This window comes from Rhinolophus hipposideros (genome assembly GCF_964194185.1).
Source record: "Rhinolophus hipposideros genome assembly, chromosome: 7".
In the NCBI taxonomy this organism is placed as follows: domain Eukaryota; kingdom Metazoa; phylum Chordata; class Mammalia; order Chiroptera; family Rhinolophidae; genus Rhinolophus; species Rhinolophus hipposideros.
In genome coordinates, this window is record NC_138053.1 from 34420512 (window position 1) to 34564690 (window position 144179).

Genomic DNA, 144179 nt, shown 5'->3' on the forward strand with positions numbered 1-144179 from the left:
CCAAGGCTTAGAGGACAGAAAATAAGCAAACGTAGTTGACATTGAGCATCAAAAATCCTTTCATTGATATTTGAAGACCAGCCTCCCTACTACTGACCTGCATCTTCCCAATGTAGATTGTATCATTTTTAATGCGCCAAATACATGAGAGACACCAGTGCACAATGGCCAGCTAAAAAGGGTAAAAGACAGAAAATAAATATGAATTTAACTATACAGCAATGCAGAATTTTGTATATTTATAGCCTGGTATAGTTTTATCAAAGAGAAAAATAAACCCTTGAATAGTTTATCATATTCAAGTTGATAAAGACACCAGGTAAAATTTTGTCAAGTACATAATCAACCTATTATTTCTTTCTTATACCTGAGAGCACAATTCTTTTAGTCTGCCAGGGAATAAGAACTCATCTACTTCATAAAACAAACATTTCAACAGACATAAAGTAATTTAAATATTGCGTTAAGGAGATTGAAGACTTCTACTCCATAGATGAGGGAGAACCCAGAAGTGTGAGTATTTATGCAAGCTTTGAAATCAAGGAAATTGCTGGTACATGAGATTATGTTATACACACAAATCCAAATTGGGGTTACCCCTCAGCAGAATTCTTTTTACAAAATAAATCAACCTGGAATCAATGGAAGATAAGATAAAATATAGCAAGAGAGGACAAATTGTCCCAATGAAAACTGAAAAATAATAAGGATTGAAACATCATAGATAACTTGAAGGAAGACATTGAATTTTACAAAATTGATGCATTAAAGACTCACATAAATCAATCTGTCAGTTTTGAATCATAGCACCTAGTGCTAAGTAGATTCTCAATGAACATTAGCTTCCTCTTCCTATCACACCCTTTCCTTTCATTCCTTCACACTTTTTGTTTGCTTGATTCCCAGCACTGTCTGCTTTTGTTTTCTACTTGATGAAGACAATGTAAGCCCTTTGTGAGCTCTTTACGTCATGAGTCGTCACAGGATTATTTTACTATCAGGTCCCCTCATACTGTCTTGCAAAAAATAAAGAAAAATAACCAACAGCACATATATTCTAGCAGTTAATGTCTCCATGCATACGAGTATAGTAGATTCCATTTATTTTCATATTTCCCAAGGTGTGCTTTCACAATGGCTCCCTCCTTCATGGATCTGCAATCTTTTTCATATACTTTTTCCCCTCCCTTTAATTACATTTAAACTTCTTTTCAAAAACTCTCTAGTTTTGCCCCCATCCCATTTTTTATTCTTCCATTCAATGCCAGACTCATTCCATATTGGTTCCTTTCATACAGCTTCTAAATTATTTCCTACTGATTCTCTAAAATGTCTTTTCTATACTGATATTCATAAAACTATTATCGCAAGTGAAACAACAATGTCTATATAACTTTTCTGTAGCATTTAGCAGAAATGTAAAACTTAAAATTTCTTTATTTCCAAGACTCTGCACTTTGGTTTTTCTTAATGTTTCAGTTTCCTTTCCTAGAATGTGAATTAAATGAACTAACACACTCAAAATATTTAGAGCAGTACATGCATATAAAAACTGCTCAGTAAATTTTTATTTCTTTAGTTCTAAAGCATCAATATCTAGACCCAAAGTCTAGGATATTGTCTCCCTGCCCGTCTGACCATTCAAATGACAGTTTATTCATTCTCATAATTCTCCATGCATATAATTCCCAAGTGCATCTCTAATCTTAACTTCTTCTACCCCCACCTCCTATTTCCCATTGCCCACCTGAGCCCTTCACTGTATGTCTTAGCGGCTATGGAAACACATCAGCTCCCTAACTAAATTCCTCTTAGCTCCCAAAGTGGACCCTCAGCAATCAAGCCTACAAACTTGAAATCGTTTAATTAATTTTCATTTTCTTGATATCTACACACTGTATACAATATGCAACCTAATTCTATTTCAAAATATGAGTTGTTTATTTCTCTCCATTTCTATAGTTCAGATCTAAATCAGACCACAGGTTAGGTAGAGCAACAATTGTTGCTAATTGTTCTTCTTAACTGTCTCCCTTATCCCTCAGAGCCCTTCAACGTGTCCCTGTCAAACCATGATTCCTAAAGCACATCTGTTACTGTCATTCTCACTGAAAGGCATGATTCACAGTCCATGTTCTCTGCTTTGTGTTTCATGTTTTCCTTTTGCTGAACTCTGTTCCCCTGTATCTTTGCTTACTATGCCATGACTTGAATGCCCTACCCCAGTGCCCCCAGATGGCTTTCTTCTCGCTCCCCTTCATCAATTTCTACATTATGCCACACTGTGGTATTCCTCTCACTTCTGCTTTCTCCCTGCTTTCTCATACATAGATTCTACTCTTAATTCAAGAGTCATTCCCAATTTTTTCATAAAGTTTTCCCTCTTATTTCACTCATTCCTCCAAGTCTCCAAGCATTTAATCCAAAGTAATAATTGGACAATTCTGCACAGTTTTTATCTTCCCTGATGTACATGATATTCCATCTTCAACAATTCATTACCTTGTCTTAAGCACTTGTTTTACAATCTAGTTTTAAAATACAAAATCTGGGGGCGAGGAGAAAAGGTCAAATGATAGCAAATCACATGTGATAGGGACTTTAAAAAGGAATAGGAGTTCAGTGCTATTTATAGATGGGTTTTGGATAATTCAACAAATTACACATTTATATGTGATTTCCTTTGTGCATGTTTTAATAAAAAGTGAAAAATAAAAAATAAAGGGATTAGGAAAAAAAGTATGCAAAACACAGGAAGATGATTTATCTACTCCCCAATATTGCTTAGGCTCAGTCCTGGGGGTAAAAAATGAGAAAATAAGAATCCATGAAGGTCAACAGAAATTCTGGGAAGAGAGTGAACCAGAACTTTACCAGTGTCTACCAAGAATTGCCCGGGAGAGTAGAGACACTGCCTCTGAGTGACAGGCAGTGATTACCAGTTGCATCTGTCCTTATTGTGTCGTGGTATAATTCCTTCAGGCTCTATCTCAGCTTAAAGGAGATGTCCCTTACATCCACCCACTTCCCTTTACTCTGGCTGAACCTGTGTTTGCAAAACCCGTCTATTACTAACAAATTAGGTTTCCCACATAAATTGATGTCAAAAGAGCAGTGTGCTGAGAAGACAACTGGTACCAGTTATAGATTGCACTATATGGATCTTCCTTTATAAATAACCTGGACTCTGGTTTACAAATCTGTTTCTTCTGAGTCTGATTACTGTGAATCAATTCATCAACATGTGAACAACTTAGGAGTATCATTAGCTGAGGAAAAAACCCTAGAACAGAGAAGAGGAGGACAATATAGCAGTATAAAAACTATTGAATTATCTGTCTTGTTACAAGTCCTCTTAGCAATACTAGAAGTGTAAGCTAAGGTATCTGCACAGATATTTGTACCTATATTTATTATATTTAAAATTATTAAGTTGAAATGGACACTAGCTAAGGATTACCCCTGGTCTCATTTACTATAAAATCCTAACATTAAACTTTTTAAAATCCCACTAATTTGGTCCATGAACCACATTACTTCCTTATCTTCTTTCAGGGTAATATACTCAATAGTTCATTTAGTTAGGGATGATAATCTCTTCCCTGAGCTTTGACTCCAATGGCACTTTATTTCTAAATGTTCTTTCTCAGCTTCTCTTTAAATCCTTAGCTGGTGTGTATACCTTAAACCTTTGTGGTTTATTTTCTTGGATCAAAAAAATCAAGGAAGACCTTGCCTATAATTTATCTTTCAATAGTCACAAATAATTGACCAGGAATTTTCCCCCTTTTCCCATCCGACCCAGGTAATGCTTGTATCTTTTCCATTTTCTTTATTGCCAGAAGCTATGTAAAAGAAAAAAAGAAAAAGACACAAATTCTGTCATCCAGAGTCATCTCAAGTGTAGCCATAGTGCCCACATGGCTGGGAAATTGAACAAGACAAGGAAACCATTAGATTCACAGACATCCTGTGCTAACATCAATTTGGGGGTTTCTGATGAATAAGTTAATGTAGCATGCTTTTTATGCTTAGAAAATATATGCATGACATGTAATTCTTACAAATTTTAATAAAACAAATTTTCCTAGAGTGGTATTTACCAAGTCAATCAAGTTAGTAATAAAATTCTTAATCTGTGTCCCCGCAGGTTAAGACAGTAAAGACAAAGGTAACACATGGATCAAAATCATTGAGATAGGATCAATAAAGGTGAGACCTATCAACTGAAACAGAGCTCCTAGTAGGAACATCAGTGAGCCAAAGCATGACTCACCATATAACATTAGCAACTATTTCCACTGGTCTGATTAGGTCATTCGATAAGCTACTTAAAGCTCTATCCCTTGTTTTCCTCCTATAAAATATTATATAATATCTACCTATTGGGATTATTGTAAGAATGGATGCAATTATTTTTTTCAAGTACTTCAGGCTTTAGGAAAGTCAATAAGAATTAATATGATAATCCAATTCTTTTATTAATATTTGGATTTTGGTGTTAGGTTATACCTATGAGGAGATAGAGGAAAGGGCAGAATGACTGAATAAGTGCTCTGATTACGTCCAAGGGATCTTGACAGTCCCGGGCAGGCAACAACGTGGACACAAACAAAAGAGCTCTGGTGCAGGTGAAAAAAGCCAAAGAGGGTCAGTACTGGTAGGTCTGGTTTTAGGACCAGATTTTACACACACAGCTGAATAATCTTAGACAGGTCAAATACGTTTTGTGGGCCTCGGTTTTCCCATCCTTAAAATGGGAGTTTTTTATAGTACATAAAATGGTACTTCTGAGGTAACATGGATTTCATGTACAGATACTTAAGAGAACCATTTCCACAGAATGGGAGGAAAAGAGCATGTTGTAAGGAGTTAAGTGATAAATATATAAGACATGGAATCACAGAATGAATACAACTTTTTTGAAAACTGGTAGTAAATGGAAAAAATGGAGTAATAATGACAAGAAACAGCAGAAGGCTTTTTGAAGATGAAGGATGTGTCCTTCCCTTACTCAAATGTCCTTGTTGGCTTTTCAGGGCTTTCTCCATCCTGGCACAGTTTTCTCTACCATTTGACCAATCTGTTAGCCAACCTCATCACCACTGCATCCAGCCTTAGTCTTGAACTTCATAAAATCCTCTTACTGTGACTGTAACTCTTTATTCCCATTAATTGACTCCAACTATTTTTTGATGCCATTTTTCCCATTTAGAATGCCTTTTCATGCTAACTTCTAGAATTTGGATAAATTCTAGCATTTCTTCAAGGTCCTCTGCAATTTGTATCTTGCATTACAGTGTTATTGGAACAGTCTATAATTAGCACTTAGTCAATGTTAGACATGATCACGAAGATTCCAATGGCTCAACTAATTTACCCCCACGACAGTGTGTGTGTGTGCCTGTACACACACACACACACACACACACACACACACACACTTTTAATGTTTACAAAATGACTAGACAATGTTTCATTATTGCATATTTGTTTGTCCTGACTACCAAAACATATTCTAATTTCTTAGATATCAGTGATGGTGTCATATACTTTTTATATTCCTAAAATTTCTAGCTTAACATAACTTAAGGCATAATATAGCCCACCAATGAATTCTCATTTTAAGAATGAATTTAACTTCAGATTATTGTTTAGTTGAGCTCTACATCCCCAAATGATGATTGTTCCTGTTCCTTTATGTGATTTTGTTTTTCCTGATGGCTTCTTTTTTCCAGGGTAATTCAGAAATTGTTTATTTCACTGAATCTAAGACACCATCAATTTTAAGATGCTCTGCTATTATGTGCAGTTCTACACCGCCTATTATGTCATAACATGCTATCACTGATAGGATGCATCCCAATTTCAAAGATGTTAAAAAATGAAAAAAGAAAACGTGCCTCTTAGAATAGATACAATATGATAGTTAATCTAGGAATATTTTGTTGTAAGACACTGAGAATATATTAGTTGTCAATTTTTGGGAAAGGCTTTATAGGGTTCTTCCCTAAATGAGTAGTTTTGGAGGCAATTATTTCAAAGGATTTTAACATTATATCAATATCCTAAAGTTATACCAATATAATCTGTAGAGAAATGCTAAAACACATATTTAAATCAAATTAATATGGCCGATACATGTTTACTGAGCAATTCAATAAATGTTAATAATTATAATTAGAACATACTTTTCCATTACTTTTAAAAATTCGAATTCTGATCTATGATCTAGAGAAATTCTGAGTTTCTTTGTTGAAGACACTTGCTAAACGTCTGCATCATTTGTCCATAGCTATATTTAATATATTTCCTGTCATACAAATGAAATCTAAAAATTAAAAACACTAGTTATATATCACCTACAACAAAAATGCTAGATAAGTACTGCACTCATAGAAGCACATACTTAGGACAAAATTAATGGAGAAGTATCTTGATATCACGAATCATTGCTCATGATATCAAGAAAGCAACATCACCAACTATAAGTGACAAATGGAAGGTGGACAATAGCTCCTAGCCGTGGGAACTCTGTACGACAAATGAGACTCTGAAAACTGTAAGCCTTATTTTTTAATAAGGATATTTTGACAAACTATAAGACATATAAACAGTAGAAAATTTAGTCCAACTGTAACTGACTTCCTAGAGTTCTCAGCCAGACGTTAAAAGCACCCATTTGGCCTGATTATCATCTGCCATGCAGGGAAGGAATTGTGCAGGGCCTCAAGAGAATGGGTTTGTCTGATTGGATGTCCCGATTTCCTTTTGGGCTAACAACTCTTTCAATTGCTAGACAAGGCCTTTAGCCCACTGTTGGAAGTTTTCCTACAAATTACATGAGAGGCAAATTCTCAAAAGCTTAATACTGACCAGGGAATCATTAAAGAGCCTTTGTAACTGCAGGACAAAATTTATTCTTGAATTATGCTTTTATAGTTTTCCTTTTCAATGAATAGTATTTTATATTTTCCTGAATGATTTAAACGTATGAAACTAAATAAGTTCTTTCCCAAGCATAGAACTGTAAAACGTCAGATACTATCCGCTATAATGATTCCTTGTCTCTAGTGGGACTTCTGACATTTCCATAATAGTTTAAATAAATGCCAGTTGATTGTTGAGAACCTGACTTCATGTTTACCAGATGTAATTTTGTCTTTATTAGTGCAGGCAAATTAACCGAATCAAAAATTGAATCTCTCTGATCAGCTACAGTTCTCTAAATTCAAACAGCAGAGCTCTGAGAATACTGGTGTTCCTATATATCTGACCAACCATATATTTCACATGCTAGCTTGAATTACTAGAAATAGCGTAGACAGGGCACAAACGACTTGAATCGTATAGAAATGAGCAAACTATGGTCGGTAGACCAAATCAGGCCAACTGCCTATTTTTGTACAGGCTACTAAGAATGGTTTTTACATGTTGAAATGGTTATATTGTAAATGGTTATGCAAGCAACTATATAATATCCTTGATTTGCCTCTTGACCCAGAACTAAAATGTTAACTGGCCCTTGACAAAAACTTTGCTGGCCCCTGCTATAGAACATCAACATTTGTATTAGGAAGCTCTCCCAGGACTCAGGACCAGATTCCTGGAAGCTGCTGCTGCTGCTGCTCGACCAATGTCGATCATACTGTGACTCCCAGCTACGCAGCCTAGATCTACTGTTTCTAAAGTCCCTGCAAAACAAATCACTGGCCTTCTAATTGGGGGAAATCTGTACTTACACTGCATAGGTGCCCCAGATCTCAACATAATCAAAAGTTACACAGTGGTAGCTGGACTCTCAAATTCCAGTGGTAGCTCTCAAATTCATAATTCAAAGATTCGGTTATATAGCTCTATTATTCTGCAGGACTAGATTCTGCAAGGGGGCTGTATAGGCCAGTCATCTTACTATAGTTAATTTTATTAACCTTTCTTTTGATAGTTTATCAAAGTAGAGATAAAAGAAAGATGAGTATTATGACATCCAAACAATTCTGAGCATAGTTATTGGAACCACACTTTGTCGCGACTTTTCTAGGTCTCACTAGCCATGAGCTTTTAGATATACACTCAGAGGTTATCTCAGGTTTCAATCAAGCCCAGTATCTCCCCATCCAGAACAAATTTCATTGGTTTTTATCTAGTTCCTGTAAAGAAACACTTTTTGATTGTGAACTTTGGTTTGCTTCCTTAATAGATATGCTTTTACCAGGGTGCAAGGTGTAAGCCTTAATTTAACTAATAAGAGTGCTATGATTGAAGTAGCACAACTACCTGGGACATGTGAAAGGTAGAATTCCACCAGACTCCCCTACAGTACTAAAACCACACAGCTTCTCAATGATCTTTAGCTAGGGGCAATTTTCCAAAAGCCATATCATATAGAGTTGAGCAGAGCCAAGTTTAAGACTCCAAACTAATGCCAGGCAGAATTACATAACCAACAATTTTCTAACACATATGTCCTAATAATTTACATTAGTAACAGGGCAGAGTGATGTTTTTGATTCAAATATGCTAGTTGGGGCAAATATAAAAGGGAAAGGAAATTATTTTTTTTAAAGTTAATTAGATGACAATGAAGCCTAAAATATAGGTATCACTAGGAAAATTGGCCGAGTCTATTTTATATGCATAATGAAAGAGATGACTTCAAACAATAAAATATATTAATTCTCACTAAAAAGTAACACCATTTAGACAATACTTGGTAATCTGTAACTGTTTTCATGCCTTTGGAAAAGAATTTAACATACATACAAAGTAAAACAATCAAGTTGATTTTTATTGCCATCTATAAGGTAACCTTAAATTTTCCCACATAAACTAGCTGAGATTAGATACCAAGAAAATAAGATTCAAGTTTCAAAAATTAGTTTAATTTAAGAAACGGTTGAAAGGTCACAGAATTACATCTCTATATGTTCATTTAATCAACCATCAATTTCAGTACATGTGAAACTGGTAATAGAAAACCTTTCCAAGTGCTCTTAAATACCTAATTTTTGTTTTATTACCCATGTCTATAAAAAAGAATGAAGAGAAAATCATTCAGGAGACAAGTTGCTCACATGGGCAAGTAAACTGTAAGGGACCTTGTCAAACTTCAACCATTGTTTACTACTGAATTACCAATGACAGTTGGTGCCTCACCTTTGATATTACACTTTATAGAATGTGTCCCTGCCTTTTGATAAGTGAAAGAGTGGTCATTACCCACAAAGAAACAATCAACTGGCCAGTTGAGCGCTGCTCTGAATCTGGAGAAGAATTAAAATAAACACTCAAGTGGAAAATATCACAAGATAGAAGGAAGAGTGCCACCTTCTGTTCTCCACAAGAATGCTGAACCCATTGATCAACAAATACAAGAAAGAAGAGAAAGAAAAGAAAAAGAATAACTGTCTTGAGCTGCAGCAGGAATCCTATTGGAGTTAAAACACTACAAGAAAAAAGATTTCTGCTTTAGAAAACTCATCTCAAAATTCTGAAAAAAAATCTTCATTGGCTTGAAAGATTGTCTTTCTTATAGAAGTAACATACTTCCATGGAAACCTATTTTTCTGTAAATAGAAGGTAATAGGACAATACTTTTCTTTCCAGATCAAACAATACGAAACACCATAAAAATGGTCTTTGCAACACCACTACATCCCAGGTAAAGTTCCTAGTGTACAAGATTTCTTCTTCCTCATGGTATCCGCTTTTTTCTTTGTGCAGAATATTTTTTTAATCAAATAACATCCATTTCTACAATAGATAGGTGTCACGTTTTTTAGAGTCTAAACTCATTCTTTAAACCACTGAGGGCTAAGATAACACAGGTATATTTACCATTAACCCATATAACTTAAGAGGAAAAAATGTTTTCCAGAGATTTTTTAAAAGAAAAACCCTCTTTACATGGAAAAAAAACACTCTCAAATAAGCTTTCTTAAATTGTGTGATCATCAAAATCACAATGGGGTTAAAAAGCTTTAGAAATAATAGGTCGTTCTTTTTCAATTTTATGATACATGTGATATAATTATCTTTGGTAACAGAGAGTAAAGTATGTGTTTATATCATTCATACTTAATTACCTATACTCTTCTTTACACTGAGGGCTACTACTTAGAAACAATACACCATGTTTTACAATTTTTTAAAAAAACATTGTTATATCGGGTCTATACTCATATATCACTACTATCCATGGCCAGAATATCCATTGGCCATGGGAATGCTCAGTTCTTTTGAGGTACAATGATCAAATAATAAAGAACTGCCTGTTCATTGAAAACAGAAAATACTGAAATGCACTGCTGGTCAGAAAAGAGCAAAAAAGAAATCACATATTCAATTTTTTTATATATTTATCATTGCAGAATGTGTATTTCTTCATGGACAAAGATCATTCCAGGTAATATTTCTTAAAGGAACATTAAGGAAAAAAGTTACTGGAGGATTAGATAGAACTCATTACAAATTCAAATTACAAACTTAATCCTTTGTGGTTATCCTGCCTCTTATAGATGCAGCTACTTCCATTCTCTTTGTACAGCAGAATCTCCACATCAAACACACTGAGATATCTTTCTAATCCAAATCATAAATTTAGGTTCTACAAAACTTACCTTCAGCATAATCCCAAGGTTTTCAGATGAGTTCTCTGGTTTTATGACAGCAAAATGAACCAAAATGCATAAAAATGTATTTAAAATAGTACTGTACCAGATAATATCTTAATATAACAATGCTGGTTTCATTTAAACATAGGGTTTACCTCCCAACACTTTCCCCATTCCCCACTCATTAAAATGAAAGTAAAAAGCATTTTAAAAAGTCATAAGAGAATTTATTTAAGATAGAGAACTAAAGAGAATTAAGGTCAAGAGCAGAAAGTGAAATAAACAGAATTTGGAAGCTAAACATCAGAAAAACATGGAAAAATCCAAAGTGACCATCAATAATAATGACATAAGTAGTTATCCAATCACACTATGGCACACTCTCAAAGGAATGAAATGAATGTGATGGACTGCAACTACTCATAATATGGATAAATCTAATAATCATAATAGCAATATAAGACATGAATATCTTATGTTGATATCAAGCTCAAAAGGGGGCAAAACTAAAACATATTGCTTAGAGAAGCATTCATAGGTAGTAAAACCACAAATAAAAGCAAGAACATGATTAACAAAAACATTAGGAGAGTAGCTGCCGTTAAAGGAGAAGGTAGTACAATCATAAAAAAATATAGAAGGACTTCTTTGGAGCCAGCGATGTACTATTTATTGACCTAACTGGTGGTTAAACCACCATCACTTTAAAATCACTGGTTAAATGACAAATGAATACCTTATACTCTTCTGTAGGTGTCTTGAGTATCATTATTTAAAGGCTAAAGGTAAAGGAGACAAACAAGCGATGACAAACCCAACAGATCAGAGCAAGCTGAAGAAATGGGTTCAAAATTATTAAAAATATATATACTTTTTCCAACACAGAATTTATATCTAGCCAAATATCTCTCAAACATAAGTATAGCATACAGACATTTCAACACTCCAGTTCTCAAAAACGTATTTCCCATTTAATGTTTTTCAGAAAGCCACTAGTATTTCAAAAACAAAGCAAACAAAAACAACAATTACTACCGGGAAAATTTGCATTTGTTCAAGACATTATATGATTCACCTGTGAAAAGTACAAATGACCCTAAAAATCTAAATACTGATTTTAAATATAACCAATATTGTGAAATATCCCTCACGGAAAGGTTGAAATGCACTCATAATATGCTTTAACTTTCTATTGCTGGTGAAACCACAAATTTAACAGTTTAAATAAACATAAATTTAGTATCTTACAGTTTTGAAGGTCAGAAGTCCACTGGGCGAAAACCAAGGTGTGCAGCAGGTCCCGGACGTTCTAGGAAAAACTCCATTTTCTTACCTTTTCCAGTGTGCGGTAGGTCTGCAATCTTTCTTGGAGGTTCTAGGGAAAAAACAAACAAAAACAAAAATGTTTTCTTACCTTTTCCAGTGTGCAACAGGTCTGTATTCTTCTCTAGAAGTTCTAGGGGAAAATCTATTTTCTTACCTTTGTCAGCTTCTAGATGCTGCCCCATTCCACCAGCTTCAAAGTGAGCAAAGACCAGGGAGTCCCTCCCACAGCACAGCACTGTTACACTGAAGCGTCTGCACCCCCACCCCGGTTCCACACTTAAAGGAACTCTAATTGCATTGGGCCCACCTGGATTACCCACGTTGCTCTATTTACCTCAAACGCCAACTAATTAGGACCTGTAATTCCATCTCTTACCTTAATAGACCCTTCCACTAAAAACATATTCACAGTTTCTGGGGATTAGGATATAAACATATTTGGGGGCCATTATTCTGCCTGTTACAATATATAAAACTGAAAATCAAGCATGTTATTTTGAAATAACTGAAAATGTTGAAAACAGTTGCATCTACAGAAAAAAACTTGGTAATGCTGAAGGAAGGAGCAAGGGATTTCATAAAACTTGTAAAACTATTTGATTTGATAAATTATGTACAGGAATTACTTTCACAAAATAAAAAAAATAAAAAACAGGGAGAAATTTATAGTCCTGTTTCTTTCCTTTTATTTTTAGTGCCCATCAGAGGCTTCCACAAAATAGGCTTCTGAAGCCGTTATCACAAACAAGAATTTCGAATGTAAAGTCTTTGATTCGCACGTTACATGTTTTTGTGGACCAGAAAAAAAGCTCTTTGAGTCTAAAGGAGAGACACTGAAGAAATCTGCTTTTGGCATAAACATAGTCTAGAAAAAGTGCTTTTGGCATAAACATAGTCTAGAAAGAGTGAGGAAAAGCCAGGTGAGCCTTCCTCCAGCAGGCCAGGTGAGAGTCATCTGATTAGGAGGGGAAAGGAGAGTTAGGTTCCTTGTCAGCTCCAAGACACTAAATCTGGTGGGGTGGGGGCAGAAGGTAAGTGGAAAGACGAAATCAGCAGTAAGAGATTTCCAGCCTTATCCAGAGTCCATGCCAGGGAAATCTGTGCAAATAGAAGCAAAGCCCACAAACCTTCCATAACATATCCTGTGATAAACAGACTGCTGTTCTAGCCGCAGTCTAGGGAGTGCCTTCCATTAATGCCCTTGGATGATCCAGGAGACGTGAAATGAATTACTGCCCCATTATTTTTCTGAACTTCATGAACTTCCCCCTTGACACTCATATGTCCTCTCAGCTAGACAGAGCTGAATCACCCCCATTACACTATCACCACCCTTGGAAAATTAGTTTTCATAGCCTGCCTCATCCTTGTACACATCTGACAATCACACTTTGTTTAATTCTGTCATAAGAGTTGCCACCTATTATACAAGGGTCTGGTTCCTTTCTTATCCGTATCCTTCACCATACTGTGAAATCCTGTATGGCAGGGGATACGTCTGTCATCTCTATCTTCCTAGCAATCACACAGGTCTAAGGCAGGAGGTACATAACAGATGGCCACATAATGAATAAGTGAAATAAAGGATATGCTTAGGATGTTCCGATCTAAAAATTGTCCTAAAGCTGGTATACTCAGTGGTTTGAGATTTATTTTCATACAAAGAATAAATCAGCTTGGGAATAAAGTAAAGGATATTCATTTAGTCTGAACGGCTATAATAAAATGACCTCAAAAAATACTGAAGTTTGTTCATAAATTGAATCTTTTCTCTTTTAGAGATTATACCATAATTTTGCTCAGAAGTCAAACAGGTTTATGTTCTGATTTCTTCTTTGTCACAGAGACTATCAATGTGACATTGAGTTATTATTTTGTGTGTTAACTTCATCTTTTAAATATGGGTGAAATAATACCTATTAGAAAAAATATTGTATTAATCAGATAACATATGTTTTTTAAAAATGCAAAGATTAGATGTATATATGTAGTAGCAAAAGGTATTATATGAAATTTTGTGATAGTTATAGGAGAGTGAGAAACTGTATCAACTAGCAACCCAAGTCTTCAATATTTATAAAGCCATCCCTAATTATAGGAGTAAATGGTTAACTATATGCTTATTGGTATATTTAATGAAAACACATTTTAAAATTCAATTTATTTTATATGTACTCTCCTTTTAAGGAAAATACATTTAATAATTTTCTTTAAATTTAACACTGCATTACTTCCTTATAAAAGACATTTACAATTAATACATGAAAACTAAGAAATAGAAAGTATGTCTACTATCCCAAAGTCTAAGAGAAATAATAGGAACATTCAACAATCAAATTAGAAGAATAAAAATTTTAAAGCAACATTAAATATTCAGTTTTGCTTTCAGTATTCAAAAAATGTCTTTTGTAGCCATTTTGTCCAAATGAGTTTGCATATGTAGAATATTAATTTATCCTCCAATTTTGTTCAGATGGAATTACAATTGGTATGAAATGAAAACTAGTATGCCAAATACATATTCAGAGCCAGAAAGATTTAATCAATATTATGGAATAACCAACATACACTGAAGGGAATTCTCTCCACCAGCTATAAACGTAGAGCTATGCTAGGAAACATGCAGAGAGTTTATCTTAAAAATGATGATAACATTTGAAGAAAGCAATTGAATCCAATAATATTATTTAAAATGTGTACATTTTTCCAACTTTATAAAGCACATATACATTATGGACTTTGACTTTGTCAAGTTTAAAATTCTTCAGTATTTCTAATGCTTAGACACCCATAACTATGACCAGTGTCATTCCTAGACAAAGTGTGCAGCAGCTAATAGTAAAATTTCTATTTCCCTTTTTACCTGCCTGGATGAACCCCTGAAAACCCCTGAGAACCCCTCAGTTCTCAGACCTTCCAGTTGTCTGCCTTGTCCAAAGTGTCTTATCCAGATTATTGCAGGATTAACACTGTGCTAAGCCATTTCCATGCATTATCCCAAATCACCTTCACCACAAACCTATGAGGCAATCAAATGTCATGGGATGTAACAATTGAGGCTTAAGTAACTTCCACAGTATTCATACAGTTGCAAGATGGTGGAGCCCAAGCTTGTAGCCTAAGTCCACACACTTCATCATCACTCTCTATGGTTTTCCAATTTTTTCTTAGCTTCAGAATAAAATCTCATTCAGAAGCTTAATATGTACAATTGATAAACTTGAACCAAAACCGTTTGGTTGAAGGTGAAGGGTTGAAGATCTAAACTTATTCTTCTGGCCCATACCTTAAAAAAAACACAACAACAACAACAACAACAACAACAAAAAGAAAACCCAATGAGCTCAAAAACCACTGCTCTCAATTTTACCTTCACTCAAAATATACCTGGTTGGCCAGTTTTCTCTCAGAGGCATCCATCTGAAACCTTAATTTCTTCAGTGAGATGTGCAGCAAATGCCTCTTGGGCCTGTGTCACTTCCCCCTTTGCCTTAGAGTTACGGGACAGAGTTCAGACACCTGACATTTCCATGTTCCTACCAAGGCCCAGAATCTTTCCCACCATTGTGGTAACACAGCAAATCCACCTGCAAGCAAACCCAGGAGGCCCAGGAAATGCACCATGGCAGCTTTCAAGCAGTAGAGGACAGGATTAGTTGGACAAATGCTTCATTCTCCTCTTTCTCAGATGGACTTCTCATAATCCAAGGCCCCGTGGCCTGAGGCAGCAATCTCCATAATACACTCTACATTGACTTCTCTTTTTCTCTCCTCTCCCTACTCTACTCCCTTCCTCTTGTATACTGGTGTCACCTCACAAATAAACTACCTCACTTGAGTCCTTGCCTCCAGGGCACTGCTCAAGGGACTCAGACTGAGTCAGGAGGTGTGGAAGTCTAAGGGGCATCCTTAAAACCAAAGGAATCAGCACGATAGCAGGACTATGAGGGAGAGCAGTAGGACCAGGAGCTTTTCTGATGCTCCAGCATCATTCTTAACATCCTTCCACTCTTCTTCTCATCTGCCTTGCTAATTATACAACTGCCCAAGTGAAAAACTTCAGGTGGATCATAAGCATAGAAACTTCCATTGATGGACAAGTAGTATTTTGTTATATCTCCAAAATAAAATCAATATTCCTGTATCATGATATTGCTCTATTATAACATAAGAAATATATGCAAATTAAAACAAGAATATTCCTTTGCAATTCGAAGCATTCAGTGGATACAGTGGAGTTTGCAAAGGACAACTTAATCTAGAATCCAGAAATCTCTGAAGAAAGCAGATAAATATCCTGGAACCGTGTCAGCTAATTCATCAGGGTCAGATTCCTCATGTCAGCAATACTAGATGCTCTCTCTTCTCTGAACAATCTATTAGAACTCTTCTTGGTAAATATTTTATTTAATGACAGAAGATATAATACACCTACTTAACTTACACCAAATTCCAAATCAATAGTAATAACCGGAAGTTCTACAGAAATTCATCAAAAAGAGTAAACTCATTTGAGGTTATAGGGTCAAGCAAATCTCCTCAAAGGAAATGTGACTTGATCTGGACTAGGACCTGAAACAAACAGCAAAGAGAGGAGAGCCATCCAGGCTGGGCTGAGGGAAAGACAGGGCCCCCCTGTCTAGAGGAGAATGACATGAGGAAATACACAGAAAGGCATTTAGTGGTGCATGGCACCAGAACATCAAAATCACTGGGATGACTGCCCTAAAAGTAATTTGAATTGAGATCTGTTGTTAAAACGAAAGTTGTGAATTTGAATGCAGAGGCCCTAATAGAAACAGCAGTTTAAGATTAGAAAGTATATCTTTCACTGAGCATAATAATCCCAAGATTCATCCACTTTGTTGCAAATGGCACTATCTTTTCTTATGACAGAGTAGTATTCCACTGTATATACGAGGTCTGACAAATAACCTCATAAACTCACAGAGGGATTATTCATTATGAATTTGTACCAATCAAACAGTTAACCAAGGTTACTATTTGGAAGTGCTGAAAAGACTGCATGAAAAAGTTAGATGACCTGAACTTTTCGCCAACAATTCATGGCTTTTGCATCACGACAATACACCAGCTCACGTGACACTGTCTGTGAGGGAGATTTTAGCCAATAAACAAATAACTGTATTGGAACACCCTCCCTACTCACTGGCTCTGGCCCTCAATGACTTCTTTCTTTACCCAAAGATAAAGGAAATATTGAAAGGAAGACATTTTAAGATGACATTCAGGACATCAAGGGTAATACGACAACATCTCTGATGACCATTCCAGAAAAAGAGTTCCGAAATTGCTGTGAAGGTGGACTAGGCACTGGCATCGGTGCATAGCTTCCCAAGGGAAGTACTCCGAAGGTGACCATAGTGATATTCAGCAATGAGGTATGTAGCACTTTTTCTAGGATGAGTTCGCAAACTTAATTGTCCAATCTTATATACCACATTCTCTTTATCCAATCATCTATCAAAAGATACTTTGGTTGTTTCCATGTCTTGAACACTGTAAATATACTGCAATGAAGTCAGGCAGAAAAAGTCAAGAACCATATGATTTCCCTCATATGTGGGATATAAAACTGAAGGCAACAAAGATATAAGACAAAGAAACAAAAACTCATAGACACAGACAACAGTTTAGTGGTTATCAGAGGGTAAGGGGGAAGAGGGATGGTAAAAAAGGGTAAAGTGGGTCAGATATATGGTGATGGAAGGAGAACTGACTCAGGGTGGTGAGAACATAATGGAATATATAGATGTTGTAGTACAGAATAGTACACTTGAAACCTACGTAGTTTTGTTGACCATTGTCACACCAATAAATTTCATTTTTTAAAAAAATAAAGTATATCTTTCAGAGAAATATGGATAGATAACGCAATAATTTTGAAATCTTTTCATATTTGTTCCCAGACCTTTCAAACTACCTACAGAATCAGAATTTTATTTCTACAGATTTATATTTATACAATACAGATTTATTTTATATTTAGAGTAAGCCTCAATATAAAATTGGAGCTTTAAATTTTAAATATTTGAACTCAAACTTAAAAACAAATTTTAACACACACATGTGTAATCAAATTAAATATTCCCAATTAGTCTATTTCTGTCTTATTTTTCATGCCCATTTTATGTATGAAGGATGAAATTGTTCAGTTACTAAATATGCACTATTCTCAAGGTTGAGAGGCTGCAAAAATAGTTCTGAAAACCGGTATATAGAATCATTATTTAATATCTCAGGGATTTTGATATTTTAAGTTGATATCAAGGACTCCGAAACCTATTATTTTCTAATATATACTTACATTTATTAAAAGTTTTCATTATTATTTATCTAACTTAATTCAATATGCTTTCTTCAATATTTAAATAGTATTTACTTTTTGTACCTATTTAAAAATGAAAATTAATTTGAAATATTTAGCTGAGTTAAGAAAAAGAATATATTTCAAACAAAATATCTGACTTTATAAACAAAGTTGTTTTAGAGAAACATTTGTGCTTTAATGTTATGAACGACAAAAATAATATATCTTTTTAAAACTAAATTAGATGGCTTATAATTTGACTTATTTATATTCATTCTAATTTGTGTAAGAAATCTGAGTATCACTGCCTCTTCCTTACCTTATTTTTACTCAGGAATAGTGTCAGAGAGATAGTTTTCACTTTTTGACATAATTCATTTGAAATCTTGTCTCATGACCACTTCTGAAAATGTGATTTGTTTCAGGTAGAAAGAAAGAAGGTAGCAATGTCATGAAGATAACAAACTGGCCATGCAGGTAATATCTGTGTTCTGTACAACCATTTGGAGGACATTACGGTCAAGATCCTATTCTCACCTGCATCTCCAAAAACTTATCTTTTGACAATGCTTACAGAGTAACCCAAGTGAAAGGGACTAATATATATGCTAAGCAAAATATGAGTCCAAATAGAAATTAATTCATTCATTCATTCATTTTAAACAATCAAAATAAATTAAGCGCCGTGTTAAAGATTTTTTTTAAATAATGATAAATAATCACTAACGAGGAAAATATTTTCTAAGCTTCATGAAGGTAGAGATTATGCTTATTTTTTGTGTGTAATTATAGATCTAATAACCCAGACATAAAACAGATGCTCAGTAAATATTTGTTGAATTATTCAACCAGTTTATTTCATGTTGGGATAGGGAGGATCTGTCACTGGTCTCCTGATAAAAATGTTATAATTAAATCTACAAACTTTTGTTGGACGTTTGTAAAATGAGAAGAAGAGGGTTCGCTGCGTGGTGAGCCTCTGAGCTGCGACAGCTCACCTGACGTGGAGGTGAATGTGCAAGGAGACAGAATGCCTGGGCTTATAATAAGGGACGTTCCCATGAGGGGCCAGGATAACAGCAAGTTTGAGCTCCTCTTTTCTAGGCTCTTGGCAAATTTTCTCCCTATGTGTTAATATCATTTTCCTTTGACTGGAATAGAGTGTAGCTGATTGAGGCTTCAACTTTCTTAAGTTACACTCCCACTTACGCGTATCTTCTTGATTCTACACTCCAGTAACCTCAAGTCTCCCAGCGCCATATTTAGAAATCCTTTTTTGGAGGACATCCTCAGTTGGCTAATCTCATCCATTATGCATCAATTCTTAATAGTCTTACACTTTGAGTGCTGGGAGCAGTTCTCCCTGTCTTTATATTCAGTCACTACTATATGTAATGTTCTGTTAAGGCAACAGTTTTGAATAGGCAACAGCAAGGAAATGAGGTGAGATTTAGTATCGGCTTCTGGTTATACTACATTAAAAGAAACCTCAAGGAAGTATCTGTCCTTAGTTTGCCCTAGGATTTCGGTTGTTCTGAATGCTGTGTAAATTGACTAGGCCAGCATGTACACATATATACATATATATCACACATAGCAGGTAGGGTTTGTAAAACATGTAATTGTACACAGATACATTCATTTTGATATATTTTATTATATTCAGATACGTACCATAAAATCATGATGAGAGAGGTCCTGGAATTCGTAAAAGTTTAGTATTTTTGACATGAACACATAAAGGCATGTTTAATGTATTTTCTATATGAAAGTAAGCTTATCTAACTGATATAGTTTTCCATTTGCAACTTGTTGAACCCCTGTTCTATTTCTTTCTCTCCCCTTTGCTTTTATTAAGTGATATTCATTAGCCAGTAAAGCCAGACAATAGACAAATAAGAAAAAAGAGTCTATCAAGCTATAATTCATTGGTTTCAGAAGCTTACTCCCAAGTTATACATTAATCCTATTATCATGTTGATTTTTGAACATTTTTCTTGCTAACTTAAAGCAATAAATGGAGTTCTCTTTCTATCTAACAATTGTCTCTACAGTATAGCAATTGTATTTTCCATAGTACTGTATAGCTTTTTGAAATATCTGGGAAACAATTTCTAGATCCTACAATAACAACAATTGCAGGTTTAATTTCTGTTAGCATACCAGTTAGTGTCATACTTGTATAACCTATCAATTTTCTATTGTATGACCTATATATCATACAAGCATTCCCTGGTGACTCCAAATGACTAAATGGAGATTGCCAGAGTGTCTAAAGTGAATAACTGAAGTACAGACCCAAACTCTGTAAGTAGAACACAGGAGAAATGATTTTAACCTAGAAAAAGAGCAGCAGCTATTACAGACATCCACCTCCAAAGGGAAGAAAGCTCGGGAAACTTCCCTCTGCTTTGGAATAGCACCACCTCCTGTCAGTTTCACTGCCATTGGCTGCAAAATACCCCAAGCTCCCTGACTGCAGACAGGGCTGCACTGTATTACAACTTTACCATTAAGAAGGTTTGCCAGCTTAAACTACTATTTTTAGCAGTAGTTGAGCAACAGTGTTTGCATGCTCCTGAGATCAGGCCACAGAGCCATGCTATTGGCATGGGTGAAGACAGTTGTTTTCCAGGTTGCTTTTGCCTCTGAGAATGGATCAAACCACCGTGAAATCTATAGTAAAACAATAATTCGCATACAACTTATAAGTATGTGAAGAAAAATGAAAACATAGGATAAAGCCTGGTTCAACATATTCTGAAATTGAAAATGATCTGTTAGAGGGTTGTGCCGGTCTACTAGGATCCTCTCAATAATGTTGTGACATAAACTACAGAGGATCGCTTCGAAGCTAAAACTGCTTATCAGATAGGCCATATACACAGAAGATAGAGGAGATATGTATGCATGTACACATATATACATACATATCACACATAGTTAAAAAAGTAAAATCCTTGACACTCTCTCACCCTGCCTAGCTTATTGGCACATTGATTTCCTTTCTAGACACAGAAACTTTCCCTCTCCAAAGTGATACTACTTACCTCACTCTCTTTTCCCACTCTTTTCTCTGTTTTCTCCATTCAGTGTTTTCTCCCCTTCACTCCATTGAATGGCTCCTAAAGGGTCATCAGTGCCTCCACCTTTGCTGAATTCTATGAATAATTCTCCATTCTCATTTTATTTGATCTCTCAGCCACATTTGCCTCCTGTCTTCTCCATATTTGTCCTCATTAAAGATGATCAAGGTTATCCATAGGAGTGCAGGAAGAAAATATCAGTTTCTCATTTCCATTTATTTTTATTTTAAAATGAGAAACAAACTTCACTTCATATTTAATAAATCATTAGGCACCAGTGCTCCCATTTGGCCCACAGATATATGATCACAGCCATAGAGTGCACACCAAATACCTGAAGGGAAGAGTGGGGCTCCATCTTCAGCAGGTTTGTAGTGAACCCCACGTATAGCTCAGCTAAATGCACTGCAGTTTATCCATGTGTGGAGTTAATGGTTCAATGGAATATACTAGCTACTTACACTAAATAATTCATAAAGGGGGACAACTGGCTTTAAAATTGATTCCAAGAATGCTAATGTAATAAAGTGTTGAGTAAAATTTTTGTTTTGCTCAAGAATAAATGACTTGAGTCCAAAGTTGAAGACAAACCGGTACCTCACATTCTAAAGAAGCCTGACAATTAGAATTAGGTGCCAGCTCCACAGATTAATAAGAAGGTGTAAAACCAGATCTACTTCCATTAGAGGCTCTTGCCTATGCATATTTTTAAAGAAATTTTACTTTTTAGAGCAGTTTAACGTTCACCGCAAAATTGAGGACAGAGATTTCCCATTTACCCCTATTCCCCCCTCACAAATACCCCTCCCTCCTTATTAGCATCCCCACGAGAGTGGTAACTTTGTAACAATTGATAAATCAACACTGACACATCATTGTCACCCAAAGTCCATAGTTTACATTAGGGTTTTCTTTTGATGTGTACATTCTATAGGTTTCAACAAATTTATAGTGCTATCTATCTAAAATATAATATCCGAGTAGTTTCACTGCCCTAAAAATATCAGAGTAGTTTCACTGCCCTAAAAATCCTCTGTGCTCCACCTGTTCATCCTTCGCTGCCCCCAAACCCTGGCAACCACTGATATTTTCAGTATCTCTACAGTTTTACCTTTTCCAAAATGTCATATACTTTGCATCATAAAGTATGTAGATTTTTCAGATTGGCTTCTTTCACTTAGTAATATACACTTAAGTGTCCTCCATGTTTTTTCATGTCTTGGTAACTTGTTTCTTTTTAGCACTGGAAAGATTCCATTATCTGGATGCACCACAGTTTATTTATACACATTCCTGCTGAAGGACACACTGGTTGCTTCAAGTTTTAGTAATTATGAATAAAATTCCTATAAACATCTGTGTGCAGAATTTTGTGTGTACTATATAAATTTCCAACTCTTTTGAATAAATACCAAGGAGTATGATCACTGGACCACATGGAAAGAGCATATTTAGTATTTTAAGAAGCTGCCAAACATCTTCCAAAGTGGCTATACAACTTTACATTGTACCAACATGCAATAAATGCATGTTCCTATTTCTTCACATCCTCGTCAACATTTGATGTTGTCAATGTTCCAGTTTGGCCGTTGTAGTAGGTCTGTAGTGTTTTCTCATTGTTGTTTTAATTTGCATTTCTCTAATCTGTATGTCTACTTTGGTGAGGTGTTTGTTATGTCTTTGGCCCATTTTTTAATTGGATTTTTCATTTTGTTATTGCTGAATTTTAAGAATTCACATTATTGTCATATATTAAACTGATGTGAGATCTTAATTACATCTGCAAAATCCCTTCACAGCAGTGTCTAGCTTCGTTTGATTTAATAACTGGGAGAAGGTATATGTACACTAGGGGCCAGAAATCTTGGGGAACATACTGGAACCTGTCTACCACACACATCTTTCTCATCATTTAGGTCTCAGCCCAAATGTCACTTCTTTCTCAGCTCCTAATCCTAGCAAAAATACTTTTCCCCTTCCCCAATATTCTTTATCTTATTATCCTGTCTTATATTTTATAGCATAAAATAGTCTCTATAACTTAAATCATCTCATAGTAGGCACTGAATAAATATTTGATGAATTAATAAAAGTAAATAGGTTACGTTTTATTGTATTAAACAGAGTTCTGAGTAAGAAACAACAGAAGACTAACTACTCCAAGAAGGAAATAAATGTATTAAAGGATATTATGTAGTCCATAGAACCTCTAGCTGAGATTCTATGATCATATGATCCAGCAATCCCATTTCTGGATATATATCCAAAGAAAATAAAATCAGTATCTCAAAGACATATACACACGCCCATGTTCATTGCAGCATTATTCACAATAGCTAAGACATGACAACAACCTAAGTGTCCATTGACAGACAAATGGATGAAGACGACATGAGATATACACACAAGGTGAAATATTATTGAGCAGTGAAAAAGAAGGATAATTGTAATGATATGGATTGGATATTACACTAAGTGAAATAAACAACACCAAGGATGATAAATGTGTATGATCTCACTTATACGTGGAATCTAAAAAGTTGAACTCAGAACCAGAGTAGAATGGTGATAAGCAGGAGTAGGAGGTTGGGGATAACAAGGAGATGTTGGTCAAAAGGTATAAACTTTCTCCTATAAGACGAATAAATTCCAGGGATCCAATGTACAGTATGGTGACAATAGTTAATAATACAGCATTGTAGGGGGGTCGGTTAGCTCAGTTGGATACAGCATGGTGCTAATAACACTAAGATTGCCAGTTCAATCCCCACATGGGCCACTGTGAGCTGCACCCTCCTTAAAAACAAAACAAAACAAAAAAAAATATATATATATATATATACACATATATATATATAAAATTGTACATGTGAAATTTTTTAAGAGAGTAGATCTTCAGTATTCTCAACACACCCAAAGAAAACAAAAAGTAACTATGTTAGGTGATAGATGTGTGAATTAATCATTTCACAATGTATATGCATATCAAACTATTATGTACATCTTATATATTATACAATTTTATGTCAGTCATGCTTTAATAAAGCTGGGAAAAAACAAAAACATTGGCAATCAACAACAAAAATCTATTTAATATTCTTAATCTTAATTATAAGCAACATTCTTCCTTTAACAACATTGACTCACTTTCATTTTGAATCCCTCAAATAATCCTATAAATAAAAACCTGTCAAACGGACAAAAAAACATTTTTTTTATCCCAAATAGTAAAAGGCAACACAGAGTTAATTCCAATATTCCAATTTCTTTAGATTTCATTGACTTTATCTGCCTTAAGTGTTTAAGCAGCCACATCGATTTTACAATTGCTTGAAGATTTAGGAGGAATTGATTAGCTGGGGAAAGAAAAACACATAAACATAGATTTGTAAATAAGCAGTTAACTCATGACTTGAAAGTTGTAACTGAGTGTTAATAATGAATGCTCTCTTCTTCTTTCAACTGTTTCTTACTTTTATCCCTGTGTGCATCTGATGTAGGGCTGAAGAAGCCTAATGTTAAAACTGATATAATTTAAGTAAGCTTTTTTTTTTATCAATGTGACTGATTCCTCAAAAAGAAAAGAAACATAACAATCATAGTTTTTGGATTCTGACTAATGGGATGAGAAGATATAACATTTAGCTTCTAGCTGATAAATACAGTTAACCTAAAACAGACAAGGCAAACCACAAAAAGATGGGACATATGCAGGAAAAGAATATAGGAAGGAATGAGGCAGAAATGTGTCTTTGTCTTAAATCATATTCATTGAAACCCAGAACCTGGCTTTCATCTAATGTCCACTTTTTCTTCAATTGTGAAGGCCCAGTACTCCTTGGCTCTTTATTTTAAATTACCACTTTTGGCATCAGCTTCACACTGTGTGTCTTCAGTTGGTGGCCCAACATTCACTCCTACTTACACAGTGAGATATAAACCGAGGACCAATGACCAAATCATTGGCCAAACCTAGTACCAACTCCCTCCTCAGGAAAACATTACCAGAGGCTAAAACAGAAATCAACAACCTGAATGAGAAGCCCAAATCATGACCAGTAAAAAATTCAAGTACTCCAATATATGTCAGATCACTGCAATAATTTATTAAATGTACAACAGGGAAACTAGTGTTAAGGAGTGAAAAAAATATTACTTAAAACTCAAATCATATTCAAATACTTGTACATAAATATCCATAATAGCACTATTCATCATAGCCAAAAGGTAGAAACAACTCAAATGTCCATCAACAGATAATGAATAAACAAATTGAGTATATACATGCATGCAATGGATTACCATTTAGCCATAAAAAAAGAAAGTACTAATACACACTAGAACGTGAATGAATCTCGAAAACACTGTGCTAAGTAAAACAACCCAGGCACAAAAAGTAATATATCACATGATTTCATTTATATAAAATACTCAGAATAGGTAATTCCATCAAAACAGAAAACAGTTTGGTGCCAGGGTCTGGGAGGAAAGGGAAATAGAGAATGATGGCTTCAATGGGAATAGAGTTTCACCTGGGACGATGGAAATAACTTTGAACTAGATAGAGGTGGTGGTTGCACAATATTATAAATGTACTAAATGTTACTGAATTGTTTACTTTAAAAAGGATAAGTTTATGTGAATTTCACCTCAATTTAAAAAGAAAAGAAAAAAACTGGTTGCAGCCATTTCTGTTTTCTGAAGTCAGTGGCATCATTCAGAGTACAAAAATGAGTCAGTAAAAAATTTAAAGCACACTTCTCCAAATTGTTACTTTTATTTATTTTTAAATTTTACAGTGTGTTAGTACACATTTTAAGAAGTACACACAGATAAAAATTTAAAGCAAAAATAAAAATAAATATTTGAAAAATTTTTTAAAATGAAATCTATGACAAACTTTGGGTTTTCTTAAAATGCTAGTATCATTATTAAAAGAAATGTAATTGAATGTGTTACAGTCTTTTTGAAAAATTTATTAGTTTAATACTTTGCAATCCAGTTATTTGAAGGTCTAATTCTGTGGTTTGTTTATTTCAGTACTTGGTTATTCCAGTACTTAACTCACAAAGAAAAATTGAAATAGAAGACATAAATGTATCACTGGCTGAGTTTATTAATCATGGAATTCATGAAAAAAATGTATCTACCAATTTTGCAAGTTTTTAAATTAAAAAGTACCAGATTTGCATTGTCAACTACAGTCATCATGTACATTACATTTCTAGTACACAAACCTAATCTCCTTTTATATGAGTTGTTTTTTCTTAAGATTCTACATACAAGTGAAATCATATCATGCTTGTCTTTTTCGGTCTGAATTTATTTCACTTTCTGTAATGCCTTCAAGGTCCATCTTATGTTGTTGCAAATGGTAGGATTTCCTCATTTTTCATGGCTGAATAATATTCCATTGTATATATATTCCACACTTCTTTATCCATTCATCCACTGTTGGACACTTCGTTTGTTTCCATGTCTTGGTTATTATAAATAATATTGCTATGAATATGGGGTGCAGATATCTTTTTAGTGTTTCATTTTCTTTGGATATATTTCCAGAAGTGGAATTGCTAGATCATGGAGTAGTTTTATTTTTTTAATTTTTGAAGAACCTCCACACTGTTTTCCATAATGGCTGCACCAATTTACATTCCCACCAGCAGTGTATGAGAGTTCCCTTTACTCCACATACACATCAGCATTTGTTATCACTTGTCTTTTTGATAATAGCCATCTGACAGGTGTGAGGTGGTATCTCATTGTGGTTTTCACTTACATTTCCCCAATCATTAGTGATCTTGAGGATGTACCTGTTGTCCATTCATATATCTTCTTTGGAAAAATGTCTTATTGTCTATTCACCATATGACACAGCAATTCCACTTCTGGGTATTTATCCAAAGAAATTTAAAACACAAATTGAAAATGATATACGAATTCCTATGTTCATTGCAGCATTATTTATAATAGCCAAGACTTGGAAAGCAACCAAAGTGCCCATCAATAGATAATTGGATAAAGAAGAGATGGTACATATATACAATGGAATACTACTCTGCCATAAAAAGAATACAATCTTACTATTTGTGACAACATGGATGGACCTAGAGGTGATTAAGTGAAATAAGTCAAACAGAGGAAGACAAATACCATAAGATCTCACTTATATGTGGAACCTAAAGAACAAAATAAATGAACAGACAAAACATAAACAGATTCATAGAGACAGAGAACAAATTGATGGTGGCCAGAGGGGATGAAGGTTGGGGGTCTGGGTGAAAACGATGAAGGAATTAAGAAATACAAATTGGTAGTTACAAAATAGTCAAGAGTAAAGTACAGCATAGAGAATATAGTCAATAATGTTGCAACAACTATATATAGTGCCAGGTGGATACTAGACTAATCGAGAGATCACTGCATAAATTATATAAATGTCTAACCACTATGCTGTACACCTAAAACTAATATAAGAAAATATTGAATGTCAACTATAACTGGAAAAAATAAATAAATAATTAAAAATAAAAAAAAATGTCTATTCAGGTCCTTTGTCCATTTTTTAATTAGATTACTTGTTTTTTTGTTTGTTTCGCTATTAGGTTTAATGAGTTTTTTTATATATGTTTTGGACAGTCTCACTTTTGGATATTAACATATTATAAGGCATATCGTTTGAAATTATTTTTTCCTGTTATGTAGGTTGTCTTTTCATTTTGACTACATTAAACTACAAAGCTTCTGTGCAGCAAAAGAAACCATCAACAAAGTGGAAATGATTTCTAGTACTTATTTACCTTAAAACTGGAAGATTTTGCCTATTGACCACTTTTCTCCAATTCCACCAGCCCTCCTCGCCTCTGGTAACATTACTGATAAGAGGTGCAACTTGGAAAATGTGGAAACTATTGCTTCAGGTAGTAACATTTTAGTTAGTATAGCTATATTTTCTTATGAAATTAAAGTCAGTAGAGAAAAGGGAAAAATTTCTTTTCCCAAGCCATTCAGTATTCCCAAGCCATTTTATTTACATTTAAGTGACTTGGTGATGTTTATGTTAATGACTTCGATGTGACCCCTTTAACAAGCACAATATCCCATGTTTTCAGTTTGGCTTTTCCACACCAGCTTCTGATCTCTCCATGGCTGAGCAACCCGGTCACACAAAACACTGACTTGCCTACTTCTGTTCTGTAGAGATAACAGCTTATTGGTGCTGTGATAATCATATCTGTGTGAAATTCCTTTTCAAATCTATGGCTTCCAACAGTTTCAGGAAAGAAAAAAATCTATAAGCTGGCCAAAACCCTTTTGATTTAGATCTAAGTCTCAAGAATTGTTGCCCAATTTAAGTTTTTGTAGCACCATATTTTCAAGCATCCAGATACCCTTTGTTCAAATGTTTTCACTTCATTTATCCCAAAACACCAATGTACATTTATAGCTATCTCCATCACAAATCCTAAACTTTATCTCATTTATAGGTTTAGATTTTTTTTCTAACGGTAAAACACTCAGGAATCATCTCCCTATGTGTCTGTTGACAAGATGTTAATCAGAAAAATGGGTGTGAACAGGCATAACTTAAAAAAGTAGACAGGCACAAAGGGCACGACAGCCTGTCTACTCCTGTGCATTGCAGCCAGTGCTGTAGATTACAGACTGTCTGTAGCTTCTGTGGGCATGAGCCTCAGGTCTTTTCTAGTACCTATAGAAGGATTTGATAAAACAAACACAGGGTTTGGATTCACAAAATAGGCATTTGTGGGCTCACCTTTTGTCCCTGTCATATTTAGCTGTAACTTTCTTCTCTGGTTCTTCATATAGAAAAGGGTTTAACTGTTGGTGGGAATGCAGACTGGTGCAGCCGTTATGGAAGGCAGTGTGGAGGTTTCTCAAGAAATTACAAATAGAATTACCATATGACCCAGCAATCGCTCTCCTGGGTATCTACCCAAAAAATCTGAAAGCATTCCTCTATAGAGACACGTGTACTCCAATGTTCATTGCAGCTTTGTTTACGGTGGCCAAGACATGGAAACAACAAAAACATCCTTCAATAGATGAATGGATAAAGAAGTTGTGGTATATATACACAATGGAATACTATTCGGCGTTAAGGAAAGATGATATAGGAACATTTGTGACAACATGGATGGATCTTGAGAGTATAATGCTAAGTAAAATAAGTCAGACAGACAAAGCAGAGAACCCTATGATTTCACTGATATGTGGTATATAAACCAAAAAGAACAAGACAAACAAATGAGAAAGAAAAACTCATAGACACAGACAATAGTTTAGTGGTTACCAGAGGGTAAGGGGGTGGGGGGTGGGTGATGAGGGTAAAGGGGATCAAATATATGGTAATGGAAGGAGAACTGACTCTGGGTGGTGAACACACAATGGGATTTATAGACGATGTAATACAGAATTGTACACCTGAAATCTATGTAAATTTACTAACAATTGTCACCCCAATAAATTTAATTTAAAAAAAATTAAAAATAAAAAAGAAAAGGGTTTAAAACAATCTAACTTACAAGGTTAATGAAAGGATTATATGAAATCAACTATAATAAGTATCCTGAGCATAGAAGGTGTACCGTAGCAGGACCCTGGCATCTCATTTAAATGCCCTATCCTTTGCACCATTCTCTCGCTACCCTTTTAGGAACTCCCCTTCCCCCAATAAATGGTAACTCACCCTACAACTTCATCCAGTTCTAATACCCTTGGGATTATTTTAGTAAAATCTGAATACTATCTGACCTCCAGTTTATTTCACTTGTTGTTGGTTTGGTTTGCACAATAAGGACAATAGTTATGGAAATATCAAACCAATATGTGGTTCATGATCCACAAATCATGTCCCCCAACACTGCTCAGCCATTAGTATTAGCTTAAAGGTCGACTGAACCAGGAAGATGGGGAAGGTGGCTTAAAAGAATTCATGGAATTAAAAAGTAAAAGTTTATGTCATAAGAAAGCTGTCATTCAACAATACAAGAAAGGTGACTGCCAGAGATAAGATGAAAGGGGAAGGAGATGCCCAAAGTAGAGCAAAAAGGTAGCATGCCAGGCTCCTTGTCACTTTCTTAATTTCTTAGCAAGAGACATTGACATCAAAGCATGAGAGAGGGTAAAATTGAGATTAGACAGGCTTTTGGCCCACCTACCACTAGAGATTTTAAAAGAAAATTATCCGCTGCAATATTGAACAGCTGCAGCAAAATAGAAATTATGTGGAGAACATTTGGGCAGAAGAGAATTAGAGAAAACAACCCTCCCCAAACACTCCTTTGGCTTCATGGGTCATGAAAAACATCAAGTATTCACACATGCTCTGAAGCCAGTGGGCCTGACATGTCCATTATGTGAGGGGTGAGGTGATTCAGGGTTGGGGGCTTGAGGGATGACATGGCTGAGTCTCAGAGAACATGCAGGGAGAGCCAGTTCCAAGATGAGGCCAGTCAGCAGACAGAGACAGCCATTCCCCCACTCACTGGCCTCTCACAGACAACAGAAGATGATTGTCACCAGCTCAAAAATGCAGTAGCATATGCCTGCAAATGCATACTGACCAGGCAAGACAAGAGAGAATTCAGATTATCTCTCCCTTCCTTCCCCAAGCCTTCTACCTCAGCTCCTACCAAGCAAAATGGGACCTCGACATCAAAATGTTTTTAAAAATGTGAAAGCCTCTTTTTTACAGATGTGCATCTAAATATTTAAGCGTATGAGCCAACAGAAAGGATCCGATTGTCAAAGGGATTGGATCCCCACAAGTCAGAGATCTTACTATCAAACTTTACTAGCAGTTTCAAGGATGCACACAATCAAGAAGCACATTCAAAGCAGGGAAATAGCTCAGACAACTCACGTGACTTCCTAGGTCCTTTCATTATGATAATCCCCTGCGTGCTATCTGACTCAGAGTAACAGGTGAAGCCTCTAAGTGAGAGGTTTGTAGGTCTCTTCACATAGCGAGGAATCTTTAAATTATGAAACATTTTGTAACAAAATTTGAGAGGGCCCGTATAACTAGATATTTCCAAGAATCCTTACCTCATAAATCCAAACAGAGAAATGAGGGGAAAAAAGCAAAAATTTTTAATAAGAAGATATATAAATATAGATATATTAATAGATATGGATAAACACAAAAGAAAGCTTGAGTGTCCATATTAGTATCTGACAAGCTCAATTTCAGAACAAAATAATATTTCACATTCACCAAGGATAAAGAAGGCTGTTTTATAATGACAAAGGAATTAATTCATCCATAGAACATAACAATTCTAAGACTTTATGCACCTAATAATATAGCACAGCTTAAAAGTACATAAAGCAAAATCTGATAGAGTTATAAGGAAATACAAAAATAGACAAATCCACAATTACATTTGGAAACTTCAACATCTGTTTCTCAATAATATATGTAGGCGATGTCATAGGAATGGCGGAAGCGAGGTGGTCTTCTTGAGTTCTCCTCCGGAACTTACCACAAATTGAACATCTATAATCCATCAATAATATATGTAAAAGTAGGTGAAATTCAGTAAGGATATTGTTATGGGTTAAACTGAGTCCCAACCAAAATTCACATATAGAAGTCCTAACCCCCAGAGTCTCAAAGTTTGATTTTATTTGGAAATAGTTATTGCAGATGTAGTTAGGTAAATTAAGATGCGGTCATACGAAAGTAGGACAGGTTCCCAATCCAATATGATTGGATCAGATTATTAAAAGGGGAAATTTGGACACAGAAACCAGCACACAGTGATAACACTATATGAAGTTTGGAGTTATGCTGCCACAAGCCAAGAAACAATCAGAAGGAATTCTTCCCTATATCTTCAGAAGAATCGTGGTTCTGCCAACACCTTAATCTGAGACTTTAGGATACTCAGTTTGCTGTATTTTGTTTCGGAAGCCCTAGCAAACTAATAAAGATATAGACAACTGGAACAATACTATCAATCAACTTGATCTGATTGACATTTATAGAACATTCTACCCAACAACAGAAAATATGCATTTGTTTTTAATGCAAACAGAACATTTTCTTTAATCTATTGGGGTGACAATTGTTAATGAAATTACATAATTTCAGGTGTACAATTCTGTATTACATCATCTATAAATCCCATTGTGTGTTCACCACCCAGAGTCAGTTCTCCTTCCATCACCATATATTTGATCCCCCTTACCCTCATCTCCCACCCCCTTACCCTCTGGTAACCACTAAACTATTGTCTGTGTCTATGAGTTTTTGTTTCTCATTTGTTTCTCTTGTTCTTTTGGTGTTTTTGGTTTATATACCACATATCAGTGAAATCATAGGGTTCTCTGCTTTTTCTGTCTGACTTATTTCGCTTAGCATTATACTCTCAAGATCCATTCATGTTGTCACAAATGTTCCTATATCATCTTTCCTTAACGCCGAATAGTATTCCATTGTGTATATATACCACAACTTCTTTATCCATTCATCTATCAAAGGACATTTTGGTTGTTTCCATGTCTTGGCCACCGTAAACAAAGCTGCAATGAACATTGGAGCACATGTGTCTTTATGTATAAATGATTTCAAATTTTGGGGGTAGATACCCAGGAGAGGGATGGCTGGGTCATATGGTAATTCTATTTGTAATTTTTTGAGGAACCTCCACACTGCCTTCCATAAAGGCTGCACCAGTCTGCATTCCCACCAACAGTGTATCAGGGTTCCTTTTTCTCCTCTGTAACACTTGTTGCTATTTATCTTGTTGATGATAGCCATTCTGACTGGGGTGAGGTGATATCTCATTGTGGTTTTTATTTGCATTTCTCTGATGATTAGTGATGTTGAGCATTTTTCATATGTCTATTTGCCATTTGTAAGTCCTCTTTGGAGAAATGTCTCTTCAGGTCCTCTGCCCATTTTTCAATTGGGTTGTTTGTTTTTTTGTTGTTGAGTTTCATGAGTTCCTTGTATATTTTGGATATTAGACCCTTATCGGAGGAACCAAACAGAACACTTTTAATGATAAACCATATTTTGGTCCATACTAGCAAGCACAGAGGTCATACAAAGTATGTTCTCTGACCACAACAGAATGAAATTAAAAATCAATAAAGTCTTATTACTTTTTTCTTTTATTTTTCCAGTGGGCCTCACTTTTTCCTTTTTTGACACATAAATTGCTTATATTTCAGTACTTATATATACAATAGAATGTGATGTTCCAAAGATTCTCTCATAGTTTACTATCATAGATTAAAAATGAAGAATTTGGGAGAGGCCACTGAAAGTATCTTCCACGACAGGATTCCCAGACAGGATTTAGGCAAAAGACTTTGTAAAATACATACTATGTTAACCAGAAAACTTGGGGTTAAAGTATATAAATATGTGAAGATATATGCACTCAAGTGTATCTTATTGCCTTGTTTATAACCACAAAAATAGAAACAATGTTAAGATCAACATTATTTTAGTAACAATAGAAAAATGAAGGTGAACAAGAAAATACAACATGAATAAATGTTAGGATGTTAATCATTATCAGTATTATAATTTAAATCCATCAATGGTTTACCTTATACTCCAGGAAATTCTGCATTAACCAAAAAATAATCAAAAAAGGTGACTGTTATAATCCAAAACCATCAATTTTTGGAGAAAGTATAAAGCCAATAAAACATTTAATAATCCCTTTAAGCCATACAATAGTAATAAAACCGCTAGGATTTTACATTAACATAGGGACTCCAATTTACAAAGTGATTTTTCATAAATTACCTGAGGAAAGTTTCAATATGTCCATAAAATAAACAGAATGAGGATTATGCTCAGTTTTCAAAGGAAGAAATTAAAGCAGAGATATTAAGAAAACGTAAAAGCTGGAGCTAGGAACCTGGTCTTCTAGACCATTGAATTACCCAAGTATGTGTGATTTACAATGAACATTTTCTTTGATCTAGAAAATGAAGTTTTATATATGAAACTAGATTAATTCATCAACACATTTTATCACATAACTAAAAATTGAAAAAATTGTCAAAAGAAAAAAAAATCATTCCAAATTACATTTGGACAATTGAGTGAGATCTATGTTGCTTATCACAGTCCCAAAATGAATGAGTTACAAAGCACAAAACAAAAATCACAATGTCTGATCTGAATGCAGGACAAATGGACCACTAATTTTCTCTTACATGTACCTATCCAATTTTCTCTTCCATTGTTAGGGTCCCTGAAGCCTATTACAGTGTAATCAGTGTAATGAATGCAGAAATAAATAATAAAATGAAGCAGGCTTTGCCTCACAGCAGGTATTTACACCACATCCAAGAGAATTTGCTGTTATTAAATTAGCTGCAGGAGGGCTTTTTTAATTGCCTCCTAAATGCAAGAGACATATTCAAATCAAATAAAATTCCTTTTTTAACAATCAAACATAACCCACACACACACACTCAAAAAAAAAAAAAAAGATCAAGTATACCTGTTTTTAGTATTATATGTATACAAATTTTGATACAGGGCAACCTTTAAATTTTAATTAAAAATGCAAACAATGCTTGCCTTATGTTTTGACTATTCAGATCTCCCCACACACAAAAAAAAGTATTAAAATTGCATTATATTGAAGTTTTGTAAAAAAGAAAATGAACTCAATAGGCTTAATGGCATATTATTCAGTTTTTCTGCCTAGTTTATTGCCTATATTAATACCCCCATTAACCAAAACACCAACCAAGAGCCAAAAAGTAAGCCATGTATTATACTGAAAAAAAACTGAACTTTGGAGTCAGATGAAACAGATTTTGAATCCCAGCATAATCACTTGCTAGCAAGGTAATTTTGAACAAGTTGCTTAGCCTCATCTGTAAAACAGAGATAATGATAACTATTTCTTATGCTTGTACAGCTTAAATAAGAGGTGAATAAAGCTTGTAGGATGGCTTCTGCATAAAGTACTCAGTTGTCATTATTGTTATTAAGCTGCTCGTTCATAGAACTAAAATTTTACTCACAGGAGAACCGTGGAGATAAGAACCAAGGGACTATTTGCTCGTATACACATGGCTCTAATTAGGTCAAAGAACTGAGGGCCCAGGTATTGGAAATGTCATCTACGCAGATATTGAAATTACCAAGAATTATAACAGTATTTTTGTAGAGAATATCAAAAAAAACAAGAGCTAAAATTTTCAAGGAATCAAAGGTGGTGGGTGGGTGTAATACATATGAAATAAGATAGAAAGCTGAGTGTTTGTAAAGAAAGGAAGAAAGAATAATCTGGAATCAGCAAAGAGGACATAAACTTCATGTACAGGTCCAATGGTATAAGGTGCATGGAAGAAACTACAGCCACCACTTGGGAGGGTTGCAGGGGAAGAAGGGTCCAGGTCCGCTTTGAACCTGACATGAATGTTATGTTCAGACAAGAGGTCCGTGATAAAGGGGAGTTTGCCGGTAACAGGTGTTAAAAGTCTAATCAGCCAAAGACCGTGAGGACCAAACCAGGAGCCTGACAAAATCAGATTCACGGACTTGATGCCGTAAGGAAAGACACTACCACTCCCGAGGGGTCATGGAATGCCTCTTTCCACAAGAGGGGGGAAGAATGCATGCTTCTGAAGGTTGGGTTCCTGCTGAAGGGTTCAGAGGGACTAAGGAAAGTGAGGATCAGCTCCAGATGGGTTACTATTTCTGACACAGAATTTGGAGAAACAAGAAATAACTGGGGATTAGGGTGGCTTAGCATTGGGTATCCCCAATAATATATAAGTATAGCAAAGTGGGTCTAGGGTGTCATGTACAAAAGCAATAATCATTTCAAGAGGGAACACGTGTGGCATTTTACAGTTGCCTCATAGCCTCCACAGAAATACTACTCCAGTTAACTTTGTGGCTGGCTGTCTCCTTGTCTGTCTTCCCAGCCCAATTAATAGCAAGGATGTCTTTTTGTTTGTTTTTTCAGTCTGAGCTGATATTCAGTCTTTTAGCCCCAGATAGATCCTGAGGCCTTCATTGAACATGACTTCCAGTGGGCACAATTTTTCAGAGGAGATTCAGAAGATTGAGCAGGAGTAAGAGACAGGGCCAAGAGACATACTCTGAGCAAAGAGGATTAAAGTTTAGAAAATGAATGATGGCCTGCAAGCACTGGCTTCTTGCCCTCATGGTTTGTCCCGATGTCCTGATGCACATTGTGGGGAAAAGGTTCTGAGGGACAGATGGAAGTGGGGGTGTTGGCAAGATCTCTGGGAGTCCTCAGGCTCCTAATATGCCTCCCAGCCTCTGCTGAAGAGGCCTGTGCAGAGGTGGGTTTATGTGGAATGCATTGGCTTTCTCTTGACTTCCATGAGAAAACTGCAACTAAATGTGGGAAAACAGCTAGTATAGGTACTGCTCAGGGTGAAGAGAAGTGGCAGCAGGAAATAAAAACTATAAAAACAATCAAATTTCATAATGCACAATTTGGAATCATTTGATATAAAGGCAAATAAACCAATATATAGCATATTCCCTGAAGTTGTCACAGTGTGATAGGAGACTATAACTAATCTTCATAATGATGTCCTTGAAACACTAATAAAATGGAAAATTATGGTGAGTATGCTCTGAACAAGTCAATGAGGTAGAGCCAGAATATATTTTATATTTTATATTTCCTCCTGTTCACAATAAATAATCCACCTCTCCTTCTTCACTAGCTCCTTCCCCATTAAACATATTTTGGAAAAAAATTTCATCAAGGAATATTTTTAAAGTGTTGAGGTTTAAAAGACTAAACCCTGGCTACACAGATTATTTGACTCTACAGACAATTATCCCTATGGTTGTCCAGTGAGTGGACTGGAACGTGACATGTTTATATTCTATCCCGCAAAACGTAGTGACAGAACAGTTCCCTTCTACTAACACCACCCTTCCTAGAAAAATATGGGAGTGACAGACAAAGAAGCGAGTCCCTGCCTTCTGGTATTCAGTGTAGCACACATTGATAACACTAAACTCTCCTTTACATAGTGTTTCGTAGTTTGTTTACTGCTTGCTTTCATGTGAATTCTACCATTTGGTTCTCACACATACCCTGTGAAGGGATGTGAAGGCAGAAACTGTGTTTCAGGGAATTTCAGAAACTTGTCCAAGATCACATTGCTAATGCTCACAGGCTGGACTTCAGTGTAGCCTTCACATCTTAACGACACTTTGGAAAGAAGCAGGTAGGAGCAGGCAGTGACTATATGAGTGTTCTAGGAAGGGCAACTGTAACTCAGCTTCCTGCATACTGTCAGGGCAGAGAGGACTAATAAAACGAATCAGGAGAATGAGAAGGTGTCTGCATCTCAAACAAAGGTAAAATATAGGAAGTGACCAAAACAGCTAAGACAAGTTTCCATTTTGCTCCTTCTCATTCTGAGCAAAATGGATAACTATATTCTAACCCTGAAATTGGTCTCACTCAAGTAGCAGTCATCTGAATTTGACCTCAGAATAATTCAATCATATTATTTGTATTATTTACTGATTTGACTTGAACCATGATCCTAAATCTTAAGTCAGTGTGTTTCTATGAACCAAAATTATATAAACCCATTGTATAAAACCAAATTATATAAACCCATTTTATACACAAATTGGATACAGTTCAGTTTGCCTTGTGTGAAAATTCTGTGTTCATCTTCATTGTTCTCATATTTTATGACCTTAGTCATCTGGGTAATGTGTTGATTGTTTAAGAGAGAAGATCTCCATTAAAATAAAAGATCCCTGAAGGATTTAAGTACATTCATTCTCCTGATTCCTGTAGAGATTATATTCCCAGATCATTTAAATCAAATACAATGGTCTATATATCAAAAGACACATTTAAGAACCTCGGGATTCTTCTGACAATATGAGAAATAGATCATTGTTTATTAATGTGCATGAACAAGTGGAGTTGAAACGTAAGCATTACAATTACAAATGTCCCTTAAATATGATTAGAATACTACATCACTTGTTCCTTTGCTTAGATATAGTAAGCACCTAGTATCTACAGGGTCTGCCCTCGTATGGTTTACAGTCTAGCAGGGAGACACATCCATGTGAAGAAAGGTACCATGAAATATATAGGGTATGGTGGGAACACAAAAAATAAAATGGTAAATAATATACTAGATTATTAGAAAATTCTTATCAGCAGAAATAACTTTTGATCTGGATCTTGAAAGAGGATTAAGTGTTTTATATGTAAATTGGGAGGACTGGAAACTATTGAATGAGGGTGTTTGCAATAATTTGCACGTGACAGGAACTCAAAAATGTGGTATGGAATTTACAGAGAGCTAGGGTAAGAGAGGAAGACAGAAAAGACCATGAAAAACTCTTTGTGCCATACAAATGAGCTTGGACTTTATTCTCTCAGCAATAACATTAATCAGGGCAGGTTAAATGTTGCAACAACTCTCAATTTCAATATTTTGAAAGCAATTTTATATCAATATTGTAACAAATTCAAATATGATGATATGAGAGTGAGTAGTAATGTTTGCAATAGCATGGCAACCAAAACTAAGTGTCAGATCTTACTTATTGCCTTTAGTTTTTACTTGCTTCAGGATTAACACTTTTTCCTGTGGGTCAATAATTCAAGATAGTTATATAGTTCCACTTTAGTTAAGTATCTGAATGCAATAGATATGTAATGGAAATGTAATATTTATTCTACATCTGTTGGGTATATGCTACAATAATTATAGAGCACGTAATAGACTGCAGGCTCTGAGTTAAATGCTTTGTCTACATATAACCTCATCCTCAAAATATTTATATTAGGTAACACTATTTTTCCTACTGTTTTTTTAAATGAAGAAACTAAGCCTCAAAAAGAATAAATAAATAAAATAAAATAAAATAAAAGGGTCATGTATGTTATGAATGGTAAATTGGAACTTTTTGAACCCATTCTCACAGACAGCAAAGGCCATATTCATAAACATTAAACTACTCTAGGAACATAAAATAAGTAATTACAGTTTCTTTTCTCAAGGAGTGTATAGTTTAGTGTAGTTTAGTCAAAGGCAAAATAGACAGGAGATGGTATACTGGATGAACAGACTTGAGCCACTGCAGAATGCTTTCCATGGGATGGGACATGCAGAATGAAGGCAGAAACAGAGAAGGATATTTCAGGCTAAAGGAAGAAAGGGATAAGAGCACAGTGTCTCTGTGAAAAGACACAACTGGCCTCATGGGACTACCGTGTTTCCCCGAAAATAAGACCTAGCCAGACAATCAGCTGTAATGCCTCTTTTGGAGCAAAAATTAATATAAGACCCGGTACACTATATTATATTATATCATATCATATCATATCATATCATATCATATCATATTGTATTATATAAGACCCTATATTATCATAAAATAAGACTGGGTCTTATATTAATTTTTGCTCCAAAAGACGCATTAGAGCTGATTGTCCAGCTAGGTCTTATATTTGGGGAAACACAGTACATATGGAGTCTCATGGGTGGCCTCAGGAACTTGCTAGGACATAGATTGTTCACCCACTGTCAGAGCCCAAAATAATACATTCAAGTTAGAGGTCAATGACTTACACAAATCCCTAAAATATGAGCTACAAGGAGAACAGCCTCTGGTAAAATATAATCAGGAAAGTATATGGTTTCTAAGCTGCAAATTTCTGTTGGAATGCACAATGAATGTGTTGGTCTCTGTCCAGAGCTGTAAGTACAGTTTATCCTTTAATACCTACCTCCAGGCTTTCACCATTAGTGGTCAGGCATTTGAAGTTTATAAATGTAAAAGGGCAGCTATTAAGGGAGCTGGCCCAATTCTACCTATATGTCAGAAAAGTGTAAAGTTTGTAGGACCATCAGAAATGATCAGATAGATTTTCAAAATTATAATTTTCAGGATTATGAAATACTATTAAGTGTTCTGAGCTCTAACAAAAGGGACAGAACCAGAAAAATGAGTGCACCCATTAAGAAAAGGAAATAAAATTCAACGAAATTGTCGGGTTGTAGACTATTGGGCTAGAAAGTATGATCCAGCAATGATTTCAGAAAGTTGTTATTTTTTATTTTAAATTAACCTTCAATAAAACTTCAAGCCTAAGTTATTTAGCCTCACAAATTTGTACCACCAACACAACTCAACTCCCCACCACCACCACCAACAGAAGAAAAGTTGCATGATTTCCACATGAAGGTTGCTATTTGGGACCCAGGCATTTGTAACCCCCTCCAGTATAACTTTGGCTTGGACAACTGAAACAGGGATTTAGCGAAGAACCATACAAAACTGAGCTCAGGGAGGCTACTTCACCCTGTCTCTGAGACATGGATCAAGACTTTAGAGTTGCAAATTTCTTTGCTTTTCTCTAACCCACTGATCCACACACCCATAGTTCTAATCCATCTCAATTTAGTTGAAAAAAAAATATCCCTGATACCAAAATAATAAAGATACAACATTTGGGAACAATTTGCTCCTTTTATCAATTAAGCTCAACGTCTTAGATGGACTTTTGGGCTGTCCTAAAATAGTCTTCTAATTACCAGCATTGTTCTACAGCTAAAGAGCCAAAACTTCCACAGTTATGCCCTTTCTCTGTTTAACTCCATCAATCCCAAGAAATGCACCCTGACTTGAACTGACCAGTCACAAATCAGGCTGTGCACAAGAGCAGAAAGTAAGAGTAAAAAGGGACAAAGTTGATATGTAATATTATCAGTCGGGACCTGGCAAGAAACAGACGCCGTGCTCAGTTTGGATTAGTGACAGAGAGTTAGATAAAGGTGAGGTATAGGATAATCATAAGGAATACAGCTGTACTGCAGGACTCATTGTTTCTGGGCTTTATTACTTACCAACTGGAATTGTAACTGAACTTCAGCAAGCCATTCCACCACTGTATAATCCAGCTGCTTCTGTGTGACGGGACACATGATAAAACCAGTTAATTCTGTGGGAAGTAACCCATGGTTACACTTCCTCTCTTGTCAAATGAGTCCTATGATCGGCAACAATGTCATGAAAGACACCAAGGCAATGGCTAAGGCATTCTGAAAATGCACTAATAGTGAGGCTAGCAGAAGCACATTGGGGAAGAAATGCAAATCCATACCCATATTATGGACAAAGTATCCCCTCCCCTCTGTGGTGAAAGTGATCCAGTATAATTAGTCTTCCAGTAGGTATCTGGCTTGTACCCTAGAGGGTGGTCCAGAATGGTTACACAGCAGTAGTATTTGTTGGGTGGATCAACCTTGGTGAGAGGAAGTCCTATATTATTGAGCATCTCCTCATGAGGCAACAGATAGTGTCATCAAAAATCTTTTTGATGAGGTAAGGCCGATTCTTTCAGACAAAGAAAAGGTTCTGCCTCTAGGAATGCAAGAAATTCAGGGGGATTTAGGTGCTCAAAATTTTCCACCTTGTCTATGTCTGCCTAAATGATTCTTTCCCATATTTCAGTGTCCCAAGGTTTTCCCCTTATTGTTGTTACTTCATTTAGCATAACAGACCTGACAAGGTTGAATGTTTAATTAGGGCTAAACTTCTGTCCCCTTTTCTTTGACCTCAGTTTTATCTACCCTGAGACACAACAGGCACTCCTACATGGCCTTTGAGGCTTTGATTTTTCTATTCATATCCTGAGCTTTAGAGTTCTCCATTCCCTTGTATACATGCTCAAGGACTATAACTTTTATAATCACTATTGTCACCAAAGCAGCAATGTTACAGTTGATCTCTCAATGCTTTGCCTTCCACAGGCACTTAATTCTGTGCCCCTACTATTGATATTAAAATGATCATGTTGCCACTGCGTGTCAGTAATTATCCATGCCCCCTAGCCCCTAGCAAGAAAGTTCCCTTGAACTTTGTACTCTGAGTACAAATGAGAACAAAACTCTTATCAGTAGATACAAAATACTGGTAAGTATAATAAAGTACTTTCATTCAGAATAGTTTTTCATCTTCTAGCAAAATAAAGAGATAACAATTAAAAACAATAAAATATTTGTATTTCCATAACATTTATCATTAGGAGAGTTCCCAGTAACTCTCCTAACCCTCATTCCAAATACTGTAGACAGATCCTGGCCTCAAAATAATGAAGCCTCAAATTTGTTATGTGAGGAGAATTTCATAAATTGATTTGTCCACAAAGGTGTGGACGGCGTGTAAGGAAGCCACAAAGGGTGGGACAGTATCCTGGAGCCAGTAACAGTGAGACATGTTATCATCTCCAAGCTTGAAGCAACAAGGGATAGGAGGAGTGCCTGCCAGAATCCAGAGAGAGAGGGGGACAGACAGACAGACAGACACAAAGAGACAGAAGGAAAGAGAGACTGAGGGAGAAGGAGGGCTACTTGAAAGGAGCTGTGTCTTTAGGGCAAAGGAGGCACCCAGTCTGGGGTACAACATCACGGGGTAGAAACTGGAGGAATAAAACTTCCCTCTTTCCCTCTGTCCTATGCAAGTGCTCTCACTTTCCTAACCCAAACAGAAGCCAGAAAACAGAAAAACCCATCAATGAAATCCATCCAATTGAACCTCTCAGGGCACAGAGAAGGGTAGACAGTGGATCTGAAAGGTCAAAAGCAACAACTTGCATAGTAACTGAAATTCCCGTTCATAAATGAATTCAAACAGATGCCCAGTCCAAGCAACATAAAATGTTTCCTTAGTCATTCTTCTCCCTACCAATATCTATCCCCACACATTTGCAAACCCATAAAAAGTACATCAAGCCATGTACAAATAATTAGTGTTGTTATGCTTTATTATTAGATTTTGTGCTTTGAGTACAAATGAGAACAAAACTCTTAACCGTAGATACCAAATACTGGTAAATAAAATAAAGTACTTTCATTCAGAATAGTTTTTCATCTTCTAGCAAAATAAAGAGATAACAATTAAAAACAACAAAATATTTGTATTTCCATAACATTTATCATTTTTCTATTTTCTCCAGATTTTTCCTCTTTGAGTAGCTTCATTTGTAGTCTAGCCATTTTAAAGGCGTTTTCCTTCACTATAGATAAATATAGTATCTTTTTTTCAGTAAATAAAATTTATTTCAATCTCTGTTAAGAAGGCAGATAATTTTGGCCCCTCTCATAATTCAATACATATAAACAAAAGAGCAAATAAACACAATGAAAAGATATTTGGAAGGTAAGATAATTCTGAAATATATCCAAAGTCCTTGCTACCAAAAAATATACATATATGTTAGAGCATTTGTTAATTAAATCTCTTTTAAAAGTGATGTGTCCTGGAGAACCAAGATGGCGCAGTGGATAAATGCTGTGCTGACCTTCTCTCACAACCACATCAAAATTACAATGAATCTACAAAACAACCTTGATTGAGAATTGCCTAAAATCAAGCTGAACTAAAGCCTTTCAACAAAGGACATGCAGAAGAAGCCACCCTCCAGAGTGGTAGGAAGGTCAGAGACACAGAACGAGCTGGTTTCACACCCGCATGTGACTATTAAAGATCAGGAGAGCTATCTCGTCTGCGGGGGTCCCTCCCCATTCCCCTAGAAATGTGGGAGATCCCAGCCCCACCTCAGTCCAGGGTTCCAGTGCTGGGGAGAGAAATCCCCATCATTTCTGGTTGTGAAAAACAGCGGAAATTGTGACTGAGTGAGATTGAGTGCAACTGCCCACCCAGGCGCTCCTCTTAAAGGCCTGCACCAGACTTACCCACCAGTAGAATCACTCACTCTGAGCTCCAACACTGGGGCAGCAGCTGGAAAGGTGACAGGGACATATGGTGGGGAATTGAGTTGTCTGGCTTGGGATTGGGGCTGGTGAGGTGGCTTACTCCTGGCCAGGGGAGTTGGTGGAGGCCATTGTTCCTTGTTGAGCCCTCCCCCTTCCCGGTCGTGTGAAACAAGTGGTGTATGAGAGAGCACTTTAGTAGAATAAGAGACTGTAGAGACATAATTACCAAACATACCTACAGATCTTGTTTGATCCTGATTTGAATAAACCAACAGCAAAATGACATCATTGAGATAATCAGAAAAACTTAAATAAGGACTACGTATAGATGATATGAAGGTGCAAACTCACATATACACAAACTTACTGTCACTGACAAAAGGACTCCTTAGTTAACAGTGGAAAGAGCCATCGTCAGTGGTACCTTGTTAGTGGAAGATGACTAGTAGAGTGAGATTATGGCGAGATGTACTTTAAGTCCAACTTGTTCTTAGGAAATGAAAGGTAAATCATCACAGCCACAAATCACATGCCTAGTCCGTCTTTCAGCTAGACTCTTGATTCTGCACATAACGCTGTAGTCCCAGACTTCATAAGAAATACACAGAAGCCCCTTTGCTTCCAGCCTTGATATATAGTCCCAGCAGACTTTTCAGAAAGCTTAGAGTAAGGAGTCATTACTCTCCCCAGGAGAGAGTAATTCAATTACTGCAACATTAAATTGTCGTGATGATATCCACAGCCCTTCTACAGGTCTAGATTTTGGAACAGATGGCCCCACAGGTCAGATATGGACTACCTGCTAAGGAAAAGGTTACTTACTAAGACTTCGGGAACCATAGAATTAAATTATTTATATTCTAAAGAAATGTAAATATTCCAGCATGGTGGGGAAGAGGTATAAATTTCTACATAGGAAATCAATTAAATATTGAGAAATGTGTTTCACTGACATAAAATTACTCAAAAAACCAAAAATATTTTTTTCCCAATTTTCTAAGGAAACTGACTTTTCTTCAATCACAAAACTCTTCTTTACATTGAGACGTGTAGAATACGCTCGAACACAGTAAGCACCCAGTAGCTGCTCTAATATAAGTGACAACAAGATTGCTGTCAGAAGGACATAGAAACTGGTCTAGAGACTTTGTCTAAACTACATGTTTTCAATGTAAAAACAGCAACACAAAAATCTCTATTGAATTCTTTCACAAACAATTGACAGGGATCATTATGCCCAATCTAGAGCTGTTAAATCTGAATATCAAAGAGTTTAATGTAGCTTGCCCCAAACTACTCAACTGTTACTATTTAATAGTAAAACAAATAGTAAAGCAAATTAAAAATTCAAGTTTCTATCAGCTTTTGTGTTAGAGCTTTTCTTGTCTATATTTTCTCTTAACCTGCTGAGTAGGAGGATAAAGGTAATCTTTGGAAGTGAGGTAGATGGACACAGCAATTCAAAACAAATAGAGTGGATCAAGTTTCCTGCAGAGGAAAGAAACATTACGGAGACATCATTGTGTCTGGAATGAATCTTCAGGGCTTAATATTTCATATTAAGTTTTTTTCCTGCTGGAATTTATTTTAGAAAATTCAAGCTAACACATCCCTTTTTAAGCCAGGTGTGTCCTTTACCTTTGACCTCAACAGGAGTTCTACACGTATGAAAGTAGAAATTGGCTTTTTACAGTAGATCGATAAAACTCTCTGGGAGTGAGCAGAATATCTCCCAGAAACATTTCTGTCTTTATATCTCCAAAAATGACTTCGATATCTGTAAGAAAAAATATTCTCTCTATTTTCCATCCACTTCTATTTTCCCACATCACAGAGGCTATGTTGCTTATGCTATGCAGTACACCATGACAGCGAGGAGAAAGATTTATCACATTCTGATACTTCTCAGTTTACAGAGAGGTCTTGCTGTTGTTCCCTTTCACTTGAATAGGAGAGAGATTTATCACATTCTGATATGTCTCAGTTTAGAGAGAGGTCTTGCTGCTGTTCCATTTCATTTGAATACATCTAGAGAATAGAGAAATTAAACTCAAACATTCAATATAAGTAGATATTCCATCATAGAATCAGTAAATATAGCCTCTGTCCTGATTTTTTCCTTATCTTTCCTTTCATCTCCAACCCCTCCTCTTATTCAGTTCTTTCTCACATAAATGTACAAAATTGAACATACTGTATTTCAAAAATTGTACTCATTAAATTATAACTACATGCACTTATTGTGGATAAAACCATTTCTTTAAGCAAGTTGACACAAATAATGTATAATTTTCAAATAAATTGGATTTAGGGAAAACATTCTAGGTCCTATTTTAACATGTCATAATTTCTTGAAAAATTTAGAGTAAAAGAAAAATGCTGAAAGCTAGTATGTCATGGCTTTTCATGGAAGAAATAATTTTAGGAAAACTCCTGAAACTGGAATTTAAATGTCTTGATGCACACAATCTCAGAATTACATTTTTTTTTTTTACAAAGCTAGTAACTTGGATTTAAAAGGGAGACAACACAGACTGCAGTTAAAAAATCTTGGCCACCTCCTTCAGGTTTTCTCAATATCCTTCAATAAACAGCTTTCATTTCAAGGCTGTGTGTGTGTGTGTGTGTGAGAGAGAGAGAGAGAGAGTCTGTGTGTGTGTGAGTGTGTGTGTGTGTGTATACAATTAAAGCATTACTATGGAAAATCCAATGTGAATTTAGCAGTTTCCAGGTGGAACTTGAATACATATACCTTTTTATAGTCTTACTTTAAATTTTATACTTCACTATTCTCACGTTAGGCACTTTAGTTAGTTCAGGTACTTGGTAAGCCAAAAACTTACCTGATTCATTCTTATACCTAAATCTTTGTTTATTCACCCTATACTTGAAAAATCTATACCTGTGCTCTCAACATGGTAGCCATTAGCCACATACGGTTGTTTAGATGTTCATTTTAACTAACTGAAGTTATATAAAATTAAAATTTTAGCTCCTCAGTCACTATTGCTTTATTTCAAGTACTAAGTAGTTGGTATCATTTCAGATAGTGCAGACATAGAACTCTTTCATCATCACAGAAAGTTCTACGTACTAGACAGAGACTATATTGCATTTAACTTTGTGCATACTACCTGTCCCTGTCCCCAGGAACCAACATAAACTCTCTCCACCTAATGCTCATACATCTTCCAAAGCGTCTACTCTATTGTTGAGTCTCACTATTCTAAACCCCATAGTTTTTATTTCAAGGCCACTTCAATACTGCCTTGTATTACTAAGCTTTTCTGTACATATCTTTTCTCATCAACTATATTCATTCAGTCTTAAAATATTCAAAAAATACCCTACGTGGTAGGCACTGTTCTGAGTTCTGGGAGATGATGTTCATCAGAACAGACAAGGGCATATCCTTCAAATCAGAGCCAACACTTCATTCATTCTCTAGTACTTAGAACAAAGTAAGGACACAAGTGACATAAGTGAATGAAAGAGATACTTATTAAGCAGGTACAGAAATCTAACATTTAAAGAAATAAGTAAGCAACAAAAATAAGGAATATTTTGACAGAAAGAAATTTGATGCCTTCCCACTGGGTCTTCATCCTGTATTAGATATGTTTCATTGGGTCACTTGCATGCTATCGTATGATTGCATTTATGAAAGCATTCAAACCAGTCCATCATTGTCAGAACTTTTAAAAAACATCTTTGAGTTCCTGAGGGCATTGCTAACCATATAGTCTAGGCTAAACATTGAGCTCTTTCATAGCATATAATATTTATTTTAATCATAAAAGATGAGGTATATTAATTACAGTAAAGGCTAAGGTACTTTAACAAAGAAAAAAACAGTGGCTTATATAAAATATAATTTACTTCTCTTTCATATAACAATCCCAAGGGGAACATTCAAAGTTGGAACTAGCTCTGATCCACAAGATCCTTCAGGATTATAGGACCCTTTCATCTTGTTGCTCCACCACACCCTTAAGGAATTATTTTTGTCTGTGTGGTTGAAGTTGGGTCACAAACATATAATATTTCTACTCATAAGAAGGGGAACAAGAGAGAAAATCCAGAATATTTCTTTTATTTTTAAGCAAATGAGGCACAAGTTGTCAAAATCACTTCTAATCCCATTCCACTGGTGATAACTTAGACATGTGAGCACTCTTGACCAAAGAATTTTGGGAAACATAGTCTCTAGCTAGATGGTTATATGCTCCCAAAGACCGAATGAAACGGTAGAAGGAAGGAGAGTCTGCCAGTCTATTTTAGCTAGAGTGTCTAAAGAAACTGTTGTCTTAGGTTATTATTCCATTTATACATAAAATGTACAATTCTAAGCATGTGCCTCTTGAAGAAAGCACTATCGTGTTACGTTCAGAATTCACATTATCATTTTCCAAAGATTTACATATATCCAGGAATAAGGAATGATAAGAGGAATGCTCATCTATTATGGTAGGTTTTAATAAATGGTATTGAATTACTATACTACTATTTTACAAAATATGTACAATATGTGAACCTGCCTCAAAAAGCTTATGCTCAAAGGAGACCAGCAGAATGTAGCATATATGGAATTGAAAGTACACAGTGCATTTAGCATAAGCTCAGATAAAATTATGAAATATGCAATACATGTCATCTCTCTGTTTTTTCTATCTCAACACTTAGCACCTTCTCACAAACACCAATTTTTTAAGGCTCTTCAAACAATACGAACATTGATGTTTTGAAGACTCTTCTCCCCCTAGGAGAAAGATGACATCTAAAAATCCTTAATACCTGATGAGTTTGTTGACGTTATATTCTCCAAAGAATATATTCACATTTAAATGGAGCTTTTTTGGGGAAAAGAACACAAATGACTGAATCTGTAATAGTTGTATGTCAGGACATAGACTTTTTTTCAAGAGGATGTAAAATTGTTTATTGATTACACATGATAATGGATGATATGCAAGCTTCATTCCCATCTATAATTTTATCTGGTACTATAATTCAATTTAGATATATTGCATAGGATGTGCCAACAATCACTAACAACCATGACTCTGCTTAGGTGACACTTTTAATGGTGAGCTCCAGTTCACCAACACAGTAACTGTCAATTCAACTACACCAAGGTAGATTTCTGAAAACAATGGCTTCTGAGCCCAAGCAGGTTCCAAATAAATTTCAAATGGAACTTAGCATGGCCCTGAAGGAATTTTAACTTCACACTATTGGGGTAATTTACTAAAATGGCTTCAAAGTAGACTAACTTTACATAGTACATTTTTTTTTAATGACACATTTATTCAGGGTCATGATCAGACTATGACATTTAGCTATCAACAACATAGGTGTAAAAAAAAAATTCTACGTTAAAACTTTTTGTTGCAATGCTTTACACTTTCCACAGAACAGAAACTAAAATAACTTGTTATACAATTAGTCACAAATACAGTTCACGAGTTTTTGGCCCATTCACATGAGCATTGTCTAAAACATGTCTTCTTTGTAGCAGCTGGGCCCTGCCACCACTGTGCTTGGCTAAGCTCACAAATCTGTTGTAACCTGTAGCTTCCCTGTCACATCTCTGGCTCTCCTCTCCTGCTAAGTAAGCTTTGTTTCCTGGCAGTAATTAAAACCTTCTGTCACTGCCATAGCTACTGCTGCTGCTGGAATCACCACAGCCACCTTGGCTTTGTGGTTTGGCAAAGTATTGACCTCCATCACCATAGGGTCTGGAGCTTCTGCATCCAAAGTTTCCTCCTTTCATGGGGCCAAACTTTGAAGATGGATTGTTGTAATTGCCAAAATCAGTGTAGCTTCAGCCACCTCTAAAATTGCTTCCATCATTACTAAATCCATTATAGCCCTCCCCACTGCCAGCATATCCTGCACCACGACTGCCACCAAAGCCACCTTGACCACCACTGAAGTTTCCAGAACTATTTCGACCTCTTGGCTGGATGAAGCACTAGCCATCTCTTGCTTAGATAGGGCTTTTTTTACGTCACAGTTGTGGACATTCACAGCGTGGTATTTCTGAATGACAGTCTTGCCTACAGAGTCATGATCATCAAAGTTTACAGAAGCAAAGCCTCTCTTCTTGCCACTGCCTTGGTCAATCATGATTTCAGTCCCTTCAATTTTTCCCATACTGTTCAAAATCATCTCTTAAGCGATGTTCTTCAATGTCTTCTTTAATACCACTGGAAAAAAAATATTTTTCACAGTGAAGTGGCACCAGGTCTTTGAGAATCTTCTCGAGACAGCCCTCTTTTGTCCCACAACTCGTCCACCCACCTCGTGTGGCCTTGCCTTCATGGCTGAACCCACCTCCTCCACAGCAACATAGGTGACAAACCCAAAGCCTCTGGAGCCCTTGGTGTTTGGGTCTCTCATCACCACACACTCTGGGAGCGTTCCCCATTGCTCAGAATGGCTCCTCAGGCTCATCGGTTGTTTCAAAGCTCAAACCTCCAATGAAGGGCTTCTGCAGCTGTTCAGGCTCTTTGGGAGACTCTGACTTAGACATGACGACCGTGGGAAGGGAGACTTCAATGATGTTTACTGAGTGTTATCCACCAACAGAAAAGGAGAACACAGACTCTTATATGTGGGAAGTACTTAAGATAATCTGATCCTTACTGACTCTTCCAAGACATGCAATATAAGGAATCTACTCGTTATAATCTACACAGCTGGACCTGCCTGCATTCACATTTAACCAGTAATGTTTACATCCCCTGTTATTTGCACAGCTTCAAGTATGTAGTTTTTCCCCTAGGACAAAGCTTTCCAATCAACTGGACTTTGACACTGCCACCAGGGACACACCACTGAGCTTGTTATTTCCTTACAGTAGATGTTTTTAGAATTTTAGTTTATGACAGACTATTATCTGCTGCCAATCTTGAGAAATGTATCTTATTAAACCCAGTCCTTGGCAATGTCAGTCAAATTCAAATAATAATCTACCCACTTGTCCCAGCTGGCAGCCAGATTTTTAACTAAGATACATAGATAATAAATAGATAGACAGACAGACAGATAGATAATACTAGAATGAAATTTGATTTGCGTTTATTTCTCTAAATTCGAAGGCTATTCAACCATATTCAAAAGTTGGTGAAAACTTGTGGTGGAGTTTGAAACTTTTTAACAATAAAATGTTAATAAAGAATAATATCATGCTCCAGGTTTTTATTGTCACATAAAACAACACTTTATTATGATCCCTCATATTTCTGACTTGATTGGAAGAGCCAGATAGTTTTTCCTTGGAGTCTCTCATGGATAGTACTCAGAAAGCACTAAAGCTGAAGTCATCTAAAGGCTCTATGGGACTGCCGTCCAAGATGGCTGAGTCACATGGTTAACAACTGACACTGGCTGCAGGACAGGATACCAGCTGGAGCTGTAATCCAGAGCTCCTATACAGGGACTCCACATGTGGCCTAAGCTTTACAGTGCGATCGCGTTGTTCCCAGAGCTTCTATTTCAAGAGACCAAAAGTGCAAGCTGACATTCTCTTAAGGTCTAGGCCTGAAACTGGCATAGGATCAATCCTGCCACATTCTATTGTCAAAGCAGTCACAGAGCTCACCAAGATTCAAGAAGAGGGACCACGGACTCTCAATAGAGAAGTGTCAAAGAATTTGTGGACACCTGTAATTGGCCACACATGGCTATACACTCAGTGCAAATATAAGGAACAGCAAAGAGATCATTAAGAACATTTTGTTCCGTATTACCAGACAGTTAAACTCAAAGTGATATTTCAGAACAAAATAATTTACTTTAAATTACTTCAAATGAAGTTCATCTAGCCTCTACGGAATTGCAAAAGTCCTGTTATGATTATTACCTTGTAAGTTATTGACTTCTCTTCAACAGAAGCAAAGAGCTTGATAATTAAAGTGAGATCCTAAGGTAGTGATAAATATAAAAAATAAGGAGTTAATGGTTAAATTCAGAATACTCTAAATTGTAAGGAAAGAAAATGTGAGTAAGTCATGAAATAGCAACAAGGATAAACTTTAATTAATATATCACTACCACCTGTTCATCATTCAAAGTGAATTTTAAATAGAGAGATCTAAATTTCTCCAAAGTTGTTCCAATTAAACATAAAACATTTGTAAACAAAAAGGCACTGTGCTAGAGACAGGCTGTTTGCCAATCTCATCTTCTATTTCTGTGTCTCCATAAATCTGCATACCCCTGCCTCCCTTGCAGGTAGTTAGGGCTACATGGGAGGGTTCTGGCCAATGGAATGTGTGCAGAATTAAGGTACACCATTTCCAGAACTGGCCATAAAAGAACCTGTATGATTCTGCATGCTTTCTTTCTACTCCTTAGCCAGGCAGATGAAAGAGAAACAGTGGAAGAGTCCCAGTAGCTTCTAAGGATCAACAAAGACAAGTCACCTTCTGGTAGAGATTTGCCCTGTCTGCATCTGACACAAGAAAAAAAAAAATCCTTTGTTATGCTAAGCCAGTGACAAATGGGAGTTGCTTGTTACAGCCACTAGCATTAAATATGAGTACACTGATTAATATAGAATGTGAAAATACCCCACCTCCTTCCTAAAAGAGACACTGCAATCACCCTTTTTGGAGTGCTTAATGTATCTTCAAAATTCAAAGTTGACAGGCACCTGGATGTCATCTGCTTAATCTATTTTTTTTTTTGATTCCAGTAACCACACACTGCCACCAATGAATAAAACACAAACACCTGGACTCAGAGAAATATACATTGTGGAAAGCAGAAGTATGGAATCCTATGTTGCCATGACAACAAGAATGTAATTCCATTTCAAAAGGATCACTAGCTCCTGTATGAAAACTGAACTTCTCTTCTAAGCAAGGTTTTTAAAATGTTGCATGCAGGAAGGAAAGTATTGAACATCTCACTCCAAATAACTGATTATATCCTCTGGTACCATCAATGCCAACTGTAACCTATAGTAAAAAACCACTTTGGTTTCTTCAGGGGTCCCTGAAATGTGAGTGCCAACAACAGAACGAAACTTTCAAATAGCATATCATTTTCTTTGCCAGGAAATAAAGCAGTTCTGCATTGCACAGTAACAATCATGCAAGCTTGGTAATTTCCTCAAAATGAAATGTTTTGATCTAATAAATTAACCTTATAAATAAACTTGTATCTCAAAAGTCTGACTGTTTTTAATAAATACACTCTTCAAAATTACATGATACTGATGTTCTCTGAGGCCACATAATAATAATGTTATATAGATTATTTTAAAATTATAAGTAATCCTACAGATCATTCAGTCCAAGTTCTTCATATTATAAATTAGAAAACTAAGACTCAAAGATGCTGAGTAACCCAACCAATGACACATTATTTTTGAACTATTGTCCTGTTTTTGTACTATAGTACTATTGATACTATTTTCAGACTGTACAGTGTTTGTTATTAAAAATAATTGAGAGTATAGTATTAGGAATAGAGACAGTGGAAATGTAATGGCTGTGTGCAGTGTCAGAGGGATAGTGGATGGGGAAAGGGGGGTTGACACTGTGTGAGGGATATAAATGATAAATGTCTAACTATTACATTGTTTTGTGCACCTGAAACTAATATAAATAAATAAATAAATAAACAAACAAACAAATAAATAAATAATTGAAGTACCTACATTTCTAGCATTTACTTTAGAATGCTTAGATGACCAATACTGTAATCTCTAGGGATTTTTAAAAATATCCATTTACAACAACATGGATGGACCTAGAAGATATTATGGTAAATGAAATAAGTCAGACTGCGAAAGACAAATACCATATGTCTCACTTATATGTAAATCTCAAGAGCAAAATAAATGAACAAACAAAACAGAAACAGACTTTTAGATACAGAGAACAAACTGATGGTTGCCAGACGGGAGGGGATTTAGGCGGCTGGGGGGCAAAAGTGAAGAGACTAATAAATACAAATTGGTAATTACAGAATAGTCATGAGGATATAAAGTACAACATAGAGAATATAGTCAATAATATGGCAATAACTATTGTTATTTATTTACAGTTATTTATTACATTTATTTTTATTTACAGTTATTTATTACATTTATTTATACATTTATTATATTATTTATTTATTGTTATTTATTACAGTGCCAGGTGGGTACTAAACTTGTTGGGGGGATCACTGCATAAATTATATAAATGTCCAACCACTATGCTATACACATGAAACTTTTATAATATAAAATAATATTGATGTCAACTGTACTTGAAAAAAATAAACAATTAATTTTGAAAACATATTTTGCCAAGATTATACTTCAGCATATAACAGTGACTTCTAATGCGATCTTTATAACTGAAAGGAGTTTAATGAATAAATTGACCTCTTAACTATTTTAAAATCTTCCTTGTCCTTTACTGCTTTTGAAAAACTGATACTATAGAACTTTATTCAGATTTTGTTAATTGTAAAAATAAAAAACTACCTTATCTATTGAAAAGTGTTCATTATTATATATGTAATTATAATTATAGCATAATTTTAAGTGTATGGCTTTATTATTCCAGCTGTATACATTAACTGAGCTATCCAACATTAATCCTACTTTAATGAATAGATAGAATGATTTTAATATATACAAATATATAAATTAGATTTACAATATTTATTTCATAAATAGCAATTACACTGTGTTCAGAGTGTTTCTAAACTGACTGTAAGTAATGAGTTGCTAAATTAAGTAGATGTGCCATTGAAATTTCCCTGGCTATTAATTTTCTTAGCAAATTTTTTTCACTGAAAACATAAAGGTAAATTTCAGTTAAGCCCATCTTCAAATTAACGTAAATTCATAATTAATGAAATTCTAAATAAAATATTTTATATATTAATAGTGACATTTAAATAAGAAATATTAAATGTGGGTGAAATATTTATTGTGATATTTTCTAAAATGAAAAGAATAGGGAAGCTTAAAGAAAAGAGCTTATAAACAAATATATACTTTTCCACCAGCCCCTTGTCAACTCTAATTATTTTTTAAGACAGCATTGCAAAATAATCAATTTAGAAAATAGATGTATCACTATTCCTCATATGTTTTTAGATAAAGGTAGAACAAAAGTATGAAGAGAGGCAAATGTATGGACTGGACAATGTATGAGCTTCCCATCTTTTAACGTATGAGCTTCCTTTTCCGAAGATTTGTTCCCTCTGTAACTGTCTAGCTACCTCATATCACAGCCCAAAACAGTCAGATCATAAGGCAGAGCAACTCCCTCCCTTTACCACCACCAAAAGGGGAAAAGAAAAAATGCTGAAAAGAAGATTTAGCCTCACTGCCGCTATTGGCCATATATTGGGAACAAGATTTGAATAAAAACAAAAACAACGGTAATCTATCAGTCATCTCATGCCCTATGCCACCATATCTCATTTAACAAATGCTAAAGTTAGCCGTTCTTTGATTTAATTCTTTTTCCATCCTGTCAAAGTTAGCATGACATTGGAAAGAGATATCATTCACATTTTTTTTCACAAAACAGAAATAATAAATACCCAAAAGTGGGAAATAATTTTAGGAACAGGATATTAACAAAATCTCCCTTTATCAAATGAACACTACAGGCTTCTTATTCACACAGGTACTTTTGTTGAGTTACTAACAGAATGAAATAAAAACATGATTTAAAATAATAATTCATCATCATCAACTGGACTAGATACAGGCCCAGAATATTTGTATCTATTTCAGTGTAAAAGTTCTTAACATAATCATAAAACATTGCAAGTTTTTGTGGTTTCTGTTTTGTTTGGTTTGGTTTGGTTTCAGAATGTTTCTTGCACATATAATAGAAACCAGCAATAAATATTAACATGAAAATTTTAAACTCAGACCCCATTTTAAAATTTATTTCTATTTTTAATATAACCAGAAGATCAAATTGTCCCAACACCATCACCATCACTTTCTCTTTAGAATGTCAAAGTCTAACCCCAATGAGAAGGTTTAGAAACCATTCTATCTCTTTACCAGTTAAGTGGCCTTTGGCGAAGAAATTTCTCCTAGCTTTTCCTCTGACTCCTCCTTTCAACGCTTCTCCATAACTTAGCCTGAGCACATCGGCATTTCTCTATAGAAAAGAAGCCGTCATCATTGAAGATATTTGATGTGCAAAACTGAAAACTCATGAGTTGAGAAAGATTAAGGAATTGTGAATAACTCATCACCTAGGAACTAAACAGGAGTAAACTAGTGAGTGCAAAATGGCTCTGAAATATGTGAAAACAAATGGTTGTACTCCCTGTGAAGCGTAGGTTACATTTTCAAGCATTGAAAGAAAATAATGCTTCTAAACTCACCTCTGAAAACTTATTTTAGAATTTCCATTATATTTCATTCTGGATGTGTCGTGTAACATTTACATGTGTAAGGAAGGAATTGTAGTAGCACTCTTCACACCATAGCTAATGTTTACTGCATTTCCAATGCCAGTCCCATAGAGATACTGACTGGTCAGTTCCTCTGTCTTTTCCGTTAAAGAATAGTAGACACCACAATAAGATTAGAAGCCCCAATATTTAAGAAATCCAAAAGAAAGAGCATCCCTGACTCTTGAGTAATGAATGCCTCAGACTTGATCTATAAATAGGTAGTCTGATTTATATTATTTGAGTTTAGTTGGTAAGTAGGAAATGAAAAAAATTTAACCCATATTTTAAGATATTGTTGTTGCTTAGACAGAGAAAAATGAGAACAATAAAATCCAATCTCCCCAACTTAACCAAGCCATATTAAAACACCAAACCAGACTATCGTAACAGCTGGAGAATTGAAGTGTAATCTCCCAATGTGAGTCATGAAATTTATAGATTTATTTCCTATAGAGAGAGAGTTTAAGAATGTTTATAAATATAATTACAAAATAATACATAAGATTATCTGAATCTAATGAAATGTTAAGGGTTCTATAATATGATTAGATATATACTCTAAGATCTAATATTTGTATAAAACAGACATGTTCATGAGTTTCCTTTTATGAACAATTTCTCATAACTCTTTGCAATATGTCATATAATAATTTTATGTTATTATACAGAGGGTGCCAAAAAATGTATACACACTTTAAGAAAAGGAAAAAGTATATTAAAATGGTAATATTCAACATATACTAGTAGCAAAAGATGAATGAATACCAGTCATGTGTATACATTTTTTTGGCACCCCTTGTATTTTTTCACATGATCAACCAATATTTTAAGATAGTTATTGCTATTCAGATGTCTAAACAGTGTTCATAGAAACATTGGGTATAATGGAATGCCTCAAATAAATAGTAGCACATAAAGAGTTTTATGAGGAAAAAAAAGACATAAAGATTAATATAAAATATACACCTGAACAGCATTTTTAATGCACTGGAAAGAGGCTGTGTTACGTACACTTAACATTTGAATTAATAAAACACTACATATACTCTAAATATCTTTATGTAAAACCAAACCTTTGATAACTAGCCCTGAAGACCTCTATGCATATCTATGGCTATTATATCGTTGTGTACATGGAAATTAGTGACTCAAATAATTCTGTGTAGCACTGAGAAACCTGACAGCCTGCTTTTTAGAAAGAAAAGGGACAGTCATACTCAACAGATTAAAAATGACGATAGCATTCCCTTCTGTTATTCTTTCTCAGTGTGTTCTTCCCAGTTAAGATATGGACGGAAGGAAGAAAAACAAGTCCTTGTCCAAAGATGTTTACTTGCTCTTGAAGCTACCATGAATTTAATTAAAAGCCACCCACCCCTTCTTTGCAGAAGCCAGAAAAATAAATAAATAAATAAATAAACTCTTAAAGGGCTACTTAGCTTTCACAGATACTTAGAGTCTGTTATATCATCAACCCTTGAGAAAGGTCAAGGATGTCTCCTATATTCCTATTACAGGCATATCTTGGAGATATTACAGGTTCAATTCCAGATGATTGCAATAAAGTAAGTATCACAATAAACCGAATCACATGAATTTTTTAGTTTCCCAGTGCATATAAAAGTTATGTTACACTATACTGTGGTCTCTTAAGTATGAAATAGCATTATATCTAAAAATCAATACATAAAGCTTAATTTAAAAATACTTTCTTGCTAAAAAATGCTGACCATTATCTGAGCCTTCAGCAAGTTATAATCTTTTTGCTGGGAGAGGTTCTTGCCTTGATGTTCATGGCTGCTGACTGACCAGGGTGATGGTTGCTGAACATCAGGGAGTCTGTAGCAATTTCTTAAAATAAAACAACAATGAAGTTTGCTGCATCAATTGACTTTTCCCTTCATGAATGATTTCTCAAAGATCACTGATCACGGATCACCATAACAAATACAATAATAATGATAAAATTTGCAATAATGCAAGAATTACCAAATTGTGACACAGAGACATGAAGTGAACAAACGCTGTTGGAAAAATGGCGCAATAGATTTGCTTGACACCAGATTGCCATAACCTTCAATTTGTAAAAAACACAATATCTCCTTAGCACCATAAAGTGAAGTGCAATAAAGAAAAGCACAATAAAATGAGGTACGAGTATGTATGTCTATATTAGCTCGTCTCTGTTTATTTCTAAAGACTCTCTAATTCTCAAGGCAGCCAGGGATCACAAAACAAAACAAAACAAAACAAAAAGGTAGGGAGCAAAGAATATCAGGCAAAAAATTTAAAATGTGGCCAGCCCGGTGCCTCAGGCGGTTAGAGCTCCATGCTCCTAACTCCGAAGGCTGCCAGTTCGATTCCCACATGGGCCAGTGGGCACTCAACAAGGTTGCCAGTTCTATTCCTCGACTCCCGCAAGGGATGCTGGGCTGCACCCCCTGCAACTAGCAAAGGCAACTGGACCTGGAGCTGAGCTGCGCCCTTCACAACTAAGACTGAAAGGACAACAACTTGAAGCTGAACGGCACCCTCCACAACTAAGATTGAAAGGACAACTTGACTTGGAAAAAAGTCCTGGAAGTACACACTGTTCCCCAATAAAGTCCTGTTCCCCTTTCCCAATAAAATCTTTTTTTTAAAAAATTTTAAATGTAAGGAAAAAAATCTCTAGATGAAAAGGCAATTGCTTAGAAGTGTTTTGTCTTTTCTAGTCATGTGTCGCTTAACAACCGGAATTTGTTCTGAGAAACGCACCATTAGGTGATTTTGTTGTTATGCAAACACCATAGAGTGCGCTTACATAAACCTAGATGGTGTAGCTTATTGCTCCTGGGCTACAAACCTGTCCATCGTGTTACTTTTCTGAATACCATAGGCAAATGTAACACAATGGTAAGTATTTGTGTATCTAAACATAGAAAAGGTATAATAAAAATGCTATAATGTATAAAAGATATTTTTTATAATGGTACACCTGTATAGAGCAGTTACTATGAATAAAGCTTGCAGGACTGAAGTTGCTGTGGGTGAATCAGTGAATGAGTGGTGAGTGAGTGTGATGGCCTAAGACAATACTGTACACTGCTGTAGAATTTATAAGCACTGTCCCACAAACCTTCTTCCTGCTTCCTTCTGATGCAGTCAGAAATAGAACATCGGAGCTGTCAATGCTGCTCCACCAACAGGGATGTGGGCTGGACCCGGCAATATGGAGTCCAGCCCACTGGCTGGGTAAGGCGTAGTTCACAGCACTACAAGTAGACTGTAAGGAGCGAGTGAAAGGTGGCCTGAGGATCAGTACAAATAACAAATCAAGATGGAGAGATAAAAGAACATAGGGGTTGTCATGGCAATGTGGTATCGGCTACTACATGTGGTCAGCTTAAGGAACTTTGTGCTATTCATTAAAAGTGGGTGTGTATAGCATGGAGAGTGTGTAGAACTGAGGACTATTGATTGTCAAGTCCCACGGATATTGCTCCCATCAGAAAAAAAAAAAAAAAATTCCTCCTGAACTAATATCCTTCCATTTCTTACAGGAAATTCAGCTCCATTATAATCTTATGGGACCACTGTCATATATGTGGTCCGACGTTGACCAAAACCTCGTTATGTGGAACGTGACTGTACTCTGAGATTATTTATCATTTCATTCCTTAGGATCTTTCCTTCCTCTTTATCTGACTTCTATTGCTCCTTGGCCATGAGGTAATACCTACTCAACTTGCCTAACATTTAGGTCTATGTCAGGTCATTTCCCGCCAGGACATGCCCTCCAGAAGCACAGTTATACCTTGGGCATTAGGAAGTTGATTAGGAAAATCAGGTTAGGACACTGAAGCCCAGAGAGACCAAGCCTTGGCTATTGTCTCAAAATTTGATTTTCTTCTTCTGATCAAATGTGGGATTTTGATATTTTGCACATATTGTCAACTAACCCTAACACAATTATAGGAAACTAGTAAGCTCTATCAAGAGAGAGGCCCAAATATCTCCGGTACTCACCTTATTACCGTTTCCCCCAAAATAAGATCCAGCCGGACAATCAGCTCTAATGCGTCTTTTGGAGCAAAACTGATATAAGACCTGGTATTGTATTGTATTGATTGTATTGTATTGTATTGTATTGTATTGTATTGTATTGTATTGTATTGCATTATATTGAATTTCCTAAGACCGGGTCTTATAGTAAAATACGACTGGATCTTATATTAATTTTTGCTACAAAAGATGCATTAGGAGCTGATTGTCTGGCTAGGTCTTATTTTCAGGGAAACACGGGAACTATTTTTTTTAAGAAAATGTACAGGGATATCTCTGTGCAAAGACAAAAAAGAAATAGGGATGAGGAGGACTGGTAACTCAAAAACCAATATCTAATTATTTCTGATAACTATAACCTCCTGTTACTTATTTCTATTTGTGATTGCTTTATTTCCTCTTTCAAGTTCATGTTTAATGAAAAAGCATAGAATATTCAGAATTTTTACCTAAAAAAAGATCCTACATGAACCCTTTTGTTTCATTTTTCTTTCAGAAGTAGAACAATACTTCAAACTGAAAAAACAAAAACTAAAAAGATTTTAAAAATGAGACACACACATAATTGCTTAGTTTTTTCCTTGCCATTCTTCACCTTTATTTGATGAATTTTACTGAAAACCACCAATTTAAAAACATGTAACTTGCACTTTTTACTCCTTAGTTTAAATGCAATCCTACATATTATACACTGTTTTACATATTAATTGTATTTTTAATTTAAATATATTCTTTTTCATTAATAGTTCAAACTCATAGTCCATTCATTGTGATGAATTATCTGAAGTAAGCAATGAGTCCTTGAAATCTGTTCTACCACAGGGAGAGATTTTCAATAAATAGAATTCATAAACTGTGGAACTGAGGACCTCTGCTGGCAGTTTTGTGGCTTTTTTTTTTTTTTTTTTTTTTTTAATCATGATACTAAGGACAAGATGGAAGGTGAAGTATTCCTTTTTACTTAGAATCCTTTCATTCCTTTCCTAAAACTTTATTCCTTGGTCCTGACACATTTTCAGCAATTTGAGTTCTGCCTTGCCACAACAGTTGCTTTACTTTTTGGAAAAAATAACACATGAAAACACTATAGGTTTATATATCACATATCAGTGAGGACGATGTAATACAGAATTGTACACCTGAAATCTATGTAAATTTACTAACAATTGTCACCCCAATAAATTTAATAAAAAAAGAAAAAAAAAGAAAACACTATAGGATGAAAATACTAACTACTGTGAGTTTTAAAGCAAATTAAATTTGTCCTTGAATAATGCTTTTTCTTAAACATTTAATAAAGTTTTAATAAATAATTACTAAGACGTTACTCATTTTTCAAGAAACAAATTTGTTTCCTATGTAATATATACCTAGAAAGCCTTGGAAGCCAAGTTTATCTAAATGTCTAGAGCAAATTGATAAAGCTTGAAAATGCAATTGGAGTGGTTACCCTTCACTCCACTTCACCACTAACATCACTTACCTGTGCATTACTTCTATTATTTATAAATTCATATTATTACGACTGAAAGAGACCTTATAAGTCATGTAGTGCAAACCTTTCATTTTACAAAGAAAAAATTGGAGACATATAGAGGTAAACAACAGCCTCTCCTCCTGTTCTTACTAAGTCAGGGCGAGATGAACAAATAACTACTAAAGATACCTCGGCTTCTAGGAAGATATCTCCTCAAGCAAGAGAAGGGAAAAGGACCGCAGAGTTGCCGCTCTGGGCCACAATGACCCAGTCCCACTGTGGATGCAGGAAGACCTGATTCAAGCCTGGTTTCAGGCACTTGAGCTGCTAGGAGAAAGTTTGGACCTAGGGGCCAGAAGCAATATTAATAATAATTATGACAAACATTATTGAGCACTGAATATGTGCCAGGCAGGCACAGTTCTAAGAATGTGATATGGGATAACTCATGTAATATTTATAGCAATCATGTGTAATGGATAAAATTGCTCGCATAATTGAGGAAACTGAGGCATTGAGAGACTGTCACTTCTCCAAGGTCATTCAAATCCATGCAAGGTGGATCCAGAGCTCATGCTCTTAACCCCACATTATGAGAAAACATAACAAGTCCAAAAATTGGACCTAATGCATCGACCCTAGAATTTTATAGTCTCTGCCTGACCTTGAATCAGATAGTGGTCTCCTGCAGCCCAATTTCATTAGATCTACAATCTGGAAATTTAAGAACTGGAAAGCGCTTTGTAGAGCATGTGGTCTGGTGATCCTCAATCTTTTTTTGGTTTATAGAGTTATCTGAAATTCTGCTAAAAGGAATAAAATTTGTCCTGAAAAATGCATAAGCACACATGATGACACAGCAGCAGACACAAAATTTGGATAAAATCTCATGTTGTTTATGGAATCTTTGAATCCCCATTTATAGATCTTGCAGGACCACAGGACACTAGATTTTAAAATTCTGGCTTAGTCTGCTCTTCACAATTCAGTTTATATAAAATTTCTTGTCTCTTTTCAGTGTTACTGTATTTCCGTGCTGTGCTTTTCCTTCAAGGACCTCAATATTTCTAGACCTCAATTCTCATGTATTGACCTCTTCTCACTTTCTTTTCAGTTCTGACCCATCATTCTTTATTTTGCCCACTCTTGCTACCAATTCTCTGCTCTCTGATTACTTAGGACAACAGCACTTCCTCAGACCACATTGAACATATTCTCAATAATCAGGTGAGATAATGTGAGGCACTGTATATCAAATATAATTGTAACTTTAGTAATAACTATTGTTTTTAAAAGCATAAAAAAGTGTAAAGATGTTGCAAAACAAACTTGGAATATATAATTGTTTTATTTGCAGAGATTAACAAATACATTCCACTACCAGTAAATATAAGCTGAAGTTTCAGTTAGGAAGGGGAATGAGGCAAAGGAGAGGGGCACTGTTTGGATTGCCACATGTTTTCTGAAGACCCTAGTGATCAAAGTGGATACACAACAAGCTGCGGAATGAAAGTGGGACTGCGGAATATCAGCTGGCCATTCCGGTTTTTACTTCAAAAAGCAAAACCAACAAAAAAACAAGAGTCAAATATTAAAAACTGTCATTTCCTCACCCTTCTGTTTATCAACTGCACTAAATGGTTCTGTTGAACTGAACTAGTGGGTATTTTGAATTAAAGGAATCCCATCTTAATACTAACCTACCCAGGTATTAATTTCCCAATGGATCAATATGGTCTGAGTCAGATAGGTATGTCTAAGCAAGTTTCCTGGCCACATTAAAAAACCTTGAAAATCATGCTTCTTGTGATGCATGAAATCTGATGGTATTCCTCTCTTCATTCTGAACAAGCAGTGGTAAAAACGTGTTGGAAAGATGGTGTGTACGTGTGTGTATGAGTATGTGTATGTTTACATGAATGTTGTTCTATGACTAGTAGTGAAAATCGGACTTCTTGGCCTATTTGTACGTTGTTCTTCACTAAAATCATGCATTTGTAGATATGTTTTTTCCCCTCATAAGGGGGAACAGGGGATGCAGTCATAATATTCCCCAACTTACAAAAAAAAATTGACATAAGGTCAAGTCTCAAAAAAATAAATCAATTGACCCTGTGTCCTATTTAGAGAGACAGTATTCTATCCTCTTCTGAGACTTCTCAAAGAGAGTCTATACCTAGTAATTGTCTCCACTTTCAGATCTTCTATTTATTCTTCAACCCATTCTACCGTGCCTTCTACTTCTTCCATGCCACTGAAATGATTATCACTGATTTAAGCAGTGACATTTTCATCAATAATCCCAATGGGAATTTCTCAGTTTTGAATTAACTGGACTTCTGAGATGCTTCTGACAAAACTAATTATCATCTTCTTGACACTCTTCCCTTCTTTGACTTTTGTGTTGGGGATGAATGGGATGGAAGAGGAACAGAAAGCTTTCAAGACAAAAACCACAATTTATGTGAAGACTCCAAAGCACAAGGGAAGTGGTTCACAGCACTAACGGATTGCTATAGTGAGTGGAAGCAAAAAAGATGAGCTGGAAAAATGCGTAGAAACTCGGTCATGCAGGCCATTTTTCAGACTCTATATTTTATCCTAAGAAGAAAGAATGAAAACTGAGAAAAGATATGATCTAATTTGTTTTTAAAAGACCACCTGGCTATAGTCAGGGGAAAACATTGATCGGGTAGATGGTGTGGACAGGCCACGTAGGAGGCTATTGGAATAATCAACTAAATGATGATGGTGGTGTAGAGTAGACTGCTGTGGTGAAGATAAAGAGAACTAGTTGGATGTCATTTTACTCTGGGTTTTGGTTTCGTTTGGTTTGGTTTGGTGGTTGTTTTGGAGGTTATGTGGGTGTTTTCTTTTCTTTTTTTTATGATTTCCCTGTGCAGGAGCTCTCCATAAAACAGATCTGAAACTGTTTTTGGAATTGTCTGTCTGCACTCTTATTTTTCCCAGTTGTTGTTTGTTTGTTTGTTGTTTGTAATTCTGGTTTTAATCTTACTTTTCTGGCCACTTTTTTGTTTTTTCCACATGACGCCTAATTTACCACTTCTAAAATACTGATGTCACCTAAGATTCTTTTTTTCCTATATTTGAACATTTTTTTCATTTCATTCTTCACCATTGTTTCTAAATTAGACATATAGAGGGTGCCAAAAAACAATGTGTACACATTTTAAGAAAAGAAAAACCTGTATTAAAATTGTAATACGCAATATATACCAACAACAAAAGATGAATACAAGTCATGTTTGACTTCTGCAATTACAAGAGGTGCTCGAAGTGGTTACCGTCAGCATAACTTTAATACAGATTTTTCCTTTCTTAAAATGTGTATACATTTTTTGACACCCTCTGTAAATATTAGTATCACCTGTATAGCTTTTTAAATAAAAATTATAGCCAGAACTCATTTCTTCTAGCATTTGGCACATGTGGTAGCCATAAGAATGTGCCTGTGAGATCTCAGACTACAGGGAGTGTAACCCTTAGTTCACTGAGGGCCCCAGCAGCTGCATTCTGAAACCATCACATGTGTGTTGAGACCATGCTGGAGGCCAGGTATTTCCTTAACTACTTTATTTTTTCTACATTTAACCCTATCTTGGCATCTGATTCTTGGGCAACCTAAACTAACCCTGGCTGTACCAAGAGTAAACCAAGATAAAGGCAGTAAGATCTAGATTTGATCTGGTTACCTACTACCTGGTAGTTGAACAGATGCCATCCTGGTTAATAGGAGAGCACAAATTGTCCTTGACACAAAGTGGCAGCACCAATGTTAAAGTCCAACAGTAGCAACCTGGAAAAATGTCCCAGGGGAGAATGCTGTGCCATGTGCAATGATGGGCATTTGAAAAATAATCTTAGTCATCCCTAAATTGTTTTGACACATTACAAAAGGATAATGAGAAAACTGAGGGCTGTTAACAAGCCAGTGATTGTTAAATGGGAAGGTACTATGTGCTCTTTAATAACCTATAGATGTCCTTATCTCAGAAAAAAACCTCAGATGTGGCTTTGCAGTAAGGTAAGAACCTAGTGGTTAATCTTAGAGTCCCAGAGATGTCTGAATACTCAGTCAAGGCAGGTGTTTTATGTAAAAGTCAGTGAAGAAACCAGGGGCATTTAAACAGGAGATGGAGCCATCAGAATGGATGTCCCTTAAGATATTGACTCTGCAATCCATGAAACCTATGGATTTACACAAATGGTCCACACTTCATTAAAAAGACCTAGCACTTCTGCTTTGCTAGAAGATGCTGCAAAAGCCTCTCCCTCACAAAGCATTACATGTTCACCTTAGGAACTTTCTATTTGATTTACCAGGCTGATAACTACCATGGGTAAATTTCAGCAGAGCCTGACTGGAACATAATGAATACAGTAAGAAAGGAAAGAGACATTATACCTAAAGAGTTGCTTTTGAGGGTACTTGAGTAAGCAAGGGAAAAATTTCATATTGGAAAAGCAAGAATTCATTGATTTGGGGACATTTTCTTGGGACACAGGATTTAGCACCTTAGCAATGTTTCCAGGAAATAGCCAGCTAACTTCTGTGATGGCTCTTAGGAGGCCTGGATAAAAAGGTTGTCCACTGTCAACAAAGTGGAAACGCGTGATTTGTCCTCGTAGAACACAGAGAAAAGAATAGAGAGACTGGAAGAAGTGGATTAATATGTGAGCCTAGAAAAACTACCACAGAATTATGTTTCATGGGAGAGCCCAGAGTATACTCCACTCACCAAGGTCATCAGGGACGTGTTGTTGAGAGAGGTGCCAGCACCACTGAAAAGTTCGGTGCAGCTGTCCTCGGTGGACCAGGTACGGTGGTAGGAAAGGCACTCACAGAACTGTGCTCATTAATATCTTAGGGGATGATGGGATCCTGCAGGAACTAAACTAAGGTGGTGTGACGCTCAACTGCTGGAGCCAGGCGGCTGCAATTACTATAAGGACCAGCAAGGTCAGAGGGGCCACCAAGGCCAGTGAACCTGTAAGGAATCGAGACAGTTAATAGAGAATGGTGTCCCAACAAGCAAAATTGACAGTCAGCCAATCAAGATGTTGTTTTAACATCTATAATTTGGGAGGCATAGAATAGAGGAAAAGGACATTACACTGAAGGTGATTGTTCCAATAAAAAGTTACAGTCCTTTGCTCACTTTCCAGACCTGAGCTGATTTTTCAGGTCCAGATTTGGAGCCCATTGGTTGAAAAGATAGCCAAACCTCTGAGAAAAAGTTGCTTAATTATATACCATGATGGTTCTTCTCCCAGTCCTTCCCCCAAAAGAATAGCCATTACTGGGATAAATGTACACTGGGAAGATTATTTATTAAGTAGCATTCAAATCAGTGGGGAAAAGATGGACTAGTCAGGGTATTAAAAAATAATATGGGATGAGTGTTTATCCACTCAGAAAATAAAATAACATGTTTTTTTGTTTGTTTTCTTTTTTTAAAAAAAGAATAAATATTGGTTGATAATTTTAGAGAAGAAAACAGGCTGGCAAGATTGCTAGAATGGTTAGGGAAGGTTTTAAGGAGAAAGTTGGCTGAGTCAATAGGATTAATTCCCATTTACTACTTGTCATTTTATAAAGCTTAGAATTAATTTATACAAAGTATGTTCCATGACTACAATGGAATTCAACAGCAGAAATATATCTGGAAAATCCCCAATTATTTGGAAACTAAATAGCACAGTTCTAAATAACCCATGGGTCAAAGAATATATCAAAAGGAAAGTAATAAAATATTTTGAAACAATGAAAATGAAAATATAACATATCAAAATTTAGGAAATATAGCTATTGCCTATATAAAATATCTTTTTGTCTCAGTCTGTAATTTTATTTAATTTATATTTATTCATTCAGTATCTAGAATATAAACTGCATGAGGGCAACAATTTTATCTTTTTCTCCATTGTATCCCCAGTTCTTAGCATAATGCCAGTCTCAATTAAAAATATAACATATATTTTATATATAAAAATATGTATATTTTATATTATATATACATATATATGCATATATATGTATATATATATGTGTGTGTGTGTGTATATATATATATACATATATATATATATATATATATATATATATATATATATACACTGTATATGAATCCTGCCACTAAGAAACAACCACTACAAAAATTTAAGTGTATATCCTTCCAGAATTTTCTAGGCATACAAAAAAATTTATATTCTTTATTTACAATGATGGAATAATACTATAAACATCAGTTTGTAGATTTCCCCCATCAACAATATTTTGGGAAGTTGTTTAAGTGTGGATAACTAAAGACATACACATGCACACTTGTACATTGGTTACTAGTGGTTATACAGCATTTATTATGTAGATTTATCCTGATTTATTTAACTAATCTCTACCAATGAACATTTAAGTATTTCCAATTTTTTTTATACAAAAAAAAGCAATAATTCACACACACACACACACACACATACAAACATACACATCACCCTTATCTGACTATTTTTTAAGGATAAATTTCTACAGGTAGAATTAGTGGCTTAAAAGGCATGCACACATAAAGACTTGATACAAAATAAATTCTAAACATAGTGTACAAAGGTTACAGCATACTAAACTGTGTGTTTTTTTAAGCTATTATCTCAATCTTGGAATCAAATGTATTTAGTACTTATATGTCTATAATATTCATTATCTGCCATTTTTACTCAAGTAGTTGTTAAAATGACAGTATTTCTTTTCAGCTTCTTAGTAGTTCATTAACAAAATATTGATAACAAGTGTGCATTTTATGATTTGCATAATATTTATAAACCAACTATTATTATTTACGAACTATTGAAGAATGTATCTGCAGTACAAACAATGGCTGATTGTTGAGCTGAATGAACTTGATCAAGCACTTATTTTGCAAATGCCTTGAAACTTGAGCAGACTACTTGATATAAAACACATTTACTCAAGGAGGGTGAAGCTACTCTTTCTCCTCTTACAGATCTTTTGTAGTTACTTTGGAAGGTAAATGCTCTGGGAATCAAATTCCAAGTGTAATACACTTTTATTCAAAAATAGTGTTCATTTTAGCTTCTGCTTCTCTATTAACAAGCTTCAGCTAATAACACTTGTATCATAGGTGCCTGGCAGAAAAATAAAGGGAGGTATGTCAGATAACCACCAGATTCACCACACTAGGTCCAGGCACTTTACTATAATGTTCATAATCTCACCACAAGACAGGTAGAATACTATAAACGAAGGAACTGGAGCAACAAAAATTTAATAGTTAGAAAATTTAGCAGAAAAAAAATCTATCGTAACTTGGATTTTCCCACATCATACCTCAGCTGTCAAATAAGTGGCCCAAAGGGAAGTTCAAGACCACCTCAGCAGGCTTTGCAAATAAGGTGTTTTGCTCAGCCTCTGTGGGGCCACACAGACTCCTTAGCTACTCTGTCACCTGCAGGAAAAGAGAGAGAGATTAAACAGGGAAGGTGACGATTAGAAGAGATTAGGAGAAGGAAGGTTGCTCTGGACCACCCTGCATGCACTAGCACCACTCCAAAGTCATTAATGGCCTAGTCAGAAAACTTGACATATTTCCTCTGATGTTTGGGGACCTTACATGGACCATACATGGTTTGGGGACCATACATAAATGGAAAGATTGTTCCATTGAACTCAATATATTCCTGACATAAAAAACAGTTGGCCTAGGTGTTGTCCTGCTCAAGAAGATTGTTTTTCCGCAGGAGATAACCCAGAAGGGAGCAAACCTTTCTAGAGTCCTAAGAGCTGAAGGAGGTGATATAAACAGTCAGCCAGAAAATATATTCACCCACATTGAGGAAATGTAGATGCAAGATTTCCAACATTGGAAGAGGGGAGGTGTGATGTTCTCCAAAGAGCACACAAAATCACTTTTACTAGTAAATGTTGGCCTTCATCATCTGCCATGGCTAGAGGAAACCAACCCAAATCAGTGCCAGACAAGTAGTGTCAATAACTATATCTGTCCTCCCCACACCTCTTTCAACTCTAGAGGAGAAACGAGAGGCAGGTTTCAAAGTGTGAAAGGAAGAAAAGCACTCTAGGGAAATAAAGAAGCTAAGAAGAATCCTATTTCCACGGCTGGTGGCCGCATCTAAGGAAAGGAAGAGTCTTTAACTTCAAATAAACTTGAAAATTCTATTTCACAATAATAAATATTCAAATGACCTGAGATTGTCTGAGGGAATGGAAGGACCTAAAAGTAACCTAAAAAGTCATGAAACTAGCCTTAAGTTTATTCATAAGGCACGAGGAGAATTGGCCCCATAGCAAAGGTTTTAAAAAATAATGGGAGATGAAAATTAAGTTGCTTCATGATTGCACTCCCTTTGTGTCCCACTATTTCAACATGATTCCACACTAAACCAAAAGAATTATTTTTATTATGCAAAATATAATAGCAACTACAGGCTACAATGCATCAAGCATTTGGCACATATCAGTTGGATATCCACAATATGAAAAAAGGCAAGTTCTTATTATGGTTCTTTAATTAAAAAGGCATTGTTAAGTAACAATCTTCAGCTTTATTATGTGAATATCAATCAGTCCAAAAGTATTGATTAAATTCCTCCAAACTCTCTTTTTCTCTCTCCCCCAAAGGAGTATAAATTTTAATTAAAGAGGCATTAAAATATTTATAAGGTCCGCTTCTAACTAAAAGCACAATATGAGTTTTGTAATTTAAAAAAAAATTAGAAAGCTTGCTTTATAAACAGTTGAATTTAAAAATGTGTGTTTTATTATTTAAGTAAGCTTGGTTTTGTATGAAAATAACAGGTGCTTATTCCTGAAAATAAATAGGACATTTGATGTTAGAAAATTCTGAAAATGAGCTACCAATAAGGATACCAGCATACCTACCTATTCAAATCAGCAGGTGGCCCAAAACTATTTACACTTCATAAATATTTCAATGATAGAAACAAAAGAATGTAGCAACATAAAACCTAATCAAAAAACAAACAAACTACTAATAGCATATGAAGTTATTGACCTCTTTAATGTCAATATATTTTTCATATATTTTTAAATGTCTAAAGGTCTTCAATGTCAATATATTTTTCATATATTTTTAAATGTCTAAAGGTCTTCAACAACCATGCATTACATTCTCACCTTAGGGTTCACTAACACATGATAGGAAAAAGACTTTTTAAACAATTTACTTAAATGCATCATCACAAAAATTACTTTAATAAAACAAACCTATTAAATTTAATAATTAACAATTAAATTAGTAAAATGATTAATCAATAATTATTAAATAGTTAAATTATCAACCACAATAAGCTTTAAGATCATATTTTCCTGCTAAATTATTTTTGTCTCCAAAAACAAGTTAAAAATGCTAAAAGAGAAACAAAAACAATAAAAATCGCAGACATGTGGTCTGATTCTTTTTGAAATAAGAAGTATTAAAAAAGAAAGTAAAAAAAAACAGGAAAGGAATAGAGAGAAAGAAAGTTGAGGAGAACCTTCGATGAATAACTAAACTAATAATATATTAAATGATAAATGAATTAAAGATATATAAAATTGTTGCCGTTTCAGTAAGAACAACACATATTCTGATTTACAGAGTCCTATTAAAGTTGGGTCAATGAAACTCACTAACTATATTTTATTGACACTACAGGGGGGAAAAATCTGTTTATGTCCTAAGGTTCCAAAATAGAAAAATCAATCCCGGAGCTACTAAAGGCTATCTTGCCAATAGGAAGATAAGAGCCAGGCTAAAGATAAACACAAAAGAAAGCAGGGCTGAAGGATGGAGAGAAAAATTCCTGTCAACATCTTTGACCCCTAAAATCCAACAGGGCTTATAGAACATAGCCCTGTGACTTTCATTTACGGGAGTTAATTTAAAAGAAAAGGATTTTTGTTGGGTTTTTTTTTTGCCTAAGCCAAATTGAGTTCTTTTTTTTTTTTTCTTAACACTTGCAAATGGAAGTGTCCTGATTAGTACAATTCAAAAGTAAAATTTATTCCACAAATAGAAAATTGAAACAGACTAGCTGAGTGTTGGTGTAGTAGTGGCTCCAAATATTAGTTCATATTCTAATCCCTGTAACTTGTGACTATGTCACCTTACATTGTAAAAGGAAATTTGTAGATGTGATTAAGAATTTTTAGATGAAGTGACTCTCAGGGTAGTCTCAAAGTAAGGACAAGGGTCCTAATAAGAGAGAAGCAGGAGTCAAGGTCAGAGAGAAAGAGAGAAAGACAGTTGCAGAGACTGGAAGAGAAAAGCAGAGATTAGAGAGGGATGAGCTTTGAAGATGGAGGAAAGGGCCACAGGCTAAAGAATACGGGTGACCTCTAAAGAATGGAAAAAGATTCTTCCCCACAACTTTCACAAGGAATTAGCCCTGCTGACATCTTAACTTTAGACCAATGAAACTGATTTCAAACTCCTGGCCTTCATAACTGTAAGAGAATACATTTGTATTACTTTAAACCATCAAATTTCTGGGAATTTCTTACATCAGCCATTGGAAACTAATATAGATGGACATTTCATGGAAGCATTTGTGTGCATTATCCAATATCCTCTACATGAGTAAGAGAATTACCCCTCTAAGAAATTTAAAGTTAGATTTTGTTATACTGAATTGAGAAACAGAATATTGAAATACTGGTTTGAACTGAGAAACTTTTTGTATCTCTGACTACTGACTGATCCAGGGAACAGTGACACCCCAAAAACAATGAGCATTTCTAACACCTAAATCTTGGTTTCTAGATATCATTTTCCATTAAAAGAAGCAGGGCCCGTTAGAGAAATGTCTGATTCTGGGGCTGAAGTTGGAAGAGTACAAGATTGTCCCGACCTGCAGGATCGACAACGGAAGACCTGGGGGAGAAATAGGGGCTCGGGGGAATAGGGGTATGTGAGAAATGGAGACAAGACAGGAGTCTGATCAAGTCTCTCTTTATTGAAGGTAACAGCTTGTATACATAAATTTAGGCACAGCAAAGAAACGCCTGGTCTCCCGATATGGGGACCGACCAATCAGAGGGTGCTTCGTCATTTCAGCATAGCGGGCGGGGAAATGGCGGGCTGGCCGAGAAATCGAAACTTAAACTTAAACAATAGAATCGAAACTTAAGCTTGGCCCAGGGGCAACCAGATGCAAACATGTCCGGGCATGTCTGGGCGAGTCCGGGCAGGCCAGCCCCGGACACAAGATGAATCTGGAACATCTTTATGTGTGAGAAAATAATAAAGTACTCAATGAAGGAAAGATGTGTCAAACTGACATGGAAACCAGTATGAAGGAACTTCCACTGACCATATCAAGAACAATGTGAACATCAAAATAAATAATAACAAAATTACAGCCTATTTTATAAAATAGTAATTTGTGAGTCATATCAATATTAATTCATTAATTAAAATAATAACACTAGAATGGCAATAGTAAATATAGAAGGAATGCTTAAAATCAAGCACTTGTAAACTTTTATCATAAGAACACAATTCAGCCAAAATACATCAATGGATACTAAAAGTGATGGGTGAAAATTTGACATGAATGAAATATTTATGTATTTACATATAAAAAGAATGAAAGAAATTGCAAAAAGAAAACAAAAGAATTGCATTAAGCTAGTCCTGAAGTCCAATCTACCTCTGCACAGAAACTTTTCCCAAACACTTATTAATCACAAAGAGCATGGAGTAACTTCACAGTGGAGAAACCTGAGAGACACTACCTCAATCAAGGATTAAAAGTGAACATCACCAATAATGGAACGATTTAAAAATCATAGACCACCTGATAAGATGAAATAAAAAGAACACACAGTCACTTCTGTGTTTCTGTGATATTCCTGCCATATAGACATAATCTGAATCTAATTGTGAGGAAACATCAGACATTCCCAAATAACTGGCCTGTAAAAATCATGAAAGTCAAGGATGATTCAAGACTGAAGGAGATCAAAGAGAAACTAAACATAACACATGATCCTGGATTGGATCTTTTTGCTATAAAGCATACTTTTAGGACAACTACCAAAACATGAACAAGGTCAGAATCTAGCTAGAAGCAACGTAACGATGTGAATTTCATGGTTTTGATGATTATATGATATTTAGGTTGGAGCATGTCCTTGAATTTAGAATTACACATTAAGTTTTGGAGTGTAACAGGCATCATGTCAGTAACTTACTTTCAAATGACTCAAAGGAAAGAAGTTCATTGTACCATCCTTGCAAATTTTCGACAAGTTTAAAATGATTTCAAAATGAAAAGAAAAATATTTAATTCTATGATTACATTTTTTGAAAAATTAAGCCCAGAAATTTCAGTTAGATTTGTGCAGCCCTGGTGCCAGAGTCAGCACCATGGACAGACAGGGTTGATTATGTTGCCTTGATTATGCCTGGTCTTAATAACTAAACCAACCTTAAAAATGATGTATATAATTTAAAAGAGCACTGTATGGAATTTGAAGGTACAGCAGCCACAACTGTTTCCTTATTTCAGACATCTGTTACTGACATTGATGCATTTCTAATCTCCTCGTGTAGAGAACATAACTTAGATGGTAGACATTAATACTTGTTGGTACAGTATCAATCCCTACTTCCTCTTTTCTAACACAATCCCACTCTTGTTCAGCCATTGACTCCTCCCACCATTATCAATAATGTTTTTAAAAGGAAATTGACAGACCCTAGTGCTAGAATCGGGCCTCATTATCTAAGAGTAATGCCATCCCCCATATTAGAGAAATTGGTTGTTAACCCAATTAGTTCATGGTGGTCTCCTAGCCTCAAAAATTGGTTCAGAGGGGTGGGCAGGTTGCTCCGTTGGTTAGAGCATGAGCACTGGGCATCAGGGCGACCGGTTCGATTCCCACATGGGTCAGCAAGCTGCACCCTCTACAACTAGAATGAAGTCAATGAGCTGCTGCTCAGCTCCCGGGTGGCCAGATGGCTCAGTTGATTGGAGCGTGGGCTTTCAACCACAAGGTTGCTGGTTCCAATCCCACAAGGGATCGTGGGCTGTGCCCCCTGCAACTAACAACGGCAACTGGACCTGGAGCTGAGTTGAGCCCTCCACAACTAAGATTGAAAGGACAACAACTTGACTTGGAAAAGTCCTGGAAGTACACACTGTTCCCCAATAAAGTTCTGTTCCCCTTCCCCAATAAAATCTTTAAAACAAAATAAAAATTGGTTCAAAAATCAATTGTAACCTAATATGGACCAGTAAGTCATGAAGCAAAAGCAAAATAGACTCCCTTTCATCTTCTATATGCTCCGTAATATGGACCCTAAACCCTCTAAAAAGCATTTTGCCACCATGAGGCAAGTCAGCCCATCATACTAAATCAGCCTAAGAAAAGCCCATCATGCTAAAAGGAACAAAGCCAAGGACGCTGCAAACAAAAGGAGCTATACTCACTGAGGTAAGCCAGTCCTGAACCCCTTCCTTTGAGAGCCAATTTAAACCAATGGGATTGAATTGAATTTTCTGTTACTTGCTTCCAAAAGTATGCTAACTGATATATAATTTCAGGTTTGTAAAGGTGGCACATGGGACAGTCTTTTCAGGTAATTTATTATTTTGTTCCCCCTCTGAAGCCTAATAGGAGAATAGGGAGGAGAAGAGAAATGAAGACAAAGATGACAAATTAGCCTATTAGTTGAATAGAAGTCTGGAGTTAGATAGGTATTTGCACATACATTTGGGGAGGGGGGGTCATTTTATTTATTTAACAAGTATGCATATGGCATTTACTAGGTGCCTGGTACTATTTAGATGTTTTATAATGTGATCATATTTGATCTTATAACAACTTTATGAGGAACTGTTATTATTATATTCCCATTGTCAAATGAAGAAATTGAGGCACGTGGGGTTTAAGTAACTGGCCTAATATCACAGAGCTAGCAAGTGGCAAAGCCATGAAACAAATCACTATGTTATATTAGTATCAGACGGAGAAAAGATAGGCTAATGAGGACATTTCTGTAGTATGTATAAAATATAGGAAATGGCATGTGATTAATTCATATGCAAACCTAAGATCTGCATCAGAGACAATAAATATTTCTCAAATATCAGAAAAATAAATTGGTCATTTATCTAAGGCAATTGCTATATATCTATGTTTATCTAAAACTAACACATGAGTAAACAGTAATACAAATTCAGTAATTATGAAGTATGGTGTATTAAAGTAGAAAAACCTGTTAATTTTTTTTAAAAAAAATAATATTGTTAGAAATAGAGAGTATTTGAGGCATATAGTGGAAAATCTGAATAATTTTAGTTGCTAACTGGAAAATAGTATCAGACAGAATTTTTTTTTTGTCGAATACAATAAGTATCCTTGCTCATTCAAGTCTGCTTAATTAACACCTGACCTTCATTTCTCATCACCTTTACATACTTAGTCTAGAGTTCCCATAGAAAATTGTTTTAATAATTCTTCTCCAGGCTTGGAAGGGAAGGAAAAGAAGGAGGCAGACCTCCAACTAAGGCTAAAGAAAGTCCTGTGTTGCCCAACATTTCAAATATGAATGCCTGTCTCTCCTTGAATAAATCCTCCTTGAAGGTAGACAGAACAAAAAGAAAATGAGTAAGAAGGGAGCTCTCTCAACCCATCATGACTGAAGTGTTTAATGATGCTTTCAAACATTTAAATACTGCAGTGTCTAAATTTTAAAAGGACAAACATAATATTGAGCATATAGTAAGGTTAACAGCATAATTTAAAATGTTTTTACTTGCTATATGGAAATTGATCAGAAATAAGTCATCAGTAAAACTTCCCTGAGCAGTTTTTAAGCTGCTTGGCTCATTCAAATCAGTCCCCAAGCCCAGCTAAATTGTAAGAAGGCAATCAACATTACTGTTAAACAATTCTGTTGCTGTTGTAGTCAGCATCTTCACTCTATGTCAAATGTAGATTAACTTTACTTTTTAACTTTTTTCCATTGCTGGATGTCTGAAAACACGTCTTTACATTTATATTCTGCATAGTATGTAGAATATAACAGCTATTAAACAAAAAAGTTTGAAAAAATTAATTCAAAAGGCCACAGGGCAGGAGTCCTGAGCAGTAGAGGTTGTAATTAGTCACCCCTAACCTGCCTCTTATGTGCCTTCATGATGGAGCCTGTGGAAAGCGAATGTGTGGTTGGTTCCCTTGCTCAGAGGTCCGAGTTCACATTCCCCCTCACATTTTAGGAAAGGCCTGGTTTCACTGGTTGTGGGTACTTGAGACAATGCACTTGGTATTCCTTTAGCCCAGAATGCCCTCTCTCTTCCCAAGTCTTACCCATTTTGTTTTAATTTATGTAAGTGTGTCTTTCCAGGCACCATCAGCTCCAAGTCAAGTAGTTGTTTCAATCTAGTTATGGAGGGCACAGCTCACAATGGCCCATGTAAGGATCGAACCGGCAACCTTGTTGTTAAGATCACCGCACTCTAATCAACTGAGCTCACTGGCCGCCCCACTATGCATTCTTTCAAAGTTCATTTCCAAAAGTTCCTTTCCTGACACAGAAAGTACATTAACTAAATTCAACAGGATTGGGTTTTATTTAGTACAGACTCTTCCTCTGCTTGCTGTGTAATCTTGGACAAGATTCGTTATCCAGTAAGTAACACTCTGAAATAACATTTGTAATTGTAATGCTAGTTATTTAACTTCTCACAGTATGAGGTTGTGTCTTCAAGCTCAAGTTTGAACTGCAAGAAACATTAAGAACTGACGCTTAATACGTCCAGTATCCATGTTTTCTTTGACCACTATAGTTTTTATTTTTAAACATTTTAAATCACTTGTCAACATGTTAACGTTGAGTAGAATGTTTTCAGTACAATCTCAAAAAATATAGAGAAGCCATTTTTCTAATCCTATAGCACTTATAAAATAATTTTATTATTAAATTTATTGTAGGTTTATCATTTTATCTTTGCTTTTATAATACATTGCTAGTCACAACCACGACTTATTTGATGGTGAGTAACTGAACAGGAATGCAACTGCAATTTTAGGTTCCTGTGGGAAAATGCAATGTGTTTATAATGCATTTTCCAGAAATGAATTGGAAAAAGTGAGGATTATCCTGTGATTTTGTTATTTTATAAAATCGCATGCTCACTAAACTAGATCTGACTCTTAGTATAATTAGTTTTGATTTCAGAGTTTATAAGGTTTGCTGATATGATAAAATTTAGATTGTGGCTAAAGTTGTTACAATTTTTTTTAAAGGTAAATTTGGTAGCTGTTGAATAAAAATAGTTGAGATTTGTATGAAGGCCAACCAAATTTAGTTCTGCTTTCTCTCAGCTGCTTGTCTTTTACATTAGAAAATAAAGTTGGGAGAGGGGGAAGCCAAAAATCTTAAGAATGCTTACCGAATATCTAAAGTTAGTTTTCAAACACCATTCAGATTGGGGAAAAGGGAAGTGATAGATACAAGGAAAATTCTACTGGGAATTTTAGTTTAAAATTCATTAGTTTACATGTGTATGTAAGTGTGCCTGTTGATGGCTGATACACATTAAATAACATATATTAGATGTACATGGAAACTTAAAGTAAAAAAGTTGCAAACATAAGATAAATGCAATGGTGTTTCTACGCTTTCAATAGGCTGCCCTCTTGGAATTACAGGACAAATTTAGATAATGTTATCTTCTGAGCTAGAATTAAATACAGTATGCTTATATTAAATGAATATTAGTTGTTTGGATAAGTTAACACTGAAATAGCATTTGCCATTGTAATGCTAGTGATCTGGATAGTCTACTAAAATTATTTCAGGGAAACTATAAATAAATTAAAAATAAATAAATAAATAAACAAACAAACAAACAAACACACATAGTCTTCAGTTCAGCTTTTTCAGGAAAAAGAGCTTCCAGGTATGATGGAACATTTATGAATCAAATTGACTGGGCCACAGGTGTCCAGATATTTTGGTCAAACATTATCCTGGGTGTTCCTGTGAGAGTGTTTTGAGGTAAGATTAACATATAAATCGGTAGTCTGATGGCCCTCCCCAGTGTGGGTGGGCAGGGCTCATCCAACCCATTGAAGGCCTAAGAAAAAAACAGATGACCCTCCCCAGGAAGAGAGAATTCCTCCTTCCCCACTAGAGGAATTTTCTTTAGAAGAAAATCTGACTCCCAAGACCGACTGTGCCTGGATGGACTCACAATAGTACAGGTGCTCAGAACAAAGTCTGCAGAGCAAATCCTAGGTTCCTGGTGGACTCACTTGCAATACATGCTCCATCTGACCTCTCTGAAACAACTTCAATCATCTCTTCTCTCCTTCCCCCCTAACCTTCATCTTTCCACTCCACCTCACCAAAGGCAATATCACTAAAGTTCAGAACTTTCCACATTATACAATCTTTAGGGTAAGCATATTCTAATCTCAATTTCCGATTCAAATCTGTTAGTAGTGTCTTTCTTATCTCTTACGCTGAGAATTAACAAGCAAGTGTAAACCACTGATAGAAATGATTACTTAACTGTATCTTCCATGGGTGAGGGAGAAAGTAGTTACTGCAAAAGTCATGCATTCCCTATTCCTATGCCAGAGTTCTAAATTGACACCCTTTTCAAATGAGGAACAACGTTGCAGGATAATTTATTAAGATAATATCTTATTCCCACTCCTATATGAGACTCTCAGAAGAAATGCAACTGTAATCTCATTACAGTTACGATGACCCTTGGAAACACGAACTTCCAGCACTGTACTCTGATTCCCTTTACTTCAAAGGTTTGTGAACAGCTTCGGGTTTCCGAGGCAGAAAGAGCAATTGTCTGGCACCAAGGGCCAACTCCTTTTTAGGTTTTTGCTGGAGATTGTAAGCACCCGCAGCTACTGGGATGGGTAATCCCAGTGGCGAGAGGGGATAGAGATTGTGCTCAGCTTGGAGAAGAAAGAATAGCTTCTGGGAGACGAGTGAAGGCACAGGAGGACTTTATGGTTTTCTTATCCGGTACACATTCACAAACTCTGGCTCCCAGAGACTAGGGAGGAGAGAAGGCTTTTGGACATCTGTGGAATCCCGGCCTCAGAGTCCTGACACTTCACAGAGAAAAGAGTCTCTACAACAAAGACTGTCAGTACAAGAAACTGGAGTGAAGGCACCTGAGTCCTTCTGGAGCAACAGTGCTTGAATAATGGCAGCAAAGCTCTTCTCAGCAGTATCACTTGATAGGAAGTATATTAGTGACAACCTATACGACGGACTAAGGACCAGGATCTTCTCCCATTTTTCATACAGTTGAATGTTTGCACCACCCTAAAGAGAGGTAGTAGTCTACCACCCTTCCCCTTACCAGAGAGAGAGAGACACAGAGAGAGAGAGAGAGAATATTAGACTTAAAAGTATGAGGTTCAGACCCACATTTAATTTGTAACATATATAATATATAACATATATATATATATATATATATATATATATATATATTTCCCTAAAAATTGCAGAGCAAAATCATAGCTAATACACAAGAATTGTAAAACAACAGAAAAATACAAAATATGTTCACATTTATTGGCATTGCTAGAAATTGCACAAAGCTGGGAGAAAAAGTTAGAGAATGTCATGGGTAAATGAGAGGGACAAAGAATGAGGATGGAGCTGAAGTCGCTGGCTGGAGCCACTCGGTGCACTCAGCGCTGTGCCTGGAGCCCACAGCTGCTGCCATGTCCCACCAGACCAGCACCCAAGCAACAGCAGATGTTAAAGATCTTTGCCAGAGCAAGAAATGGGAAATTCAGACTTTCGAAATATCCATTAAAAATGAGAGACTTGTGCTTGGATCATGTAGTCAGCCTTCAGATTCCTGGGATAGGGATTATGATTTCTTTGTTTTACCCCTATTGAAGAATAAACAACCATGTTATATATAATTCACATTAGATTCTCAGAATGCTCAGTTATATGAATGGATATTCACTGCATAGTCTCCAGGTCATTCTCATCTGGCAACCATCAAAGTGTTTTCTGTATCTACAAGTTTGTTTCTGTTTGGTTTAGATTCCACCTATCAGCGAAATCACATTGCATCTGTCTGTGTGTCTGACATACTCCACCCAGCACAGTACCCTCCAGGTCCCATGCTGCCACAGATGGCGAGAACCATTCCCTTCCCTGGCTGAGAAATATTCCACTGCACATATGTACCACCTATTCTTTGTCTATTCATCCATCGGCAGACATTGGCCTCCACAGCTCGGCCATTGTAAACAATGCTGCAATGAACATATGGATACACATATCCCTTTGAAGTAGTGTTTTGGGTATCTTTGAATAAATACCAAGAAGTGGGATTACTGGGTCCTTCTTTGTCTCTTCTTTGTTTTAAAGTCTATTTTGTCTGGTATAAGTATTGTTACACCAGCTTTTTGTTTTGTATTGTTTCCATTTTCGTGAAATATCTTTTTCCATTCCTTTACTCTCAGTCTGTGTGTGTCTTTCAATCTGAAGTGAATCTCTTGTAGGCAGCATATGTAAGGGTTTTGTTTTCTTATCCATTCAGCCTCTCTGTATTTTTTGATTGGAGCATTTAGTTCATTTACATTGAAAGTAATTGTTGATAGATATGTAGCTATTGCCATTTTATTCATTGTTTTTATCTTTTTATGTATTTATTTATTTTCATTTTAAAGAAATCCCTCTAACATTCCTGGTTAGGTGGTGATGAGCTCTTTTAGCTTTTCCTTGCTGGGAAGCTCTTTATTTGTCCTTCAATTCTAAATGGTAGCCTTGTTGGGTAGAGTACTCTTCATTGTACGTCCTTATTTTCATCACTTTTAATATTTCCTGCCAATCCCTTCTGGCCTGCAAAGTTTCTGTCGAGAAATCAGCCAACAATCTCATGGAAACTCCTTTATAAGTTACTAGTTACTTTTCCCTTGCTCCTTTTAGGATTCTCTCTGTCTTTAACCTTTGTCATTTTAATTATAATGTGCTTTGTTGTGGGCCTGTTTGGGTTCATCCTGTTTGAGAATCTCTGTATATCCTGGGATTGGATGTCTATTTCCTTTGCCAGGAAATAGACAAAGGAAATAGGGAAGTTTTCAGTCATTATTTCTTCATATAGGTTCTCAATCCCTGTCTCACCCTCCACTCCTTCTGGTACCCTTATGATGCAAATGTTGGTATGCTTGATGTTGTCCCACAGGCCCTTTAAACTATCCTCATTTTTTTGGATTATTTTTTTCTTTTTGCTGTTCCTATGGGGTGTTTTCTGATACCTTTTTTTCCAAATTGATGATTCTATCTTCTGCTTCACCTAGTTCTGCTGGTGATTTTTTCTAGTGCATTCTTCATTTCAGTTATTGTGTTCTTCACTTCTGACTGGTTCTTTTTTATGGTTTCTTTGTCCTTTTTTATGCTAGCTATCTCATTGTTGAAGTTCTTACTAAGTTCCTTGAGTATCTTTATAACCATCGTTTTGAACTCTGTATCTGGTAGGTTGCTTGTCTCCATTTCATTAGTTCTTTTTCTGGAGTTTTCTCCAGTTCTTTCATTTGGAGTGTATTTCTTTGTTTCCTTATTGTGGTGCCTCTCAGTGTATGTCTCTATGTATTAGGTAGATCTGCTCTGTCTCTCAGTCTTGGCCAGGTGGCTTTACATAGCAGGTTTCCTGTGGGGCCCTGACACAGTCTCGCTGGTCACCTGCCCCACATGCTCCAGGAGTGTCTCTTGTATGGGTTGTGTCTGTCCTCCTGTTATAATTGAGCCTTGATTTTTATTGGCATGTCAGTGGGATGGGCTGAACCTCAGGATGACTGGCTGGGGGCGGGGGTGTTGACTATGTCCACAGCTTAAGGGTTGCTGTGCATGGGGCTTACCTCACTAAATGGGATTTTCCTCAGTGGGCTGTGGTGTCTGTTGAGACCACCCTGCATGTGTGTGCCACTTGTGGTCTGAAGGCAACCTCCAATGATGTTGGTTCTGGGGCCTCTTGGGAGGGGCTCTGATGCAGGCCCAAGGTCACCCACTGCCTGTGACAAGCCAGGGACTACCTGGTAGAAGCTACAAAGTGATCCAAGATTTTTTGGTGCCTGTGCTAATCCTGGAGGCATATGGGAGAGGCCACACTGTGAACCAAGGCCAGCTGTCAATAGTACCAGGCCTGGGATAGCTCTGCAAAAAGCCAGGACACCCAGAGGCCTGCTGCCACCAGCCAGCGCCCTTAAGGTTCAGCTGTTGGTAAAGCCTTGTACAGTATGCAAGTTGGATGAGGCAGGGTCTCAGGGAGCCACTAGAGTGGGAATAGATATATTCAGCAGGTTAACGTAGACTTGGTTTGGTGCCAGTGTTGAGCCTGGAGCTACTCAGTAAAAGTCTCAGAGCACACTGAGGCTAATCACTACCCATCTATGGACCCTGATAGTTTCCCAGGAAAGATTGTAATTTGGGTGGGGCTGGCTGCTTGCTTAGAAAGTGCCTCCAGCTTTGGTGGAGTTGGGTACGGCAAGGTTCCAGTGAGTCAGTGGACAAAGGGAGCTCAACAGGCAAATCAGATTCAGATTTGGCCATGCTGGGGGAGGGCTCAACACAGGAAAGGTGGCATCTGCCTGCGGGCTGCACAGGGGAAGAACCCCACACAGAGAAAATGGCAACTGTCCCTCCAGTCCTTGTTTCAAAGCCATACAACTCAGTCCCTCCCTGTATGTCTCCAAAACCCCCTGAGTCACTGTCTTTCTGCTGGAGCCCAGGGTGAGTTTCTGTGAATGAGTGGGTTTGTGTGAGGGCCTATGAAGAAGACATGTGGGTTTCCTGCAGTCTTCCATCCCTCCCGGATGGTCAGAATCCCCACTGCTTTTTACAGCCAGACATTGTGGGGGCTCCTCTTCTCATCACCAGTACTCCAGGCTGAAGAGCCTGATGTGGGGTTGGGGTCCCCTGCTCTTCTGGTGAGGAACCTCTGCAGCTGAGATATCCGTCCTGATTCTTAGCTGCCACAGGGAGTTATGGGGCTGGCCCATTCCACATGTCCCTCCTACCAGTCTCAATGTGGCTTCTTCTTTATATCCTTAGTTATAAAACTTCCTTTCAGCCAGACTTCAGATGGTTCCCCTATTTGACTGTTCTATAATTTAGTTGTAATTTTAATGTGGTCACAGGAGGAGGCAAGCATAGCATTTATCTACTCCATCATCTTGGATCTAGTCCCAATATTAAAAGCTTTCTAAAAGTCCAGATTTTAGTATAGGAGAATTGAAATCATTCCATGTTAATTTATAGTAGGAAAAATTGTAATTTTTGAAAAATGGCACTTTCCACTTCTGTATGTTTTCAAAATTAATGTTATAGAAGTCTCATGTTATAGAATGTTATAGAAGATTCCTATTTTTGAGTAAAAGCTAGAAACGGGTTCAAACTAGTGATGTTTAATTTTGTCACATTGTTTTCATAGACTTCATTATGTTCACATAATTCTTAGATTTTACAGTTGGGCCAATTCCAGAAAGTCTAATGTCTAAAAGTAAGATATACTTCGTATTACTCTACAGTGAGACATCAAGATTTTTGTTTGTTTGCTTGCTTTTGTTTGTTTTTCTGCAAGGGAGAGAGAAAGACCTTAAAATATTCATACTACTTAATGAATATGTTAAGGATGAGGTTAAAATATTTTCTAAGCTGAAAACTTAATGTGCTTAAGAAGAGGTAGAAAGTTGCTTGCTCTGAGGAGCACTGCTAACTCTCAGATTGTAGGATCCTGTCTACAACTTTTAGAAACAGTGCTTTATTGCAGCAGTCTTCTACTTGACTTTTTGTTTTTTTCAAATGACATTAAAATTTCAGAAGATCAGCTCACTCTGAAACCTTAAGGGCATTTTCTGTACTGCAGGATTTTCTGTACTGTAGGATTTCTGATGGCATTGAGAGACACATTTAAACAGATTTAGTAAATTGCCTTTCTAGTGCTTTAAGAAATTTCAAAAGTAAGTCATTTCATTATAAGTAGTGAGTCCTAATATTTATCTTCAGTTGAATATTAAATGAATATCATTCAAAAGCAAACAAAACTAAAGTTAAAAATATTGAAAAAGTTTTACACATCAAGATTTCTCTACAAAACCATGTGCTTATAGGCAAAATGTGCTCTTTATCACTTTTGAGCAAATATTCAGATTTAATAAAATTGCTGTAAAGTCCTAATACTTTTCAACCTAACACAGATAAACATTTAAGAATCTTGTTTCAATTTATATCTTATTTTATAACACATTTAACTGTTTTCTAAAGCTTTGCGTTTTCACCTACAATCTACTGAGATTTTGAGCCTCATTTTTCTTTGGTACTTGAAATAAAGGGAGCTAGAACATTTCATTATGTTTAATCTGCTAAACCTGCTTCGAGAGCCATAACTTGGAAGTGTTTTCTAAATGAACTGTGGAAATCCAGGATTTCAAATTTTTTTATCTAAACTTGACGCTGCATAAAACAAATATCAGAAATGCACATTCTATAGTTTAAAATATGGAAATATAAAAAAGGGAAAAATAATATGAAATGTAGTTTAAAATATGAAACACTCATTTTTACACCTTATTATCTAAGGTAATATATGCACCTTTCAGAAATTCAATATGTGTTCGAGAAAAGCATATTAGAATAATTAGGGGGTAGATGGATTTTTCTTTCCAGAATTAAGAGTATTTGTGTGAAGTGTTGTTTGTTTACAAATAATCAGATTATAGTATTTAAAATAATCAACAGTGATCTTGCACTTGTTTACTAAAGACAAACTTTAAGTTGTTCCATGGGTACACACGTAGACACATACACAAATTAGTACACTGAGAATCCCGGGGCTATGGTGCAGACCATGGCTGAAGTTGTTATTTTTTAGTCAGGAAGAATGTTAACCTGTCAGGAAGATATAAAATAACTTAGTAACACATGTTTTCCTGTACCATCCATGTGCAATTATACTCTAAATTCCACTGCACTATATGAAAGTAAATGGACATTCCAGAATATAGATGTGATTTTATAGTCTTAAACTAATTATTATTAAACCAATGATTTTCAAAAATCATTGGTTTAATAATAATTAAAGTGATGCATTTGTTATAGTGTATAACTCATAGTTTACAGTATGTTTTAGGTGGCATCACCATAACAGCAGACGGTGAAGAAGGTAGCCCCAATAAATTTATATAGCAGTGAAGAATTACATGCCTTCTGTGGACATTTTATAAGTACATTTTATTTTTCAATAAATTTTCTTCTCTTTAAAAAAAAAAGAATGAGGATGGAAGCACTAACAGTTTAAGCCATTCGTCCAAGATCATGTAGCTAGTATGAGCTGAAATATTAACACAGGTCTTCTGATACATGTGAAACTAAAAAAGCCAAGGTGATTCACTATTAAGCATAATTCATGTTGTAGTGTTTAAAACTCTGTAGGGGACTGGAGATCAGGTGACTGAAAGTGCTCCAAGGAGCCTCTATGCATGAGGAGGGGTAAACAGAGAATCATCAGAAGCAGGTAGCACAACCATAGCATCCATAACGTGTGTGTTGCAGCTGAAGCACTGCAGCCGGTTGAGAAACTATGCATGGGATTTGGAGTCAGACAGATCTGAATTCTCACTTCTTTGAGAATAGTTCCTTGAGCTGTTTGAGCACCAGGAAAGGCATGCAATGTGCGCAGGACATGGTTAGTACTAGATCAACATACTTTGAGTAGAGGTGCAGTGAGCTTGATTCAAAAATTTAGAAAAGAATCTGCTGCCACATATCAAAACAACACAGCAAGTTTCTCGAAGAAAGTGATTCAGGGAAAGAAAGTATCTATTGGTGCAAGTGTTTCACAGCTTTGACTTGTTGTTTGTTTTGAAAGCAGATGTCTTTTAAACTTCTATTAATAATTTTTATGTTTATATGTCTATATTTTGTATATATTGCAATATCTACCAAATGTCTGTTAATTACCAAATATATATGAGATCCTACCAACTCTAGATTTGTCATGCTGATTAAAATTCAGGAACATAATCCTGAAATTTGGCAGAAAATTAACATGTACCAACTTTTACTGTTTTCCCAGTCTTTTACTAGACTCGTTTTCTATATTTGTAGTCAACATTTTGGATTTAAAAAAAAGAAGAAGATAAAAAACAAAGGAAAAGGAAGGGGAATAAGGTAAGTTGAGTATTTTTCTCTTATTCATGGCATCCAACCAATCCCAAATGCTTTACATATATAATTGTACTCACTTAGTTTTATATATATTTTTTTACCAATTATGAAATATATGTATCACAAAACTAGATTAATAATGGATATGTACACATACCTATTATATGTGCTTTATAATCAACAATTGCCATAATTCATTTAGCAACTTATCACATATAAATAATACAATGTAATTGAGAAACAAGGAGCTTTCCATTTGAATTACTTTTTTCTATTTGACTAGTTTTATTTGCAATGAATAAAACAGATTAGACTGTGGCTGAACAGTCAGCTTGTTAATTGCTCTCTGAACAAGTTCTAAATATGTCATTATTATCTAAATAATGAATAATTGTGGGTGTGATTACAATATGGAATAACCTGCCCTTGGCTTTTATTTCTTGAGAGATGGATAATAATATCACTTCAATTCCATTCAATCAGATGTGACATCGTCTGTACATTGATAGGTGTATTATTGATATAAATGGTACTGATGTGACAAATTGTCTTTTATCTTTAACTAAAATGAGTTATCACATTGCGACAGTTACTCTCCCAATTGTTAGGTGCATAGCTAGCTTACCACTCATACTCAATAACACTCTAGTTTTAAAAAGCATGTTGAGTAAATACATTTGTGTTTCTATATATATGCAACCCAGCTTCCTTTCTCCTGATATACAGGGTATATTATCTTCTACTCTCCTGCAACAGAAATCTCTTATTTTACTGCCTGACTTCCTTTCCACTTCTGGTCACAGCAGCCCAAGTCTGCTTTGGAGAATCTCCCCTCACCAATTTTCAGTCCTTGTGATAGGAGTGGAGCAGATCTTACTAGACCTTCAACCACACCATCTCTAAGAATAGGAATATGAACAACTTGACCAATGAGTTTAGCCCATGACCCAGCCACAGTGGATGGTTTAGTCAGGGATATGACCCAGTCAGGTGAATCAAAATCATCCACTAGACTGTGTTGGTAAAAAATAAAAAGTGTAAATTAGGCTAAGAATGAAACCCAAATTCTGATGACAGTTTTTGATTCTTTGGATTTAGCTATGACTAAATCTGAAGATCTGCTCTTAAACCATTCAATTATATAAGTCATTCAATTTCTGTCTTTTTAAAAAAATGGATTGAAGTAGATTTTCATTCACTTACAACCAGAAGACCTCTAATTAATATGCCCATGACCTGATTTTTTTCCCCATTTATATAGTTTATGATTCAAGATAGGATAAACTCTGGTGAAATAATAAAACTTGAAATCTAAGTTACTTAACACAATAAAGATTTAATTTTGCTCACATAACAGTCCAGTACTAGTTGGGCTGCCTTCTTTTATAGCATAAGTATTTTGTTTTGGTACATGATTTCCAAGGTCCTACCAATCTGGAAAGAGAGAGTAGGAAGGAGAAGGCAGCCTGGCTCCTCAGTGGCTTGAACTAAATATGACACAGATCAATACTGCCCACAGCCCACTGTCAAATCTGATTACGTGGCATCAAATTAAGGACATCCATACTCACTGAGCAGTAACTATCTGTATCAGTCAGGGTTCGCCAAAGGAAATTAAAACAAAAAAGCCAATAGGGTGTGTGTGTGTGTGTGTGTGTGTGTGTGTGTGTGTGTGTGTGTGTGTGTAGAAAGAGAGAAAGAGAGAGATTTTTAAGAAATTGGCTCACATGACTGTGGGGGACTAATAAATGTAATATCCGCAGCCCAACAGGCTGGAAACCCAGGCAGAAGTTGATACTAGTCTCGAAGCAGAAATTCTTCTTCAGAAAACATGTTTTGCTCTTAAGGTGTTTAATTAATTGGATAAGGCCCACCCACATTATTTAAAGTCAACTGATTATTGATGTTAACCACGTCTATAAAATACTTTCTCAGCAACACCTTGATTAATGTTTGATAAAATCACATACTATAGCCTAGCCAAGTTGACACATAAAATTAACCATCACTATCTCTGCCAAAGATCAAGTGCCCTTACTTGTTATTTCCTTCTTATAATATTGTTGTGAAAATAAACAACTCTGCTATACGGTCAGAAATTATAGTCATATCCTACTGTGCAACACATTGTATGCATCTCTTTCCATACCATGAGGCTATATATTTTAACAATATAAAAATATTTCTCTGGTCATCAGGATACTACTTCATTTCTGAAGTCTTAGCTAAATTCTTGTGTTATATTTTTTAACTACTTCCATTTTTGTATTCATTAATTCATTCACCTAATATTTTTGAGTACCTACTCTAAGTGAGGTTCACAAAAGTTCCCTTTTTAATGTCAGATATCTTCATCTGCATGTTGAGGGAGAATAAATAACTGGTAAGCATTTAATGCTTTGTAATAAATCATCCCAAAACTTGGAGGCTCAAAGCAAGAAAAAATATCTTTCATGGTTTCTGTGGGTCAAGAATTTCAGAGCAGCTTGACTGAGCAGTTCTATTTCAGGGTCTGGGAGTGCATTCAGATGTTGACAAGTTCTGCAGTCATTAGGCTTGACTGGGGCTTCAGATACTACTTCCAAGGTGGCTCACTCATTTATCTGGCAAGGTGGTGCTGGCTGCTGTAGATGGCTTCAGTTGTTCTCTATGTGGGCCTCCTCATAGGGCTGCCTGTTGTATGGTTGTATTTCCCCAGAATGAGAGATCCAGAAGACCAAAACAGAAGCTTCAATGCTTTTACGACCTAGGCTTGGAAGTCACACACTACCACTTCCACTGAATTTTATTGGTCACTGTGGTCTGTGTGGGAGGAGACTACACAAGAACAATGATTCTAGAGGTAATGATCATAAGAGACTATCTTGGGGGCCAAAGACCAACAATAACATATGCCAGTCAGTCTTTGCTTGAAATACCTTTTGTTTATAGAGATCCAGCTGGCTCACCCTATTGAATATATGGCTCCATGATTCATATATTCAGGTCAACTAGACTATGAGCTGAAATTTCAGTTACATTTAGCATGTATTTAAAACCCCTTCCTTAGATGGGAGTAATAAATGGAAAAGACAGTCCTTTCCTCACTGGATTGGTAGTCCAAAAATTCTTTGAGGAGGGGCCGGCCCAGTGGCTCAGGCGGTTAGAGCTCCGTTCTCCTAACTCCGAGGGCTGGCGGTTCAATTCCCACTTGGGCCAGTGGGCTCTCAACCACAAGGTTGCCTGTTCAACAACTTGACTCCTGCAAGAGATGGTGGGCAGCGCCCCCTGCAACTAAGATTGAACACAGCAACTTGAGCTGGGTTGCCGCTGAGCTCCGGGATGGCTCAGTTGGTTGGAGTACATCCTCTCAACCACAAGGTTGCCGGTTCACTCCCTCAAGGGATGGTGGGCTGTGCCCCCTGCAACTAGCAACGGCAACTGGACCTAGAGCTGAACTGCACCCTCCACAACTAAGATTGAAAGGACAATTTGGCTTAGAAAAAAAAAGTCCTGGAAGTACACACTGTTCCCCAATAAAGTCCTGTTCCCCTTCCCCAATAAAATCTTTAAAAAAAAAAAATTCTTTGAGGAGGTTTAGCTAGAGGCTGTGGACACCAGACAAAAGCACACGTGCATACACACACACACACACACACACACCCCACATACACACAAAAGCACAAAAATTACTTTAGGACCCACCACCTCTTGTTTTTATTTAAACATTAAAATGCTTTTATTTAAACATTTACCGTATTGTTTGATCATATCTCATACTTCAACTAATAATGCTGCCAAGACCTATTTAAAGAGCTTTTCAGAATAAACTATTTATAAAAATTTCAGTTAATTGCCCAAAGAAATGCTTAAAATTTTTCAAAATTAAATTATCAATGCTTTATAACTTAAAGTGAAATTTGATAGCACAGTGAGCATTTTAATGATCCAATTAATAGAAAATTATAATGAAATGTCTTTAACGTTGCTTTCAACATCCTAGTGTACCACCAGATTCATTACCCATTGTCTTTACTTTCAAAGGTATTGATATCGACGGAATAATATTGGAACTCATTTGTATACAATTCTCCTTTTCCCAAGGCTTTATGTTGCATGTTTATGTTGCCTTCAAACTGAAAACAGAAAAAAAAAAAAAAAAACATTTTTCTTGGCTAAAAAAATTAGCTTTCTAGATCTTTCAGAATAAACAAAAACAGAACAGACAGTGGTATGTCAAATGGCTAATTGTCTTATTATTATAAACCCAATGTTTCAAAGACAATAATAAAACCATACCCAACTAATCAAAACTGCCAACCAAATAATTTCCGTTTAATTTAAATGTCCAGAATAAAAGCAACAACGCTTCAGTTAAAAGCATACTCACAGCATAATTATGTTGTTTACATGACTATAATAATTAATCGCAGCAACTCTAATGAAAACTTAATGACCAAATCTCTGGGGTTTTCTTCAGAGTTCATAACAGGCAAGAATTTCACCTGACATTATGAAATCATCCGTAGAAATCTTACAGTGATACTTAGTGCTATGCTATGTAAAGCTACACTAGACTATATTTGCTTGAGTTCTTTTAAATAAAAGAAAATGTAGAAATTATCATCAAGTTTCATATTTGTTGAGAACTGATACAGAAGAAAAACTTAAATGGTGAGTATTAGTTATCTATTGAACTGTAACAAATAACTCCGAAATTGAGTGCCATAAAACAACAGTATTATCTCACTGTTCCTACAAGTCAGGAATCTCAGCACAGCTTAACTGGATGCTGCAGCCCCAGATTCCTCACGAGGATTGTCTTGGAAGGCTTCTATCAAGCTGCCAGCCAGGTCTGCAGTCATTTTAAAACATGACCACTGCAGGGTACACCTGAAGTTGAACCTGAATAATACTGGATGTCAACCATAATTTAACATATATATATAGTCACAGGATGTGAAGTACAGCATACAGAATAGAGTCAATGCAATTTTAACAGCTGTATACGATGTCAGAGAGGCAGTAGCTTGAGGGTGGAGGGTTATCACTTTGTGAGGGGTGTAAATGTCTAACTAGTACATTGTTTTGTACACCTGAAACTAATTTAAAAAAATAACTGATGGTGGAACTATTTCTCAGCTCACTGCAGTGGCTGTTGGCAGGATTCAGCTCCTCTCTGGCTGTTGGATTAAGGGCTCTAGCTTCTCCCTGACTATTGGCCAGATGTCACTCTCAGTTCTTCATCATGCAGGTGTACCCAGAGGGTAGTAGCTCACAACATGACAATTGCTTCATCAGAGCAAGGAAGAAGAGAGAGAGAGAGAGAGTCTGCAGACAAGACAGAGATCACAGACTTTTACAACCTAGTCTCAAAGTGACATCCCACCTATTTTGCCTATTCTATTTATCAGAAGAAAGCCACTACATCCAGCTCACAAAAGATGAGGGGATTACACATGGGATGAAAAGCAGGGGGTGGGGATCATTGAGTGTCATTTCAGAAACGGTCTACCATAGGTGCTACTAGGCTATAGGGGTAATCTGAGTTGAATAGTATATCCCCCAGGTCCCCTATGTTCCCATTCCTCCCAATACCTCAGAATGTTACCTTATTTGGAAGCAAGACTGTTGTAGATGTAATTCGTTGAAGTGAACTTAGGTCACATTGGAGTAGAGTGGCCCCTTAATCCAACAAGACCAGTGTCCTTATAAGAAGATACACAGGGAGAACGTCAGATGACACCAGAGACAGAGATTGGAAATCCTTGCCATCCATTGGCATCTACAAGCCAATGGATGGCAAGGATTTCCAGCAACTGTCAGAAAGAGGGAAGAGGCAAAGGAGGATTCTACACTAGAGCCTTCAGAAAGAGCATAGCCCTGCTGACAACTGTCTCTCAGATTTCTAGCCTCCAAAACTTTGAGAACAAATTTCTGTTGTTGTAAGCCACCAAGTTTGTCATACTTTGTTACAGCAACACTAGGGAATCAATACTTTTATATAAGGTTAATTTAAAGAATAACTACATACATCATCCCAATACAGAACTTTCTCTTCTGAAGAAGCCAGCATTTTCTTCGGCTGGGTAGTATAGAGAGCCCTCTTTAATGAAGTAAACTTCTCATGTATTACCAATGTGAAACTATTTTCATTACTACTTATATTAGTTTTGTGTGATAGATGATATTGCTTTGCTGAACATAAATGACTACTGTTGGGGTTAATAGCAGATGATCTGCAAGTTTTACACATCGTTGATTGTGTGGTGGACAGAGTGGTAGGTAGCCTGATACCTGCTTTCTGATAATCCCCTTCCCTTGAGTGTTGTAGGATCTGTAATTCCCTTCGAACCAATACAATATAGCAAATATGGATGGCACTCCTACAATTACAGTGCATCATAGGAGGTTCCATCTTGCTAGAGACTCTCCCCCATGCCCTCTAATGCTGGCTTGGAAGAAGCAAGCTACCATGACTCCTGTAGCTGCAAGTAAAGGCACTCTGTGAGCAACTGAGTTCCCTGTCAAGCCTCCAGGTGAGAGCACAGGTAAATGGAAACCTTGACTAAAGCCGGGTGAGACCCTAAGCAGAGGACACAACAAAAACATGCTCAGACTCCTGGACCACAGAAACTGTGAGATGTAAGCGTGGGTTGTTTAAAGTTGCTAATTTGTGACTCAGCAATACATAACTAATGCTCGACTTGATTCTTTTGATTTTAAATGTAATGACCCTTCGTTTAAGTTGTTATTATTGTCATTTTTGGAGGGGAGATGTTTTACACTTTTCTTAAGACTATTTTTTAGACCAGTTTTAGGTATAACAAAATTGAGAGAGAGATACAGAGATTTCTCATATACCTCCTCACCCCACTCCACACACATACACACACAGCCTTCCCATTGTAAACATCACTTATCAGAATTGTACATTTTTTACCAAGGATCACCTGACACTGATACATCATAATCAGCCAAAGTCCATAAGTTTACCTTAGGGTTCACTGTTGGTGTGGTACATTCTATGTATGGGTTTAGACAGATGTATAATATCATATATCCATCATTGTTATATCATACAGATTATTTTCACTGCCCTAAATATCCTCTGTGCTCTCTCATTATTGTTAATAATGTATTTCTTTTAAACTATTAATCATTTTTAATGAATCAATCAATTACCTAATGCCAATATTCAACACTGAAAAGTAAAACCTTCTGTTTAATTAAAAAGTCTTTTCTGTATTTACTATTACTTTTAGTGCTAAGAAAATTCTCCAAATTGGTGGGGTGGGTGAATAAATTAGAGATTTTTACAACACGACTTTTTGTAATATTAGCATGATACTATTACGTGCCATGAGAAGACAATTCCTATCACTTCTCTCAATTTAAACTACTCTGAAAATTTAATCTGTACAGTACATCACAATGTCATTTGTCCTTTACTGGGTAAAATGTATGTCATAAACATAAATGCATACTCCACAGAAATCATGGGGTCATTCCCAGTTATAAATATTCAATCAGATGATCCGGAATATACTTATTTTTGCTTATATTAAAATTTTAAATTGTTTTATAAACAAAACAGCAAAATATAAAAGTTCTCGTTAATGAATATTCAAAATCATCCTAAGACACTCATATCTGCACCTCTTAGTCTCATACAAATAGTAGAATAAAAATAAGTAAAAGTGATATTAAAAGGACAATTTGAATAATATTAACATAAGGTTAACTTTTCTAATGTAAATAATTTGCTATATTTATTAATGGCTACTAGTTATGTAACAGGCATAACTCCCCTTTGTCACCAACTTGGGGTACAGAGATCGGCTCCAATCCTACCCCATCAGTTTCCAGTTATTCCCCCAGAGCTGTCCCATGGTCCCAAGAGCAGCCTCATGCGGTATTTAGGCAAGATCCTTCACCCATGCCCATGTGTGGGGTACCCTGACCTGGCAGTCATCAGCCCTGCGATGAGGTGCTACCGATGGGTCCAGTCTCTGCTCCTGGTAACTCCCCTAATACTTCACAGTCAATGCCAGATCTTACACTTTATTAGCTTCACGTATGCGATTTGACTGTGTCTATTGAGTCTTACAAGTCTCTCCTGAAGGACAGAAATATAAGAACAAACAAGTAGTAATGTGCTGAACAATGATCAACAGCTAGGTTTCCAGGAAAAATAAAAAGTTGTAATTTGTAGTGTTTGCTGATTTCTAAAAACTTTTTGAGGCAGAATGGACTTTTCAGTCCAAGAAATCAACTTGGACTGAAAAACAAAAAGCAGCCACTCTGTTAATCAGGCTGGAAGGACAAACACATAAAGCCAACCATAGGACAAATTGCCTCTCCCAAGATTATGTGGCTGTAAAATGTCAATAAAGACTCCCTTTGTGAATGACCACTACTTTCTTACCAATGACACACCCTTTGCTATTCCCAATCGGATGCCCAGTTGCTAAACCTTCCTACACTCATGGCAGCAAGCAAAATCCCTAGTCAATCCCCACGTTTCCTAATCCTGTCTCAGAAACAGCAATCAATGCATTATAAACCTTCCTTTTCCCTCCTTCCTCCTCAGACCCTCCCAGAAATAACTCAACACTTACAAACATGATTCTCTCCGCCCCTTTGTCCAGGGTGACACAGCACAGTTTCTCCAACTATGCTCCCTTTCTGTGCGTCAGTCAGTGAATCAGGTTTTGTCAGTCTGCAGGTATTTTCATGGTGTTAATATTCCCACCAAGGCTGATTTTAAGCTGGCTCCAACACGTCACTGCCCACGTTACACTCTCAGCAACCATGAAAGAGACATTTTTTAATCCCCATCTTGTAGATAAAGAAGCTGAGGCTCAGAGAGTTTACTTAAATTGTTGAAGGTCACAAAACTGGTAGCAGAGCCACCATTTAAATCTGTCATTCTGATTCAAAATACTATGATCTTTTAACTCACACCACAGTGTTTAATATGCTACAATATTATCTCATAATAATTTCATGGGTATAGACTTTTGTATAGACTGCATTCTGCTGCTTGTACAGACTGCACTTTATAAATCTTTTATATATCTACCATACACTGTGTGGTAGCTGTTCAACTTTAGGCACATTTTTAAGTCTTGGTTTCCTTATCTGTAAAATTGGGACAAATATAATGTCTACCCTATAGGGTTGTTGTATAGATTTCTAAAATTAATAAATGCAAACTGTTTAGTAAAATGACTAACATATAGTAAGTACTTAATAAGTGTTAGCTATTAAAATTATAATGCTGTACCTGCAAAGTGCTGAATAAATGTGATTTTATGGGCATTCAACTTAATAAGCCTCTATAATTATCATTCAAATCACTTTCAGAGTTTCATGTACAAGTGAAATGGTTTAAAATAAATGTTTATAATCCTGTTTCCATAATCTATTGCTGCTTTACAAACCAAAACTTATTGGTTTAAAGCCACAAAGATGTACTATTTCCCACTTTTCTTTGAGTTAATTGGGTGGCTCCATTCTATATAGGTAGTGTCAGCTGAGGTCTCTCAAATGGCTACATTTAACTGGAAAGTTGGTCAAGGAAATTTGTGTTTTTTTCTAGTGGCTTCTGTCTCCACATCATGTCTTGTCCTCCAGGGCCATTCCACCTGGCATCTCTCTCTCTCTAGCAAAATAGCCTGGACTTCCTTACACTATGATATCTGGTTTCAAGATGGGATTTTCTAAGAGGACAATTTGAATGTGAAAGCCCTCAAAAATTTGAGCCACATTTCCTAATGTTTGTTTACCACAACCAGTCACATGGCTAAGCCCAGAGTCCTTGTGGAAGGTGTCTACACAATTAGTATCAAGAAGCATAGTTTTGTGGGGGCTCCACCAATGCACCAGTCTGCCACAGATTCCTACGCATATTCACATAGAAATCTCTTTCAGAATCAATGAGAAGATGCCAAATAAATGATTTTATACAAAGTCTTCAGTCCTGTGAATAATGAAAGCTGAATTGGAACTGACTAAAAGTTCCTGTCAGTCTGATCCTCTGTGCCATATGTGAAAGGATGGCTGTCTTGTATGATGAGAATTTAGAAACAATGGCAAAGTCATTTTAATGAGCTGGGAAAAGGGAATAAATTATGATCCCATAAGTACCAATTTCAGTCTACCCCTGTATGGACTAAAAAAAAAAAAAGGTGTCACAGATTATGATAATCATTCATCTAACAACACAGACAACATCATCATCATTAGGGATGCTATTATAACCATCGCACTTTCATTAACATTTTCTCCCTGAAATTTCCATTAAAAAGCCAATGGTAATTTCATTTTGAAATCACTTCTATGAATGGCTCCTATACATATTTTGTTTCTGAAGCCAGTCTTCCATAAAAGCTGGCTTGTTTCACTTTTATCTTGTCCCTTTCCTCTGCCTGTCTAAGGGTGAAAAAGAAAAAGTAATATTCAAAAAAAAGCTATTATGTCTACCAAAATTATAAGCAAGATTTAATTACATTGCTCTAAAATATTCATTGCAAATTTATGATTTAAATATATTTCATATCCTATTCATGTACAGTTCCCATATTCATGGTATAAATATTTACAGTTAATTATGAATAATTTTACACATTAATCCCAGTAGCATGAAAATATATTAATAAATTTACATTAATAAGTGATTCTTTGGAAACTTATTTAGAAGTAGGAAAGAGAAGAATGTCATACAACTGTAAGAGTCAGAAACTTAAGCTTTGGGACCTCTCATTTACCCAGGGCCTTTTCAAGGTCATGTTCACCTAATTATATGCTTTTGTAAAATTTACAAAATGTGGATATTTTATCTTACCTTAGGACCCCTGTCCCTTTCCGCTATGATTTCCCCTCCAACACGTGTCCTCTCATTGTTGGGTGGTATTGGAGTGATTGTGGCATTTTTAGACTCTGGTAAGAAAAAGTTAAGTCAGGGATACATTTAGTTTGGGTTTTGTGGAACATATTTACATGGCTTACAGTCACATCCATGTAGAGTTAATCTATTGTCAGACTAAATTGTCTTCCTATTCTGAGGTGGTAATCAAAAATATACACAAAAGACTATGGGGAGGGGAAGTAATGTAAAGGTATATCAGGCAATTAATAAAAAGTATATGCTTTCTTTGTGAATTTTGTAATGTTTATGGTATTTATCAGCTTTAAATGTCCATGAATTATTGTTATTCCTCTCCTCAATCTAAATATATATTCACTTTCATACTTAATTTGGTAGTAGTACTTTTGTATTCTCTTTTTAAAAGCTCCTCAAACTATATAGTATAAGCAAACTTGGATCTGCTCCCAATGGTAACTAAAATCTTCTATTTGAGGGGTTAGCTATTAGACAATAATAAAATCATGTTGAGTAAATTCTCTCCTTGTTTCTGAATTTCCATTTTTCTTCTCTTTACTCATGAAGACTGATTCATTCATCTATAAAATGTGACTCTGGTCTCTTACTTTCACTTTAAACTTTAGCACATAGGATTATAGATGAATTTGGGCCAGAAGTAGACCATTAATCCTGGCTGACTGATTGTATCAGAGTTCTTGAAGAGAAACAGAACCAAGGGGATGGTCAAGGGGGTTATTTTAAGAAACTGACTCACACAATTGTGGAGGCTGGCAAACAGGACATCTGCAGGAGTTGGCTTTTGTGCCAGTCTAGGCCTGCAGGCTGGAGACCCAGGAAAGAGTTGATGCTGCCGCTTGAGTCTGAAGGCAGCCTGCAAGTGGAATTTTCCTCTTCCTCAGGAAAATCAGTCTTTTTCTCCTATGGTCTTCAACTATAATGGGATGAGACCCACCCACTCTGGAGGGTAATCTGCTTTACTCAAAGGCTACTGATATCAATGTTAACCTCATAAAAATTAAAAATAAATACCTTCACAGCAATATCTAGACTAATGTTTGATCAAATAGTTCAGTAGAGTGACCTAGCCAAGTGGACATATCCAATTAACCATCACACTGATGAACACACAGTGAAGGTGGAAATCAGTATTGCTACATTTATTGAAGTCATGACATGAAAATATGAAGGGGGTGACAAAAAAAATGTACACACATTTTAAGAAAGGAAAATCTTTATTAAAATTGTAATACTCAATATATACCGAAAACAAAGATTAATACAAGTCATGCATATACATTTTTTTGGCACCCTGGCTATATGCCATAGTCTACTCATTTGTGGAAGGATGGATTCTATTAAACTGAATATCAAGTTTAACAAAGAAGTGATCAGATACAGAAATCAAAAGAACACAAAAAGGCTTGTCTGTAGATATAGAAAGAATATTGAGATTTGGGCCAACTTATCAGGTGGGTCCAGTCCTTAAAACCATCTCAAAACAAACAACAAAAAATAGACTACTTTGAATTGTATTTCCTCTAATCCCTTAGAGAACTCCAGAAAAATATGTAGTTCACAGCCATGTGAACCAAGATCCCTTGCAATTCTAATATTCTATAATTCAATTTAATGTTATTAAATGAGATTTAGAGAAGACACGGAGAAAATAATGAAAAAAGAACATTTGATAACTCTACATTAAAAGTATTAATGGCACATGCTACCTTCGGCCTTAAAGAGCCTATCTATTAAATCATCAGACAGCTTTGAAAAGCAAAGGGGGGGCTAAAATCAGACACTTTTATAGTTCTCATCATAGCTCAGAATAGCTGATTCTAACATTTCGAAGAACTGCTTGTGAAGTGCCTTTTAACAAGAGCTGACAGAAATCAAATACAAAATAAGCCCCCTTTCCGATCCAAAACTTTAACATTTTGAAAATACAGCTATGGGTTACAAAAAAAACTTTAAATAAATTTTATTAGATGACTAGCATCTTAGCAACATCCAATTGCTACATGGAAATTAACACTCCAAGTTTCAATATTCTTGTTAAGAGATTTATGAGCCTGTTAGTTCATGGGGTTTTTTTTGTTTGTTTTTTTCCAACAAATACCATGCTCTCATGCCACTGTGCAATTTGATATGCTACGGTAGTCATACTGCCTATCAAATCTAGCCTCCACACAACATTTTCTCCTGTTGGTCTCTAACTTGACACCCCTCTACATTCTAGTAAAGGTCTGTCTGCACATCTCTGTCCTGCACTTTTATTCACTCTCCAGCTTATATGTCCTGTTTCTTTATTCTAATCCAAATCTAATACCTCATTCAAAGATCAGACCAAGTCTTAACCCTTTAATATATGTGAGTGCATAGAAGAGAAGCAGCAAGATAATGAAGCATTCCCCAATATTCCCCAATTTAAAAAATTATAACAAAAAAAAGATAATGAAGCATTCAAAATTATAGCAGTGGTGTTGAAACCATCCTCTTGCAAAACACTGGTTTTCTTCATGCTGATCTGAGATATTTTAACTCCTAGTAAAATCTTAATAGTGAAAGTCTTTTCCCAATCTGCACATTAAAAATATAATTAGTAGATAAAAGTTGATGCCAAAGAATTTCTTTCTAAAGTGAAGAATTTCTATTTAAAATAAAACTTTAGTTAATACGCAACAGACTACAAAAATGAATGTATTTATTAATAAAAATTGAAAATGTATTCATTTTATCTTCTTGTAGGTATTAGTAGTCACTAAATTTTACATGAGCATTCTCCCCACTTGAAAGAAACACATCCCAGGTACTCATACATTAATACAACAATATTCTGATTTCCCATTAGCTTATTTTGAGCTTGGTTAGATAGAATAAGTTTCTGATATCCCTATTAGCTCAAAGGACACTAACGAACTGAGTTTATTTGAAGTTTTAGTATTAATCCTGAACTTTGACATCCCCAACAAAGTATTGCCACCACATGAGACCATGCAGAAACAGTCAGCCAACCCACCACCATCTTCTAATTTTAGAAGTACAACACGTATTTTTTTCTTTTTCCAATTTTAAGTTCTTCAAATGAGTGGAATACGACTTCCACTACTTTAGTAGCCTCCATACCATGACTGGCTTATCAGAGATGCTTAATAAATATTTATGACATTGTTATTTCTATCACTAAGTGGTCCCATCTGTGTTAGAAGATCAAGCAGTCTTCACCCTATGCCCCACATGCCCAAAGGTCTTCCCCGCACCAATCCTAGCTGCTAATCTCTTAGTCTTGAATTAAAGACCAATATTTATTTTGTTTTGTTTCCCTCTAGGATATCCAGCTTCTCTCCTCACTCTCAACTACTAAAAAAAGATGGAAAAAAAATGATAACCTCATCCACCCCATTTCTGAGAATGACCATATTTTTGCAGTGTATAATGTGCTCCCACGTTTTTGGCCCAAACTTCCAGGGAAAAAATCTTTCGTTCTAATGTTTTAATTCAAATTTTTATTTGTTTACATTTAGGTACTTGTTTTTTGTATTATAAAGGAATTTTAGCATTTATTTTTTAACATATTATGGTACATGAAATTTTATGTAATAAATAATTACAAAACACAAGATTCAATGTTCAAGACATTTTATGTACCGATAAGAGATTTACAATATTTATGCATCATAGAAGGCCAAGTCCATCATAAGGTCAACAAAACTGATTATGGTATTCCAGGGTATTAATTTGCATACAGATATTGTTTTGATTTCTAGAGTTACACTTTTAATTCAGAAGCACAAATAAAAGAATTAAAAACATTTATATAAATACGGAAATAGTACTATCCATGTATAATGTTCTTCCTTATTTTTCCCCTCACAAATTTGGGCAACAAAGTGCATTATACATGGCAAAATACGGTAGATCTCTGGAAACCCAAAGTGTATTGGCTGAGAAGAAGAACAGCGGCATCAATGATATTAATAATAATTACCTTTATTACCTGCTTAATTTATAGCAGTCATTGTGCTAAGCACTTTACATGGATCACTTTATTCCTCGTAATGTACCTTTGAGGTAGGTTTTGTAACTGGATAACTGTTTTACATAAACTCAATAATGGATCTGACACAGAAGAGAGATCTAGGGTACCTGAACAGACCTTACAGTTGCGATGAGAAAGGAAGAGCAGCCTTGGGTGGGGGGAGGGAGATGAAGGTAAGGGGGATCAAATATATGGTGATGGAAGGAGAACTGACTGGGTGGTGAACACACAATGGGATTTATAGATGATGTAATACAGAATTGTACACCTGAAATCTATGTAATTTCACTAACAATTGTCACCCCAATAAATTAAAAAAATAAAAAAGACACATGTGCTCCAATGTTTATTGCAGCTTTGTTTACGGTGGCCAAGACATGGAAACAACCAAAGTGTCCTTTGATAGATAAATGGATAAAGAAGTTGTGGTATATATACACAATGGAATACTATTCAGCGATAAGAAAAGATGAAATAGGACCATTTTTGACAACATGGATGGGTCTTGAGATTATAATGCTAAGCGAAATAAGTCAGACAGAAAAAGCGGAGAACCATATGATTTCACTGATACGTGGTATATCAACCAAAAACAACAAAAGAAAAAGACAAACAAATGAGAAACAAAAACTCATAAGCACAGACAATAGCTTAGTGGTTACCAGAGGGTAAGGGGAGAGGGGGGTGATAGATGAGGGTAAAGGGGATCAAATATATGGTGATAGAAGGAGAACTGACTCTGGGTGGTAAACACACAATGGGATTTATAGATGATTTACTACAGAATTGTACACCTGAAATCTATGCAACTTTACTAACAATTGTCACCCCAATAAACTTTAATTATGAAAAAGAAAGAAAGAAAGAAAGAAAGAAAGAAAGAAAGAAAGAAAGAAAGAAAGAAAGAAAGAAAGAAAGAAAGAAAGAAAGAAAGAAAGAAAAAGAAAGAAAGAAAGAAAGAGCGAGCAGCCTTGATGACTAAACCCCAGACAGTTGAGAGCATGTCCCAGCTAAAGCCAGCAGGAATGGAAGATGACACCCAGGATCCTTAGCACTACTCAGAGGAAAGGGAACACTGTGTATTTGGGGGGAAGTGAACCCTGAAAGGACTGAGATTGCTTCCACCAATAGATGGATTGGGCATTCATAATAGAAATTCATTTCAGTTATGGAAAAATAAATGTATATTTCTGGCCTGAGTTTGTAGACCTAAATAATATCACCCCTATGGTTCCTGGGGGAAAAATAACTGACATTCAAACAGATTGACATGTGTCCAAGACCATACAGCTATTCACTGATGGACTAGATTTGAAGCCATAACATCTAAATCCAGATTTCACACTTTTGAGTGTTAGATATATAAAAATATTACAAATGTAATGGGAGTAGTCTGACATTAAAAAGGTAGCCTGACTCAGATTCATTTCTTCCAGGAGTACATCCTTTCTGTGTATCCCTGAGTCACCAAGAAAAGGCATAAATGTTCCTAGATCACAGCACCTTCCTATAGAAATATCATTCAAGCTAAACCTATCATTTTAAATTTTCCAGCAGCTATTATACATTTTAAAAAGTAGAAATAGACAGGTAAAATTAATTTTCATAATATAGTTCCTTTAAAAAAAAGTGCAACATATTACTATTTCAACATGTAATCAATGTTTTTAAATATGAAACAAACTATGTTACATTTTTATACTAACCTTCAAAATCTGTGTGTATTTTTCAGGTATGATTGATATAGAACATTATATTAGTTTCGGGTACACAACATAATGATTTGATGTTTGTATATATTGCAAAATGATTGCTATAATAAATCTGGTTAAAATCTGTCACCACATTAGGTTACAAAACAATGTTTTTTCCTGTGATGAGTATTTTTAAGATCTACTCTCTTAACTTTCAAATACACAATACAGTATTGTTAACTAGAGTCTCTGGGGTGTTTTTTTGTACTGACAACACAAATGAGCCACGTTCAAGTGCTTAACTGCCACATGTGGCGAGCGGCTCTTTTGGGTTGTGCTGGCCCAGCTAAAACACAGTAAAGTGGTGATTCAAATTCAAATTCATAGCAGAGGACCATTTATGATCTCGGTTCATACTGTCCCCAGACACTCCTTCCATAAAGTGCTGCAGGAAACACAGCCTTTCTGTTTGTCTTTCCCAGAACTTTATCTTCCTTTAAAAAAAAAAAAAAAAAAAAAGAAACTCATATTTTTCAGGAATCAAGCTTAGCATTTTCTTTTAATAAGACAATTTTCATTTCAGCTGTTCTCCTCTCACTGACAGCTTTACTGAGGAATAACTGGCATACAACAACTTACTTTAGTGAGAAAAATTGTTTTGTGTTAGTAAGAACTATTGCACTTTTACTACGTGTCCTGCACTGTCCTAGCTTTCATTAATAATCTCAGATAAGTTTTGCCACCTCTGAGGCGGTTACTACCAGTATTATTAACCCATTTCAAATGTCAGGAAATTGAGGCTTAGAAGTCTAAGGTTACTTTTTGATGATTCAGCTAGAAAGTGGGGGCACCTGAATTCAAAACTCGGCAGGCTGTCCACGTAACAATATTATCTTCAAGACCACTTAACTGTAAATATCAGGAGGAACCAGGTTTGTATTATTATGCCATAAAATGCCAGAGGCAGATTGAAAGGAGGTGCTAGGGGATTTTAATATAATTATCTAGAAAACTAAAAGAAACAAAAATGGCTTTATGCAGATTTCTGGTTAGTCAAGCTATCTCCGATTAGAGTAGGCGTTTGCCTGCTTACTTACATAGGCCTTTGACTACTCGGTCTCTTCTAATGTTAATATTTGTAAACAATGAGCTTTACAATAATTCTCTACAATGTTTGATGAACACATTTCAAGGCAGAAGTACTTCTTACAATAATGCAAGAGCATTTAATTTTTAGTATTATGTTCTCATGATACATTCAAAAACTTTTGAAATGATACTTGGTTTCCATGAGATACAGTCTCCCTTCAAGTACAACTGCTAGAATATTTTAGAAGCATGAGGACTGCCAGCATTTTCCATTTAAAGATGTTCCTTTCCCTTAACCTGGCCACCATCACCCACTATCACATTTATCACCACTAAAGAATATGGAGAGAACCCCACTCAAGCCTCAGTGGCATTCATCCTAGACTCAGACATGTCTGAGCATTTCTGGTAAACAGATGAATCAGAGACACAAGGAATCTGTTTGAGGGTGGAGGGAACATGGCAAATAAAGAAAGAAGTGAAACACTATTTCTCTTAATAAAAATATTCTAGGGAAAGAGAGGAGTGATGCTAAATGAGTGTGGCTCATTTTGTTCTATGACTTCCATGCACCCTCCCAGCAGCCCCTGACTCTGCCACTCTCCCCTCACGTCCACTCCCTTCCCCTGCACCTTCCCTCTAGAGACCTGGCCCAAAGCCTGAAGGGAGAGGCCAGTAACAGAAACATAGGAGAGCTACCTAGCACACAGGTCTGAGAAATATTGGACACCTAAATCATCACTGCTTTGGAACCTCTGAAAGATGATAAACAAAGGGTAGGAATTTTCCCCACTTGGAGGTGAAGCTGGTACTGATTTGAGGAATTAAAGAACAGAGTGAAGCCTCGGCATAACTAGAGATCTCTAGCACACCAGTAGTATCCAGGACATTCCAGCCACAGAGCAAAGCCCCAGGGACCTCAGCTGGCCTTACCATCTCAAGGGTAGCACCCTCACAGCCACATGTTCAGCAGCAGCTTACACACTCACAAACTGGACACACCAGGCAGACTGCGTGTCTCCAGAGTCTGGCGTAAAGGAAGGAACATGTTTGACTGCATGGTGGCTGAGAGAACTAAGTGTGCGCTCTTATGGGGATTGATGGGAACCCCCAGAAATAGTTGGGATAGGGATATCTAGCGGCAGCTGGAGGTTCCACAAAGGCACGTACAAGCAGAATCAGAAAAATAATCAACATGTTGTGAGCCTTATTTAATTCCTAGCTTTGTGTGATTTAGGCACAAGTTATACAAGCACTGTGTGATCCCACTACAGACTCCAGGTCATGGTACGTGCTCAATTATTTTTTCCCGACCTCAGAAAAGAAAATTAACGTGCCAGTGGTGGCCAAGAGAGACCACTGTGTGGGAAATGCCAGGGAAGGAACGAGCACTGGGATGAATTAGGGATGTGTCTGAAGACCCATCCTTCAGGGACATACTTCCTGACTATGGCAGATCCTGACCCTGGACCGAAAGGATAAGTGCTGAACAGAAGGCTCCCCTTTAGTCAGTTCTTATATGGGGAAGGAAGGGAGCCAAGAGAATTGGTATTGTGGCAATTAATTATTTTCAATACAAGTAAGAACAAATGATCCTAACAAATCAAGTTTAACAGGAATTTAATTGTTTTATCAAGAGTATTTTTTTAATGTTTGCTTTAATAGAAATTCATCTCAGTTCCTCGATCCTATAACTGAGCAAGAAGTGAGTCACGCTGTTTCAGAAATTCAAATCATGTTGCATAAATAAGTGAAAAATAATTCTTCCGTTCAGATTTCCTTAAACAGCAACTGAGCTGCCAATAAGACTTACATCAGAAGTATTTCTCCACAAGAGGGCGCCAGCTGACTTCCTTAATAATATTATAATCTTCCTGAGAACCAGTGAAGATTTCTGAATTTGATGGCAAAGACGGCAAGAAGTCAAATATATAAAAGCAATAGGCAGATGTATCTGGTTCACATGCTTGCTTCACGATAATGATTAAAGAGTACTGAACTCTCCATAGTGGTTCAGGATGTTAAATATGTAAATAGCAACGTGTGAGCAAGAGAGAGAGCGGTATCATCCCACTGTGAGCCTTGCTGAATACGGTGGGGTTCTTGTTAATGAATTAATTTCAGTAGGCTTTTCTCCAGCTAAAAGGAAACTCCGGATGCTATTTCAATTGTTAAAATCATTGCTACGTATCCTTTTATGCAGTGGCAAAATTGTTACATGAAACAGTAAAAAGCGTAATGAGGCATCTAAGTCATTGTTAATCTGCTAAGCAATGCCAATTTTAAGGATTTGGGTTTTGAAATGTAGAATACAAGCTGTAATGTGGAATACTAAGAAAGGGCTTTAGAATATTCTATTATCAAAAAAGAGAGCAAAACAAAGTTGTTTTTAAAAGGGGAAGAGAGGCAAAAATATGATCGAAATTATAGTAGAAATAGATTTAAACAAGCTTGTTTAAAAAGAGAAAAGAAAAGATGAATGGTACTGAGGAACTAAGATCCCAGATACTTTAAACAGGAAAATGTCAAGCAGATGACTCTTAGGTGCACAAAGTACAGTTTAATTCAGATTATTCAGTCTCTCCCACCTGTATTACTCTCACATACAAACAGTAACAGTATTAACAAGTTATATTCTTTCATTGAACCCTGTATTTTTCCTTTCAGCATTTAAAATTATAACCTGAATAAGACGCCCTTTATTATGGAAGGGTGGAGTGGTATAATACTTAGTACTAAAGTCTTCTCTTGCTCTCTTTCTTTTTTTTTTTTTTTTTTTTTTTGAACCAATCAAGCACACACACAGAATTCAAAAGAACAAACAAACAGCTCAGGTTAGAGCAACATGTTTAACTCAGAATCCACGGGGCAGTGAAACTTGGAATAGATTCTATTTAATTCATCTCTCAGTGTTTCAGTTATCTATTCCCACATAATTATCCCAACACAATGATTTAAGATAACACAGACTTATTACTTACAGTTTATTTGGGTCAGGAATTCAGGAGAAACTCAGCTGGTGGTCCTTGCTCAGGGTCTCACAAGATTGCAGTCAAGCCATCCGGCTTCAGTCATCCGAAGGCTTGATGAAGGCTAGCGGATCCACCTCCGAGATGGCCGTCCACTCACGTGGCTGATGGAAGGTGGCTGCAGCTCCCCACCTTTGGGCCAGTCCAGACAGCTGCTTGATGACCCTCACATCAGCTGGCTTCTCCCAGAGAGTGATCCGTGAGAACAAGGCAGCAGCCACTTATCTTTTAAGACCTAGGCTCAAAATACATAATCATTTCCACAATACCCTGTGGGTTACATAAGTCAGCCCTTTCCAATGTGGGAGGAAACTATTAATACATAAGAATGTGAATACCAGGGGGCTAGAATCATTGAGGACACTCCTGAAAACTGGGCCCACAACAGGCACTTTCAGTGCTCTTGATATTCATGGCATTCCCATATGGCCAAACTAGATGTAGGTAGAACAGTATCTCTGCCAAAGGCCCTTTTCTATCCCTTCCTTCTACAGCTTCAGTGATTCTCTTTATATCCCTTTTTACTGTAACTCTCACCGCTTCAACCAGACCCCATCGTCTGTCACTGGGTCTCTCCTTGTTCAACTCATTTATGTCCCATTGCTAATTGTTCCAGAGATTTTCATTGCTGAGGGCAGAAAAGAAGGGGACAAAAATCTTTACTGAAGTCACTCTTAGATTCTCAGCATAAAGCCACTAAGCTTCTTCATACTACCGAGATTAACACCTTTTAGTGTATCTCCTGCAATTTATTATACTAAAGAATATTTGCCTTCTCTTTGAGACATATTTAATATTAAATAAGAGGTTAATAATATATTGACCTCCTAACTAGTACAAATGCTCATTTCTTAGTATGTTTTTATAATGTGTCATAACTTAAGAATAAATCCGAGAGTTCCGGTCAAGATAGTGCAGTAGGTGAACACTGTGCTTACCTCTCTCACGACCACATCAAAATTACAAGTAAACTACAAAACTGCAAAACAACCATCTTTGAGAGTCACCTAAAATCTTGCTGAACTGAAGCCCTACAACTAAGGGCATGCAGAAGAAGCCACCTCGAAACTGATCAGAGGGGCAGAGACGTGGAACAGGTTTGTCCCACACCTGCTTTCTGGAAGGATATCTCAGCTGCAGCGATGGCCCTTGGGGGAGCGAGAGGTCCTAGCCCTTCCCCAGTTCAGGGTTCCAGTGTCAAGGAGAGAAGTACCATAATTTCTGGTTGTGGAAAACAGTAGAGATTGTGGCTGAGTGAGACGGTGGGTGGCTGGAATCCCAGGTGCTCCTCTTAAAGGGATCTCACGCAGACTTAACTCACTGACAGAATCATAAGCTCTGAGGTCCATGGAACATCTCTAAAGGAATGCTACCTCTATGCTAATAAAACTAACATGTCACCGCCTACAATCATTTTCATAGTGAAAAGACAGTACTGATTTTCTCCTCTAAAGTATTCTACTCAATAAAGTAGGTAATCTAAGGCAGAGGAATCTATATTTATTTCTGTGCTTTGCAATCATTCTATTTTTATTTTTCAATGAAAAAATAAGTCTTACAAAAGAAAAAAAAAGTTGTTTATTAGTTTAGACTTAACCATGTCTGTGTAAAAATAGAACTGAGTTGTCCAATATAGTAGCTACTAAGTCACATATGGCTATTTAAAATTTTTAATTAAGTAAAATTAAATATAATTGAAAATTTAGTTCTTCAGTCACACTTGTCACATTTCAAGTGCTCAACAGCCACATGTGTTGGACAGTGCAAAACAAATATTTCCATCTTTGCAACAAATTCTACTTGAGGGCACTGAGCCCAGATGAATGACCTGTCAAGATTCTTCCAGAATTCTATTTGAAACTCATGTGACTAAAATTTAAAATGACCACACTTTGATTAGGTTATTCTGACCATGGCTGAGATATGATCACAACTTTAGATTCAAACTATGAATAATGATTATAACATGAAACATTTGATGTTTGGAAAGAAGCCTAGTATGGTATTACTAGATTAGCTGTTGTTACATTATATTTAACAGGAATGATGTAAAGTTAAAGTTCATAGGATTATGGGGATCCTTTTCTAAGTTTGTTATTTCTCTCTGCTCATACAGCAGAGGTTCTATAATAAAAACAATGATATTTTGCCAATTAAAATGATTCATTTACATCTGTGTTAATATAAAACAACACAACAAATGTGGTTCTAGGTAGTCAGAGCACAGATATGTTTGAATTTAATTTGTGACATCATTCAACCTTTATAAAAGCATAAAGTCCTTTCAGCCTTTTTTTTCAACTGCTGATGTTAAAATTATTAGGATGGTGCAAAAGTAATTGCAGTTTTTGCAATTATTTTTACCCTTTTAAGCCGCAGTTACTTTTGCACCAACCTAATAAATATCCGTGTTGACGTTTTTTTGTTCAAGAAGAATAACACTTATTTTTTTCATCAGCATTTATATTACCACTCATGCATTTTTATCTTCTGATAGCAAATCTATGAAGTGGAACATCCCTCTTTTACAGACCGGTAAGGTGAGGCTCAGGAATATTTAATGATTTTTTTTCAGCGTCAAACAGCAAAACTTATGACAAGGCAAACACTATACTTAAAGTCCTGATTCTTACTTTCTCCTTAATATAAATGTTAACATATATGAGTCAAATGCATGATTATTACTCTCATTAATTAATCAAACAATAAGTATTGATTATTTGCCTAGCACTATATCTTCAAGCCCCGTAAGTATACAAAAGAGTAATAAAGCATAACTTCATAGAATTTCCAGTCTGGTCAAGTAGCTATCTAATTTCAGTTAGTGTTAAATTTCAAATTCTGATTTTTTTTAAAGTTAACATTTTTAGTAACACTATGATGGATATAACTTGACAAACAAGAATGTGAGAAATACTACAAGAACTAATGATTCGATTTCTTCAACAAACGAAAAGCATGAAAAGAAAAAAAAAGAGGGAGAGAAGTCAACAGAGAGAGAAGTCACCAGATTAAACAGATTAAAGATTGCTAAAAAAAATGTCAGCCAAATTTAATGTGTGGATCTTTTTTAGATTCTAATTTGTGTAAAGCTACTGGAGGAATGTGAACACTGACTGGGAATTTAATGATAGCAAGGAATCATTCATTTCTTTGAGGAGTGACAATACTATTTTAGTCTCATTTTTAAAAATACTTCTCAACTTTTAGAGATAAAATTAAAAGGTTAGCAACCAGTTAATAATGGCTAGTATGTACTGGGCATTTTATGTTCCAAGGACAGTGATCAGTGTAGTACATGTATTATCTCAGTTAAAACTCATGCCACTAAACATTGGTTTTCATTTTACAGATGAAAAACTGAGATTCAGATTCCAAATCACAGAGCTAGCAAATGTCTGAGCTAGTGTTTGAATCCAGATCTGTCTGATTATAAAGTTTATGCCTTGGGGACTCTACCTGTAGTTAATTGGTGTGTTTGTTTTGTTTGTTTTGTTTTGTTTTTAATCTACTGAGGCATTCTAAACTATGCTTTTAAAGGTAGAAGAAATAAGGGAGTTTTGTGATTTTTCTTTCTAAAACTTGAACAATCAAAACTTTTACTGCTGCTAAGTGTGTGAGAAATGTCTTACAAAGAGCAACCCAGATTTTCTTTTGATTGTCACTGTAAGGAATTTGAGGAATTTCTTCAGGGAGACAGAAACATTGTTCTTCTCCCAAATTGGTTCTATAAATTCAGCAAGTGAGTGAACACATTCAAGAACAAGGGATATGGCAGGACAGGCATTTAAATCACTTCAACTTCAAAATGCTTTGTGTTTTCCAAGTCCTTTTGATCATTAAGCCAGCAGTAAGTGGATGTCTAAGTTAGAACATTTTGAGCAATATTTTCCAGAAAGTTAGTAAGAAATACTGCTGCTTTGAATTGAATAAATTTTCTCCAGTAATTTATTTGAAAGCAGATGTGCCTCCACTCCAAGGAGATAAACTACTGTCATTAATGTATTGAATCCTTTACAAATAACGTCTTGGAAAATACTTGGACGTGGTAAAACTTAAGGGTACAGAGATTAGATTGCAGAGATGATACTCCGAGGTGCAGAACAAGCAATGTCTCTCAAATGAACATATTTGTCTCAATACTTATTACTCTCTTGTGGGAGAGTAGTGTGAACTAGCATTAATGCGTTTAAAAAACTTGTAAGGGAAAAAAGAACTATTGCCTGATCTCTGATCCATCCTCTTCTCTACTTTCATACAAGATTATGTGCTACTAAGCATAGCAATGCTGTACAAATGCGATACTTCATGTTTGCAAAATATGTGTAAGAAAGGCTAAATAAGGAAAGAGCTAGCAGAAGTGCATTATAGCCATCTTATCGTCCCCGCTGTAGGCTCTTATTCTCATCTCTAGCAAAAGACTGTTGCAGGTGAATTTGCAGAAGAAAGGAAGTACTTCTCTTAGTACTCTCTTCAGATAATAAAAATTTAGATCTGTTACCAAAGGTTCACAGAAATTTAGAATTAGAGATGATTTTAAAATCATCTAGTCAAACTTTCTGGTTTTTCATATAGAGAAAGTAAACCCAATAAGGTCAAATTATTTATGTAAGATAACAAAATAAAATGGATAACAAAAAAGCTGGGACTATAAATAAAACTTCTTCCCTCCCCCCCCCCAGGGCTATTTTAGAGCAGTGACTTCCTGAATTATCGTAACAGTGCACATTTTAGCTAAATCTTGCTTTTTGAACTAAAAAATATTCTATGGGATGAAGTACTTTAAAATCGCTGTCATGAGAACAACCCAGTTCTAGAGAATATTTTTCCTCCTTTGCAAAGTGAAAACCTTAGTGACATATGTAGAAAATATTTTGAAAGAACTATAGAAAAGTAATGGTTTCCTTAAAGAGTGACACCTATCAAACCATTCTATCAAAAATGGCAAGAATTGGACATTGTATGCACTTTCAAGTATTCTTTCACCAGGAAAAATCTTTAAGGAAATCCTACAATTTAACATTCCTGAACAATCCTGGATTTTTCATCTGTAAGTCACTGTGGTATTTTGATTTTTTTTATCTCTAGCTGGATTCAGATTCTGAAAGTATATTAAATTTCATAGGATAATAATTTTAAAATCCATAAGAAATATAATAAGACAGTTTATACTGAAAAAGAGCTATTGAGGAGAATGTTGCAAATAAAGTTATATCAAGAAGCAAATGTCAATTTAAAGTCCATTATTTCCATCTCTAGTATTAGTCTTTGAACTTAATAGGAAGAATTCTTCTTAAAAAGATACAATTTACCATGGAATAGAAGAATACCAAATTTTATACATATATATCTTGTCCCAAAGATATTGAACAAACCAAGTAATTATTTTAAATTGCTGTATTATTCATATCTGTAGAAGATGTATGTGGGAGATAGCAAAATAGTAAAATCAAGAGGAATTAAAATATAATGGATGAATATGATCACGTCAAAAACATAAAGAACCTGATTTGTAGGAGCTCCCTCTGGCCAAATTTGGGACAATTTTGACATCAAAATAATAATGGTGCTAATGAATTATTATGCACTGAGAAAAATATATGATCCAGACTATTAAAGAAAGAGAGAGAGAGAAAGAGAAATTGAGAAAGAGAGAGGAAATAAAGAGAGAGAGGACAGCTAATAAATAAATAATAAAGCTAATAATAAATAAAGAGAGGACAGCTAATAATTACTGTGAAATAAATGATAGAATTATAAATATAACTATTAACAATTGGTAAGTCTACATGAAAGATACACAAGAATTCATTGTACTGCTCTTCTTAATTTTACTGTAATTTAAAAAATTTTTCAAAATAAAATGCTCGAGGAAACATCATCCCCCTCTATAAGAGAAGAAAAAAGTAAACTAAAACTCAAAGTGACCTAGGTAAAAGCTCAGAGGTGATAGAATCAAGTGATTAGGTTACTTGATTAAGTGACTACTTGGAAACTTAAAGCCAATCAATTTTATGGATATCATCTACATATATATACATACATATATATACATATATATATATATGTATATATATGTATACAACTTTGACTATATATATATTTTGTAAAAGAATGTAATAGTTTGCTTGTTATATATTAAAGAGGAACTTGAACAGCGTAATTTTAGTGCTGGATTTCTAGCACTTGCTAGAGGACAGAGGAGTCTGACAAGCATAGAACTTCATATTACTCTGGCAGTTAAACTATCATCATGGAAATATCAAGTACCAGCTATGGTGGCACAAGTCATTAAAATCATCTAATTCCCTGCTCATGAAAATCATTCTGTAGATTTCAGTGGGGGAAAGAGATGGGAGAAACCTGTAGACTAGCAGATAATGCTCTCTCTCTTTAGCAGATGTTTCTATTGACGTTCTGATTAACGCATCAATTTCGTCTAACTTTAGTAAATATGCAAGGTTAAACATATTTCCTAGGTGATTAGGAAAATTATGTTTCTGAGTATTTAGATATATCAACATGGGAAACAAAAACCTGAGGCATGATAGATATCAGGATATTTTCTTCAAGTAGTGCCTTTGTTTTACTGTTAAATGCGTCTGAAGCGACCTGGAAATTTAGTAATAATATCAACAAGAAATTGATGTTGGAGGAGATAATAAACAGATGTTCTTTTAGTGTTACACACATCGCTAGGAAAGGCAAAAGAACTTTGACATTTGTTCCTGTAGAAACACATAGAATGTCAGTCCAGAGACTCAACAAGATTTTTCTAACTCGCATCTGTATTGCTTTAGAGGATTTTTAATTTCCCAAAAATGAGTGAGTTGAAATCAATTCATGCAGCAAACATTTGTTCGCTTTCTATTACATGTGAAGCTTCAGCACTGACTGGTTCCTGCTCTCACAGAGGGTTTGTTATATTGTGCATAACTTATTTTAAACTTTTTCAACATGAAGAGCTAGGTAATTTTCTTTCACAAGGGCCCTTATCTCTCAAGCCACTCTCTTTATTTCATGTGTTACACTGGCCTAACTAGTCTATCAAATTATGTCAGTTTTCAGCACAACACTAGAAGACAAACTAGTGGGATCTCATAATGACAAATCTAGGTATTGTCAAATTTCAGTCTTACAACTAAAATTTCCAAAAGATGATTTCCTGACTGATGTGCTGGATCTTTAGTATTTATCCTTTAACAAATATTGGCCATATAAATTGTTTCTAAGACAACCTACGAGCGAGTTCTATGATCTGTTTAAATACCAAAGGAGAGTGTTAGTAATGGTAGAATGGAAAATGACAGGACATCAGCATTGAAACCTGACCAATTTGTAAGGATCAATTCAGCACCAAACAAATATTACAAATGAAATAATCAAAACACAACAGAAATTGTGGAACACCATGGGACTACCCTGGCAGGAAGAGGTTACATTAAATGAATCAAGTATATCTTACAAGGAAACATAAGGAATAGAGTAAGAGTAATGATTACTACATTTTCAGATACTAAGGGAACTTTTTGTAACAATAAGAAACAAATAGCAAATGTACTATACCATAATAATTGTTCCCAAACAACCATTTTGGCACAAGCACAATGGAAATTATTTTTAAAAAAATAGAATATGCACTAGAAAGCAGCCATGGTGTGCAGGATCAATTAGAGTTCTACAGACAAATAGATATCTATTCAGTTAATTACCTCCACATTTTAGAGGCAAAGGAAAGAGTTAGCATTTATTCTACCTTTCTAGAAGGAACTTTCAGCTATAGTAATTAAACACCCCTAGTTGAAGAAAGTCTACTTGACAGATGAGAGACAGCTAATAATTACTGTGAAATAAATGATAGAATTATAAATATAACTACTTTGCAAACCCTAATGAGATTATTAATTCAGCCAAGTTTTATCAATTGGTATTAAAAGGATTAAGCAAATAACTGTTGGTAACCTGGAAATTCACATAGTTCCAGCCGAAAAATTTTGGTCATGAGCTGAGAAACATAAATTTTAATGGAAAAAATAAAACTTTCAACCCCTTAATCCTTTGGCCAAATTTAATATCACCACTGGTGGGACTACCAGACATTTGTGATGCTCAGTGTAATGCAATTGAAAGTATTGAACATCACCTATGATTTTAACTTTAACAAAATGTTTAACTTAAATTTTATAAAATTTGGATTTGACTTCTCGATTACAGAGATTACTGGGGATGAAGGAACTAGTAAAACACCACCAAAGGAAAAGGATCAAACAAACAATAGAAGACATTGTAAAGGACAACGGGGAGGACTTCAGCAAGTCAGAATGTCATCACAAAAGGTATTGTGGAATAACGAAAGCTACTCAAGAAATCTGACGAGACATGTTCACGTTGGATCTTAAATCTATAGACCACTTGCGCAGGGACAATAAGAGCAAATATGGAACGAGTATTACATGGCATTAATAAATTATTCATTTTATTAGGTGTGATTTTAGTTATGCAAGATGTTTCTGTTTTTAAAGAAACATTGAATTATTAGGATGGAATGTTATATTTATTTAATTTAAAATAATATCACCATAGGCAGTGTGAGATAGATTGATAGACAGACAGACAGACAGATAGATATATGATCAAAAGCCCTTTAAGAGCAGCTTCTCCTAGCTTCAACTATTTTTATTTCCAATAACCAAAGTATTTATTAATTGTCATAATGAATGTTAGCAGTTATTTTGCATTAGTGCAATGACTAGTGTTCAATATACATGAATTGCAGGCACACTGGTCCTGAATTCTGTTGCTATAATATTATTGCCTCTGCCTTGAGTAACCCTTTCATGCAAGTTGTTTGTCCGAGGACCCAAAAAGAAAGGGAGATGGGCTTCACTGAAAATACAGTCAAATGGTAAGACTGTGTTGGTATTTTCATGCTGAAAATGCTTGCTGAGATTTAAAATTCATGCTGAAGCTTGCCTTATTTCTCACATTGTAGTGTATTGCATCGTACCTAGGTTGATGGTAAAGAGACTTACAGTCTTCACCTAAATCTACCTATTGAAAGTTGTTAACCACCTCACTACCAAAGGAACTGAATTATGAAGAAGAAATGATGTAGCTTGTGTCAGTTTGAAATAGAGTCTCCTGGACTGCAATACAAAGTAACTTCAGGTACCCAGATGTGACACATCTGTGCTGAGTGCAAAAACAATGGTTGACCCGTGAGGGAATTGTTCTCAAGGAGCTTACATTACGTAAAGACAAAATCCAAGACAATAAAACTCGTTTTGGTCTAAATTAAAGGAACTTTCAGAAAATGATTAATTATTATTTTATTTAGCTTTTTAATATAAAAGTAACATCTGGCTGTCTCCTTTCAATTCAAAATTTAGCTCTTAGTTTAACTTCAACCAGTTTAATTACCAATTCTTTGCCTTTTTAGTTTACCTACAAAGCACACCACAGTCCCTAAAATAGATTCTGATTATCTTTTTAACACGCATTATATTTATGATAGTTCTTTGAAGCTAAGCATAAAACATTAAACTTGTAAATCCCACCAAAGTAAAAAAAAAAAAAAAAAAGGATATTTTATAGGACTTCAGGTTCCATTTAATTAATTAATCACTATTTATTGCTTGCTATTTATATGCTAATTCTAAATTAGCCAAGAAAATTTTTTTCAGGTTTTTTTTTTTGTTCGAAAAAGCATTCCTGGTGCAGAATCTTGTCAAAATAACTCCCAGCTTTGTGGAAGCATGGAAAGAGAAAGAAGCTGCTTACTGTTATATTAGATCATTCTGGATTCGACACTCTTGCAGGGTAAGCAACATATTTAAAAATCAAAGGTCAGATGTCAAATGTCAAACCTTTCTGGTTAAATGATGAACTGTTTTAAGATTTCCTACTCATCATTTCTTAGAGCATTGTGGCTTACTACACTGTCTACGCCTAACCCTTTGTTCATGAAGTAGTTTATACAACTAAACAACATATATTTTGTTATTTTAATTTGGTGCTAACTAAATGATGTTCAATTACGCATTTTGGCCCCTTTTTATGTAATAAGCCTACCCCTAATTAACTGTCCAAACATCAAATATTTGTGGAGTACATACTATAACTTCACCTGGAGCCCTTACTTCAAATAATGGCATCTAAAACACATAATGGAAAAACAAAATCCTCATGTAATAGGAAAACTCATTTAAACTAAATTTGTGTGTACTTTTAGATATTAACTTTATGTTTTAGTATATTTCAAGCACACCTGGAATTTCTGAATAAGGTGACATTTTTTAAGGCTCATTATTCCAGCCAAACAAGTGGGAGTTTAAATGTATTGATATTTCTTATATATGAGCTGTGGATGGGGGGTGCGGGGGGGGGGGGGGGAGGGGGCAGGGGAGAAAGGTTCTATAGAAAATAACTTTACAGGGTGATCTGATCATAAATGCCTAACAGGGCAGGTCATGGTGTGTAGTCATGCTCCAGGCATATAACTTCTTTAGTAAAAGTTTTGTCTGTGCCTTAAGCAAGCCCTGCCCCATTGTTTCTGTGTATCTAGGTTAACACACCTTGGAAATAAACTCTAACCACCCTCAGGAGAGCACATGATCTTGTTAACTATGCTGTAATCCAATCCCAACCTTGCTTCCTCCCACCCCCATGTAATCTCCCTTACATTCCCTCCTTAATTTCAAATGCATAATGAAGCTGGAAAACTGTTATTCTCATGAGCATTTGAGATCTTGCTCCCTGGCTTGGACATTTCTTATACCTACAGAGCTTATGAGTCAAATTTAAAAGTGAACAATTGTTTGTTTCTTCTTAAGACGTTTGTAAAGTTAGGGTTAATGAGGCCAGCTGAAGAAAGATTGGCATATCTCCCCACAGGACAATATCAGTGCTATTCATGTTGCTTCCACCAGTGAAAGGTGGATATGACCGGGTGGTTGAGCTTTTCTCTCCAGAGCTAACAAAGAGCAGAAATGGCTCACAGGCTATTAAACTATTCCTATTTTATTAAAAGTTTTTATTCCCCACATAGTAAATTCTAATTACTAACATTTGCAGAAATATTTAAGGAAAATTAATAAAGATGAAGCACAATTTCAAGAAACACAGAAAAGTGGGTAAAAATCTAAGATCACCAGCTTTAAGACTGTGCAATCTGAATCTTTTTTTAGACTCTTCCTCCTTTCTATTTTAATCTACTTTCAGAAAACTGCTTCCTTTTGGCATCTGATGATGTTAATTGCACTGTTGACTAAATTGCCCTAAGGAAGACTGTCATGTATTTAACTGGTTTATAATCCTCAAGAACCTCAAGTGCCCACCCAGTGTTTGCCTTGAGGAAACAATTCTCCCTGGAGAGTTTCTCTCCTGAGTCCTGTCTGCTGACACATCCCAAAGAATTGTGTTATGAATATGTTCCCAAACATACCTATACCTTTTTTTAATCAATAGACAATTATCTTTGATGATAGTTACATATTCATTGTATTCTTAAGCCTTTATTTTCAGTTCAGTACTCTGCTTTCATTGAACAGTTTTTGACTCTCTATAGAAAAGCCAAGTCTTAAAGGACCCAAACATTGTTCTTTCTTTTGGGGTGTGTGTGTGTGATGATAGTGTGCTCACACACACATGTGCACACTATCTTCAAAGTAGATCAAGGAAGACAGTGCTTGTTTGCTTTTTTATCATATTTTTAATTATAAAATTCACATACTTCTGGTGGAAAGAAAATAAAAATCGCCCATTATCTCATGATTCAAAAATCGTAGTACTAAAATTGCATTGTGTATGTTTTCAGTATTTTTTTATATATATAAACATTTTTTATCTAATTTTTCTCTTTTAACAAAAAGTTTCATATTATACAAATATTTACTTAGTCTATTTTTCCTTAGCAATATATTATATTTCACATATCAAAATATATTTTTTTACAATACGATTCTGATGGAATCATAGTAATAAGGATAGTTTAAAGTAGCTGTACAGGGTTCATCTTATGACTATCTTTAGAGACAAAGCAACAGAAAAGAAAGCTAAAACAACAAACGCAGATTGAGCTTTTCACTCATTTTTACATATCAAAGCAAGTTTTGTACGGTGCCTACTAATTACCTCTTCTGTGCTAGGGAAAAAGATAAACAATGTGTTCTTAGATCAGCTGTAATATAAAAAAGTCAGTCAAATATTGTGTTTCTGTGTACTGTGTACTATGACAGAGATAAGCCTAGATAGTATAGGAGCAGAGAATAGGAGCATCCAACTCAAAATGAGGGTTGCCTGTTAAGTGACACTAACTAAAAGTCTGAAGGACAAGAGGGAAGGGTATTACAGAACGAATAAGCAACATAAGTAAAAGGACTGCCTAAAAATATTGAGGTAATATTTCACAAACTGGCTCCATCCTAAGTATCAGCCACTCCTGTTAATTCAAATTCAGTACATTTAGGGCTAGGCCAAGAATCTACACATTTAATAATGCCCTCAAGAAATTCTTACCTTCAGGCAAGGTTACAAAACAATTCTAGTCCTTCCAAATGGAAGCCTGGTTGTTTTAGTTAAGAGGTAAGAAACTGGCCATCAGCAAGGCTTAGGAAGGGGCCAAAGACAGAATGTGTGAGATAAACTTTGAAGGTTATCCAGAAAGAAAGGACAGAATTCAAACTTGCAGATTAGATTAGCATTTTAGAAAGACCACTCTGAAAAATGGAGGATAATATGGAAGGAAAGTGGATCTTGAGGAGGCTAATGTGGCAATCTAAGTGAGAAATTATGAAGATCTTCATCAAAAGAATGGTTATAAGTATAGAAAAGAGGAGAATAAGAATTATTCAGGAAGTAAATGCCACAGGATTTAGTGATCAATGACTGATAAGTGAGTATTAGGTGTGAGAATAACCTGGAAAGACTCCCAGGGAAGTGGATTGGGAAACTGATAAGAGATGTACCATTTATCAAAATAGAAAAGCAGATCTGGGGGAAAGCATTTTCTTCTCTGCTATGAGTTACACCAGTACCTTCCCAGTGAATTCCATTCTTTCAATAAGTTACCTGAGTTGGTTTCTTTTGCTTATAGTTAAAACCCCCAAGCTGATAAGGTAGTCTTTCTTTTTGTTTTTATATTGGATGAGAAAGCAGTGTTCTCTTTGTTTTCTGAGGTTAAAGAGAAGGAAGACGGTAGCTACAATGGACTCATTGAGTAGGCAGGAGGAGATGGACTCCAAGCCAAAGGTTGAGAAATGAGCCTTTAGTTGGGCACCTCTTCCATCGGAAAGGGGAGGTACAGATGCCAATAAGCTTATAAGCAAGAGGGAGAGGAAGATACATTTCTCTCTTCATGCCCTTGGCTTTTCTCAGGGAAATGGTAGAACTATCATCTGCTGAGTCTAAAAAAGGTCGGTATTAAGCAGGGGATGTGAGAGGATAGGGAAGATTTAGAATAACCACTGTTGGTTGTTCAGACACATATTAACTATGACTGAGGACCCAACCTCAGAAAGCAGTAATATGGAGTGACATCAATTGTCACAGCAGTGTAATTTTTCTCCAGAAACTCTCAGATGCTCAGTTCAAGGGCTAAAGAAACAGGATGGTTATATTTGAGTTGAAAGTAATACTGGAAGCATGACAAGTGGTGGACACCAGGTCTAGAGCTGGACAGGAGAAAATGGAAAGACAGAGAGGGTTGATTGATTAGAGAAAGTGGAGTACTCAAAGCACATAGGGTCATTAGGTCAGAGAGCAAGCATAGTTCAAGTAAGGACGAGAAAGTTACCAGAAACAAATGGTGGAGAGAAACAGATGTCTGTCTTACTTAAACATGAAGCCTGAATCTATATCTTTCTACAAATGGAGGATTTGTGTTCATCCATCTTCTGTCCTATCAATTTTAGGATTCCTAATCTGTTTTCCCCTGACTTTTGCATGCAGGCTAGATGACCACTTGGTGGGGCTCTTGCAGAGAGAATATCAGCCTGTTGGTTGAATGTTAAGATCCTCTGAAAAAACGAGATTCTATGCTATTATGCAATTTAGTTTTAGCTTACTACATTAAGTAATGGACTTATTGAGAAGTAATTTTTTTTTAAGTTTTATGAGCTACCCATTCCCTATTGCTTCCAATAGAAAAAGAGCTGGCGTCCAGCACTCTGAGCGGCCAAGATTTTGGAAGGTTCTTTGATCTTACCTCAACAATTACTATTCACTGTATTACCAACATAACCCTAAACCTTTCCTTCTTGTCCTTCACTGGACAAGTAGAAATTATCTTAAAGAGTGGATCAGAAAAGGGACCATAATTAAAACATTGCTCTTTTAGTCTTAGTCTATTAATATCTTTACTATTTTACCTCACAGGCTTAAAAAAAAAATTCCATTTCTTAGTACCACCCTTCTTTACTTCTGACTATGAAACAATGATCTGTTGCATAAATTGCCACCTACATTTTATTCTGTAGCAGCCATGTATTAAAATTGTAAGGCCAGTAATTACCAGAAAAGAGAGTGGTACTATCTGCAGTGACTTTCTGTTCAGTTTTACTTTGAAAGTATCTCAGCTGGTTAGTTTACTTGGATACTATGTGCCACGGATTACTTATTCTCCTATCCTAAGCACAGTCCCCCAAAATATACCTTGTCCTTGCAAGGAGAAAGTGTGGCTGTATTGCTGCATATTCCCCTCTACGACAACTCAAATCACAGGGTTTCATTACATGGCGTTCATAGTTTCATGCTGCTTTATGACTGACAGCACACATTTTCTAATGTAGTGTAAGAAAAGCAAGAAAATGTAGTTAAACTAATAACTGTGCAACAATATACACGTGTATTCCTCACAACTGGAGCCTAATGATTGAAATTATTAGACTGAAAAAGGCACTATGTTAGGTATGCTAACAGCGGAGAGACTTACTACACTGGGCAAAAGGTTGGATGAAAGATTCTCCCTGTTCTCGTCCAGCTCTGAGAGTTTATGCTCAAAATATGAATATAAGAAAATTACAATTGCTTGTCAGCAAGCCAAGGACAAAAGTTTGCTCCAGGTCTACAATCCAGCCTTAATATCTCAAGGGAGATGTAACAGCATATAATATAGCACAGCCAGTGTGGAAAGAAACGAAGCCACATACCTGCACAATTATCAAAGAAATTGATTACACTATATTGAAGATTCATCCTGCGTCATCTGAAAATGTGTTAAAATCATATTATCTCATTATCTCAGATTTCTATTCAATTATTTGATAGACAAAAATAGCCACGTTATCCTTTAATTTAAAGAAGAGGGAATTGATTGTGCAAGTTTTAAAATTTGATCTATGTCAGAGTTGAACTGGAAGCAATTGTCAGACTTCCTAATGTCTAAGAGAGGAAATTCTACAATTCTCAAAACTTTTCATTCTACAGACTTGTCCAAGTGTCTTCCTTGATTTCAGCAGCATCCAAAATTATTTATTAGGTGCTTAATCATGGTGCTGCTTTCTTCTATGACACACACACACACACACACACACACACACACACAGAATATTGTGTGCTGTTCTGCTACTAAACAGGAATACATATTCATTATAGCATTTATTTCTATTCTCATCTTTTCTATGTGTCATTTTCTTTCCACAAGGAGAATGAGTTGCCTACCAGAAATAAATGAGCAAGGGCAAAGTGAAAATGATTAGTGGAATGTAAAAGCAATGTTGAAGGATAGGATGGTGAGAAAGAGGAGGAAAAAGTGTGTTCAGTTGAGTAGAGCAACCGTGTTCTCTAAGCTTTTTTATTCTTTTGCGTTGCCCTCAGGGATTACAGTTTAGAAGGCACTGCACTGGTAGGGGAAGTGGAAGGAAGAAATGTGAGACTGGAGAGAAGTGTCAATAGTATAGTCAGAGTCTTAATAGAGTGGCACTGCTGTAAAAGGTGTGTTTTTGTTTTGTGGATAAGAAGGAAGTTCTAATCAGGTCAGCACCTAAGAAAGAAGTATCACTCTATTTGGTCCTGGGGCATTCTAATTTGTCACCTCCCTGACCCACTAACTCCAGTATTCCTAGGCATAATCATTGTAGTCAAGGTCCCTTCAGAAAGAAAAGAGAACCGGAGACAAAGATTTACATGGATGGGATTATTTCGGAAAATGATCCTAGGGATTAGGGATGGAGGGACTGAGAAGAATGACATGGAAGAAAGGAAAACAGTATATGAAACATTTTCAAGTTGGACGTGAGCACAAGCAGCTAGGGAACTCTCTAAAGAGCCATGTAGAATGAGCCTCAGAATTATGATTCCAAGGGATAGAAAAAGTTAGCATTTATCCACTGCGGTCTGTACTCGTTTTGTCAAAAGTTGCCCCACAGGCATTAATTTTCTCTCATACAATGTGTGAGGAGGTCTGTTACAGGCCTCAAGCATCCCAGCTGCTGTGTAGAGGAACAATGGGGCCAAAATCCAGAGACTCCCAGTGCAAGCGTCGAGAATGAGACCCAAGACGCTATGATTTGGGGCATACCAGTTGCCTATACTACAGTTAACCCTACTAGAGATTAAGAAATACTTGTAAAAAAAAAAAAAAAAAGCCCTGTGTATAACTAAAAATGGAAAAATAGTAACTTCATAAAGAAGATAAATAAACGTGGCAGACATTACCAATGTCTGACATCATGTGCCTACTGGTGTGATACATTGAGAAAGAAACATAACTCTTACATAGTATTCTGTGAAAATGTATAATAACCTGGATCTAATCATGAAGAAACATCAGACAAGCATAAATTAAGTTATATTCTATGAAATAAATGCCCTGAACTCTTAAAAATATTAACATCATGAAATGAAAAGAAAGTGGGGGACATTTCCAGATTTAAAGAGATAAAAAGGATATAAAAATTAAGTGCAATGTGTGATCCTGTTTAACTCTGAAACAGGAAAAAAATCATAAAAGACTTCATTAGGAAAATTTGCAATCTTTCAATGTCTTGATTAAACTATTATAACAATATTACATTTCCTGATTTTGATAATTTTACTATGGTATTTAAGTGAATATCCTTGTTCTTAAGAAATATACTCTAATGTATTTAGGAGTAAGGAAGGACTATGTCTCCAATTTACTTTCAAATGGTCAGAAAATGATAGATGATGATGATAGATAGATAGATAGATAGATAGATAGATAGATAGATAGATAGATAGATAGATGCTAGATAGACAATAAGAGAAAGAAGTCATATGTGGCAAAATAATAACAATGGGTGAATCTGGGTGAAGTACACAGGTGTTCTTTGCACTATCCTTACAACTTTTCCATCAGTTTGAAACTACTTCAAAATAAAAAGTTAAAAATAAGCTCTGAATCTGATACAATTATACTGAGGTTTCAAAAGACCTGAGTTCTAGTCCAAGTCATCATTGCTTGTTAAGTTTCAGCTATCTCATCTGGAACCTTGTAGAATTGTTCTAAGAACTAAATAAAGTAATATATGCACAAAGGGTTTGGAAAGTTTAAAATAACATACAATTTTGTAGCCGTGTTAGAAATGAGAGTCTGACATTTGAAAGACGGCTTAATAGATGAGCTGTCTGATCATGCACCATCTAAGCAGTGACAGACATATCCGGAGAAACAGAAGAATATGTGGGATAAATTGAAAGAAGGGAGCATTTTAGGTTAATTTCAGTTACCAACTTCCTATCCCAAATTGGTTCCCTTCAACAGTCTTTTATTACCTATTATATACTAGACAATGTGCATATTGCAAGAATTGTGAAGATAAATGTTTCATATTCTCAAGGAACTCAGTCTATCGTGGGATAAAACTACAAAAATAAAAATCTATAATGTGATGTGTTAAGAGGCATCCACAGAAACACAAATAAGAAACCACTGGAAAAAAAAAGAAAAAGAAACCAATAAATCTGAATTTTGGGGCCAGATAAAAGAAAGTTTCTGACAGGAAGTAGTATTTGAACTGAGCCTTGATGAATGAGATCCTTTACAAATCAGAAATGGACACTTCAGGCAAAGAGAATGGCTGAGGAAGGTATGAAAGTACCTCACATGTTAAGTCTCTTGGCAATTCTTTGCCCCCTCTATGACATCTCCCCCACATTACCCTTCCTAATAGTCATAATGACGTGAGAATACCCTCCACTTTTATTTCCTTTCTATCACTATCTTTAAAATGTTTAATTGTATTAAAACATTGGGTTGCTCACCTTAGTCACAAAGAATAAATGGAATCTCTTGGTAAAAGTTTGTTTGTTTGTTTGTTTGTTTGTTTGTTGTTTTAAGGGGGCAGGGGTGGCAGCACGTATTAATTCCTTGTCCTGGATTTCAAAAAGTTTATGGAATTTTTTTGTTTTTAATAAAGAAGAAGCAAACATCTGCATACCATGCAATTTTCTTCTTTGCACTTGGGTTGTTTCATAGAGTATTGGAATTTGGGTTGTTTCATAGAGTATTTTGATAAATGGTACAAATTAGTCTAATTACCATGTCAGACTAAAGCTCTCAATGAATACACATGCTGTGGAAAGGAAAAGAAGCAAGACTCTTCATAAAGCCACTAAAAACTATTTTGGGTACTCATAAAATGACTTGGTTATTACAGAAAACAGTAAGGTATGTCTTGATTTAGGACATAAGTGAAAGACACCTCTGTGGTTTATCATTTCACTTGTGACAACAGTAGTGGAAGCCCATGGCGGATATACTCCACTGGCGCTACAGATAGGTAGAAGCAGAGTTTCAGTTTCAATTTTGCTCTCTCTTTCCTTGAAATGATTCTAGCTTCTGCTTTTGAAAAAAAGCAGTTGCAATTTCTGATCCTTGTTTTACTGTCATTAAGGACCAAAGTTAACACCTTGTTTTTGAGGCAGGAAATGCTAGTAACAATCCTAGCTCTGTCAACACTTTCTCTGCAAATTTAGGCACACTGCTTCCATTCTCTGTGTTTTGATGTCTCCTCTCTACAAGACACTCATTGGAACCTGGAAGCTAGAATAATCCAAACCCTGGACATCAATAGTCCAATCACTCAGTTCACATCTGGAAAACTGAAATCGTAGTACTACTGAAGTTTTTTAAAGTGATACAAGGGTTTATACTAGGCAAAGTCTGAAAAATATTCTAATCATTGTGGAAAAAAATTGTCCTCTAAAATCATACATTTGGAAGGCTTTGTTAGAAACGTACTTCAACTCTGCAATATGTGTACCAAGGATCATTTGCAGGGCACAGTGAGTTAAGATGGGTATTCTGGGCTTTTTGTTTTGAAAAGTCACCAAAATGAAACTTGTTAGAACAGTTTTAGCTCAGTAGCCTTTAGCTGACAATTTATGCTAAAAAAAAAAAAAAAAAGTCACTTTTTATACAAACAAATTCTTCCCTTTCTTCTGCTCTCTTCACCAAAGCAATCTATAAGAGCAAAATCTCCCTCGACTCAGTTCAGGCCATCTCTGGTTTTTCTGAAATATTCAGTCCCTCTCAGGGCCGTCTTTGATGCGCATTTTAAATGACTTTACCTATAATGAAAATGATAGCGATTTAAATGTACTTTACCTGTAATGAAAATGGTAACAGCTTGTAGGCAGGGGAGGCAGCAAGGAAGGCTTCTTAAAATCTGGAATTATCCGGTTCCATCCTGAGGATGGATTCTGAAATCCTCAGAGAATTACGAAATTCTCGAGAGGCAGCTTTGTTAACACACTGCCATTTGTAGCACATATTGTTTTTTCTCCCTAGGGGCGCAAGGCCTTAATTAGCAGTATTTAACTTAAATAGTCCCACAGTGCCACAGCTTTATGTGCCTTTCCCAGGTAAGCCAGATGGACTGAGGGAACACCTGGAACGACTACTTCCTGTTTCCAAGCTTCTAGTTAAGACTCCCCAAGGGCTCCCCCTCCCCTAAGACAAATTCTATCCTTGGGTTAATCTATTCATTTTGAGCTTTATGCTTTGGCCTAAAGTTTTACATTTTGCTAAAATTAAAATGCTTCTTGCACTATTATTAGTCATTTACACTCTATTGTGAAGGAAGAATCTGAACTATTTTGACAGGTGACTGCTTACAACTGAGAGTGAATTAGCTGTTACTGATGATTCTGGACATGAATCAATGGTTATTGCTCACATACTATGTTATAAGCTCTAGACTGGATACTTTTTCCAAGGCACTTTTGGTATTATTACCTTTTTAAAGTTGCATAATAATTCTGCCAAGTAGGCATTCTTTAGTTCTCAGAAGGAAAATTGAGGGTCAGAAAGTAGGCAAGATGTACACCACCTGTAAGTGGTAGTCAGAAACTAAACTCCTGTAGGTCTCTGAAGCCAGAGCTGAGACAATGTGGCTTAGACCTCAAATGGCGCATGCACGTTCTTATTTGAGATGTGAGCAGGAAGAGAGCGCTGAGATGGATGAGAACCAGAGATCTAGGGGAAGACTAGTTTGGAGCTGTGATAGAGGGAAAACAAGAATAAAATAAAATGGGGTGAGAGAAATGAAACATGAGGAGAAGAACGTCGCTTAAGAATGTTTATTGAGTGACTACTTGAAGGAAGGCTGTGGGGACAGAGCCAGGAGTGCAGTTTCCAGGCTCTCAGCCTCACGTGGAAAGGTGCTGGCTCAGGTAGTAAATGGCCATCAACTGTGATTTGATGGCCATCAGCTGTGGCTAGTTGGCCATCAGCTGTAACCAGTGAGCCATTGGCCACTAATATATCTGCCGTGGCTATGCTAGCAGTAAGTGGAGGCTAGCAAGGAAACGGTGGCTGACCTAGCAAGCATGGATTGCAGTTAGCAAGTGGGGTTGGTACAGGAGGGTAGACGCAAATGATTCAAAGAGCTGCGGTGAGAGCCGAGATAACAAAGTCAAGGCCAAGGGCAGTCTGCAATTTAGTGGCCCATTCAGCGTTGGTCTACTCAGAGTTTTTCACATTTTTAATTAGTTGCCCATACTTTTTTTATTTTTTCAAATAAATTATACATGCACATGAAGCAAGCTTTAAAAAGTAACAAGAGGGTGCTCCCAACCACCCAGTTTCCCTGCACAGAGACAAGCCTTGTTTTCAGCTGTTTTGTATTTTTCCAGATGGGTGTATTATATATAATATATATATTCTTTAAGAGAAACCATGTATACATGTTATTTAAAAAAATTAAAAAGACAAATGGCAACATACAATATAAACTGTACGTTCTACATCTTGCTTTTCTTAACAATATATATTATATCATGTCAGTACATACAGGCTGCCTTGTGTATCCTAATGCCTACATAGCATTCCATTGTATTCATGAACCATAAGTTATTTAACCAGGTCCCTTTTGATGTACATTTAGGATGTTTCCAATATTTTACTATTAGATATGTGTTGCAATGAATATCCTTACGCACATATTATCTTGCAAGTTTGTAAGTATATTTGTAGGGTAATTTCCTGGAAGTAGAATTGCTGAGTTAAAGACTATGTGTGTTTGTATATATTTAATTTTAACAGGCATTACCAAAATGCTCTCCTTAGAGGTACTCTCAACTCATGTTCCCACCGGCTATATATGAGAGCCCCTATTTCCCTATATAACATCATTTGATCTTAGCCAATCTATAGACGAAGTACAGTGTCTCTATTGATTTTAGTTGAATAGCCAATGTTTTAAAATGCAGGGTATTTCATGAGGAAAAAAAAACAACAGGATTTCCGATTTCTCTTTGAAAAATCTGAAATCTGGCAACTAGGGACCACATTCCCATATGGTTAACAGCTGAATGGTGATTACTCTTCTTAGATAAAGCATGTGTACTCAGTATTGTGGCCCCCAGACCCACCCCCCTACCCACAACTCCATATTTTTCCCACTACAATGAAGTCAAGAGCCAGTTACCATTTATCTTCTTGTATAGAGCTCCATTTACTAATTTCTATTATCTTCCTAGCTTTATATAGTTGAGTTTTCCACTGGTGTAGAGAAATTAATAATAATAAAAAGAGAAAATAAATGGAGCAAGAAAATAAATAGATAAGAGACAGAAAAATAAGTGAATACAGAAAAAAAGTACGTTAACATAATTCATTTAACAATAAATTTTAGGCTCTTCTGAATGATCACCCATCTTCCCAGAATTTATTATCAGGTTATTTGCACAAACTTAACTCAGCATTGAATAACTTTATGCGTCTGACGCAAACATCTAAGAGTAACTTTGAAAATCTTGGGGACAGCTTGGGATATGAATCGAATCTTACAACAGCCTCAGCCCTGGCCTTGTAGGAGGCAAGTGTCTCTATATAGCCAGGTGCAGGAAGCATCACATTTCTTTATTTTCCTAAATCAAATTAAATCTGGAGTCACTCCCACACTCACAAGGAAGATATTGGTTAGCATGGGGAAGCAGGCGAGGAGGGCCTTCCTGGGGTGGGTTGATGCTGCCCTGATAACTTGAAGGACTCTCGTCTGCATTCTGTCATGATTTAACCCACGTTCATCTAAAGATGCACCCACTTCCTTCACTGGCAATTATGGGCCCAGGGAACTTTGGTCATGATTCAGTTTACTTTCCTCCTGACAAAGTGGAGGCAGGAAGAGAAATTCTAACTCAGTCATTTAGAAACAAATTGCTGGCTACTACTTATCTCTTGACTGGGGAAAGAAGATGCTTCATTCTTCCCTTTTTAATTCACAGTGGAAGAAAACATCTCTTTGGCTTTGATTTTCTTAATAACTTACTCTGCTGCTTAAGGAAGAAAGCTCTCCAATTTAAAAGAAGGCTAGTTCTACTTTAGATTGGAACATATAACAGACTAGGTCCTAGATCAACCAGGCCCATATAGAGACTATTTAGGTTACCAGAGATGAACCTGACTATCAAGAATCCTCTGATGGCCACTGGGCCCTTTTTCCACAGAATAATTTAGGGAAATACAATTGGCCTGAACCTGAGTCCCACCATCTTGGGATTTTTACCATGTATTAACCTCTTCAGTGCTGATTTGTCATTTACTTATTCATGAATGTGAAGTGATCTGTTTAGAGTAAAAATAGTTACATTTACTATCCTCAAGCTTTCTGAAGGGATGGATGAGGAAGGGAGGCAAGGACAGTTAGTTTCAGGTTCAATTAAAACTTGAAAGTAGATGTGAGTCAGAATAAATCATCACTCACATAGATTTTCCACTACTGACTGACTGCCAAATAAATATGTATCTAAATAAGTCTTCCTTTCTTGTAACAAAGTTACTGAAGGGAAATAATGGCAAAGAATAAGAACATATACAGCAGTTTTCTTACTTTCATAAGATCTCGGCAATTGACTACAATTGAATATTTTGTTCATGCCATTTCCTTCAATATTTTGTGACTTTTCTGATAAATAATCTGAACGTTTTGAGGCCAAAAGGGAAGAAGGTATTTTTCTAATGCATAAAAATTTATGGAATATTACATTGAAACGAGTTTTAGTTATAAAACTAGTTGACTTTCAAAAGTCAACTTATTGTGTTTGTTTCAGAGATAAGTGTAGAAAGTTGGAATCTTGATTGGTTATCTCCCATGCCTGAGAACAGTTAAGCTTCTATAAAAACTCAATTCTGTACCTTGCTCTCTCAAGTGTGAGCTTGCCTCCAGAATTCGAACTTTGGGAATATAATTAAGTTAGCTTTGCAGTAATAGAGTCTTTAACAAGGCATTTAATATTTTGATGAGAGATTTTTGCATTAATTTAATGCAAAATGGCTATTGATAATTTTTAACAAGTGAATGAAGTTTTCCAAAGTTGTTTTGAAATGAGAATGATGTCATAATAAAGCCATATATCAGCAACAATTACCCAACATGTAGTCTGTGAAAATTAAACTCATTATAGGTTTTATGTGATGAATCATCACACTTGTAGTCACTGGACAGTGTCAACAGTGCAAATTTTGAATAGACTTTCCAGTTCATAGAAATTTTGCACCTTTTACACATACAACATTGCAAATTTCTCCTTGTCACACTTGGTTTGCTTCATTTGTTTTGCATGGATTCAGCCCAGAGCTTCTCCAGAACTCTCTTAGGCTTCCACCATCCCAGGCTGCTGCTCCCTCTCTTCTTTCTCTGTCCGTCTGACACTATGGACTTTCTACCTTCCACATATCCCTTGTATCTTACCTATTTAAGAGTGACACTATAGTTTCATTATAATAAATAAATAAATAAATAAATAAATAAATAAACCCAAAAGACAAATAAAGCTTTCCCAACATTTCAGAGGGAGCTTGACAGAGAAGTGAAAGAGACGCATGAGTTCTGTCCTACTTCTTGAACGTTTTCAGGGGCTCTTCATCACCGATTTAAAAACATTAAGTTCCTCAGCCTAATAGTATCCAGGCCCTGGCAGTTCTCTTCAAACTTACTATGTTGCTCCCAAATCACTGTTCCACAAAGCTGTTGTCATGAGTTCAGTTGTGTCCCCCTAAAAAGGTATGTCAAAGTCCTAACCCCCAGTGCCTTGGAACGTTACCTTATTTGGAAATAGGGTGTTTTTTTTTTACAGAGACAATCAAGTTAAAATGAAGTCATTAGGTGTCCTTATAAAAGGGGAACTTTGGACACACAGTGTTTTTCCTCTCCAATCAAGACATTTATTATTTTTCAGAGAACAACCCATTACATAAATTACTGGTACCGACTGGAGTAGTATAAATATGTTTTTATTAGTTTCAGGTGCACAAAACAATGTAATAGTTAGACATTTATCATTTATATCCCTCACACTGTGTCAATCCCCTACCCCAATCCGCTATCCCTCTGACATCGCACACAGCCATTACATTTCCACCGTCTCTGTTCCTAATGCTGTACTCCACTTCTTGCAACATATATACATAATATACATATACATACACACACACACATATGTATATACACATATATACACAGGAGTAGTACAAATATTGATCAAATGTTTCTACCCTAAGAACGATTATTTCCATACCTATATCAATGAAACATTGTGCAAAATAGTTTGTTTTGCAACAGACTGTTATATAGTGAACCAACAAAATTTGTTTGCAAGTGAGGGGAATAAGCATTCATTCTGGAAATGAGCCATAATTTCTTGGGTGGCCTAAGAACCACCCAAGTCAACCAAACTTGTCTAGACCTGATTTTCCCATCTATAAAATGATAATCGTTTTCACCTACCTCATTAAGAGATGTCAGGCATTAATTAATGTTCATAATGGGCTTGAAATCTGTGATTAAAAGCTGTTATCCTTGATGGAAAACAGAGCCATTCAGCCGTTGAGGAGCAGTAAACAAATCAGACATGTATAGTCCATGAGAAGAGTGAAAAATTAGTCAGGAAAGAGAAGTGAGGTCTGGGACAAGAATCTCTTTTGATGTGTATTAGTGCTCTTTTTTATCTTCATAGGGTTAAGTAATATACCTCTCTAATGTCTCAGTAAGGAGAATATTGTTTCCTACACTAAGGTTCTTAATCTTTTTTGTGTGCCATGAAACTTTTTGTAGCATTTTCATGAAGCCTTAGACTGCTTCGCATAATAATCTTTAAATGTATTAAAAAATAGGTAGAATTCTGTAAGAAACCAATTTTATTAAGGCACAGTTATCAAAATGTTTTTAAATTTAATTTTAGAATAATATGTGTGTTTCTTTATTAAATTAAATGAGATGTAATAATAGTCTAATAACTGCCATTATTTCAAAGTAGTGATGATTATAAACAACATTTGAAGATATTGACAACTCTAATGTGATATGAAAACGTCTGTTTTCTATTGGTGATAAGGTTAGAGAACTGCTCTTATTTCTGTGGCTTGTTGACTACATTTATAATTCTTTAAATACTAAGGTTTAGTTGGAAGTTACTAAAAATTAAGATTTTTTTTCTCCCTATCCAAGTTCGTAAACTCTCTAGATTTTATCCATTAGCTCCTTGGAGGTATTCAGATCTCAGGATAAGAACCCTGTTCTATACCTAGCCTGGTCCCTCAGAGAACCAAACAACTTGACTTGGAAAAAAGTCCTGGAAGTACACACTATTCCCCAATAAAGTCCTGTTCCTCTTCTCCAATAAAATCTTTAAAAAAAAAAAGAATGCAGATTCAGCAGGTCTAGAAAAGGCCAAGAGATTTGCATTTTTGATAAACACTCCCTAACTATGATTACCTGAAATATTATTTCAGGTAAAAAAAGATCTCATGGGGAAAGGTATCAAAGAGATTATTTGAGCTTGCTTGTTCTTAGTCTTCAGGAAAAACATTTTGCTTGTGATATACTTTTGCTTGGAGTAGTTTTTCCTAACCTCCTTACCATTTCACCTATAAGTCATCAAGAGCCGAGATTAGAATATGGGCATATGAGAAAGTGACCGGAGGTGACAGATGGGCATTAGGGAAGTGTGTAATGGTATAGATACAGAACAAAAGGAAAGCAAAGATGCCTAAGCAAATACAAAACTGGTAATCATAGCACTAACCTTCATCTACCAAGAAGTACAATAATTTAATATTAGTGAAATACTAACACAACTCTGGAAAGACTAGTTACTCTGGGTTGCAGATATTCCGAAATATTAAGTATGAGAATAAGAGTGGTATGTAAAACCTCAATAGTATTCCATATAATACGATTCCACAAATTCAGTCACAGTGGTGGCTCTTGTAACTCACAGGTACTTAACTCCTCACTCCTACTGGCGGAAGCTCATGGTTTGATGAATCTTTCACTGGGTTCCTTTCTAGTACTTACTAACATTCTACTCTCCCAGAAAATTGTAGGCTTTCTAACTGTTACATATATGTAATCCCAAAACTTTTTAAGCCACCTGTGCTCAAATAGATTGGGGAATACATATTTAATGTAATAAAATATTTATTTTTGTTAAATTATAAATGAATACTATTGTAATAAAATATTCTTAAATTTAACACAATATTTTCCATTATATTATATTATAAATATAATAAATGCCAAAATATAACAGTAAAATTTGAAACCAAAGAAATATAAATGTAAAGAGTTATATCTACTAAAACTAAATTACACACAATGTGAGATATAGATAATGTATTACAGAATTGTACACCTGAAATCTATGTAACTTTACTAACAATTGTCACCCCAATAAACTTTAATAAAAAAAAAAAGAAAATTAAATCCTATGCCTTATAAAGACTCAATAAAAGTGAGTCATTTTGAAAATATTGCTGTCAAATTAGAGTGTTCACAGCAACGGTAAAAATTGGGAGGAAAGTTTTAAAAGTTGAAAGGCTGCACTCAAATTGCTTTATAGGTGTCATTAAGTCCTGTTTCACTTTAAAGAAACAGAAACTGTAAATCAGAAATGATGCAATTTGTATATTCCATCATGCCATTTTGAGTATTTTTCCATGCCAGAAAGAAGACATAGCCAACTCATACTCAAGGAAACTTCATGAATGAATGGATATGTATATGTTTTAAGGGAAGATAACATGTTAAGGTTATGTTTTTACCTTTTGTTTATGATTTCCTAATCTAAATTGACTGGTGTGAACCAAACAATTCTGGGTCATCTTTGGGTACCAGCCACATGGAGTAAGATTGCTGCTACTGAGTTTTTTGAAATTTGCAAATGAATGCATTTATGTAGTTGCTTTGTGTGATTGTATTGTTTTGTTTTGGGCAGGGAGGGAATGAATGGCACCATAATGCTACAGGATATTTTATAGCACGTATGAAATAATGCATAGGTGGTGAGAGTGTAGCAAATAGATAACTGATGAGATAGCCTTCAGAACCAATAAACTCTGTCAAAACAGCCATAAATAGCTAAATAAGATTTTTTGGAAGGTCTGGGGTTTTTTGTTTTGTTTTGTTTTGGTTTTTTTGTATTTAACTTTTTAAATTTAATAATGTTTTCATGTAATAAAATATCTCGGGCAGTCAGATGGCTCAGTTGGTTAGAGTGGGAGCTCTGAACAACAGGATTGCCAGTTTGATTCTAACATGGGCCAAAGAGCTCTCAACAACAAGGTTGCTGGTTCAATTCCCGCATGGGATGGTGGGCTGTGCCCCCTGCAACTAAAGATTGAAAACGGCAACCGGACTTGGAGCTGAGCTGCACCCTCCACAGCTAGATTGAAGGACAATGACCTGGAGCTGGTGGTCCCTGGGGAGGCACACTGTTCCCCAATATTCCTCAATTTAAAAAAATCTCAATAATATTATACATTTTTATATTGAACCAAAATTTTAGTGATATTCTGTAGGAATTAGTAAAAATAAAGTCATTTAATATGAACTGAAATTTACAACATGATTTCTAGCACAAATTCCTACTATTATTGGAGTTCATCAAGGTTCTTATCAAGGATGCAGTACTCAGAGTTCCTTTCGTTTTTTCGACTCCAAATTGTATTATTTCATTGTAAATTTTTATAAAATGCATAATGAATGTGTTAATCTGCAGATAACTTCCAACAGATTCTAATTTTACTAGGAAAACTGTGTAGCTAAAAAAGTTATTACCCATTCATCTCTTTTTAAATACCCTAACACATTTTAGAAACTAAGAGATGAGAAGTAGAAATATTAAATTCAGTATTCAAAATTAAGAATTTTTACATTAATGCTATGATATAGCTTTTATTCATTTAATATTTATAAAGTTTGATTTTGTCACAGATTGACTTTCTTATAGTAGACGTAACAGGACTTTTCAATCACAGTAACAAGTGACTAAGGGAAAAATCATGCCTAAAGGAAATTTTGAATTCTGCTTATATTTAATTAAATATAAACAGAAAAAAGTAGTCCAAGGAAATTCCTATAATAATTCATTTATGTCCCATTAGAAACTATCTTACTTATCTCTTTTAATTTATATTGCCAAGAATGGTGATATAGTTAACATTTCAACAGAACGACTGAATAACGCTTTAAATAAAATTCTTTAACTCTTCTCATTAGAGTAGTGTTATGTAACAAATTATGCCTCAAAAATTATAAGAAAGCTTCTCTCTCTACTTGGAGATTGCAAAAGGATATAAAATACATTGAAGTTCTATAATGATAATTAATTATAAAATTTGATCAGCACTCTTAATGGCACATGTTTTTAAGTTGTCTTTTTTTTTTAATAACCAAGGATATACACTTTTTAAATAATTACAACCCCTCTTCATTTATAATGTATATGGGAATAAACCTACTTTGACATAACTGGATAGAAATCTTTATTTCTTCATTTAAAAAAATTTACTGAGTGCTGAATATGTCAGGCATGATTCTAGATGCTAGAGATATAGCAGTAAACAAAATAATCCTTATGGAGTTTATATTATGACAGGGGGAGACAGACAACAACAAAATTAATAAGTAATTAACTAAGTTTTTCAACTAGTGACAAAGACTAAAAATAAAGCAGGGAAGGGAGACAGAAAGTGTGGGGATAAGGAGAAACACATAAGGCAGTTCGATATTTTAAATAGGATGGTCAAGAAAGGCCTCACTAAAAAGATATCGGTAGGGCTTCTAGACATTTATAAAAACTATGACTTTTATATTAAGTAAAATGGGAAGCTTTTGGAAGTTTGGAAAAGAGACAAAGTGGCATGCTCCAAATTACCCTTTAAAAACATTCCCAGATGCTGTGTTGAGCCGTCTTGAGGGGGCGGGAGAGGGTAGAAGGGAGAATGCAGAGGATGAGTTAAGAGGCTATGGTAGTAATCCACATAAAAGATTGAGATGGTTTAACAATAGTGAAAAGTTTTTATTATTGGGATATCTCTTAAAGGTGGATTCTGAAAGAATTCGTAATGGATTGAATGTGAGTATAAAAAAATAAAAAAGAAAAAAAAATCAATGATTGCCCCAAATTATACAGTCCTTATTGTAAAACAGCATTCCAGAAAAATTCAATTTAGCAGTTTTTAAATGAGAGCAACTTTAGAAATAATAATAACAATATTAGCTGTATTAATTAGGAGAGTCTTGGTTATGCTAGTATAAGAAAAATAGAAAGGTAAAATAAATCTCAGATAAAAGTTGATTTCTTCCTTTATGCAAAATTCACTGCAAGTTCAAGAGTTATTCTAGGGCAGCTGTGTCCCATAGACTTTCCAGGGATCCAGATTGCTTTGATGTGTTGACTCTTTCATCTCAATTTGAGGCCTCTCTCATGACCAGTAGAGAAAGATGAAGAACTGTGAATGGGCTTTTCACTACCTCTGCCTGAAAGTGGTATGCATCACTTCTGCTCACATTTCATTCATCAAATCTAGTAGCATAGCTCTACTCAACAGCAAGGGAGCTGAGGAATAATAGTCTTCCATGTGTCAGGAAGGGGAGCAGAATGTACATTACTAAAAGCTAGCTTTATTTACTACATTAGCTAATATTATATGATTTTCTATATGGCAGGCTATGACCCACAAATAAAGACTTCCAGTGACAATGTTCTCAACTTTGTTTGGAGCAGCACTTTGGCATGTCCAGTCTGGGCTCACTGTCCTATATACCCTAACAGACGTGATTTCTAATGCTCAGGAATCCACCAGGGCCTGGATTTCCAAATGTTCTGGGGAAAAACAACTACTCCCAGAAATCTACATGTAATAAGGGAAAAGAGATCATATCTACCAGTTTCTCCCTTTATTAGTGGGTCATAGCATACCTTGGCAAGGGGATTATAGTACCCACTAAAGACACACCCATGTAAACAAGCCCCAGCTCTCAGCAGAGTCCATGCCTAGGCACAAACATTCATGAACTCTCTGTGATTTCAATTTTGGACATCAAATGTCATGTCTTGGGAAGTGGACACTGTGTGTGAAAAGATTAATCATCAAGGTGTCTAGGTGATATCTCTATGCTGAGGCATCCTCCAACTTCATGACTGTTACTCCCTGCCAAGAAGGACTGAAAGAAATCTCTGGCACCCACGTGGCACCATATGCAATGAGGATTCCTGTACCAAGCACTGCATTTAGGCCCAGTGTCTGTGTCATGTTACCTCTCATTTTCCTCAGGTCACTCATTGGGACCAGAACACAAGTGTTTATTCAAAATACAAACTTAGAAGTCCAAGGGACTGTGAAAAACCACTTCTGGCCCCTTAACATCTTTCAAGGGCATCGCTCTATGTTTATTGTCCCAGAGCCATGCAGCAATAAATAAGTGGTGATGAACCAGTTAATTCTGAACAACAATTTATCTTTTATTCAAGGCCATGCTCAGCCCCAGACATTACAATCCTTTGGTCCTCCATGGCACACCAAAACATACTCAGTTCAAGTTCAGTTTTTAGAAAACACAGACTCATTGTAAAGATGGAGAGATGTTTATTATCTTAGAAGTGAATGTGAGAATTCCTTTTATTGAGAGAGAGGTATTTTATATTCAGAAAATATTTTTCTTACAGTTGAGAGCAGAAGCTGGGGTCCTGAAAGTCTGGATATTAGCTGGCATGAAAACTTAAGAGGAAAGGGAAAGTACTGTTTATAATAGAAGCAGAGACATTTGAGTCTCTGGGGAATATTTAAGGGGTGGGGGTGGGGAGTGAAACAAGTTGATAGATATATGAGAGCAGGGCTGGAGAGATAAAAGCCCTATGGCACAACATCTGAGAAAAAACTTAGGAAATTAATGATGACTTACAAGAATATAAACTGTGAACTGGCTTAGCTTCGCATCCCTGTGGGTGCTTCGTAGGCCTTGACATCACGTAGGGGAAACTGCAGGATTCCAGCCTGACTGGGATTTGCCTAAGCCCTGAGGTGTCCTCAGCTTTGTGGAGGCCTGAGTAGAGCCTGTCACCTAATGGCTCTGTTTCTCAAGCTGATGTTTTATAGATTCCTTGGCATGTATGTATGTAAAAACATAAAGGAAATTCAAGGCAATGATCACTTGAGATGAGTAATAAGGGAAGGATTACAAGTTCTTATTTATTCCTCAATTTTGTAATTAAAGAGAATAAACATACCTGATTTTATTACATTAAAAAAAAAGAATATGAACTGTGGCATGCACAGTATTCCTCCTTGTCTCCTACAACAGGTCAAATGAAATCTACATTTGTCACTAATATGTTAGTGCAAGTCGGTTTTTATGTAAAAGATCTGAGTTCTGCATCTTGGATGGGACAAAGTAAAACAACGTGAGCCACATATGGGGATGTGGCAGGGAAAAGGAAAAGGCATTTCCTGTTGATATCTTCATTACATCTTAAGAGCTCCATATCCTGATTCTCCTCACCACTGTCCAACAGATGGGCTGTGTGAAACTTGTTTTAGGAGAAATCCTCTAATCTTATTACTAGCCAGTGGTTTTGAAGGAGAAATACAAAGCATTTTTAAGAGATGAGTCAACAGTACACACCAAGAGATATTCACTAGAGTGTTGTGTGGTGGTGTGTGTGTGTGTGTGTGTGTGAAATTTTCTTACTTGACTGAGGCTACAATTCAATATTCTCTAAAATTGCTGACAATCTCAAAAAGTTTGGCAGACATTGTCTAGATGCCCACAAACCCATATCTCTTCCTGAGCACATAGATAAGACAACATATCCCAGCCTTTGTTGCAATTAAATGTATGATAAGACTGAGTTCTAGCCAATGGGATATGAGCATAAATGACACGAGTCACTTCCAGCCTGACCCATAAAAACTTCCTACATAAGGTTTTCAATCTGCCATTTGACTGGAGAGGTCTTGAAAGACCTAAAATAGGGCAGAGCCTGGGTCCTTGAAAAAATATTTGGAAGGCCTCCTAATCAGGGCCACTTACAAGAGAGTGCCGAAAGAGTCAGAAATAAACTCAATATGTTAAGCCACTAAAATTTGGTGTTTATCTGCTAGAGTGGCTAGCATTACAACTTTAATACAAAGAATCACGGTTTTCACTACAAAAAAAAAAAGATTCATGTCTTTTCTCTGACGCTTAAAATCATAGAATTCCAGAGTTAATATTGAAATAAGAAACCCTCTAGTCCAACCTCTCTTCTGCATTTATTGGACCCCAAGTTCGTCAATAATTTTTCATGAACTCTCTGCTAAGTGAGATTATAAACTTTATTTCCCACATCCTTCCACCATTCCTAGCCTGGGTTTCGGTATACGAGTAGCTTCCCCAAGCATACCTTAACTGTTCAAGAATGGTGCTTATTTTGAGGTTACTCCCTAGTGCAATGGAAACTCATAGGCAAATTACATGAGCTTATTAAAAAAAGAATTGTTCAAGGTGCTAATATTGTTCTGGATGAAGTTATACTCCAAACATTGTGTAAGCATAAAAATAGGGTCTAATACTCTCCTTCCAGATGAACAGTACCTAGGAATTTAATATTTAGAATATCTGTTCCTATTAAATAGTTATTGTAATGTCCCATGCTTTCACCTTAGGAGTTTTTCTTTTCCTTCCTTTCTCATGACTGCATCTTCCCCATTAGGATTACTCTGCTACTTCAAAACAAACTCTCACATATCTGCCACTGGTGAAAAGTCTAGAATCAATTTTGATCTTTGACAAGCTATGATTCTTCCAGAAGAATTTTTTTTTCAATACAAGCTTTTTATATATCCACAATCGTAAATATGTAATTTATTTTTTATATCACAAACATTTAGACTCCATTTAGGAATCTTAGTTCACTGCTTAATAGCAGTCGCAGCATCAATATGTGAACGGCTTAATGAAATATTATTTCCAATAACTCTTCCCAGACCACCTTAGAGCATTCTGCTAAAATGTTTTATTCTTTTTTTTTCTCTCCAAGTGGTTCATATTTAACTTTAAAGGACTCGTTGGTTCACTTCTATTATGCAATAATGTCCTTCTATCTTATATTACATTACTACAGGAAAATTTTATATTATAGCAGTTAACCTGCAACAAAGCACATCTACAGCAAATTACATATTAAATGTTTCATTCAAATGCCAAAGTAAAACTTTGTCATTCAAACAGCTCATAGCATGAGCACAAAATTTCAAATTGTGTGTATTTCCAAGATTTATGTCCCATTACAGAATCAGTAATCCCTTGAGAGGCCATGGAGCATCAAAATGGTTCTCTAATAACTGAAGCATGTGTACCCTTCTTTCTTTATAGTAACAATTGCCATTTGATGTTTTCCAGCATATCTTACTTTTTCTTCCAAGATAGATCTCCTTCTTCTGTCCAAACAGTGACAGAATCTCATCATCTTTTAAAAATTATAATCAGGGTGCTTTATAAAACTTATGTTTAATGTTATCATCTAGAAAACTATTTGATGAATTTATTTTATTACAGTGTGGTGTTTTGTTTTTGTTTGTTTGTTTGAATGTTTGAAATTCTTTTCATCTAATTCAACTGGAAGCACATACAGTTAGATTGATAAAATATTGGTAGGTTTTTGTTTTTAGAATAAACAAATACTACTCCTAACTATGTGGTTTCAAAATAGCTTCCCATTGTATTATTCTTTATGTATAATATCTATTAGGAAAAAAAGTTTCTAATGCTTCTTCCTTATTAATGCATTATTTCTCTTTTCCTCTTTCCATTGACACATCCAGTGGACTTTAGATCAGCACAGTTACTACCAATTCCTAATTGTTCTCTCTCTTCTCTGTCTGTCTCTCTCTCTCTCTCTCTCTCTCTCTCTCTCTCTCTCTCTCTCTCTCTCTCTCTGTCTCTCTGTCTCTCTCTCTCCCCCCCTTCCAGTCTCTTCTGTACATGATTGCCTTATTATTTTCCTAAAATCACACTATTAGATCATTTTCTTATTTAATAATTTGCTATTGCTGACCAAACTAGTAATTTGTTCATCTGTCAATTATATATGTATCTTACTCATTTTTGTAACCTTCACACCTAGTACCAAGTACACCTATAGTAAACAAATGGCTGCAAAATTATACCAAGTAGGTTCTAGAGGGATACAAAGCAGAAAGCAATGCTGCAAGGAAAAAGGAAAGCAAAGAAAAATAATATGTAATGAGCTCTTACCGTATCATCTTTTAGGAATACCCCCCCCCCAAAACAGCCTGCGAGATAGATATCATTATTTTTATTTCATGGATGAGCAACTAAGGCTAAAAAGTTAAGTGATGACCAAGTGCACACAGCTTAAAAGTGGCAAGCCAAAAGTCAACGACAGCTCCGACTGTAAAACCTTTTTACTCTTTTTTGTTTTGTCCTCAGGTGGTGCCATCTGTTTTGAATCATGAGTAGTGTTTCTTACCTGGGAGAGAAGGGGGGATTCTGTGATAGAGAAACCAATATGAACTAATAGGTATTCATATCCATGGAGCATTGGGTAAAATTTCAGTTGTCCACTATTTTTGGAGCATAGTTCTACCATCACTTCCTTTGGTGGATCAGGTAGACAGATTGGGGAAGTTGCCGGTGATCTGAGGCAGGACTTGGGGTAGAGGGTAGAATTACCCACTAAGCAGTTAGCCATGATAATATGTGTGTTACCAGAGGCGTCCTCGAGCAAGATGGTGCTATCCGCTCCCTCATTCTCAAAGGTAACCATTATTCTAACTTCTAATATTTACTTAGTTTCTGAAGTTTATATTAATGAAATCATGCAGTTATATTATTTGATGTCTGGTTTCTTTCAATCAACGCTATATTTATAAGATTCATCCATATAATATATGTAGCTATAGAATATGTTCATGTTCACTGATGAGTGGTATTCTATTTTATGAATATGCCACACATTACTTATTGACTTTTTATTATAATTTTATTGTGGTAAGAAAACTTAACATGAGCTCTACTTAACAAACTTTAAGTGTACAATATATTATTGCTGACTACAGGTACAATCTTGCACAATGTATTTCTAGATATTCATCTTACTTAACTGAAACTTTATGCCTATCGATTAATTACTCCCCATTTCCCCCTCCACCTAGCCTCTGGTAACCACCATTCCAATCTTTTGACTTTATGAATGTGTCTATTTTAGATACTCCATACAAGTGGAATCATGTTGTATTTGTCTTTCTCTATCTGGTTTATTTCCCTTAGCATAAGGTCCTCAAGGTCCATCATATTGTTCCATATTGCAGAATTTCCTTCTTTTTAAAGGGTGATTTCTGTTCCATTGTGTGTTTGTGTGTGAGTGTTTATGTATCACATTTTCTTTTTATATATCCATTCTAATTCCACC